The sequence below is a fragment of the Lissotriton helveticus genome, chromosome 9 (genome assembly GCF_964261635.1).
Source record: "Lissotriton helveticus chromosome 9, aLisHel1.1, whole genome shotgun sequence".
Classification (NCBI taxonomy): domain Eukaryota; kingdom Metazoa; phylum Chordata; class Amphibia; order Caudata; family Salamandridae; genus Lissotriton; species Lissotriton helveticus.
Genome location: NC_136070.1, coordinates 560800098 through 560944276, shown reverse-complemented (window position 1 = coordinate 560944276; position 144179 = coordinate 560800098).

Genomic DNA, 144179 nt, shown 5'->3' with positions numbered 1-144179 from the left:
AGCAGCAACGTGTCTGAACTTTTGACCTCAGTCTTTGAAGCACAGCAGCTGTGATAAGAAAAACTAAATTTAAAAGCACCTCTATTACTCATTTACCTTCTGAACATGTTTTCTATTGGACCCAAAGTTGAGCATCTGGTACACAAATTTAGCACTTAGGCCCAGATGCATCAAGCTCAAATCCGCTCGCAAAGGGGCAGATTCTCAGAATCTGCCCCTTTGCGACCGGTACTTTTGCTTTTGGGATGCATCATCACAAATGCAAAAATCGCAATTTAAGAAATCGCAAAATTGCGATTTCTTAAATTGCTATTGCATCTAAGGAATCTCAAATTGAGATTCCTTACATGCAATGCATCAAAGTAAAAAAAAATGGGATTTCGCTAATAGGGGGCGCAAATTACCATGAAGTTGAACTTCATGGTAATTTGCAAAAATTTTGAAAAATGCACTAAAGTGCATTTTTCAAAGTTTCATGTTGCGCACACACATGCCCTAAGGGCATGTGTGTGCGCAACATATGTGCACCGATCAATTTCAGGGGTGCAACAGGGTGTCCTTTGGACACTCCTGCACCCTTGAAATCGCATTCTCAATTTGCGATTCGCTAATTGCGAATCGCAAATTGAGAATTTCTTCCCATTCATTCCTATGGGCCTCTAGGCCCATAGGAATGAAATGGGAGGTATTCCTTAACTGTGACTCGCAATTTGCGAGTCACAATTAAGGAATTTTAAGAAATCACTATTTTTAAAGTAATTTCTACATGCATTGCATTTTGCAATTCCTTATTAGCGAATCGTTATTTTTCACTAATAAGGAATCGCAAAATGGATGCTTGATGCATCTGGGGGGTAGTCTCGAGGGTCATTGGACAATGCGATCCAAGGTTTGCTCAGAGGCAAGGCATAGGGTTAGAGATAGACTTAGAACTCAGCATAACAAAAAATAGCAAACAATATATCAGTGTCCAACCATTGCTCTATTTTAAATCAGACGAAATATTTGATTCTATTAACAGCACAACAACTTGAATTTAACAGATAAATATATGTACCTTATTCAGTCCCAGTAATCAGAAGTTTGTGGCTAATGTTGGTGCCAAAGTTATCAGGGGGCCTAGTCTCGCTGCAGCAGGCTCACTCCCACCTTCTCTATGGGCTTGTTATGGAGTTACCCTGGGTCACTCTGGGGCCCACAGTCCTGGCAATTCCCCTCCCTTAGGGTTGGGGCCTACCTTCCATGGCAAGGCAACTATGGGGGATCAGTAACTCCCCAGTGCCCATGTTTGTGTGTATTTCAGAGACAGTTCTTGAGTATAGTTTGAAATCCCATGCTTTGCAACAATCCCAGGCACTCTCATGAGCCTATCGGTCCCACTACGGAATCCACCTCTGGCTTAAAACGCATATACAAAGTCCATGATCTCCATTCAATAGTCACCAACGCTTGCGGGAAGCAATGGATGGAGCGGCTTCTGCAGCTGTGCATGGAAGATGCCGATTGTTATCCCTGTGCTCCTTGCTCTTGTGGTACAGTGACCATGTGGGATCCATTTTTAAGTTGGGACATCTGGTGCAGTGGTTCTTCACCTTTTGACTTTTAACTACTTGAATGCACTAGATACAGCTACCGGGCTTGACTTTTTAATGATCTTAACTATATGAATTTTGTGACATGTCAAACTTTTTTAATATGTATTGTCTTGTTGCTTTTATGATTTTAACTAATCGAATAAAGCTTGCTTTTGACTTTGACTTTGACTTCAGCAAACCCCTTTGAGTCACAAGAGAAAGTCAAGAACCCCCAAGCCACCTCTACGGGTTGAACCTCAATAATAATACACATATAAAGTAGGCTATACATAAACTTAGAACATCTACTTTCTTCTCCAACTGATTGTTTACATATGAGAGAGACTACACACCGGCATAAGATACAGATCGTAAACCCACATCAATAAGTCATCATGTAAAATCTGAGCTCTCAGCAGAAGGAGTGCTTATTTGAGCCAGTGGTTGGCACCGGCATTTAATTGCCAACACCGGGTCTTATGAAGTTTGCCACATTGTCTAGATGTTTTTTTGGAGATGAGCACAACAGTTGTTTATTAAATCAATATACATTAAAATGAATAATACCGGCCACCCAAGCCATTCTTATAGATTTGGGGGCCTGAAATAGTCTGAAGTGCTGCATTTCAAGGAGTGTTATTTTCGTAGGTGTATTTGTACTGTCACCGTCAGCTCTGGCCAGGGGAATGGGTGGTGCAAGCTGAAGAGGCCTCTTAGCAACAGTCCTGGCACTTATTCTTTTACAAATTAAGCACTGAGCAGAACTGGTGGGACAGAAGTAGTAGCTGGATTGATATTAACCTCAGATTGACACAGGGCAGCAAACAGGCCTGATATGGACAAAGATGGAGACCGTGCAGGGTCTTTGTGTCAAAAGGTGACAAAGAGAGCGATTGCACACAAGCCAGAAGACCAGGTTCTCATTATGCTATCTCCCGTGAAGTGGCACTGTGGCTGTAGAAGTATTTCAGCGGGTCTGAAAAGTGCCAGTATGCACCCTTTGCAATACAAGAATTGTACGTGCTTGGAGTCTGTAAGTGCCTGACCATGTAAAGCAGTTAATGTGAGAACGTGCAGCCTGAAAGGGCCTTTCAGCCAGTCTGCAAGAGTGTACCTGCTCAGATCACTAGGCTCTGTAAGTTTGCAGTTGCATATGAGATTTTAGAAAATAAAAAGCAATTCAAAAGGGGATTTTCCCCAGAAGCTGATTGATAGTTAAGGTTGGAATGTGTTTGAATGTGAACAGCGACTTAGCACATGCTTTATTTATTTATTTTAAGAACTTGTAAAGCACGACTGTCACCATTGCAGGCATCCTGGCGCTAACAGAATCCAAACCCAGATAGAAAACAGAGGCAGCAGAGTATACACCGGGGAGAGCGGCTAGCCAGGGAAAAGCCAGGTTTTTACCTTTTTCCTAAACTGCAGAAGTTCATTGGTGGCCCTAATCTCGATGGGGAGAGTGTTCCAGAGTCTGGCGGCAGTCACCTGAAAGGATCTGCCACCAGCTCTGACCTTCCTAAATCTGGGAATGACTACCAGTTTAGCATCCGATGAACGAAGGTGTCTGGAAGGGGTGTACCAGACAAACTTGGACCTTAGAGGAGCTGGGCCGCATCCGTGGAGAGCCCTGAACACTATACAGAGGGCTTTAAATTGGATCCTCTGTCTAAGAGGAAGCCAATGTAGTTTTGCCAGGGCAGATGGCCCATGAGATCTCCTAGGCAGCCCCATCGCCAATTTAGCCGCCGCGGATTGGACCCTTTGGAGTCTGTCCAATAGATACTCAGGGGACCCGAGCAGGAGGGCATTACAATAGTCCAACCTGCTCAGGATGGTATATCTAACTACCTGGGCGCGAGCGTGGGAAGGTAAAAGGGGCAGTACCTTCCTGAGTGAGCGAAGGATGGCAAAACAGCAGGCCGATGTTTTCTGTACATGAGTGTCCTGAGTTAGCAATCAGTTTCTGACTTAAAAGTTTCTGAAATGCTTATGATCATTGTGTTAACCATATCTTTATTGATTTTCTTAATGCCTATATCAAATAGATTTGGAGTGCAATACAGTAGACCTCAACTAACTATCATTGGTACTTGATGAAACTATTATACTCGTGAGAGGGAGCTCTTTTTCATAGCCATGTAGGTCCAAATGCTTATGACTAAAATAAAATAAAGTTTAGAGGTCATATGGGCCCGCTGACCCCCTGAAGAGCCGCTGCGGACCCGCAGGATTAATAATCGCTGGGCTGGAGGGCAGCAGTCCCACAGCCTAATGGATGTTGGGTGGTTATAGTGTTTTGATTTGTGCTCCTCTATTTGCCATACTATAGCTTATTATAGTTTCACCTCTTAAAGCTTCCAGTTGTTGACAGAATGTTCTTTTTTTGTCTCACCCTCATTCACTGATATTTGTTTCCATAACTCTGCCCAGGAAGAATACAAAAAGGGGTAGAGCTTTCCTCCCTGTACCTAACTAATTAATTGATCTACAGAGCCCAGAGATGGAGAGAGTGCTGGACAAAGGGGATGCTTAGGCAGTGTCAGTTGTGTTGTATTGTATTGCGCATTTATATAGCACTTACTACCTCAATGTGGGGTGCTGCTGCACTTGCCTACATGCATAGCATGCTACACCATATAGGATGTGTGACTGGAACGGTGTTGTCTGGATTTTAATACTATGTGGGATATATTTCCATGTCATGTATGAGGACCACCGAGATGCAGATATTGCGTTATGGGACACAGCACTTAGCAATGTAAGGGACGAAGAAGTACATGAGCGTGCAGTTATGGTTTTCAGTAAGCCGGCACTTCTGAGAACCTCAGCAGATTCCTTTATGGTATTTCTTATGATCATAGTCCACTTAGCTGGTTACTGCACTGGGGCATCCATTCAGAGAGATCATTTTTAAAGTTCATGGTATTGGGCAAGCATAGGTTGGAGTCAGAAATGGTAAAGAGATCTGCTAGGATAGACTTCCATTCCATATATGAGCGTCATTATGAGATGCCAAAAAGGGGTCACACTATGTAGCAATTTAGGAGCTTCAGTGGTGGACCACATTAGAGTCATCTGTTGGCTAGTGGCATGTGGCAGTTATCTACAGTTAGTCCATACCTGTTCAGTTAGTGATGGGTGCTTTATTGCTGTGGTCTGGTACAAAGGTGGGCGCTAGACATGACTCATAGCAATTTTGACATATGTGAGTGTAAGAAGATAAAACAGTGGAAGGGAATTATTATGCAGTTTGGGCAATTTGCCGTTCGGCCTCTGAGTGTTATGGCCTGAGTACTGTGCCACCAGCCTTCGGCAGGCCATTAATCTTTACATTCTGGAGCTTGACTATTTTGTTATTGCCAGTGAGAACACAGGGACACTTAAAGCCAGAATGATAAGGAAATCACAGGACTGTTTGCAATCCTTCTAATTTTTCTTGAAAGCTCGACTTGTGTGAAAACAAGAACATTAGTGTCAAAGAGAGTGGCCCTCATCCTAGTGTTAAGCGACATGTCTTGGCATGCCCTTGTTCCTAGGTGGCCTGCCCAGAGACTGTCTGTGTGCTTCTTCTGGTGAGGTCCTGGTAATAATGTCTATGCCTAGCAGTAAGCTTTTGAAAGTGGGCTAAACACGTTTTAGAAGCTGCACGGCACAGAAATCTGCCTATTTTCTCCAGAATTTCTGAGAGGACAAGAGGCAGATTGGGGTAGGAGGACAGGGTTTTTTAGTAAACAGTGGAGTGTTCAACAAAGTAAAACAGGGCAAGCTGTTGCATTCCACTTTTGACATGTGCAATTGTCATAAAAAACAATTGTCAACATAGGGCAGGTAGCGGAGATTAACTTGCATAAATGTCGGTATTAATTCTTTCTGCAGCCAGCGCAACAGGCCAGACACACAGTGAAGGGCAAATACTGAATCTTCAAGCCTCTTGTAGGTTTATGACTCGCATGTCCTCAAAACACTTGCTAACACGTTTTAAGCAGTAAAAAAGATTACTTTCAAATATTGATTTTTCTAAATTCTAGGTCCCAGTTGAATTGGAGCTCTGGAAAATGAACTATGCTTACCCTTTTCAGTGGTGTGTTTCTGTTCCATTAATGCACAAAAAGAAAGGCACTAAAACATTGGGCCTTATTTAGAGTTTGGTGGACATGATACTCATCACAAACGTGGCTGATATCCTGTCTGTCATATGAGAAGTGCATTATAGCTTATAGTACTTGTAATACATCAGGCATGATATACATCTTATTTTGACGGAGTATACCATCAGTCAAACTCTTAAGAAGGCCTATAATTATTACCCCACCGTCTCATCTTCATAGATGGGAGATGGTAAGAATGGGAACTTAGATAATGCAGGGCTTGGTGTTTACTGTTTCATTGCTGATGTGCAGGCTATTCATAATAACATGAGAATCATCCATATTGGGACTGGCACTTAGTGCTCACCCTCCATCTTGGGAATGGCACGTAGTGCTCACCCTCCATTGTGGGAATGGCACTTTGTCTAATTACAATTCTTTTACTGACACTAAGTAATTTGTCATAACACCTACTGTGTAGTTTCTTAAAATCAAACAAAAAATAGTTGCCTGCAATCAACCAAGTAAACCAGAAGATGCCCAGAATGGCGAACAGACTGTAGACGAATCTGCTGGGTCTTAGTCCAGCCACAATAGCGATGAGGCCCAGGAGTATCAGAGTGATCCCATTGATGAGGAGGTAGACGGGGATGAGGCGCTGGAGGGGGCAGCTGTTCAGAGAGACCGAACCTGCGGGTGTGAGAGCAAAAGAGAGGGAATATCATTGAAGGGTTTCATACATGCATCATAATCTCAAACACATGTTACTTACTACTTTGAAAGTTAGGTGTGAGGAAGGTTTTTCTCAGGAGCCCGGATCTTTTCAATGAGTAGATGTCTTAGGATGCTTAGCTTTAAAAGCTGCTAATCGGGCCAAATGGCTACCAAATTCACAGAATAAAACTCCAAGCTACACAAGGCCTATTTTGGCATATTCCAGTCAGCCGCGGCCCGTGCAGGTAAGAGTGGTGGGGCCGGCTGGGGGGTGGGGGGGAATTTCGACATCCGACTATGAGGGGAAAATAAATAAATTATTAATTTTCCCTTGTGGTCGTCAGTCAAAATCACCCACCCCCACCCCCTTCCCCCCTACCTCCCTCCCCCCCAACCAGGCCCCACTGCCTCACCACTCTTACCTGCACAGGCCGCTGCTGGTTCCAGTGCTCATGCACCTATCCTTTTAAACACATTTACGTAAGAGTGTTTGAGTGGTTTATACATCAGAAAGCCAACCATCTTCAGTGGACAGGGCCTATGCATTTTGAGAGATGGGTCGATATTGGATGTCAGGGTCGGACTGGCCTATAGGGCAATCAGACTTTGCCAGACGGGCTGGTCTGACAGGTCAGTGTGTGGGCCAATTATTTAGCTGTTTGTGGGCCTTTTTGTTGTTTGCTGGGCTGGGTTTTCTGTTAATTTCCCTGATAATAAAACAAACATTGCTTGTAGCAAGCTAAAATTCACGCTGTCTTTCATACCTGGAAATCACTTATACAGCCTGTCTTTACAAGTTCAAATCTGCCCCAACTTTTAAACATGGGCCACTTTTTAAGTAACCTAATTCACTAATGGGGGGCAATTTTATTTTGGTTACCGGTCCTATTTTCTGTCACAGTCTGAACCTGTTGGACGCATAAATGTTAAGTAGTGAAGGGCCAAGGACACACCCCTGCTTTTACTGCCACTGTGTGTGTCAAGGTACTGCTAATGTCCAATATACTTGAACCCACGTGTGACTGTATAATTATTGCATAACTCTTAATAACATTGCAGGTATGCCTCACAGTACGAGCTTCTTCCACAGGAAAGCCCTATTTATGCTCTCAAATGCAGAGACATCTTAAGGATTTTGGGGGCCCCGGGCCAAACGTATTTTGGGGGCCTCTGTTCAGAAAAGCTTTGAATTTATGAAACAGTTTCACCTCTTCCTTGCCCTCTTTGGCCAGGTCACTGACAGTGTGCAGGCACACTCCTCCAAATTCTAAATGATTTTCGGTCTAATAGTTCGGGATAGAGAGGTGTGTTTTCAATGTTGTAACATTGCAGCAGCTCACTAAAATTACTGCAAATAATCTCTGAGACACCCTCCCATTTCTCATACGTGAGGTCCCCTTTTGATCTAAAAGAAGCTTTTTTTATGGATGTTGCATTTTTACCTAAACACTTTTATCTTCAAAATGTGGGTAATAAATTCCCACATTGAAAATAAATTAAACCAAACTGGTATTTGAAACAATTTGGAATTATTCAAGGTCATCAGGGCAATACTTTCTGCAGAACAGAGCTGGCAGGGGGCCCCCTGAAAGGCTGGGGCCCATGGGCCAGATCCCACTTTGCCCATGCCTTAAGACGTCTCTGCTCAAATGTTGCTTTAAACTCAGTGAAGTATGCGTATGCCTGTCTGTATCCAGAACCACTGAGATGCTGTGATGGGGGGTGTCCAGGACCACTGATATGCTGTGGTAGGGGGGAGATTTCTGCATAGTTGTGGATTTACCACATAATACAGTTTATGTTGCACAATTTGCAAACGTCACCGAAAAATTCTAGCTCAAATGGATCAAAAGTTACAAAACGAAAAACGCCATATATAGTTCTGTGCCGCGGCAAATCGTTTGCAGTGGTCAACAGTCACTTTTCAGTTTCTGATTGTTGTATTCGGGTATTAGTTGGTAGTAATGATCTGCAGCTTTGTTCAAACAGTATTTGTAGGCGCTAAAATGATACAGTAACAAAACAATACTGCTATATGTTGTGCCTCAATATGATTCAGAATTATTATCGAGAGCCCACGCTCGGAGATCAGCCAATAGGAGGGAGCCAACATATTTTGCGTTCACATCCACCAGGGCTGACTGCTTATAGTTATCCGGAAGTGATATGAGGCCTTTCTTGTGCATGGTGGGGGGAAGGGGGAGGGGTAAATGGATCCTTTCCACGGGGTTGATACGGCTGTGGTGTGGTAACAGGCAATAAATAAAGAATGTAAACACGTTTCCCAGGATGTAGACTTCGAATTGTTAAACTGCTAAACAGTGATGGTTAAACTCACCCAGGGAACTTTCAAGAAATCATGGCGTTTTCTTGTAATTTCAAAAAAGGGCATGAGCATTCCTTATTTACATAATCAGAGCTGGCCCTGGAAAACCACTATTTAAAATGTATTACATTTTAGACTTTTATGTGACGTAATGATTTAAGGCCACGGGATGAAAGAAATGGTGTGGTGTTTTTTGGACGTGGCCTGGCCTATCTGCCAAGGCGGACGAGTTCGGAACTGGAGAACCCGGTTCGAGTCTCGGCGTCAGCGCAACGTCCTGTGATTCTAGGCAAATCACTTAATATCACTGTGCCTGCAAAAATTAACGTCTTGTGCAATGTAACAGGTGCTCATTCAAGTAAAGCTCCCCCATTTCCTTCGGGTCAAGTTCGCACTATATAAAACAGTGAAAAAACAGAATGCGTACATGCTGAACAAAGAGGACGGTTTACACGTTTTCTCTTATAATAACTACATTTCTGTACCCCTGTTTGAATCAGAGTGACTACCCATGTGACGTTCAGCATTTATATTAATAAGGGAAATTATACAGTCTCATGCCAATTCAGGAACAGCCGTTAATTATGAAAGTTATGAAAGCTTTGGATATTAGAGAGGAAATTCCGCCATCTTGTGGAGTAAAGGTGCATATCAACAAGCAGAGATTGGAAAAGAGTAAAACGGCCAGATGTAGGTAGGCAAATACCGGTCGGTAACGGCCGAAATTCGGTAATTTCGGCCGTTACCGACCGGTATTTGGGTTTTGCTATGTAGGGGGCAGAAAATTACAGAATCGGTATATTTACCGATTCGGTAAAATTACCGAATCGGTAAATTACCGAATCGGTAAATATACCGTTTCTGTAATTCCAAATGTAGGTGGCAGAGTTTACAGTGCCACAGGCCCTTAGAAATTCGTTATTTACCATGTAATACTGTTGCATGGTAAATTACGAATTTCTGTGCACGTGCACATCTGTGCATGTACACCTGTGCAATGTGGCACACATACATAACCTAAGGGCATGTATGTGTGTCACATTGCACACAAGGCAAAAACTGGGGTGCTACAGGGTGTCAAAGTAACACCCTGTCCCCCTTGGCAATTCGGTATATTTACAGATTCTGTAATTACCGAATCGGTATTTGCCATTAATTCCTATGGGCTTCAAGGCCCATAGGAATCAATGGCAAATACCGATTCTGTAATGGTAAACACCGAATCATACCGATTCGGTATTTTTTACCGAATGAATACCTACATCAGATTTACAGATTTATGAATACCGAATCGGTAAAATTCGGTATTTATGAAGCGGTAAATCTGATTTACCTACATCTAGCCCTAAACGAGGTATAATCTTCATGCCATTATATTGGTTAGTGTAAGGACCCAGCGTCAGTCAGCATTCTAGTGTTTTGAATGCAATTACACTCAACACCCACCCACCACTGATGTCACCAGTCAGGTGACACAGAGATAATAAAAGTGGCAGAGCGCACGTGCTCTGGGCCAGTTGTACCCTGTATGCAGTGTGTCCTGTGTCTCACTCCTTATTAGCATGAGGGCCTGGGGCCCCGACCCTACAATGGCGATGAGGGCGGACGCTAGACACACGTGCCGCAGCTAAAAGAAAATTGATGGAAAAGGGGAAGAGAATGCTGCCCGCCTGAGGGTACCCCCTACGACGATCGGCGCCGGCCGCCGAGAGGCCCGCGGGGCGTGTGCTGTGCCCCAGGCCTATGCGCAGATGTCGAGGTGACCGGGAGTGTACCCTGCACCTCATGCGCCGCAACGACCTGCCCCATTCGATGAGTAGTTGGAGGAGAGAAAGTGCTGACCACGCGGAGCCCACCCGCGGTGACCGCAACCCGGCGACCCCACCGGAGAGAGCGGACCGGCCAGAGCCCACCTGTGCCGGCCGCAACTGAGCCCGTGTGTAAGCGGACTGACCGGAGCCCACCTGCGTCGGCCGCGACGGCCCCAACTCTGAGGTGACCTCCGCGGAGCCCACCCGCGTGTAAGGTGAAGGTCGGTCGGCCGAAGGTGAGCCCAAGCGCGAAAGCAGCAGCCCCAAGTTCCACGAGGCCAGCGGAGCCCACCCGCAACGGCCAGAGACCGAGTGAAGCTGCCGGGGTTACAAAGGAAAAACAGCGTGCCATTTGCCGGAGATCAACCCCCCCCGCGCGGCCAAGGAAAGTGAAGGCCTGCTGCGAGGGGCGGGGAGACCAGAACTGAATCCCTGGCCGTCATCCCGCCTGGCCGGAGAAGGAATGGACTCCCCGAGACGGGAAAGGCAGGCCCCCAGCACCAGCGCCGACTATCCCCCGCCCAGCGCAGCGTGTAGACTGAGAGACTGCTGCGGGCGGGGAGAGCAGCGAGAGAGCACAAACAGCTCCCAAGTATAAGCCCCGCAGCGTGTGCCAAGCTACCGGGTGTATATGCACCAAGCGGAGCCCACCCGCTATAAACACTAACTTTTCCCCAAAGAGAAGCAAGTCAAAGCGGAGCCCACCCGCAGTCACACAGAGCAGCGCTATCACCCCCCCCACCCAGCGCAGTGTGTGAAGTGTGAAGCCGGGGTGGAGGGGTGGAAGACCGAGGAACCAGCGTCCGACCTGCAGCCGATGAGTGCGGTGCCAGCCCCTCCCCTGTGCAGCCCAAAAGTAAAGAAGTCTGCTGCGAGGGGCGGAAAAACTCTGAAGGGCACGTCTGGCCGCCGCAGCATCTCCTCACGACCCTGCCAGAGCCTGCGAGCTTCACCCCCTCCCCAAGTGCTTTAATGGATTAAAGGATTTACTGGGAGACGGAGGGGGAAGGTGCAGCCATCCGTGAAAGAGGGTCGCCTGCAGTGCTTGGGCGGAGGGCAGGTTGCGGGATCAATGTCCCGCCCGCAGTGATTAGGCACTCACAGGAGAGTCCAAGGCAGCAGCTCCAGCCCCCCAATGACGTGAGAGGGCCTGCTGCGGGGGGCCGGAGGAGTTAAAAGTGAGTGACCCGACGCCGCGTAGCGGAAGAGGCGCGTGGAAGAGCAGCGCCTCACCGAGACATTGCAAAGACCCGGTGAGCACTTCTGGGCAAATAAACGTTACTGCGCTGCAACACAGGAAAGCGCTGGACTCAGGGAGGCCTGGTGCTGATCGTGACGCAATAAGACAACAGCACCCTAAAACAGCGAAAGTGAGCCAGGCAGAGTAAAGACAAGCCATGCCAGGTTCAACAAAGACCGCAGCACTCAGAAGACTGCCGGTGAGCTGAGAGAAAAAAAAAGAAAAAGGAAGCAACACTGCCACCTAGTGGCCAGCAGGCGATATCGCACCTAACAACCAAAATAAGCAACATGATGGCTGCAATGAGGTGAAGGACACAGGTACTTCAGACCTATGCCAAAGAATAACTAACAGAGGCAGGCTAAAGCCAAATAACACACACAGCAGAAGCACAGGGCAAGGTGTTGGCAGCACGCAATCAAAGGACCTAAGCAGAATAACATTCCCTACGCAGGAAAGCAAAGAGAACAAGATACAACCACATGTAATCCCTACACAGTGAGGTTTGCCCAGACGTGCATTCTCAAGTATTGCCTACAACATGGAAAATAAACACACAGCCAAGAGTGCATGGCCCACACCAGGGATGCCCAGAGACTGATAGAGAACCACCTGCTGGCAGGTGGATACTCCCAAAGAGAAGGAAACTAAAGAAAGGCAACACTACCACAGCACGTCACAGAAGGATACCTACCACCAGGAGAAAGGGAAGAAAGACATTGGGGAGCGTGTGAAGAGTGCGCAAGAACACTGCTACACCGGAACGCCACCAAGCCACCACACAGCCTGAGAAGATAAAAGGCGACGGCGCAGGAGCGCGCTAGAAGCGCGCTAGAAGCGCAAGAACATGAAAACCCCCGGAACGCGCCAGAAGCCCCTGAAGCGTGCCAGGAGTGCAGCAACTCCACGCAGGACATTCTAGAGGGTACGCAGCAAATGTGCAGAAGAAAAGCGAACAAAGAGCGCAGTCATCAGCGCGCGCGAAAGGAACACCCAGAAGAACGTCAACGGAGTGGTGACGCAACCCTCCAGAAGCAACACTTCAATAGCACCTAGGCCACGCCGGAAGAGAGCACAGCGATGCCTGGTGGCCACAGGTCATCGCTGGAGCAGTATGGCGAAAGTAGGAGCACCCCCTCACGAACCGACGGTGGTTCTGGAACCCGGCACCAGGAAGTGCAAAGCCGTATGACACAAATGCGCAGCTGTCCAGACAGCACTAGCCCAAAGCAGCAAACCACAAGGGACACCCGAAGAGCGCACCCAGTTGCGCACCAAAGCAATCAAACTGCGATGAAAGAAAAATGGTTGCGCCGACAACCCGCAGCATGGAAGACTCAGCGCAAGAGCAACCTAACCACTCAGCACGAATCTGACCAGCCAGATGGTCACACCAAGAAGTTGACCAGCCAGATGGTCGCACCACTAAGCCTACCTGCCAGACCTCGGCAGAAGGGACCAGCACGAGGTCCAAGAAGGTCAGCTAAGGCGCAGTCTGAGGACATGGACCAACGAACTTCAACTTCACAAGTAATAGAGGCGACAGAAAGAGGAAGTGAAGGTCGCGACGCTAACCCTGTTAAGTGACAAGAAGATAGTGTCCTAGGACTAGGACAAGACCAGGAGGACAAGTGCAAAGTGCGTGTGCTGCGTGGGGAAGCCTGGCCAGAGAAGATGAAAGAAGACAGGGCCAGGTTACGTCGCGAGAAGAAGAAGAGTGGCCACTGCCACTGAAAAAAAAGAAGGAAGAAGAAACCAGAGTGGAACACGGCCAATGCAAGTAGTAGGAAGGAGAAATCAGAGTGGCCACCGCCACTGGAAGAAGAAGGAAGGAGAAGTCAGAGTAGCACACTGCCACTGCAAGAAGAAGCCGCCCCTGCGGAAAGAAGGAAGGTGACAGGCACTGGAACACCTGAGTGCATTGGAGAACAAGGCCTGGCAAGAGCACCGGCAGTGCAGACCAAAGACAACTACCTAAGAGCCATCCATCCACATGGCGATCGCAGAAGAGAGCAAGCTAGACTGTTGGCGACAGCTGCCTCTGGGGTTGAGCGGAAGATTGGATGGCGAGACTGCTCAGGCCTCCGGAAGCTGAGGAACTGACCACCTCACACCAGCCCATGGCAACCCAGGAAGCAGAGGCCTCAAGGGACTCTGGTGGCAGCAAGTCCCTCATGGGAGACAGATCCACAGCCGTGCTGCGCGTCTGCAGGACCCAAGGGGATGAAAGCCTCGTGAGCAAGGAAAAGAGTCGACAACCCAACCTTCAGGTGGAACTAGGACACATCGGTGAAGCTCGTGGAGCACCCTGCTCACGGCCCGAAGGCTATGGTAGAGCAACACGACCGACAACACCAGTCCAGTGGAAACCTGGTAAAGAGGTCCTTCCGGACGTCTTGTGAGAGAAGAACACCGGCGAGAGGGGCATCCTAGTGAGAGGGATGTATGTACATACTCTCTTCACCTGCCAAGAGACACACTGAAGCCTGCCCGGAAACATCACGGAACCAGCATGGAGAAAAGAAGCCAGAAGACAAACAACACCCATGTCATCCATTTCTCTATCATCACCAATTGGGCAAAACATAAGCAGGGCTAAGAACAGCGTCCAGACAGCACAAACAAAGAATGAACCTGCCGAACAACTGCGAACTGTGCCACAGAGAACTGTTTGTCCTGGATGCAGGAACTATACTGTCTGTGGCCTGCAAGCAGCCAAAGAGACTCGTTTGAAACCATGAGTCCAATGTTATATTGTGGTGTTTTCTTTTCCCCACAGCGTTTTGAGAATTTTCCGTTTGATTTGATTTTCACCAATTTTGGGAGGGATGTAAGGACCCAGCGTCAGTCAGCATTCTAGTGTTTTGAATGCAATTACACTGAACATCCACCCACCACTGACGTCACCACTCAGGTGACACAGAGATAATAATAGTGGCCGAGCGCACGTGCTCTGGGCCAGTTGTACCCTGTATGCAGTGTGTCCTGTGTCTCACTCCTTATTAGCATGAGGGCCTAGGGCCCCGACCCTACAGTTAGTACGGTAGTGTCCTGGGCTCTAGGCCCACATGCTGGGACAAGGACCACACAGACACTATAGTATGTTACTGGAACTGGCCACGAGCACGTGCACCCAGGCCCTTTTATTAGCAGGGTCACATCACTTGTGACCAGGGCCGGACTGTGAACCGAAACCGGCCCTGGCAAACTGCTCGGCCAGACCCCCTGGGGGGTGGAGGGGGGTGCGGCCGAGCTGTTTGCAGGGCTGGTTTTGGATGATTTTTTTACAGAGGTCTGATATTGCTGGCACCCGGTAACAAAAATGGCCCCACCAGGGGCCTAAAACCGCCCCCAAACCAGGCGGCCCACCGGGGCACAGTCCGGCCCTGCTTGTGACGCCTGTGATGGATGGGTGTGAGGTGTATGTGTGTCCAGCCCTCGAGGCAGTGGCTGGAGATACCAGTGCCTGCTGAAACACTAGAACGTGTCCAGCAGGACACTACATTCCTCCCAAACTTTATTGAAGAACAACACAAACATCAATCCAACCTGTGGGGGCAAACAACAATCAACTAAACACCACAGGGTCCAGCAGTCTCACGAGTCAGGCAGCGGGAAAACAGCATTCATGGAGCTGGCGATTCTGGCTGCAGCAGGACAATCTTTGCTGGCAATCATAATGTAACCTTAGTGGTTCAGGACACGAATGCTGGCTTGGAGACGTCAGCTGCAGTCCGGTAGCATACCAGTGGGAACATGTCCTTTGGTCTGAAGTTGCTACACTTCGCTGATGTTGACAATGGTCTGTGTTGGGTTCTCTCTAACAGTTCATTAAAACAGGGTGCGTCATGAGCATAGTTGGAGTCCATGGTGATGGTTCACGAAGATGTTGCTTTTCTGACTGAAGTATCTGTTAGAAGACTACGCTGTGAACTGTAATCTGGCAGTGGGGCAGTATCAAGTCCAACTCTCCCACCTGGGGAGGCCCCTTGTCCTGGTTGCTACAGGACTGCTTGTGGGTTGCACCAGGGCTGCTTGTGTGCCGACATGGGGGAAGCTGCAAGACCACCGAGGAGCCAGTACTTAGTCGCTCGCACAAACCTCCGGGGTGGATGAGTCTTGGCCAAGACATGCTCTCGCTGCCGCAGTTCAGGTGTAAGCCAGGTTACCAGGTAGCCTCTGGTTCTTCTTGTCGGCTGGTGTGGCAAAGGTGTAGGACGCCAGTCGATCGGTACTCTGGAGATGGTAGCGTTTGATACATTTGACAAGGACTGGCGTGATGGAAATTGCCAGCCATGTGGTGACTCTGGACAACAGTTGGTGACCACTTGCCGTGATGGTTGCAGGCCTTTGTTCTTGAGTTGATCACCTGGAGTGAGGGTGGCCAGGTGTTTTCATTTCCTTTGGGGAGACATCTGCATCCTTGCACTTGGACTTCTTGGGCTACTAAGACGTCAGTGACAGTGGCGTGATGGACATATTGAGAATAGTGAGGCATGAGACTCTGTTCGCGTATGCTTGCGGCTTACTCTCGGTCTCCTGCTGGGCGGATGCCAGGGCTTTCTCTGGTTGTCACCCACTTCACTTGCTGTTGGTGTGTCAGGATACTCTCCTTTAGCAGCTCAAGTTCTCTTCAATGTCTGGCCCGGCCACTCACGACTTGTGGTGAGAAGGGACTTTGCAGCTACATGTCTCTGTTTTGCTGAGGATGTGGCCATGGGATCTGCGGTCAGGAGCAGGGATGCCATCCGACTTAGACTTCCGACGCTCGGGATGGGCGGTGGCACTGGGAAGCTTGGGGAGAGACGTGGTTTGTGCTTGCTGTGGCTTACATTTGGTACTCGCATAGAGCTGTCTCCAGGGACGTCGGTCCGCCTTGGTGGCTGTCTGGTGTCTCTGGGTGCATTCTTGGCTTGCGGTGGTACGAGTCCTTGTACTTCTCCTCTTGTTCTCTCCAGCGCACCTGTGTTTGTCCGGTTATTCATGGTGACAGGATTGTCACTCTTCTTTTCGGTTCTTCCTCCCGGTGCAGTAGCATGCACCTTTTTCCAAACAGGCCAACAGGGCCTATCCACTTTAATGGTCTCTGGACCGTGCGGGCAAGACCTCCAGTCGCTCTTCTCTCTTCTTATTCTTCTTCTTCTTCCTGGGTGCTGAGCGGCATACAGGCACTTGACTTCTGTATTTCTTCTTCAGGTCGTGGCGTCTACCGCTGCCTCCATTCAGGCATGAATAGCAGGGTTGGTCACTTCAAGTGACGCGCCCCATGCTTGGGGTGCGCATGTGGTGTCCGGCCACGTGTTGCGTGTCCTTGGAACACATGTTGCGGTGGCAGCTTGCCACGTGGAGTGTGCAACTCTCCTTTTGCCTGTCTTGGGCCACTGGCAACTCCGCCTGAGGCAGTGTGAGGGAGGACACTCTGCTGTCTTCGGCATTGCTTCTTCTATTTGGAGAGGTCTCTATCTCTTGGACGTTTGCCCATGCTGACACGCTTCTGAGTGCATGCATCGCGCACATCGGACTGCGCGTGCTTCGTCCTCTTCGTGAGCTTGGCGTGCCTACTTTCCTGGCTTGCTGTGATGTCCATTTACCACTGGGGTGTGTGTAGCACACCATAGCTTGCGGTGGCATTGGACAACCACTGGGAGTTGCACACTCGTAGCCCGTCCTCCACGTACTCCCATGTGGGGCTATGTTAGACGGGGACCTGGAGGGTCGGCCGAGCACAAGGGGAGAGGCCTCCGGTGAGGGCGTCTCCAGCGATCGTACAGACAAGTAACTTCCCCCCCACAGATGGACACCACACGAAGATCAGCTTAACACCTTTTATAGGCAATTCTTTGAGTAAGGTGGTACGATACAAGGAGAGTAGGACACGAGGATCCTCTCAATTCTAGTCTCGGTTGGGGAAAGGGGGTAGCGGGACAGTCTTGGTACCTACAGGTACAGAGGTGACCCGGTGGTAGCTCACAATCCTCGAGCTTGGCGTTCGGACGGGTCAGACCGCGGCAGCGCCAGCAGGTCCCGAAGAGGTCGTAGGAGGCAACGGGCCGCGGCAGCGCCAGCAGGTCCCAACGAGGATGAAGGGGCACAACGGGCCGCGGCAGCGCCAGCAGGTCCCAGGAGGATGAAGGTTGCAGAAGGCCGCGGCAGCGCCAGCAGGCGGGACGATAGTTCACAAGGCAGGGCTGCGGCAGCGCCGGCAGTCCGTCAAGGATGAGTTCTTCTCGGTGTCTCTCGACTCCAGGATACAACTGCCTTCCTGCTCTGGGCTGCCTCAGTTATAGGTCTGGCGCCCTTTGATGTCCGGACCCTCGCACTGGGAGGTCGGGAGGTCCGGGATGAGGGAGTCCAGACACCCAGCCGGGGGGTGGAGCCAGCACCCGGGGAGGCTGGGGGCGATCGGCACCTGGCGGGGGAGAGCCATCGACACTTCTTTCTCCCATTAACCTGCCAAGGGGTCCGTTCACCTCCTGGGTGGATGGTGGTGCCGGGATGTCGGGGCCCGGCCAGGCCCAGGGTTGGGGTCGAGCCGAGGCCACGCGGCCGCGTGGTGCAGTGTCCAAGATGGCGGCTGGGCCGGGCAATGGGGTTGACGGGGGCCTGGGCCCGTGGCACAGAGATGTCCGGGGCAGGCATCCCGGAGGGGGACGGGTTGCGGGTTGCTTTTGCGGGTAGCCCCCGGAGAGCCGATGTCTGGGCCCTGTCATGCGGGGAGGGAGCGAGCCCTTCGTGGGGCCTGTCCAACATGCGTCCCCCCCAGCTGAAGGCGTGGAGAGTCACCCATCCTCTTGGGGACTCTCCTCGTCGAGGCGGAAAAAGCGGGACAGGCCATCCGCGTTGGCGTGGTCTTGGCCAGGGCGATGCTCCACAGTGAAGTCCATCCCCTGCAGGGAGATGGACCATCGCAATAGTTTGGGGTTCTCTCCCCGCATTTGCATTAGCCATTGCAGGGGCCGATGATCTGTTTGTACCCGGAAGGGTGTTCCGAAGAGGTAAGGCCGGAGCTTTTTGAGGGCCCATACCACTGCGAAGGCCTCTCGTTCAATGGTACTCCAGCGCTGTTCTCGGGGCAGAAGGCGTCTGCTGAGGAAGGCCACTGGTTGGTCGACTCCCTCGGTGTTCAGTTGGGAGAGGACGGCCCCGATGCCATGGTCTGAGGCATCAGTCTGGACGATGAACTCCCGGCTGTAGTCGGGGGCCTGGAGCACAGGCGCGGTGCACATGGCGGCTTTCAGCCTCTCGAAGGCCGCTTGACAGTCGGGGGTCCAGTTGACGGTTTTTGGGTTGGTCTTGGATGTGAGTTCCGTGAGGGGCCGAACAATGCTGCCATAGTCCTTCACGAACCGCCGATAGTACCCGGTGAGCCCCAGGAAGGCTCGGACCTCGGTTTGAGTTACGGGGGGCCGCCAGGACTGGATGGCAGCGATCTTGAGCTGGAGGGGGGCCACCAGACCGCTCCCCACTTGGTGTCCGAGGTAGGTCACGGACCCCTGGCCTATTTGGCACTTGCCGGCCTTGATTGTGAGGCCGGCCCGTTGGAGGGCCTGCAGGACCCCTCGGAGGTGGCGGAGGTGGTCAGACCAGTGGCGGCTATACACCGCAATGTCGTCCAGGTATGCGGCGCTGAACTCTTCGAGGCCCGCCAATACCTGGTTCACAAGTCGTTGAAACGTGGCTGGAGCGTTTTTCATGCCGAAGGGCATCACTCTGAACTGGTAGTGTCCGTCCGGGGTGGAGAAAGCGGATCGTTCTTGTGCCCTGGGGGTGAGGCCGATCTGCCAGTAGCCCGCCGTCAGGTCGAAGATGCTTAGGTAGCGGGCCGCCCCCATGCGGTCAACTAGTTCGTCGGCTCGGGGGATGGGGTGAGCGTCGGGTCGGGTGACAGCGTTCAGACCCCGATAGTCGACGCAGAACCGGAGCTCGAGTGTGGTGCCCGGGGCCGCAGCTTTGGGGACCAGTACAACCGGGCTGGCCCAGGGGCTGTCCGAGGGTTCGATGACTCCGAGGGCGAGCATCTTGGAGACTTCTTCTTGGATGCAGGTGCGTACCCGATCTGGTACTCGGTACGGCCGGTGTCGGATCGGAGGACTGTCGCCAGTGTCCACGTCGTGCAGACACCAGGGGGTGACCCCGGGTGTGAGGGAGAATAGGTTTGCAAATTGCAGCAGGAGGGCCCGACAGTCTTGGCGCTGCTCCGGGGTCAGGGCCTCGGAGAGGTGGACCCCGTCCACTGAACCATCTTTTTCCCCGGTCCCCAGCAGGTCAGGAAGGGGCTCGGAGTCCTCTTCAGCTCCACTGTCTGTGGCCATCAGCAGGCTGAGCTCCGAGCGCACGAAGTGGGGTTTGAGTCTGTTTGCGTGGAGGACCCGGAGGGGGTTCCGGGGCGATTCCATGTCGATGAGGTAGGTGACAGGGCTCTTACGCTCGATCACCTTGAAGGACCCCGTCCACCTGTCCTGTAAGGCACAGGGTTCGATGGGGGACATCACCCACACCTGCTGGCCAGGCTCGAATTCGATGGAGGAGGCATGTTGATCGTACCACTTCTTCATGTCCTCCTGACTGGCCTCAATATTGGCTTTGGCGAGCTCTCTGAATCGCCGGGTCTGATTGCGGAGGGTCAGGAGGTACTTGTAGACGTCTGGAGGGGTCTTCAGGGGGGCCATTTCCCACTCCTCCTTAACTAGGCTGAGAGGCCCGCGAACAGGGTGTCCGTACAGGAGTTCGAAGGGGCTGAAGCCGAGGGACTTCTGGGGGACTTCTCGGTAGGCGAAGAGGAGGCACGGTAGTAGCACGTCCCACTGGCGGCGTAGGGGTTCTTCCAGCCCCATGATCATCCCCTTGAGAGTGCGGTTGAATCGCTCGACCAGTCCGTTTCCTTGCGGGTGATAGGGGGTTGTGAAGCGGTAGGTGACTCCGCACTGCTGCCATAGGGATTTCATATATTTTGAAATAAAGTTCATGCCCCTGTCACTGACGACCTCCCTGGGGAAGCCCACTCAAGAGAAGATCCCCATTAAGGCTCGCCCTACCACGGGGGCTGTTACAGTTCGAAGGGGAACCGCCTCAGGATAGCGGGTGGCGTGGTCCACCAGGACTAGGATGAAGCGATGCCCCTGTGCTGTTCGGGGGTCCAGGGGCCCCACAATGTCTATTCCCACCCTTTCGAACGGGGTGGTCACAACGGGGAATGGTTGCAGGGGTGCCTTAAGTTTGCGGCCGCTCTTCCCGCTGGCCTGGCAGGTCGGGCAGGACCGGCAGTGGTTGGAGACGTCATTTCTCATTCTCGGCCAGTAAAAGTGAGTCACCAGGCGGTGGTATGTTTTGTCTTGCCCCAAGTGTCCAGCCAGGGGGACATCATGGGCCAGGTTCAAAAGGAAGTCTCTGAAGCGGAGGGGCACCACCAGCACTCGACTGGCCCCCAGCTCCGCTACTCTTTGTTCGCTGTACAGTAGGTCATTGTCCCAATAGATCCAGTGGGCCCCTGCAGTGCCTCCTGCGCTCTGGGCGAGCGCTTGCTGTCGCAGTCCCTCGAGGGAGGGACATGTCTTTTGCTCTTGCCGGAATTGTTCTTGGGTGGGCCCCCCTTCCTGACGCCACTGGGCCAGGTCCGGAAGGTCTTGGGGCTGAGCGGGCTCTTCTTGGGTTTGTTCCGGGTTGTCGGTAGGGATGGAGTCTCCCTCCGGAGCGATCGGAGGAGGAGGTGCTGGCCATGCGGGTTCTTCAGATCTAGGGAGGGTGTCGGCGGCCATGGACCGGGTTGTTACGCACGCCCAGCCCGGGAGGCCTAACATCCCCAGGTGCTCTCTTCTTTCAACGGCTGCCCACGGGGAACTCTCGAGATCGTTCCCCAGGAGGCAGTCCACGGGGGCATCGTCGCGGACAGTCACTTTTAGCATCCCGGACACTCCCCCCCATTCGAAGGGGACGCAGGCCATCCGACACAGGCTCTCCGAATTGTCGGCCGAGCGGACGGGGCAAAGAACATTTTGCAGGATTTGTTCTGGGGTCACCAGGTGACAACGGACGGCCGTCACACTGGCCCCGGTGTCGCGCAGGGCTTCGGCCTTACGCCCATTTATGTTCACCCACTGGCTGTACTTCCTGGTGTTGGCTGGTAGGGGAGCCCGCGGGATCAGGTCCCTCCCCCCTAGGCAGGCCAGGGTCATGGCGGCAGGTTCCCACTCGGGCGGCTCCTGCTCGTACTCTTCAGGCCCTTCGGAGACTTGCTCTTCTCCTAGGGCGGCGGCCGCCACCTGGCGGGGCCCGGGGGTCTGGTTCTTTGGGCAGGTCGGGTCACTGGCATAGTGGCCGACTCGCTGGCATCGATGACACGTAACGTTGGCTCGGAACCCCGGGCGCATCGGGGGGTTGCCCCGGCCGGCCGGGGGCGGGGTGTAGTTTGCGGGAGCGGCCGGGACGGCGTCTCTGCCTCGGCCCGGGCCTCCTCCTCCTCCTCGGGGGCGATGATGACCTTGGTTGGTTCTGTTCTGCTCGTTGGGCCCACTTCGGGCCACTCGGGTGCTCTCCCATCGGTCAGCCTCGGTGGCGAGCTGCCGTGGGTCAGTCAATTTACTGTCGAGGAGGTGCTGCCTGAGCTCGACGAAGCAGTTGTTGGAGAGGTGCTCCCACACAATGAGGTTGAAGAGCTGTTCGTAGGTTGTTACGTTGCTACCCTTGATCCATCCCTCGAAGGCTCGGCTGAAATAGTTCACATATTCTATCCAGGTTGTGCCCGGGATGCGGGTGCAGTTGCGGAACCTCTGGCGGTACATCTCGGACGTCAGCCCATATCGACTGAGGAGGGCGGCCTTCATGTGGTCATAGGACGTCATTTGATGGTCCGGAAGCTGCAGTAGGGCATCACGGCCTTCATTGACGAATCTTCCCCATAGACCGGCTCCCCAGTCACTCCGAGCGATCCGGTGGGCAGTCATGGCGATCTCGTAGGCCTTGAACCACTGCTGTATGTCGTCGTTCCGAAAATATTCCCGGACCACATCTTTGGGGATGTGGACCTTCTGTTCGGTAGTACCTGGGGGGCGCTGTTGCTCGGGCACCCCTAGGTCTTTGTTCTGTTTGCGCATCTCTATCTCCGCTAGCTTGCACTCGTGTTCGTATGCCAGTTTCTTTTCTTCGAGTTCTCTCTGTCTCTGCTTCTCCTCTCGCTCTTCTTGGAGTCGTCGGTGTTCTAAGTTTATTTTTTGTTCTGCCAGTTTCAGTTCTCCGTCTAATTTGAGCCGTGCCAGCTCTAACTCGTGAAGTCTATTTTTCTCTCGTTCTCGGATCTCTTCCCGGGAGAGATCCGTTCTCCTTTCTTCTGTCAGAGTAGTGTTTGGTTCCGGGGCCTCGGGGTCCCGGGGTCCGGCGATATTTGTCTCTGCCCAGGATTCTAGGGCGTGTTTGAAGTCCTCTTTCGTGCTCAGACCGGTGGTAGCAATGCCTAGTTCTATGCAAAATTGTTTTAGCTCTCGGTGGTTGTACTCTTCCAGTTTTTCCATCTGAAATTTTTCTGCAGATCCGCTCTCTCTGGTCGTCATTGTGGATTAGTCGTAGGGTGAGTTACTCTCTGTACGGTTACGCGTTGGTTCGGATCCCGCCGCTGCCACCAATGTTAGACGGGGACCTGGAGGGTCGGCCGAGCACAAGGGGAGAGGCCTCCGGTGAGGGCCGTCTCCAGCGATCGTACAGACAAGTAACTTCCCCCCCACAGATGGACACCACACGAAGATCAGCTTAACACCTTTTATAGGCAATTCTTTGAGTAAGGTGGTACGATACAAGGAGAGTAGGACACGAGGATCCTCTCAATTCTAGTCTCGGTTGGGGAAAGGGGGTAGCGGGACAGTCTTGGTACCTACAGGTACGGAGGTGACCCGGTGGTAGCTCACAATCCTCGAGCTTGGCGTTCGGACGGGTCAGACCGCGGCAGCGCCAGCAGGTCCCGAAGAGGTCGTAGGAGGCAACGGGCCGCGGCAGCGCCAGCAGGTCCCAACGAGGATGACGGTTACAACGGGCCGCGGCAGCGCCAGCAGGTCCCAGGAGGATGAAGGTTGCAGAAGGCCGCGGCAGCGCCAGCAGGCGGGACGATAGTTCACAAGGCAGGGCTGCGGCAGCGCCGGCAGTCCGTCAAGGATGAGTTCTTCTCGGTGTCTCTCGACTCCAGGATACAACTGCCTTCCTGCTCTGGGCTGCCTCAGTTATAGGTCTGGCGCCCTTTGATGTCCGGACCCTCGCACTGGGAGGTCGGGAGGTCCGGGATGAGGGAGTCCAGACACCCAGCCGGGGGGTGGAGCCAGCACCCGGGGAGGCTGGGGGCGATCGGCACCTGGCGGGGGAGAGCCATCGACACTTCTTTCTCCCATTAACCTGCCAAGGGGTCCGTTCACCTCCTGGGTGGATGGTGGTGCCGGGATGTCGGGGCCCGGCCAGGCCCAGGGTTGGGGTCGAGCCGAGGCCACGCGGCCGCGTGGTGCAGTGTCCAAGATGGCGGCTGGGCCGGGCAATGGGGTTGACGGGGGCCTGGGCCCGTGGCACAGAGATGTCCGGGGCAGGCGTCCCGGAGGGGGACAGGTTGCGGGTTGCTTTTGCGGGTAGCCCCCGGAGAGCCGATGTCTGGGCCCTGTCATGCGGGGAGGGAGCGAGCCCTTCGTGGGGCCTGTCCAACAGGCTTGCTTTCCTTCTTGGGCTTTGCTGCTCTTGTCTGCTTGATGCTGCTGCAGCTTTGGGGGTTCTTGGGGGCTCCTTGACAGGGTTAGCTGTCTCTGCCCTTCAAGCTGTGGCCTGTGTCTGGGGTAAGTGGTCTCTCGTGGACCTTCTCAGAGAACCAGCGTGCAGTTAGCTTTGGGTTCTGGGAGCTCCTTCAGGCACAGCCTACGGCAGTTCTCTTGGGCCTCCATGCCCTTGTTGCTGTTTTGTTTCTCAAGATGCGACTGCTAGGTGGCCCTGCACTCTGGTCTCGGCCATCTTCCTCTTTACATGAGCCTTACAGGTTATGCAGGCTCGGGACGGTCTCCTATGGTGGTAGGGACGCGTTGCTGCAGTTCCCTTGCTCTATGTCTTCTTGCCGCGAGTGAAGGGCAGCCACCGTGGGACATGTGGTGCTCACTTGGCTAGTTTCTCCTCCCTTGCCTTGGCATTAAGGGGTACTGTCCAGTCCTGGTGCCTGCTGACTAGGGACACTGCTTGGCTTTTCGGTGACTTTTTTTTTAATTCTGCCACTGCTGATGGTGTGTTTCTCGCAGCTGGGTCCCCTTTAGTCTTTCCCCCTTGTAAATGACAGCCTGACCACCGGGGGTGTAGTCCCTATCCAGAATTTGTGAGCTGGAGAAGCAGCGTTGGTGTTTGCTTTCTTGCTGGCGCTGTAAACGGAAAAGTCCACCAGGTGGCACTGCAATATTTTTTATGTGTCCAAGCAGCTCCCCTGGTTCTACAAGTACAGAGATTTTCCTTTACTCTCCGCATGTAGGGAGGCACTGGGGGCATCCAAATTGTTCAGGCAGTGGTGCTGCCTCTTCGAAACTGGAGGCTCTGGCAGTGTGCCTCGAACTCTGGGGCCGTTTCTATGTGGCTGCAGGGGCGTGTTAGCCGGGTGTGGTGCAGGCAAAAGACCGCTAGGTGGCGCTACGGCCACCGCTCGTGTCAGGCCGGCTGCTGGTCCTTCATGCGACTATTAAGTGCTGCGGTTGGGGAATGTGAGAAGTTGGCCTGGTATATGCTGTCCACTAATTAAAGTGGGCACCTTGCACCAGTTCAAACAACCCTTATGATGTATGAGGTCAAAGATAACCTTCAGAAAGCTATCCTAGTGGTAGCTGTGGAGGGCAGCCTTCAGGCGTAATCTTGAAGGAATGTAAAGCAGCTGGTTTTCCCAGAATATCACCTCCTGAATTAATTAAATGAAGGAGAACCACGCAGTAGTTATATAAAAATATGTATAACACTCTCTACTAGCCTCTACACGAGGATAGAACACAAAGCACACAATACGAGATCAATAGAACAGTTGTAAGTAGCACAATACAAAGTGAGCTCCAAGGGGAGACTAAATCATGTACTAAAATAGTGGTATAACAATCACGACTGGGATCAAGACAAGGCCTGGAGCATGTAGAATCGCTGGGACCCCAAGGAACCACCCCAGGTGAGTAGCTACGGACACCACGGAGGACGGGTGCCGTGTGCTAGCATGACCGCGGGCTCCATACAATTCTATGGGGAAGTCGCAATTGCAATTTTAAAGTAGGAGGACTTCGCGCAAACCCTTTGGAACTTAAGAGGTTAGAGAACCACCCCACCTGTGGATACCATCGTACCAGAGTTACTTATCCCAGAGGAGCCGGGTGCATATGTCTGAAGTGGTGTAGAAAACCGCCGTCGTTCTCAATGAAGGGCTGTGAAGAAGTACTGCTGCCATGAAGGTGAAAAGGGTTCGGAGGAATCCAAGACTGGATTTGGGAAGGAAGGAACCTGAAAGCAGAGGTGGAAGAGTCTGGGTCACTTCAGAGTGACCACGGGCTCAGTAGACGAATGTCCACCGATGTCAAGTGTGAACAAGGGATGCTTCACTCTGCAGCCACGAGGACCAGGAGACGTTGAGGATGACCAGGAACCAGATGTGAGCTGTCCCATGAAGGATGTTGAGTGCTGAGGGGTCGGTATCCAGCTGGAGCACCAACAAGCCTTGGCAAAAGCAACCCACGCAGGCAGGTCAAGCAGGTTACGGTGTGGACCAGCAAGGTGCAGGGGACTCACTAAGCAATGGCGAGTCAGGGCACATCTAGTGCAACCAGAAAAGCCCAAAAGAAATCAAGATGACCCATAGGAGGACTCACAGGCCAAAGGACCAGGAGTCACAAGGGGACCTCGAGCAAGTTTGCAAAGTAACAGCCAACGGAGCACTCGGTGTAAGGGGGTCGGAGTTCTTTAGTGCAAATACTGCTCAGGGTCAGGACTACATGGAGTCCAATACCCAAGCTCAAGAATTGCCAACAAACATATGCAACTGCAAATGGGTGCGGTGCACAGGGGTTCGGGTTATGCAGTCCCCACATGGGTTACTGGCCTCAAACTTGCTGAGAGGGAAGACGAACCTCATGGACCTTTAGAAACCTACCTCCTGTGTTGCTGAAATATTCAGAGTCCACAGGAGCTAAGGAGCAGTAGACCGGTCTGTTGCTGTTAGGTGCCTGCTAGGGCAGGGGAGTGACTCCTTCACTCCAGGGGAGATTCTTCAGTTCTCTTTAGTGCACCACAGGTCCTGCACAGAGCCAGTATGGAGCAAGGGCACAGACTAAGCTTCAGACGGAAAGGGAGACGAAATCGAGCCCAGTTGAGGTCCAGCAAAGTCCAGAGCGTCCAGAGAGTCGAAGGTCAGTGGTTTCTTCTTGTAGAATCTTGTCCATGTAAAATCTAAAGTCTTACAGTCAGGAAAACCCTTTTGTACCCACGGGAGAGGGTTAGAAAGATTCAGAGGACCCTCCTAGGGGAGGGACAGGGCAGAGGGGAGGTTACTCCCATGTCCTTTGTCCAGTTTCGTGCCAGAGCAGGAGCCAATGGCTCCCAGAACTGCTTTGAACTGAACTATGCACAGGGACCCCAAATGTGCCCCAGGTGCAGACTTTCAGGCAGTTTCAGAGTGCACCCACCCAGCCTCAATACACTAAACCCTCCCTGTGACAGGATGCCTATTGTGCTGCCTGCCTCTGCTCGAGCTTGGCTCAGCAGCAGGAGGGCAGAAATGTGACTCTGGCCGGCAGCATCCATTTTGTGCTGACTGGGTCAAGAAGGCTGGCACCGTATAGACAACTGACACCACGAAGCTTGCTTCTGAAGAGTGGAATCATACCTCCCACACCGTTACCTCCCAGTAGGTGGCGCTGCAGGCTCCTCACCGCAGGCAGTTTAACTTTCTCCTAGAACTGGGAGCTCTTGCGGGGGAACATTGGCTGATGTGGCGCTACTTGTGTCCCTCCTGGGTTTGCCCTGTGTGCAAGGGAGTGCCCCACGGTCGTGCTGCGGGTCCAGGGAATGCCAGTATAGGGATCTCACTCGCCAGCCAATTTCTGTCGCAGCTCATGATGCGGCTCTCCAATTGACCGCCAGGTGGCGCATACGTTTCTCACACAGCAGCCTTCCTCATGCTGCAGGCTGTGCAGTCCCGTAGGCGCTGTGGAGACAGATGTCGGTGTGGGGTGAGGTGTGGTGTGGTTGTGAAGGTAAGTATTCCCCTTTTTCCCTTGGTGCTACTGCTTGGGCACGGTCCAGGGAGCACTGGTGGCTTTTCAGATCGACGACCCGTTTGCTTTCGGGCTTCTCTTGCTGCAGCACTGCTTTGGCCTGTATCCCTCTAGTTACGCTTGCCTCCTCCTCTCAGGCAATTTGCAGACAGGGGTTGCTTTCAATCTCATTGGGCTGTTTCGTGTGATTGACGGCCTCGTTTGGGATGCCAGGAGGGGGCTCTGTGTTGTGCTGGTGTGCAGTTTGCTTGTGGGAGGGGAGGGTGCTGCTGCAGGGCCGATACTGTCCTCCTCTCACCTTCAGGTACGGCAGGCGCTTCAGTGTTGGTGCTGCGACTTGCCCACGCGCTTTAGGTCGGGGGTCTGTCTCTTGGAGTCTCTGTCTGCCAGGTCACGCGTCGCCAGCACGGCGTAGCCTTTGTCGTTCCGCCCCCTGGTCGCTACAGCTGGGTCTGTGGGGCATGCAAGCAGGTGCTGCACGGCACTCCTGTTGGGCGCCAGTACTTTGTGCCAGCAGTAGGTTTGGGGGTGCCACAGACTCAGGCAATTACATCCCCCATAATGGACCACAAAAAGGCCTACAGCACACAAGTGGGGATTGACCCGTTCATCGCCATTGTAGTGTCCTGGGCCCTACGCCCACTTGCTGAGATAAGGACCACACAGACACGATAGTATGTTACTCGAACTGGCCACGAGCACGTGCACCAGGGCCCTTTTATTAGCAGGGTCACATCACTCGTGACGCCAGAGATGGATGGGTGTGGGGTGCATGTGTGTCCAGCACTCGAGGGAGTGGCTGGAGATACCAGTGCCTGCTGAAACACTAGAACGTGTCCAGAAGGACACCTCAAGTACTTTAGGTATTAAACGCTCTGTAAGATGTATAGAAGTGACCTTAATGTCAAGTTTGTATATTCTATACCAGTTAGTGATTTTATGCAGGGAGTAAGAAAACATGGGGCGGGAGAGGCGAAGAATAGAAGTCCATTCCAGTCTCATTGTTGGAAACAAACTCAGTAAGTTTGTTGGGGTGTTGGGCCAGACAGTGGGTCCACTCCATGTGTGCGATCATGGGACTTTAATCTATAAATCAGTGATCTAAGGCGTGTTGGCCTAATTAGTTCGAGTAAAATGATCCAAGGATACAATCCTCAGAATGCATTAGAATTTTCACTTGATAGCCCAGGACCTGAAACAATCCATGATGACCTGGAGTCAGTTACAACTGCAATTTGGGGGTCAACAACGGATCATTGGTTTGTGGTAAATAAATAATTAATTACCGGTACTATTTTTGAATACAGTGAATAAAACAGATAGCTCAATAAATAAGAGACAGGATTCGAGGTATCCAAGTCTGACAGGCTTTAATCATGCATAAGGGAAGGGACAGGAACGGGATAGCCTGTACAAAAATAGTATGGATGGCAGCTGCCGGGGGCAGGGGAAAATGGCATGGGCATCGGGGGTTTCAGTAACAGTACACAGTATATATATACTAAAACAATTACATTACATTCAATACAGTAGGCGTAGCAGTAGGCGTAACTCGTAGCAGTCGCGAAAGATAAGGACAAAATGGGTGTAACAAGAAGGCGTGTACAGGGCGTGTGATGTGAACGTCACAAAAGTGTCATGAATGGGGCGGAAACATGGAGGGGGCTACCTAAGCAGCTGGGACCTTTAACCTAGTGGTGCGCGCAAACGGGCAATGACGTGTTACCAGGGAGAACTGGGAGCTATGACTTCTGCGCTAGAAGAGGAGACTAAAGTCTGTGGTGTCAGGACGACATGTACCTATATCATATCTGGTATCTGGTGTTTGGAGTACATGGTGATAGAATCCAAAAGTTATCAGGGCAAAGGCTACTTGACACTAAGACTGGTGCATGCATTATTCTACATGTATTGCGTGTGCGAGGAATATTCTATGAATATTAATACAGTATTTCTCTTACATGGAGACAGAAAGGCTAGACCCTAGCTGAAACTATTGATGCGATTCAGTAGCTTAGGAATGCAGAGAAGGAGGGCTGGACTGATAACTAGAAGCATAACATACTCTTGGCAGCCAGGCAGGCAGAGCCAGGCCGGGCCGGGCACTGTGCGGCAGGAAGTAAGTGAAGGGTCAGGGATGCAGGTGGGGGCTGTATCGCTCCTCAGTGAGGGTTCAGGAGACTGGAGCTTGAATCTGATGTCCGGGCCCTTTTGAGGCCTAGGAACGGGGACAATTCAATGAATTAACGTGCACACTGTGAAACGTGGCAACATAGGCCTAATACTCGTTGCTTTCACGAGAACTGGAAACTGGCATACTAGAGTTGGACACAACTATGATTGCGTCTTTAATCGATCATAAGGGGATACATGCATATCGATCATGCACATATAGCATAGGATGGGGAACACGTAGGCACATATAACATGGCAAAATTTACTTTTCCACATTCCCTCCTTGTGCCCTACGTTTCCATCAGGAAACATCAATATTCATGATACCATCTATCTGTTCATATAGCATCATTTGCTCGTCTCGAATTGTCTTGGAACGGGACTTAGGACTAGGAATACAAGAGGTAGCACACATGCCGCAAATCGCAGGGCCACATTGTAAACAGAGGCAGCAACTAAATATGATCATTACTGCTATACCTAGGAATGACAATACTTTCCATCCCCAGGCAGATATAATACTCCAGAGCCAACCGGACCATGTCCAGGTGCCTGGATTCTGGTGTAACTGATGGGCAATTTTATGAAGTCTGGTTATAGCTGAATAAACAGACGGCGCGTTATTAGGAATGAAAATGCAGCAACTAGATCCGATGACTCTACAAGCTCCTCCTCTATCGGCCAGTATGACGTCAAGAACGAGACGATTTTGGAGCACAACAAAACGCATAGCAGATTGCTCTTCGGTCAAGTTACCTAGAGCGGAAGTAGTTTCATTCACTACTGCTTCAAGGGTTCTGGTTAACCTACGTATTAACTTACTATTCTGGACAGGGCCTATAAAGAAAAATAAACCTTTATTGAAGTCTTGATATTGTTCTAGAGCAGTTTCAGTTTGATCGACAATTGGGGACTCGGTCTCCCTTCTAGGTCTAACGTGTACTAAATGTGTGTTTCTGTGATAATCGGATGGGGCTAGGAAAACTGGTGGCAGTAGGAAGGCAATATAACATGTTCCATCCCAATCTAGGGGCAGACGAACATATGCGGTCTGACCACAAACAAAATAAGAATGACGTGAGGCTTTGAAAATAGATTTCCCACTGTCACTATACTCGACCACAGTAGTACAATCACTATGTCCTACATGTGCGGAACCATTCTTTCTGACACATAATTCGCCTTTGACTGGTAGTACTGAAATAGCAGGCAAATCTGGAGTAGTATCGGACTGAACATTCAGGACCATGGAATTCGAGGAATAATTACCTAAATCATATACTTCATTTTCTAGATCTAACCCTGTTCTATGGGAAAGACCTTGCTTGTCTGGGAAACATGTTCGATTCAGAAGGGACATATCATTTGAGGATGACGTTAACGTGGACCATGCTCCACACGAACCATTATGCGAAAATGGATAGGGAAAGAGTGGCAGAACTCCCTTCGGTGTCTGGAAAGGGGGGAGTCGACCACATACCCAACAATTAGTGGCATTGCTGGTCTGGTGTGAATAGTGCAACATTCGGATAAAGGTATTGTTACGCATAGCAAGACGATAGGATAGCTCGTGAGGAGGCAGATCACTAAATGTGTGCTCTACTGTAACATTAGAAAACATATGTACATGTGAAATTGGAAAACATAAATGTAAAGCATAACTTATGCATGTAACCATAAGACTCAAAAATAATGAAAAGAATAGAACGATAATACATCTTTTAGAGTTTTGACTAACTCTCTCACTGTGTGGGTCTGTCTCATACATGTCAGGAACCTGTCTAACCGTTTCACCCGAGAGGGACTTAGACAATTAAACTGGCTGACTTATTTTACTAGACCGGAGTTTTGCTTTATACTCCTGCTGCGGAGTTTTCTCTAACAGGGGAAGTTTGAATTCAGAGTCTGTGTTTGGGCAGTCCTTAAGAATAGAGCAGTCTTTGATAAATGTCTTTTGTTGCAATCCATGGAATTTCTTGATATAGCTGGTATGCACCCAGCCTTTACGACCCTCTAGCTTGACGGCAGTCCTTGTTGTCAATAACACCAGCTGGGGCTCCTTCCAACGGGGCTCCAACGGACTTGAACGATCAAAATTGCGCACCAGGACGAATTCTCCCGGAACGACTTCATGCGGTTTCACCTCAGTGTTGTCTGGAAATGCAGCGGCAACCTGTGAACGACAAGAGTGTAGGGCAGACATCAAGGAAGCTAGGTAATCTGTCAGCATATTACTGGAAACGTCTGTAATCTTTCGGGGCATAGGTGTACCCCACATGTTTGGAGGGCGGCCGAATACGACCTCGTACGGGGACAGACCTGATCTGGAATGTGCAACCATTCTCATATAAAAAAGAGCAACTGGCAGGGCTACTAACCAATCTACACCTTTTTCTGTACACACTTTAGCAATGTGGATTTTCAAAGTCTGGTTATGTCTCTCTACGAGACCGGCTGCTTCAGGATGGCGTACACAATGGAACTTCCACTGGTACCCTAACAGAAGGGAAACTTGTTTCATGAGCTCGGTTGAGAATGGCTGGCCGTTATCTGAATACACGATCCTAGGTAATCCATAGCGGGGAAAATACTCACGAACCAACTGCCTGGCAGTGGTCGCAGCTGTGTAGTCTGGAACTGGATATGCTTCTGTCCACCTGGACAAAGCGCATACAACTACGAGGACATACTTGAAACCTCGACATCGCTCCATCTGAATATAATCCATCTGGAGGACTTCAAAAGGGTGGTCAGGAGGTTGGAATCCACCTTGTTCCACCGGGACACTTTTACCTGGATTGAACTGACAACATATCATACAGGTACGGACTTTCTGTTTGGCTGCTGCTCGTAAATGCTTGTTGAACCAAAGGTTCTGAATACTGTCTAACATAGCTTTTTCTCCTAGATGTGCTGGACTATGTGCGGTATTAATAATGACTTGAACCATAGAGTCGGGGAGAAACCATGTGGCTTTTCCCTTCGTCAACCATCCTTGATCTGTCTGGACCCCTCCTTGTTCGGACCATTTCTTGATTTCATCGGGAGTAGCATGTGACTGTATATCTATGACATCTTGTGTAGGGTCCTTAACTGTCATACAAGTAGTCTGTTCTGGAGTGTGTGTCAGTGTCCTGTTAACTGGAATGTCTGGAGTCTGAGCTGTGAGCTTGGCTGTTCGATCTGCTAGATCGTTACCTTGGGAAATGATGTCAGTGACTTTCGTATGTGCCTTGCACTTCATGATAGCGATAGCTGTCGGTAAATGTATTGCATCTAACAGAGCTTGAATGAGAAGACCATGCTGGATCTTGGTTCCATGAGAAGTCATGAAACCTCGTTCCTGCCAGAGCACTCCAAAGTCGTGTACGACTCCGAATGCGTAACGTGAATCTGTGTATATGTTTACTTTCAGGTTCTTGGCACGTATGCAGGCTTGGGTCAGAGCGACTAGCTCTGCTGCTTGAGCAGACAGGGTGTCAATACGATGTGTTTCTATAACTTCGGTGTCAGTAGTCACTGCATACGCGGCTACTAGTTCTCCTGTACTTGTTCTCATACATGAACCATCCACATAAAGTGTCAGGTCGGGATCAGGTAATGCAATATCTGTCAGATCTTGTCTTGGCTTTGTCATAGTGTTAACAACTTCCACACAGTCATGTGTGGCAGGATTTGGAGTAACTGACGGTAACAGTGTAGCAGGATTTAAAATGTTGCAGCGTCTGATTTCTATGTGTGGCTGAAACAATGTCAGTTCATAACCTGTTAAACGTGCAATTGTCAAGTGCTGAATCTGGGTTCGGTTTAAAAGAACTTCCACGGAGTGTGGAACTTGTACTGTCAGGGAATGTCCTAACACTATGGAATCACTTTGTCTGATAGCTAGAGCTGTGGCTGCAACTGACTTGAGGCACGCAGGCAGAGCCTGGGCCACTGGATCTAATGTGCTCGAAAAATAAGCACAGGGCTTGTATTGTCCTGCTTGATCTTGTGTGAGAACAGATAATGCAGTACCATCACGTTCTGTGACAAAAAGTGTAAAAGGCTTACTGTAGTTCGGTGTTGCTAGAACTGGTGCTTGACATAAGGCTTTCTTTAACTCATTAAAAACAAGTGTATGTTCCTGGGTCCAAGGGAGGACAATCGATGTGGCTGCCTCCTGTGTCGTTAACTGTATCAGTGGCTTGGCTAGAAATGCATACTGAGGAATCCATTGTCTGCAGTAAGAAGTGAGGCCGATGAAAGCTCGTACCTCCTTCTGTGTCTTGGGCTGTGAAAGACGTGCTATTAACTGGATACGGTCAGGTGTCAACTGCCTACCCCTCTTGGACAGTAAGTGTCCTAAGTAGACCACTTGCTGGACACAGAATTGTAATTTGGAAGGGGACACCTTGTGCCCCATCTCGGCCAGAAAATACAGAACTGTAAGTGACGCACGCTCGCAGTCACGTTCAGAACGGGCTGTGATCAGTAGATCATCGACATACTGGAGCAGGGCAGTGTCAGTTGGCATGTCAATATTGTCTAGTTGTCTCTTAAGTGCTTGACTATAAATGCTAGGACTTTCTGTGAAACCTTGAGGTGCTCGTGTGAATTTATAGCTTCTTCCATTTAAACAGAATCCGAAAAGGAACTGGCTGTCTGGATGAATGGGGACACTGAAAAATGCGTTCTTGAGATCGATAACAGTGAAGAACGTAGCTTCAGAATCAATGGCTGTCAAGAGGGATGAAATATCAGGGACTACTGGGTACTGGGGTATGATACATTTATTAAGTTCTCGAAGGTCAATCACTAATCGATATACTGGAGGTGCATTTGGATCAGTACGTTTCAGGATTGGAATGATAGGAGAATTACATACATTGGAGTCGGTTTCTACAACCACTCCTTGAACAATAAGCTCGTCAATAATTTTGGATAAGGCTGCTACAGCCTCAGGTGGCAATTTGTACTGTCGGATTCGGGGTAAAACTACACCTTGTTTCAGAGTCACACGATGGGGTGTGATATGCATACAACCTACATCAGTTGGACCTTGCACCCATAAATGCTGTGGTATATTCAATAATCTTGGATCAAAATCACGTAATACATAATGACCCTTAAAATCTCGCAAGAACAGGCGGACCCCTTCTGGGGAGCAACAAATGACTGCTCCTAATTCTTTCAATGTCTTAATGCCTAACAAATTTTCTGGACAAGATTTCGTGAGTAACAGATCAGTAGTTCGGGACAATGGACCGACTTCTAGAGTAACTGGTTTCGATATTTCATTAACAATAGGCTTTCCTGAAAATCCAAGGGAAACATTTCTAGAGCCTGAGAGTGGAGCCCCTGGAACCTCGTCATGACTGATGGTAGTCCTACATGCCCCTGTATCAATAAGAAACTTTCTGTCTTTCCCTAATACTTGACTGTGTACATAGGGACCCTCTTGATCTACAGGAACCTCGATGAGAGGCAAGCCTACCTCCCTCTCTAGGCTGTTTCATGAATACGGCTGATAATCTGGGTACTCTGACTGGGCATACTGGTATATCTGCTGTGTAACATGCTGTGTTGCAGCGATAGGCTGCGGTGCTGTAACTGTCTGTTGTGCATTCTGTGGTGGCTGAGAAGTCTGTGAAACTTGTTCTTGTCTAGGCGGACGTGGTCTTTCTTTAGTTCTACCAGTAGCTATGTTGTGTTTCAGAACTGCACACTCGTTTATAAAATGACCTGGCTGTTTACAATAATTGCAGGTCCCTTTAACGGGAACTGCAGGATGACTGGCTTGATTCGGACCCCTCTTCTGACTGTCTTGTGGAACAGACTGTGCAACTAATACTTTCATTTTCGTGTCCTTCATACGTCTCCTTTCGTGTTCCTGCTCTTCCCTGATTCTGTTCTGGTGATACTGGAGCATTTGAAGCATCTGTGACGGAGTATTAGCTTGCCAGGTGCTTTCGACTTTTAATACTCGATTTTTAACTTGTGGACTTGAATTCTCGACTAGTTTGGTAACAAAAAGATGAGGGTATGATTCACTACTTGTTTTCAGACCACTATTAATAATAAAACATTTTTCAAATCTAGAATAAAAATCACTAGTGATGGCATCCCAGTCTTCCTTTTTCGTGGCTAGTAATCTTGGCAAAACTTGTATCAATAACTCGGGCAATTCTTTAGCTTTATCCCCAAGACCGGTACCTGGTACTCGTGAATTATCTTCAGCTTCTAGAGCTGTCCAATCTATCTTTTTCTCTCCCACCTCCCATTCTTTTTCTTTGAGTTTTTCATATATGCCCGCAGGCAACAGGACCTTTAACATTTTAATGATATCAGGATACGTGTATTCTCCCATACGGAGCATGTCTTTTAATTCACGGTGGAACCCTGCTGGATCTTTATCATGACAGGGAATTAACTTCTTCATCTCTAAGAGTTCCATCTTTGTGACAGGGGTGTAAACAAATACTCGTTCTAGACCACCACCCTCTTTCTTGACTGGATGTACTTCTCGTAACGGATTCTGTCTGTCTATATAGAATGATTTACTTTCTGGGGGTGAGACGTGAACAAAATGCGGATTCAGAAACGTTCGGTATTTGTGGCGCTGTTCTAGAATGACACTAATTAAATCGGTACCTAGACCTTTCCATCTGTACTGGAGTAACTCGTTCAATACATCATGTAGAGGACCTGGATCAGAATGCTGTTCCTCATACAGTGTAATGAGATGCTGGATCATATACATACCCACCAGTCGCTGCTCGGCTGGGGGAAGTTTCAGAAACATTTGAGCCACTATTTCGTCTGGAAAAGTGGTAGAATCAGTAGTCCACCGGACTGCTGATCGGGCTAGTTCTTGTTCATGCATTGTACTGAGCTCACTATAGCCTATTCGTAATTTCAGAATGTGATCGGTAGCTTGGAACACTTGCTCAAGAGAACACTGTTCTGGTGCTGGAGGAGGAACAATTCTCTTGTGATCTAGGCGTGAATGTCGGTCGGAAAGTCTAGTTCTACCTACATACGCTATTCTGGAGGGATTCTCGTCGTCTACCTCTTCAGTAGAAGAGCCATCTTCTTTCTCGGTTACTTGTGTTGCTTCGCGTTTCTCGTGTAACTTTATTATTTCCCTACGAATTTTCTTGTACATACTCTCTATACAATTTTGTGTCTTGTGTTTTCCCTCGGCTATATTGTCACTCCACCTGGTCAGGACTTTCATTTCTTCTTGATCTTTTTCCGGACAATCTTGTTCTCTTATTAAACAGTTAATTAAGAACTTTAAAAGCATGAGCTGAGTCTCGACTTTTCTTTGAACCATGGCTTCGTGAACACTTTCTGGATTCACTCCTGTACGGATAAAACGATATATTCTGTCTAGATGTTCTCTCATATCGGGCAGGGTGTCCAAATAGTCGGTCACCCGTCTTAAACGTAATGAATATATGACCATGGTACCATCTCCTGGAACTGGATCATAACGACATTCGGTAAGTGCTCGCTTGATATCTACGTATGTATTCACTTTTGGCGTACGCTGTAACGCTAGTTCATGTAGCGTCATACGTCTGTGTTGAGGCGGGGTACCAGGAGAATCTCCCCCCGCGGCTCCTAAACTAGAATCGTCGGTGTGTACTGTACGTGCTGGTAGAGTGGCTGGCAAAACGGGTACATGTACTGTAGGCTGGGCCGGGGGTGCTGTAACAGGTGCTGTAACATTAACTGGACCCGCGGCACCAGTGGCTGGAGGAACAGGAATTACATTATTAACGGGAGCAGGCGGAACAGGATTTGCATATTCTGGGACTGTATCGTCCAAATAGGACGAGAGAAAAATATCAGCTGCGGTCGGTTTGTGACGTAGCTTAATCGGGACCAATGGCGGCGGAAAATTACAGGGTGCTTCCGGAGTTGCTTTTGGCAAGCCCTCGGCAAGAAGAGGATACATACCCTTTATAAGGGCATTTCTCTGTCTGTCTGACTGTTCTGCTCTAACTCGTTCACCTACTTCTATTAATTCCCTTTCTTGGGCTCTTTCTGAGGATTCTCTACTTAATTCTGCTTTTCTGATTTCTTTTTCGGTTCTTTTGTGAGATTCTTTGCGCCATAACTCGATGGCATCTTTCTGGGACTGTCTGGCTTTCTTTTTCCATAATGCTTCTTCTACTCGCATGATGCACTCGGCATCCCATGTACCTGATATGGGCCATCTATATTTCTCTTCCAACTCCTTGGTATAGTCCACCCATAAGTCTAGATATAATATGGCACCTAAGCCATGCTTATGATACATAAAATGTCCGGGACTGTCCCTTGGCGGGACAGGAACTGCTTCCTCGAGTAATCCTTTCCGGGTCTTTAACTGACGTAACTTGGAAAACAGAGGCATTCTAGACTTGAATCCGAACACAATACAATACACGATAAACACAGTAATGGATAGAAAAACAAATCACTCATACCACGACATTGAAAACACATTAAATAACATTTAGAATAACAGTTCGGACAGAATATTACCTGGTATACTGAAAACAGAACACATGAATTTCTCGAGAACCAAACTTACTAGACTTACTAGATGCACTGCTAAAACAGTACGAAACATACCGGTCCCATAAAGAGACACGTCAGGACCCACATCCACCTAGGTGAACACTTCGGACTGAATCTGTGTACCCAAACCCACTGGACCAGAGACAAATTAATTGACCCTGTCTAGACACTACCTCAGCAACGGTACTCACCGGGCAGCAAGAACGGAAGGCCTCGGACTGGACTGGACTGCTACGACGTCGGACTACGAACTTCGGACTTCAGTTACAGGTGGGCCTCCGGATACCTCGGACCTTGTACTCTCGGCTTGGGCTCTGGTCGGGACTCGCCGCGTTCCTCACCGCCTCGTCTGGATGCTGGACCGCAACCTCCGTCTCCTGCGTGGGCCTGAGGGATACTTGAAGCAGAAATATCTGCACGTGCACGGTATGGTTCCGTCACGGCTGCAGAGGGTCAGGGGGCCTGCGTGGCTTCGCCGGCGCGTGGGGAAAGGGCAAGTCCCTATTCGGGCGCCATTATGTGGTAAATAAATAATTAATTACCGGTACTATTTTTGAATACAGTGAATAAAACAGATAGCTCAATAAATAAGAGACAGGATTCGAGGTATCCGAGTCTGACAGGCTTTAATCATGCATAAGGGAAGGGACAGGAACGGGATAGCCTGTACAAAAATAGTATGGATGGCAGCTGCCGGGGGCAGGGGAAAATGGCATGGGCATCGGGGGTTTCAGTAACAGTACACAGTATATATATACTAAAACAATTACATTACATTCAATACAGTAGGCGTAGCAGTAGGCGTAACTCGTAGCAGTCGCGAAAGATAAGGACAAAATGGGTGTAACAAGAAGGCGTGTACAGGGTGTGTGATGTGAACGTCACAAAAGTGTCATGAATGGGGCGGAAACATGGAGGGGGCTACCTAAGCAGCTGGGACCTTTAACCTAGTGGTGCGCGCAAACGGGCAATGACGTGTTACCAGGGAGAACTGGGAGCTATGACTTCTGCGCTAGAAGAGGAGACTAAAGTCTGTGGTATCAGGACGACATGTACCTATATCATATCTGGTATCTGGTGTTTGGAGTACATGGTGATAGAATCCAAAAGTTATCAGGGCAAAGGCTACTTGACACTAAGACTGGTGCATGCATTATTCTACATGTATTGCGTGTGCGAGGAATATTCTATGAATATTAATACAGTATTTCTCTTACATGGAGACAGAAAGGCTAGACCCTAGCTGAAACTATTGATGCGATTCAGTAGCTTAGGAATGCAGAGAAGGAGGGCTGGACTGATAACTAGAAGCATAACATACTCTTGGCAGACAGGCAGGCAGAGCCAGGCCGGGCCGGGCACTGTGCGGCAGGAAGTAAGTGAAGGGTCAGGGATGCAGGTGGGGGCTGTATCGCTCCTCAGTGAGGGTTCAGGAGACTGGAGCTTGAATCTGATGTCCGGGCCCTTTTGAGGCCTAGGAACGGGGACAATTCAATGAATTAACGTGCACACTGTGAAACGTGGCAACATAGGCCTAATACTCGTTGCTTTCACGAGAACTGGAAACTGGCATACTAGAGTTGGACACAACTATGATTGCGTCTTTAATCGATCATAAGGGGATACATGCATATCGATCATGCACATATAGCATAGGATGGGGAACACGTAGGCACATATAACATGGCAAAATTTACTTTTCCACAGGTTTGTGATTGCAAGCAAAGGGGAAAACACTCACCCGATCATCTCAACGGAGGGTGTTAGGCGAGGATGTATCTTAGGCCATTTTCTGTTTTTAATTTATACAAATGGGCTTGAGCTCCTTTTTATTAAATATGGAACTTGACTTCCCCAAAATTGGTAATAAACCTGTTTCTTTATTATTATAGGCAGACAATAAATTTATCAAAAGATTATTGATGACAACGAAAAGTGGTCCTACCTTACTCTGTCATATGGAATTGGGCCTAGAGTTTACAGAAGACCGTATAGGCAGCACCCATCTGTATTTATCAAATCAAATCAAATAAGGGACATTTGTATAGCACAGCACATCACTCGAGAGTCTCATGGCGCTTGCAGACAGCTCTGATTAGACTCTAGCTTAATGATCAAATAACCATGACTTCAGCTGCTGACGAAAGCGGTTATGATCAGTGATGATACGTAGGTGAGCAGGGATTTTATTCCACGATGCCGGGGCGAGAAAGGAGAAAGATCTTCCTCCCTTTCTGGCGGTGCGAATTCTGAGAGGAGTAAGCAATGATGCATTGCACAATCTGAGTGCCCGGCTAGGCTGGTACCAGTATAGTTTTTTGGACTAGTATTTTGGCCCTCTTCCATAGATATGCTTATGTATCAAACAGAGGATCTTAAAAAGAATTTGCTTTCTTACCGGAAGCCAATGTAGTGATCTTAGACAAGGAGCAGAGGAGGATCTGGATGGAAGGTCAAGAACCAGCCTAGCTGCCGTGTTATGCAAAATTTGAAGACTATTCAAAAGGTTTTTATTGATTGAGAACAGTAGAGCATTTCCATAGTCCATTCGATGTATTATTAATCCCTGGACTAATAGTTTCCTGGCCTCAGAAGGGATCCATTTGAAAACCTTTCGTAGGCTATGCATCACTCCGAAACAAGTAGCGGTGATATGGTTAATCTGACTTTTCATAGACAATTGATTGTTCATGTAGACACCTAGATTTCGTACTGTTGGTTTGGGGGCTGGACAGGGGCCAAGATTGGAAGGCCACCAGTCGTGAGACCAGTGCTCCTGAGCCTTACCAAAAAGCATGATCTCTGACTTTGGTCCATTAAATTGGAGGTAATTAGAACGCATCCACCTGTCAATATGAGACATGCATTTTATAAAGCGCTGCTTTGTTTCTGCAGGGTCTGGGCCAATGGTGATCAGAATCTGCGTAGGATATGACATCAAAACCGTAAGATCTGATCACCTTGGCCAGTGGCGTCACATACAGATTAAAGAGGGTCGGGCTCAGAATAGAGCCCTGTGGCACCCCCATCTCAACCGGTCTCTCACCTGAAACATTTTTGCCTATTTGGACTGAGGTTACTCGGTCAGCTAAGTAGCTCTTGAGCCACTTAAGGGCATTCCCCCTGACACCAATCTCCCATAGTCGATGTTCTAAAATGCTATGGGAGATGGTGTCAAAAGCGTCAGACAGGTCGAGCAGGACGAGAAAGGCTGACTGGGGTTTGCCCAAAGCCAGCCTGATGTTATCAGTTATCTTGACCAATGCTGTCTCCGTACTGTGTGCCGCCCTAAAACCAGACTGTGAAGGGTCGAGTAGTCCGTGGCTCTCGAGGTGGGCAAGTAGCTGTTGATTTATGAGAGATTCCTACATTTTACCAAAATAGGGAAGTAGGGATATGGGATGGGATGGTAGTTTAGGAGTAATTTTGGGTTGGCTGTGTTTTTTTTAAAGATAGGTCTGACCCTGGCTGCTTTCCACATTTTAGGAAAAACAACCTCCGAAAGAGACTTGTTGAATAGACCAGTTAGACTTTCTAATAACACAGGTGCAATAATGGGGGGAAAGCATGGAGGTACTGGGTCTGTAGGAGAACCTGATTTTATCTTTTGCATGACAGTAGTGACCGACTTTATGTCACACTTGACAAATTCATTCAAAATATGAAGGGGGTCAGAGGACGAACTAGGCACATCTTCAGAGTAGGTGTTTTTGTGTTGTGATGGGAAAGAATGATAGATAGCTGAGATTTTGTCTTCAAAGAATTTAGAAAGCGAATCCGTCCAGTCTTGAGAGTTGGGGATCGATGCCTGATTGGTAGGAATTGTAAATTCTTTCAAGATTTGATAAAGTTATTTGCAGGAATTTTCTGCCTGATTTATCCGCTTTAGGAAAAATAATTTTTTTGCCAATTTAATGTCAGTCATATAGCTATGATGACTTTTTTTATAGATTTCGCGACCGGCCATGTTTTTGCATTGTCGCCATTTTTGCTCCGCAATTCGGCACAGGAGCTTTGCTGTCTTTAGTTGGTCTGTGAACCAGGGAGCGGTTCTGGGCTTAATTTTAATCTGGGTGAGGGGGGGCTATTTTGTCCGGCGCAGTCATGATTGCTTTGTCAAAGTCATATGCCGTTTGATTTACACTGACTTCTTGGCCTGGATGGTCTAGGCAAAAATGTTTAGAAAAAAGAGACTGAGTAACTTTTCGCCATGACCTTCATAGTATTAATTTGTTTTTATGATCAGTTTTGATCATGTTGTTAGGGATGGCAAATTTTAACAGGTAGTGGTCAGACCATAGTAATGGGGCTGGGAGTTCGATTGTGATTCCTGAAAAGTTGGTAAAAAGAAGATCAAGTGTGTAGGGGTGGGCGGAAATCGCGGAAGGGACTATCGCGGAGAGGCATGGAGATTGAAGCAATCTCCGTGCATCTCCGCGATATTTCCATTTCGCGAGGCTGCCCGCCCGCCTCCCGCTTCCCACCCACCTGCCTCCCGCCGCCTCCCGACCGCCTTATTACATTAAATTAAAAGGCTAAACATAACTTAAAAGCAAACTTACCTTACTGCGCCGCAATCTTCCCAATCGCGGCTTCATCTTTGGAAACTGCGCATGCGTGGGAGCCTGCGCATGCAGGTAGGTTTGTTTTTAAGTTATATTTAGCTTTCTAATTTAATGTAATAAGGCGGGCGGGAGGCAGGCGGGCGGGAAGCGGGAGGGGAGTGGGCGGCCAACTTCCGTTCCGCACGCGTATGGACGAAAATGTGCCTTTTTTCCGCCTTCTTTGCGGAAGGTAGAAAGTGCAAATTTTCGCCCATTCTGTGGGCGGAACGGAAACGTCCGCCCACCCCTACAAGTGTGTGGCCGGCATTATGGGTGGGACCTGTGAGAAGTTGGCAAAGTCAGAGAGTATTCATATTTGTAATCAACTGGTCAGTATCTGAGTTTGGTAAAATCTCAGCATGATAATTGAAGTCTCCGATTAGGAGAAAGTTGTCAGAGACCAGTACCTGGGGAGAATGGTCGCTAATAATTTATCAGAGAAGTCCCCTTTGGGTCCAGGGGGTCTATAGATTAAGACCCATCTCCAGGTGCCGTTGGATAGGCTGTCTATCTTGAAGATACATAATTCTATGTGGCCTGAGATCATGGTTTCTAAGGCGGTAATATTCAGGTCCTCGTGGAGGCTACTAATAGGCCTCCTCCTCTTGTCTCTTTCCTATCCATTCTAGTTATCTTGTACTGGGAAGGAACGGCGGTGTACACACCAGGGGATGCATCTTCATTCAGCCAGGTCTCTGTGATTAAACAGATGTTAGGAGATACCAGGTCTAGGAGACTCCATATCTCTATTGATCACACATGTTGACACAACTAGCATCATAAACCAACGCATCCACGATCATGCCAGCACAAGCATTATTATACCTCCACACTCTCACCATCAAACATATCATACACCAACACACCCACCCTCATACATCCGCACAGCAAACATCATACACAAACACTCCTCTCATCATACACCCACGATCAATGTTCACATAAGCAGCATCATATCATATGCCAATACACCATCATATGCCAGCACACCCACCATCAAACGCCAACACACGCACCATTGTACATTAACACAACCAACATCTGACACCAACACCCCATAATCATAGAGCAACACACTGACCATAGTACACCAATAATTTGTAGAATTGGCTCATATTTGATGGTATTGCATTGACTTAAGGTTGTGGTGTAACTAGAATGTCACAATAAAGAGAGGAAAATTTGAATATCAGTACAGGGAGTGACCTGGTTACTTACCAGTAATCTTCATTACTCTGACTTCTAGTCTTCCTGATCAGAGTCCTTACACAATAGCAGTTCCCCTGTGTCACAGTTGATTACCTAGCCCAATGAAAAAAGCTCCTCCAATATGGTGGCCATATCCCAGCCTACCCAAAAGAAGGAGCTTGGATGATCACTTCCTGAAAATATATTAAAAACATGGCAGACAAAGATTCAATCTCCATGAAGAGAGCTGGAAGGGAGACTGTAACAGGAAGATGGACATGACTGAACCATAGAAAATGTAAGGGTATCTTTATTTAGAATGTGTGGTTAAACCACCTCACACGGGGGCCTCTTCCTCGTCTCTCTCACTACATTTCTTGGTTTCTCTTCTTTGTAAGAAGGTGGGGTATACCCTTAAAGATAAAAAGACATAGCAATTCTTAGATCCCAACACCACACCGTAATGCAACTGTTTCTTCTACTAGGCAGGAGAAAGTCAATTGCCACAAAGTTGTAAAGTCTTGTGAACTAAATGAAAACAACAGTGTTGCCCACAGGTGAAAAGTAAGGTAAATGGTGCAGTAACAGGTTAAGTCTAGTGCTTAAGTCCACCATGTTACATTCCAAGAGCCCCCTGTGGTCGCTTGCCTGAGGCCACAGCTATGATCTAGAGCCACAGCGGCCTGGTCCAAAAGACTGCTCCCCGGGGAAGCCAAATGCTACTCTTCTTCTAGGGACTCAAAGTCAGCCTTCTCCTGAGATCCTGCCGGCTTCTACTTGCCTAGCCGCTCTTCCTGCAGCTGGGTGTGTCCTCCTGCCTCTCCTCTGGATTCCAACACACCCGTGGAAGGATCAGTTTGGTCCTGTTGTAGTCCTTTGGGGCCTCCTGCCCTCTTTCGACGTCAGTAGAGTCTTCTGCACACCATTCTTCTTTCCTTGACAAAACTTGCATATACGTCTCCTCCAGGTCTCCACTGCCATTTCCTCAATCCCCTCCCATTTTAACCTGATTGGTTAAAATATCGTCGACAACTAAGAGGCTTACCCCAGGGCCCCAGCTGTCTCGTACCTTGCCCGGTTTCATGGTCATCTCATCACAGAGAGGTTCAGGGCTGTGGTCAGGAAGACCTAGATTCAGAGTAATAAAGATTACCAGTAAGTAACCAGATTGTTACCTCCTCATTCGTCTTCCCGACACAGTTCTCACACAAGATATAATACATAAGCCTCCAATACCTCAATGATTGTCCTTGAATCTAATGTAGAAGAAACTGAAAATATATAGAAATAAATGCTATACCCACGTCTTATTATAATCTGAACTTAAATAAACGGGTGTTAACAGAAGATAATACCTTAGTACTAAATTCTGTAGACGTTTCGCCTCTCAAACAAAGATGATAGTGTATCATAAAGGCATGAGGTGATGCCCAAGAGGCTACACAATCAATGTCTTTTATTGAGGCGCAATTAAAAGACACCCATGAGGATGCCATTCCTCTGGTTGGCCTGCTGTGGATATAAGAGGGCAACTTAACATTCGCTATTTCATATGATTTAACAATTGTGTACTTAATTCATCTAGATAAAGTGAACAAGGAAGTCTGAATTCTCCTTCCTGATAAGCCAAAGGTGACAGAAAAGAGCATGGGTTTTCCTAAAGAGAACTGTCCTATCTGAATAAATAGAAAAGGCTCTGCATAGATCTAAAGTATTGAGTCTTTGTTTATCCATTGAAAATGGATTCAGGTAAAAGACAAGAATAATAATACCCTCTTCACAATGGCATTTTGAAACAATTTTGGGAAGAAAAAGAGGACTTGTCCTTACCATGTCTTCCCCAAACCTTTCGAAGAAGGTGACACAAGTTAGGTCCCCTTCTCTCCAATCCTATGGCCTGAGCAAATGGCAACTGGGAATAACATTTTTGGCCGCTGGGAATTTGAGATCTGCGGTCTCTAAGGGTTAAAGTGGGGACCCATCAAAGCTTGGAGCACAAATGGGAGATCCCATGATGGAACACAAAAGTGGGTAATAGGTATATGAAATAAAAAAAACTCCTAAGGAGATGAACAACCAAAGGAGAGAACCATAGAAGCTGCATTACCCTGAAGGCTGGAACTGCTGCCCATTGTGCTCTAGTGTCGTAAACGGCTAAACCTAAAGTGAAGCCATCTCCTACAAAATCTAGGGCCCGATACACAAAAGTAATCTGAGACAAAATCCTAACTTTGCAAATTTCGGGATTCATAAAAGGCATTTAGGAGTAATAAAGTTAGAATTCTTAACTTTACTACTCCTAAACCGAGACAAAATTCTAACTTTTGTGAATAACGAAAATTGTAAAGTTAAGATTTTGTCTCAGATTACTTTTGTGAATCGGGTCCCTAGAGTTTTTCTAGGCTTACAGGAAGCCAGAGAAACCCTCTACCTCTACACTAGGTTTTTAAATTATGCCAATGGTGACTATAGTTCTTCAGTGTAGAGTAGCAGTCTTCAAACTAGGAGTCGTGCACCCCTTGGGGTCTGTGATGGCATTCCCAGGGGGTGCAAATGACTTAGTAAATCCTATAGTATATGAAGATGGCCTGTAAGTGAAAATGTTTTATTTTACGCATTTCAAGGCCATCTTCATTTACATGAAGAAGTTGATGTGCACAACAAAAGTAAAGCAACTGAGATCCTGAGCTCTGTGGTGGCAGGGTCAAAGACATTGCTAAAAACAATAACAAATTCTATAAGTATTTTGTTGTTTTTGATGTTCACAGTAACTGCATATAAAATAAAACGCACACCTTAAATGAAAAAAATGCTAATCAAACTAATTGGTTGAAAATGCACTCTTTTGCATTATGAACTGTCAGTTGATTAATGCAAACACTGCAGGTGTCTGTTTGTGGTCCCAGAGAGTCACAAAATTTAACTTGTGTGACTTGTGTATATATATATATATAGTGCTATGAAGTCCCATCATGTAACAGAAAGTACTGTGAATATGTAAGTCAATATTTTAAAATTGTGTTTCACACAGTATAAGATAGGCTGCTATAGAATGATTTAGTGTGTATGATAAAACAAGTGCTTTCAAAGAATATGCATTAGTAATAGCTAACCAGACTGTCCCTATTAAGCATTTTTATAAGTCCATTAAAAGGACACATTGTAAACTTAGCATACATTACCTCTTAAAAATATTAAATCATTGCCATCATGATACTTCAAGTGACTCCATAATTTAAAGCAGCACTTTAGACCCACCCCCTTTAACTGTCACACAGAGGTACCTCCAGATCCCCATTACCAATGCATGGATGGCTGTTTTTAAACAAGGTATATGAACTGCTTTTGTAAAATTAAAACCACATGACCACTTTGGTCTCCACACATTTAGCCAACTTTGAGCTCTGTTTACATTCAGATGCCCTTTCAGGTTAGCTGTTGGAATGAGAGGGAAAATGTTCGAAGAGCTCTGATGTACTCCTGGAGAGTTTAAAGCTCTCTAACACTTCTTTAGAGCAAACTTGTGTATCAAAAGCTAGCCTCTCAAGAGCCATACCCCTCGTCTCAACCATTGAAGGCAATATGGATTCAGAGGCGGTACTCTCAATAAGGATGGTCAAATGGGAAATTGCCAGTGAGGGGAAGACTCTAGCTTAAGGAGAAGTGGAAACCATGGCCTCCGGGACCATTCAGACTACCAGAAGCACCTTGGCATGATCTTTCCTGGTTTGCTTCAGGACCCGGGGAATAAGCTGAGAAGGAGGAAACACATTCAGGAGGCCTGGAGACCAATGAATGGATAAGGCGTTTGTCGGCTAGGCTCTCTCTGCAGAACTAGCTTACAAAATTGGAGCAGCAGAGAGTGGTCTTCTGTGGGGAAAAGATCCAGCCTGTGCTGGCCAAATTCCCCCATAATCTGCTGAAAATCAGGGTAGAGAGACATAGGGACACGGAGGATGAAAACATCCTGCTCGGGATGTCTGCAGGTCTATTCTCTGCCCCCAAAGATACTCTTCTGAGACACAATGAGATTCTGCTCTGCCCAGAGACATATCTCCCGAGAAAGGAGAAAAAAAGGATGATGCACCCCATCTTCTTTGTTGCTGTACTCTCTCACTACCTGATTTTCTGTCTGGACACAGCCGTGCCCCAAAGGAAAGGTGAGCACCAAAGCAGACCTCCCAGACTGTAGTTAATTCCCGTCAATTGGAAGACTGAGCCATTTCTACTTTGTTTGATCGGGCCTGGTATTCTTTGGACTTCTTAACAGCTCCCCAACCTAATTTGGCTGGCATCTTTTATTAGAAGGGTGAGTGGAGGAGATACCAATTGACCATCCCTGCTCAGATTTGCTTGGACAAATTAGAACCCTAGTTGAATCTCTGGAGGGATTGATACCAATGCCTGTAAATCCTAGAGACCGGGTCTCAATGCTGAAGACCATGGTGAACCAGCGAATTTAGATGGAAGTGGACTAAGGAGATAATTACCAATAATTATACATCTGTCCTTGGCTTCTCAGCCAGAGACTCAATGAAGCTCAGCGGGCTGTTTGCAAGGCAGTTAAATGGGATCTCAGCTCGGACTTCATGTACTTCATTAGAAAAACTTTTTCCAGGTCGGTTCAGAAGAGGGCTCTGCTAAACTAGAGGGACTGCAGTGTTGGGTTTTTTAAAATGAAAGAGAAATCCATATTCCCGAAGAAGCTCGCAGATCTGATGAGTGTGTTCCTCACCCTTTAGAAAAGAAGATGAGGTGATTATTGAATCATCAAGTTAGGGGTAAATTTAATTCCTCTTCAATGTAAAATACTCACCAATTTAGCCAAACGTTTAGTAAAAACTCTTGGGGCCTAGGAGAGCCTGAAAGGGATAACTTGGAATTGGTACAGTTTACCCCTACTGCAAACTCTAGAAATCTTTGATGATCCATGTCGATGGGAACGTGCAGATGTCAATCCAGCATATCAAAGGAGTCTGATAGTCTCCAGGATTGATCTGAGATTAGATGTTCTGAAAAGTTAACTCATTGAATAGTCTGTGGGGAATATATCGGTTTTACCCCTGTGAGGTCCAAAACTGGGCAGAAGTCCCTGATGACTTTTGAGGAAAAGAATGGGCTAGTGGCCCAGCCATTCTTCATTAAGGGGAACTGGAAAATCATTGCTTTTTCCAACAAGAGTGGCACTACCATCAGGGGCATTTGACGCTGAACTGAATACCTTGGCTGAGGAGTCTGATGGAAGAATTGGCACAGAAGGTTGAGGAATTATATCTGACAATGCTCTGAGACAGTCTGTAAGGCCCAAGTGTCTGTTACTGAGACTCGCCACACCTTTTTGAAAAAATCGATGGTTGGTAAAGTCCTGGCATAGTTATGCCTTGGGAAGGGAAGGAGGTGGTAATAAGGGAGGCTGGAACCAGGATATGGCGCTACTAGGTGCCCCTGGGCATGATCCCTGCCTCAAAAGGGTTGAGTATTAGCACCTGGGCCAAAAGCTCTCCGGCATCTACAACCCCTATTATTGGAGAAAGAACAGACAGTTTTCATATTCAACAGGTTTTGTGACCATATCTTCTAGCTACTGCCCGAAGATTCTAGTGCCTACAAAGGGTAACTTCATGGAGACTGCTTTCTGGCTGTCATCTGCATCAATGAGAACATCCATATGTGATGACACACTGCATTTACTGCTCCAGAAGCCGCTGTGAGGTGCAGAGACTGTCACAAGATAAGTCTGAAAAGATACAGATATGCTGCTTCAAGATGGCCAGGAGTTTTGACTAATCTGCTCCTTTTTGCTTACAATCTGCCAGAGTCTGGAAACCCCTTGAAGGGAATTGCACTGTATAAGACACATTTACATTGGTTCTCACAGAACAATTAGCAGTAGTATATGCCAACTTCACTGCCCCTTTGACCTCTCTATCCACCAGATCAGAGGGGAGGACATTCTCTGAAACCACTGTTTCTTGTTAAGAAAATCCATGTGATTGTCTACCTTAACATTCACCGGACATTCCTCAGAGGATCCCTCCAAAGAGTAAAGTCTGGACAGGAACCTTGGAAAGGATGCTTTGTTCACCTCTGTCCACCCCTGTCCACCCATGTGAAAACACCTTGTGAACAGAGTTATGTAGTGGGAGCAATTCAGGATCAATAAGCTGAAACAGTGTATAAAACCTCTCCTCTTGAACACCAGATAAAGTAGGGGAAAAGGCAGAGTTCTCTTTGAGAGGCTGGAAAAGCTCAGCAAACTCTGGACCTTGCACAAATCAATTACTTCTTTCATCTACCTCATGGTAATTCATAGGAGCTAGATCTTGCTGACGACTAGGCATCTTAGAGGTATGGGGCCCTGCCTTTGCCTTGAAAATGGTACAAAAGGGGGTGGTGATGGACGGAGCATCTGAACCAATCAAACACTCACACCCAGTCAACAGATCTGGGTTTAATCCATCACCATTCTTCAGCCACTCCGCCACCCCAGTTCAGACATGGCCATATGCAAATCAGTCTGACCCTGTGCCTCATGGGAACAGTCCAGCCCGAACTGCCAAGCAATGCCTTCCCTGGACCGAAAACAAGCTTCCTAGGACCGGTTTCTGGCATTTCAGCCATCTTCAGCCAGGCTTGCTTGAATCCAGTGGCAAAGTGAGCAAGGGACTCATGTCTGAGCATACCCTGCCAACTTATGGCGAACAAAGCGGTACAAAAGGGGGTGGTGATGGACGGAGCATCTGAACCAATCAAACACTCACACCCTGTCAACAGATCGGGATTTAATCCATCACCGTTCTTTAGCCCACTCTGCCACCCCAGTTCAGACATGGCCATATGCAAATCAGTCTGCCCCTGTGCCTCATGGGAACAGTCCAGCCCGAACTGCCAAGCCATGCCTTCCCTGGACCGGAAACAAGCTTCCCAGGACTGGTTTCTGGCATTTCAGCCGTCTTTAGCCAGGCTTGCTTGAATCCAGTGGCAAAGTGAGCAAGGAACTCACATCCGAGCATACCCTGCCAACTTATGGCAAACAAAGCGGTACAAAAGGACCCCCTTTTGTACCGCTTTGCTCGCCATTTTGTACCGCTTTGTTCGCCATAAGTTGGCAGGGTATGCTCAGATGTGAGTCCCTTGCTCACTTTGCCACTGGATTCAAGCAAGCCTGGCTAAAGATGGCTGAAATGCCAGAAACCGGTCGTGGGAAGCTTGTTTCCGGTCCAGGGAAGGCATGGCTTGGCAGTTCGAGCTGGACTGTTCCCATGAGGCACAGGGTCAGACTGATTTGCATATGGCCATGTCTGAACTGGGGTGGCAGAGTGGGCTAAAGAACGGTGATGGATTAAACCCCGATCTGTTGACTGGGTGTGAGTGTTTGATTGGTTCAGATGCTCTGTCCATCACCACCCCCTTTTGTTCCGCTTTGTTCGCCATAAGTTGGCAGGGTATGCTCAGGCAGGCTTACCCGGCTCGCATTGGAAAGTTTTCCGGACGCACCCGTCCTCTTACCCGCTCTACATAAAGATCACCAGGAGTCACGTGCCTTTACTCTGCCGTGCTCCTTACCCCACGGAGACATATTTACCACTTATTCTGATTACCACGTATTATTTGCCCCGTTTTGGATGTTTTTGACTCGGATTCTCACTCGGATTCCACATGAGAGCCTCTACATACAGACGTGACTTCTATTTTCATCGGTCCTGGGCCCTATCGGGTCGGAATTATCACCGATAGAGCGACCTTTTCCTTTTGTACCTGTTCAGTACAGCCCTGAAGAGTCGTAGGCTGACTGTGCCATATACGACGAAACACGTGTCAGCTGGTTCTCTTCATGTCTGAACAATAAAGACACCACATCTACACTGGAGCACTCGTGTTATATACTGTTCACATGTGTTTTTTTCATTAACTTTTGTCTCTACAAAAATTGCTAACTAAGACTACAATTGTTATGTTTATCTTCAGAGTGTGCATGGGCGCCCTGTTTGTTTATGTTCCCATGAGGCACAGGGTCAGACTGATTTGCATATGGCCATGTCTGAACTGGGGTGGCAGAGTGGTCTGAAGAACGGTGATGGATTAAACCCAGATCTGTTGACTGGGTGTGAGTGTTTGATTGGTTCGGATGCTCCATCCATCACCACCCCCTTTTGTACTGCTTTGCCTTGAAAACAGCCTCCAATGCAAATGCAATCATTTGCTGCAAGGCTGTAATAGCAGGAACTCCAGAAGATGGACCAGGGAGCTCCTCTGTGCCAGTGATCGGACCACCCACATCATTCTCCAAGATGATTTGTTTAGAAATGATCAAACCTCCATCTTGAATCTCTTATAAAGCAACAAAATAACACAGCAGCCAAACTCTACCAGGAGAGGTCATCTAGAAAATAGGCGATGTCACCAAAGATGGTCAGGAAATTAAAATTGCACTAGGTGCTCAAAAAAAACTATCACTTTACAAGTCTGTGAAAGAGTGAGGGTGCATTCAGTCCTGCCTGCTTCACACAGTGGTGTAGACATTATCCTGAATTCCAAACGTAAAAGACGGCAATAGTAAGTCTGTGTCACAAAAAGAATAATAGGTTAAAAGCAATGTAATCAATATAAACAATGAGACGTATCTTAAACATCTACAGGCAGGAAATCGTTCTTTGAAAATCAGAAGAAACATAACAGGAAGCGATCATCCAAGTTCCTCATTTTGTGCAGGCTGGGATGTGGTCCCCACATTGGAGGAACTTTTTCTTTGGGCTAAGTAATCGATCTCTGTGATGCATGGGAACTGCTCCTGTGTTAGGAATGTGTCAGGAAAACAGACGAGGAGGTAATGCTGCATTTACTTACCAGTAATGGTATTACTCTGAGCGCTTTTCACACCTTGATGAATCACAGATTGATGTCCCTGTGCCTGCCTTCACAACTTCCTCCCAATGTATAAAACCTCTTCTCCTCCTTACTTCTTGTTCGATAACAAGTCCATGATACCACTCAATTGGTACTGGCTGACAGGGCGCGAGGGGGGGGGGGGCTTATTCATCATGGTGAGAGAGGGACTCAGAGTAATGTGATTACCAGTAGGTAAATGCAGCATTAACTCCTCCCTCTCTCGCCGTGATGAATCACAGATTGAGATGTACCTAAGCCAAAATTTGGACCAGGACAACTGTACACAACATGCAAAACACAAGTTTAATTCATAGGCAAAAAACAGTTTACAACATAGAAGCCAACACCTTGGAACCCAACAAGTCCAGATTCTGCAGATCCTGGACCACCCAATAATGAGTCACAAAGGTAGAAGGAACCACCCAAGTGGAAACCCAACAGAACTCCTGCAATGAGGCTCTCTGTACCTCTGCAACTGAAGTGGACATGACCCTAGTGGACATCCCCATGGATCCCCAGAGGGCCACAGACCAAACTGCTTGTATGCTAGCAGAATCACAGATATAGTCCACCTGCTCAAGGTTTGAGTCAAAGGCTTTCCCCCTTTCAGGAGGGACCGAAATTCACAAACAAAATGGAAGAAAGCCGAAACTCCTTCACCTGGTCCAGGTAGATTAAAGCCCACCTCAGCACATCAAGCGAATGAAGTTCCACTTCCTCAGGAGATTGAGAATCTGGAAAGAAAACTTGAAGAATCACTTTCTGCTTAAGATGAAATATAGAAAACACTTTAGGGACAAAGCCCAGACATAATCGAAGAATAATCTTGTCATCAAATACTCAAAAGATAGGAGACAGACAAGACACAGAGCACAACTCTCCAAGGCGGCGAGTTGAAGTCACGGCCACCAAAAAGAACACCTTCAGTGTGAGGAAAATATAGCCCCGTAGAAGACAAAGGCTTATACGGACACTGGAGAGCCCGCAAAACCAACTACAAATCCCAAGATGGACACACCATCTGAGGGACAGGACAGAGATGTGAAAACCCCCTTTAAAATCCTAGTGACCAGACCCTGATCATCCACCAGACCACTCCAAGGGGACTGAAAAGCCTTATCGGTTGCCCACTGAACTTTAAGAGTGGCTGGACTAAAGACCTAACTGAAACTCATTCTGCAAAAATTCCAGAACCTGAGGGTGAGAAACAGAAAGAGGAACCAAACTCCTCTGATCACACCAAGCCTCAAATGTTTTCCAATGCAGAGCATAAGAAGACCTGGTGGACAACCTCCTGGAAGCCTGCACAGAAGAGGAGACCGAAGCTGAGAGACTATGCAACATCAAACTCCCCTATTCAACCTCCAAGCTGTCAGCTTGAGTTTTGCCAAAGAATGCACCTGGAGAACTGGAGAACTCAGGGGAGAAGGAATCGAGGAATGCCACCAATCCTGACCCACCTTTATCTCCATCAGTAGAGGAAACCAGCTAGAGCGAGCCCATGCCGGAGCCATCAAAACAGCCTGAGACCCGTCCCTCCCTACCCGAATCACAAACTTTTGGATCAAAGGAAACGGAGGGACGCAAACTTCAGGCCCAATGGCCAAGGACACATCAGGTCATCCATTCCTTTTTTTTTATATATATTTTTATTGAGGAATTAGTTTGGGCGGGGCACATAAATACATTCATACACAGACAATTTCACAGAGATTTCATGGAGATAAAATAATTGGGGTAAAAGCCTATATATTCTGATAAAAACAGCATTAATTTCATATACAGTATGTCAATTCATTATTGCCTCAGGGTCCCTGATCTCCACCTTCCACAGATAAACTGGGGCCCAGATAGTTTTCCCCAGGTTTTGGGCCTTTCGGCCTTTCCTCTCATGAATTCCTTTCTCCAAATTAAACGTGAAGAGGAGCCGGGCGAGCCATTGGGGAAAATATGGGGCCGAAGGATCCAGCCAGGCTGTAGAAATGCAGATTTTAGTCACTGCCGTAGCCAGAAACATAAGATAGGGTTGAGCACCATCTAATTCTGAGCTACAAACTCCCAGTAGCATTAATTTGGGCATGAAAACTACTTTCACCTTCAGAGTTAGCTCTAAAAATGTCTCTATTTCTTTCTTCAAAGTATCGAGCCGTGGACAAGTCGAGGACATGTGAACCACGTCTGCCCTGAGGGCTTGGCAGTGAGGGCAGCTAATACCTACTGATCCGCCCCACTTTGCTATTTTATATGCCTCATAATACAGATCTTAAAATATTTCAAAATGTGGCACCTGTAACTTTGATGAGCAGAGTATGGTATGTCCCTTATCTAAAGAATCAAGGAACCCGGATCACTTTAACCCGAGCCTTTGATCCCATTTATCCGCCTGCCTCTCAGAATCATCGGGCTACATGGTAATCAACTCGCTGTTGATCCGCTAATAGTACAGCCTTCTTCATCCCTCAGCACATCCATAATGATGTCTTAGGTTATCCCTTTGGGAGCCCCAGTTTTCTTAGCCTGGAAAATATGTATCCGTAAGTATTTTAAAAAGTCTTTTCTGTCTACCCCGTACCTATCTTGTATCTCAGTGAATGACTTGATTCTGGTAATACCAACCAAATCCCCAATCGTCTCCACCCCTAAGCCCCTCGAACGTTTCATTGTGTTATCATGAAAAACTATCGGTAGTGATGGATTCGTAAAAAGGGGGAGTGTAGTAATTTACTCTTCCTATTCCTGTCTTTCTCATTATCATTCCTTAAACCTGACATGCTGTCAAAAGAGTCTAAAACCGTACCTTCTTATAATAACTAGGCTCTGTAAATCTTAGATAAAGGTGTTTAGTATCTTTCCCTACCAATAGCTCATAGATATCTGGTGCCCTCCCCCAATTCCAAGGATCAAAGGGATTTCCCCCAACTAGTCCACACATATATTGCTGGGCTGATGCTAGTTGGTATAATCTACAATCCAGAACAGCCAGTCCTGCTCTCCCCCAAGGGAGAGTCATATATTTCTGGGTCCGCCATGTCTTCCCGTATTACCCTATATACATCTATTAACCATCCCCTCTAACTTCTTAAACCAAACTACCTTGAACACCAGAGGTATTGATCTGAAAAGGAAGAGGACTTTGGGCAGGAAAATCATTTTAACCACATTACAACAGCCAACAAGTGACAAGTGGCGGTTATTCAGCCTAGCAAAGTCCTGCAATCCCTTCTGCATGACGGGGCTAGATTCTACTCTACAATTTGTCCTATATTAGGTGATATATTTACCCCTAAATACGTTGCCGACTGAACGACACAAGGGTCTATCAGTCTAGGATGATCGTTAATTAGGATTTGGGTTTTATGATGATTGGGTAAATAATCTGAGATCTTCCCAAAAGCCAAAGTTTATTTCGCTATTTCTGCCAATACCAACTAAGGTAGCGGTGTGGCGATCGCTAGGTCGTCTGCATAGCCTAGAATCTTAGGTTCAAACCTGTGGTAGCTTATGGGCTTTATACCTGGATTGGCATTGATCCTATGTATTAGAGTGTCAATATAGCAGGCAAACAGCAATGGAAAGCAATGTCAACACTGCCTGGTCTCTCTTTTGATCTTAAATTCCACCGTTTGTCCTCCCATCATTATGAGTCTAGCTGTGGGCGAGGCATACAATACACGTAGAGTCTAAATGAAACCCATTCCAGCTCCTAGCCATTCAAAGTCGTCCCACAGGAAGTCCCAGGAGACCCTATAAAATGCATTTTTTGCATCCAACAGTATATCCCCCAGATTCATCAATCTCAAAATCTGCGATTCCTAATTTGCTAGAAATACCGAATCGCAATTTAGAAATCGCAGAATGGGATTCATGAAATTTAGCGAGAAAAAAATGCGAATCGCAATCGGCCGCAAACGCCGATTGCGAGTTACCGAAAATCGCAGAAAAATCGCAGAATCGGCCATTTTCCCTGTTGAAATTACGATCTCGCAATTACCAATTTCGCAAATTGCAATCTCGCTAATTGCGAGATCGCAAAAACGTGAAGTCGCATTTTGAGCACAGTGATGACATCACTACCAGGAAGTAGGCAGTCCCCACCCTCATTCTGCATTCTGAGCCTGAAGTGGAAGCAGCATTGTTCTGAGCTCCACTCCAGACAAACTCCAGCTGAAAACCAGGAGACACCCCACTGCTGAATATGTCCCAGGAAGCAGCAGGGGACAGTTCCTCAGGAAGGAAATGGAAAATTAAATTTTCTGAACAAGAACTTGAATATCTCATAGAGGGTGTGTGCAAGGACCACGATCGGCTCTTTGGGAAGGACTCAAGGAGGGTGCCTGAGGCCGACAAGAGAAGGATTTGGGTGCGCATCCGCACCAAAGTCAATTCTGTGGGAGTGACCCAGCGCTCCATAGAAGAATTAAAGAAGAGGTGGTACGACCTCAGAGGGCGTGCCAAGTTGAGGATTGCTGAGAGGCTGGGGGAGCGTGTCGCAACAGGAGGAGGAGAGCTCACTGTCCCACCCAACACCCCACTTGAGGAACTTGTAGAGGACACCCTGAATCCCCAGGCATGCGTGGGAGTAACCCAGCTGGACTCCTCCCGACCCACCCAAGATTCATAAGGTAAGTGCCAGGCGACTGCGACCCTGTCCCCTAACAATGGCCATGACCCCAGATCAACCCATTAGAAACCCCAGTCATGCAGCCCATGCACACCAGAAAAGCCCTATTGCATTGTGGGACATGTAGTCTGACCACATTTACCAACCAGCACGATACAGCCAGACCTGTCCAGTGAGAGTCAATCTTACAGCCAGTCAGGGAATGTTAGCCTGCATGCATGTAGCAACCTTCCATGTGCAAGATACATGTCATTAATCAACGTCCACTTTACATCACAGGTGGCGCTGAAGCACCCAGCACGGATAGTGATGCCCTGGAAATAGAAGAAATACCTGAGGACACCGAGGGTGACGTCCATCCATCCCCGCAACCAGGACCATCAGGGCAAGCTGCAGCACCAGCGGTAGTTCCACCACCTGCCCCTGTGGACAGTGCCACCTCAGCACCAACAGGCGCGCCACAACCGCAGCGTGTGACTCACATGCTAGTGGGGCTGACAACAGCAGCAGCAGCCTGTAACCAAACCCGCCGCACTGCCGCTGTGAGAAGCCAGTCCAGCGGACTGGGGAGGGAGCCGCGCAACTCAACACCACGCGCTGGCAGGGGGGTGAATGTGCGTGCACCTGGGCTCTCCGTTGAGCGCCGTATGCTCCGCATACACCAGACACAAGCCCGTCATCTCGCAGCAATCCACCTACAGCTGCACAAGACCGCTAATAATGTGGGACAGCTGTCAGACAGGATGGAGAGGATGACCGCTGCAGTGGAGGACAACACACGGGCCATGTTGAGCCAGCGGGATGTCAAACGGCGCCGCCACCGTCAGCTGCGGACCCGCCTGTCTGCATGCACGCAGTCAAATTATATCATAGGGAATGCCACCTCCCAACTCTCATGACGCTCGTTGGCCATGCAAGTGCAAATGGTCCAGTGCTGCCAGTATGTCGCAAGGGCACTGGAGCAAGTTACTACTGCAGTGCAGGGTCTGCAGGCAACTGGCCATGGCCAGGCGGGTGGAGGGATGACACTAGTGAGGCAAATTCAAGCCACAGCAGCCAATCGGTGCCACTGGTGATTGTACCCCACCGCAGCACCAGGCCCACTGCTGCCTCACGGCCAAATCCGGAGGAAGAGCTGGAAAGACGTCTGGGAGCGTCCGCCCGGAGGCGGCATTGACATTTTCGTTACTACCATGAAGGGCCATGCTGCTGACACAAGCATGCCCTCCTCAAATACATGGGGGCATATGACTTACAATACCACTCATGTAACTGTGTGAGAAATTCCTAGTTTATTGTGAACAAAACAATAACAAATATTCAGTTCCAGTTAATCTGACTCATGTCATTATTTCAATTGTCATGCAGGAGTGCAGTGTTGGGTGAGGGGAGTGGGTGCACTAGAAACAGTTACTAGTGATTTGGTTGCGGCACCTGTGTCCTTCTGCAGGATTCTCCCCGCGTGCATGACGCACATGTGCAGGTGGGCGGTTGTCTCCTTCCGACTCACTGCCAGAGATATCTACAGGTATCCTGCACTTGGTATCAATGTTGTGGAGTATTGCACACACGGCCACGATGCGGCAGCAGACCTCAGGCTCGTATTTGAGGGCACCACCAGTCTTGTGGAGTATGCGGAATCTGCTCTTCAAAAGTCCAAATGTCCTCTCGATACAATTTCTCGTGCGTATGTGTGCAGCATTGTAATGCCGTTGCTGTGGTGTTGCAGGGGTGAGGAGGTACTCACGGAGAACGTAGGCGCTTATTTCTCCCTCCCGGACAGACCTCTCCCCGCCATTGAATACTCTGTTTTTGCTGTTCCACCCCAGAATTTAACAGCTATTCTAACATGAAATCTCCTGATACTTGTGCTCCATTTCCTCCCTCTGCCCCCACTACTCCTGCCCATTCCCTCTCCCCCTCCCATGTAGCCCTTCCCCTCACCTTCTACCCCCATCCCTCCCCTCCACCCAAACAGTGAGACAGACAGACCAAGTGAGGTCTGGGGGATGGTGCCTTTGTCCCCCCTTCCGCTTAATGCCCACAGTTATAGCCAATATTTGTATCAGGGAGCCTCTAACTATACACCTCTTTGCCACCCCAGTTTTATCCCATTAACATCACAAATGACAGATTTGATTCATTATTCTTAGTCAGTCTCTACTTTCATATTTCTTCCAAGTATTCCTTCGCCTTTATTTCGGATGTCAAAACTCTCACTTTATTATTATAGATTATTTTCAGGCAAGCTGGATTTAATAAATATGCCTCTGCCCCTTGCGCTTGACATGGCTGAATCAGCTGCCTTAGGCGCCAGCATCTTTCCATCATCACATGGCAGAAATCGGGTCGAGTGAAAACCGATTGTCCCTCATATGAGCGCTTGGAGTCTGGGTGAGCTTTAAGGAATACTGCTTCACGAAGTAAGAAGTTCCTGAAGTATACTATGATGGCTCTTGTTTGCTGCGTACCCCAAGCATGAAACTGCCTGGGTTTTTTAAGCGAGAGTGGCGATGGACTCGCTGGATTTCCGTATCCCAGTTCCACTGCTGGAGCTCCGGTAAAGCCCCTCTCAGCAGCTTTAAGACATAGGCTCTAATGTCCCCCCTTCTATGCCTTCCTCTATGCCCAAGATCCTCAGGTTGTTGCTTCTTAGACGGTTTTCATAGTCTTCAAGCTTCCACTGCATGTCCGCTATTTGTGATCCTTTAGCTTCTGTTTGACTTTGACCTTTTGCCACTTCATTCTCCAGGCCTATCATTCATTCTTTTACTGCAGTTATTCTTTACCCCGATTTCAGTACAGGGTTTTGTTACCTTTATGAAGGCCCCTTGTAGTTTTTTGGTCACCAGGTGGGTTTTTTCGCCATCCAACTGCATCTCTTCTTGATGTTGTTTAATCAAGTCATATATCAATTTAAGGGTCGGTTCCTCAGGGTCTTGATTATTTTGTCCCCTTCTGACCTCCGTATTGGGCACCTCGTATAGTTTTTGAGTGGCATATTAATCCCAATTTAGAGCAATACTTCCTTGTTTCTCCGAGCCCTCCTTAGCCTGACCCTGGGAAGCCCTCTCTTTGCTTCACCTGAGATTTTTCTTCTTGTGAACTACTATTTTGTGACCATCAAACTAACTGCTAGGGTCAGAGCTAGAGGATAGCGACACACTCTCCCCCTCAGATACTGCAGCACTTGTATCCGTCAAGGAAAATAATTTCCCCCCTAAATCCAGAGAATCGTTCAGAGACCTAAGGCCTATGACCCCCTTTATTAAAGCCTTTGTTTTGATGTTTACCCCTCTGAGTGGTGGGGGTGCCATGCCTGTGGCGTGACCTTACTGTGATCTGTGGCTCTAACCACTTCATCTGATTGAATGGCACCCCACTCTTGCCTTACCCGTGACTCTTCGATGACTAGGCCCTCCGGAAGAGTCTCTTTTGGCGGTTTGTATGCTGATTGCTCTGAGCCGGATTCACCCTCTTAGTGGTGGCACAGTCATTGTGTATCACTTCCTTGCCTTGATTTGTAGATTAACGATCTGCCCCCCTTCTTCTCCTAACTCATTAGTGAAGATCAGCTGCATACCTCCAAGTGCCACCTGCATGGGGGCAAAAAACTCAGTGATTCATTGCTGCTGGGAAGAGTCTGTTTTTGATCCCAACACCTCATTGTCCCCATATGTGACATTCTTGCTGATTGTAGCCTCCGAGCCCTTGTTTCCTTTATGGGCTTTCTAGTTTCCTCCAGAATGGGTAGTCTTTGGCCCCTTGATGCGTTGTTGGGGGGCTTGAGCTCATAGTTGCAATAGCCAGTCCAGCCTGCCCAACTTCCCCACTCCAGTCTCGGGCAAAGCAGACCGACTTGGGAGGCATCCACCCCTAATGCTGAAGCCACCCATCCCCTGAAAAACCAGGGAAGGAGGGCACTGCAAGGGCTCACAAACAGATCCACACGAGTGCGACCCACAACACACACTAGAAAACACCTGTTTGAAAACGACAAAATTCCTGAGAGGACAGAATCTCCCTGCTCAGGCAATCGGCCTGACAATTCAGAACTCTTAAGCTAAATGCAAATACATTAAAAATCGTGAAACACAATATACAGTAGAAAAATTACGTAACATTAGGGTGCTGTAAAAATCCCCCATATCACCCCAGGCTGCCACGTTACATTCGTTGGTATCCGATCGGCTGGTTGCCAGGGAGGTCTTTGTCTCCCTGGCAACAAAGACATGCCCTCTTGAAGGTCGGAGGAAGCCACTGCAGACCTCCGGCTGGCCGAGCTGAGAAGGGAGAATCCAATGCTTCAGTATGTCACATCGCAAGCAGATGAAAACCAATCGCTTCCTCCTCCCGTGGCCCTGATTCACAGCATATAGTATGCCAGCTGCCATAGCAATTATGCATGCATCTCCAAGCATGAGTGGCTGGCACCACACGGCGATAAAGGAGCCGCATGGAAATGCAGGAGCATGCACAGCGTGCCTGCCCATATTGTGGAGTCACAAAAAGGAACAGGAAGTAAGGAGGGGGAAGGGGATTTTATATGTTGGGAGGAAATTGTGAAGGAAGGCACATGGAACTCAATCTGTGATTCATCATGGCGAGAGGGACGAGGAGATAATACGATTTTCTTGATATGGTAGAGCGTGAGTGGTTGGTATTGGAGGCACAGAGGTGAAATGGAAAGTGAAGTCAAGTGAAAGAAAGAGTAAGATGGGCAGTAAAAGGAAATACAATGGATGGACTAAAAGGATGAAAATGAACAGTTATCTGAGTAAAAAAAGTGCTTTCTTACCAACAAGAATTTCAAAAATGCCGAGCACCCACACTGAAAGAGATAAGAAACATGAATTAATATGAATAATATAGCAAGACTCCTTTCACAACCCTCAATAAAGCAAACCTACAGCACACACAGTACATCCCAAATTTAATTTTTTTATTTGACTGTTTTATATAGCGCGAACTTGACCCGAATAGGGTATCAGAGCGCTTTACATAGCACCAGTTACATTACATGAGGAGACATTATTTTTTTTTTTGTTAGGCACAGGAGATTTGGGGCCAGATGTAGGAAAGCAAATACCGGTCAGTAACGGCTGATTTCGGCCGTTACCGACCGGTATTTGGTTTTTGAGATGTAGGGGGCCCACATTTTAACGATACTGTAAATTTACCGATTCGGTAAATTTACCGAATCGGTAAATCTAGATGTAGGTGGCACTTAAATCAGTGCCACATGCCCTTAAGAATTAGTTATTTACCATGCAATACTATTACATGGTAAATAACGAATTCCAGTGTATATGCACATCTGTGCATGTACACCTGTGCCATGTGGCACACATACATGCCCTAAGGGCATGTATGTGTGTCACATGGCACACAAGCCAGAATCAGGGGTGCAACAGGGTGTCAAAGTGACACCCTGTCCCCCTTGACAATTCAGTAATTTTACCGAATCGGTATTTACAGATTCGGTAATTGACATTGATTCCTATGGGCCTCAAGGCCCATAGGAATCAATGGCAATTACTGAATCGGTAAATACCGATTCGGTAAATACCGAATCCTACCGATTTGGTATTTTTTACAGATTTTTTACCTACATTGGATTTACCGAATCATAAATACCGAATCGGTAAAATTCGGTATTTATGAATCGGTAAATCCAATTTACCTACATCTAGCCCTAAGTGGTTTACCCAGAATCACAGGATGTTCAGCATCATTGCCGAGACTCGAACCCAGTTCCCCAGATTCGAGGTCGACTGCCCTAGCCATTAGGCCAACTCTTCTCGGACCAGGGTCCAGCTTTTAGCTCTCAGGCTTACAAAAAAGCCATGGAATGTATGGGTGTGGCATTGTGGTACTCCTCCCCCTGTCATCCTGAGGGAAATTCAATAGTCAAGAGGAAAACCCATGACTTAAAGCAATCCTTAACAGCAAAGGTATTAGGCTTGGGTGGCAGTTGGGTCAATCACCTATATTGGGTCCAGAGGGCACTTAACAACATGCAAAGAATATACCTGAGGGGGTCGTACACCTTATGAGCGCCTGTTTTGGTTAAGGATGTGGGTACCCAACCTCGACAGTGTCAGCACAGTGGCGGCAAAGCCCCATTTGACCTCAATGATCATTTAGATGTTTTACAGGATCTTAAAGAATACCAAGCTTTACAAAGCAACGTCCACGTAAAACGCACCGCCACTGAGGAAGTGAAAACGGTAACGGCAAGACCTGCCTGGGTTCCGGAGATTGGGGACCTGGGAGAAAATTGTGGACAAAGAAGGTTTTTGGCCATCCTACAGAGCACTTGTACCTGTCCTAGCTGTAGAAGGAACCAGAACTGTCCTTCTTCCATCTCTTGCTGGCCGGCGAGACAAAAGGTTTGTCTCAATTGAGCTGATCAAACCACACTATGTCAAGATGGATGCATTAATAATGACTGAAGACTCCACATTCCAAAGAGAATTTGTGAACGACAATGAAATGATGCTTCTCCCTATTGAAGCAACTGCAACTCTACAATCAACAGAAATATCAATCCAAAAATATATTAGCTCTTTGTCAACATGCTACAGAAGGAGTCATCTATCAGTTCTACAAAACCTGCTGAGCTGCCAAGAATAGACTGGAAAGGCGTTTGGCTTCTTTGCGCATTATGATGATTTCTCATCAGATCCAAGTGAACCTGAGCTGCCGACACCGCCTCTCCCTTTCAAGCTTTGAGTTTATGCTTTCTATTTTTTCTGAAAAAGACTTACTTGATTGTTCCCTGGATACACCTATGAATTACAATTGGATTACTTTTCCTGGTACTTTGGATTGGTATAGTAACTGTCTTTTTCCTACTTTGTAATGGACACTTTCTCCCAGAATGCTCGGCAGTGCAACTCGTGAACTTTGTTAATAAATCATCTCTCTTCACACCGTCATTTGTTGAAGAATCGATATAATGTGATAAACTAAAAACTCCTACTCAGAGTGGGTTTCCAACTTGTGCATGGAGGCTCTGAGCTTTTCCATTTCGGGTTTTGCATCCTCCTTGGGAGACATGAGAGAGTGATAGCTTCAGAAAACATTTTAGGTTGAGCCTGGGCAGCGTGCATGTGCTGCTCTGCAAGGCATGTAGTATTGACTTAGGGATGCGAAGCTCCGCCCATTGTCCGCCCCTATTTGTAACTGGCTTGTGTCATTGTACTTCATAAATGCTGCCTTCTGATTCCTTCATCGCCTTGTTAGTCCCTCCTTAGTACCACCTTGTCTTCTTATGAAACCTCCCATGGCGACTGGCCCTTTTACTTCTGTTGCAAAAGGGTATGTTTGAATTCTTCGGTAAGCACTATTTTCTTCAATGGGTTTTTCGCTACTGCATGCAGGACATGTTTTCTGTATATTCAGCACGCCATGCACGCTTTCACTTTCAAAGCTGCTGTTCCAGGAAAGAGGATAAAATGAAAGTAGTGCTTTAAAGTGGTGCTAATATGTTTGCGTGTGACTGTAACCAATCTGGTCAATTTGCAGCCACTATATTTTGCTTTATTTAGTTATTTTCCCACATTTTTTTCATTCATTTACCCCTTTCGTCCTGAGGCTGCAGTTTTAGAAATGGCAGAGAAAGACGACATTTTAACAAAAGTGCTTCTTTCTCTTTTGAATCCATTTCAGAGTGGAACGAATGAAGGCGAGGAAAGACAAGGTAAACGCTTTCCTTCAGCAAGCTTGACAAGGGAGGACTTGGGGCTCCACGGACCACCGACTCCCATCTCTCCCTAAGCCCCCTCCCGCCCCCTTCCATAACAATGCTGCAGTTCGAAAAGAATACAACATGCTACTTTCTTTGAATCCATTTCACAAGGGAACGAATGTAGGGGATGAAAGAGAAGGTAAGAAACGCTTGCTGAAGTCACGATTTTCCTTCAGCAAGCTTGAACGAGGGAGAACATGGGGCTCCAAGGACCACCTCACCCCCCCCTCCCTTTCAACCGAGCTGGCAGGACAGGACGCAGTGACAAGCGCCGTGCAGACACAACTCCCCCCAGCTCTCCACCCACCTGCCAAAAACACGCATTTGCAATGCAATAGGTCTCGCATTTGCGAGAGTTTAAGCTATTGGCATTGTACATGACAATGCCTTTCATTCATGTTTTAAAAATCAACATGTAAATAAAAGGCATCGTCATTATCAGAGCCAATAGCTCAAACTCTCGCAAATGCAAGACCTATTGGATTACAAATGCGTGTTGTTATTGCTCTGGGTAGGAGTGCCCCCACTACAGGCCTCCAATGTCCCTTGATGGCAGCGCAAGCTGTGATGGCTTAACACTTTGCCCCACCTCAAGGAAATGCCCTTCCAAGGTAACACCACCTTTACCGCACAGTAAAAATAAGTTTCAAAATTGGCAGTTCAGTGTAAGCCTTTCTGTTTAGGTCTTGTGTGGTGAGCATATGCTTTTTATGCCACCAGTTACACTACTGCCTCCCCCTCCCCTGAGACTGCCTAGTTAAATCCAGTGATCTACAGGTGATGAGCTCGAAACCAACTTAGGCCAACTCAGCCTCCCATCCTTTTGAGTTCAGTAAACTGCATGACGACCCCGGACATGTGTGCACTTTATAAATACATAAATCAAATCAAATTAAAAAGCAGTTCTCAGAACCATGTTCAGAGGGCCTCGGGCAAGCAGAAACTACTGGGCCCACCGTGGGGTTTGAGGCTTTTTAATCCTGGTCTCCCGGGGCCCGACCTGAGCAACTGGGGCAAATGCCCCTTCAACACTTGACTCTCAGGCCAAGGCTTCTCAGGGGGATGTAGACACAGTGGGGTAAACACAGGCTCACAACTCAAAATATGTGCAACTGCAGCAATAAGCGATTGTCCAGTCAATTACTTTCTTTTATGGAAAAAAGAATATTCCAGTATGGCCACAATTTAAAATACATTCACAAGCAATACACACTGTCCCCTGATGTCAGGGCTCTAGTATTTCCCAGGCAGGTCCCTGAGTCCCACTCCCCTCTAGCTAGCGGTAGTGGTTATTCCCCATTCACTATAAGTGACATTCAGGTTAAGCCCCACTAGTAGTCGGAGCCTAAGGAGTCCAACTCCGACTCTGACACTCGATTTAAATCAAAAGTGCTCCAGCACAGCAGCGCTAACTGACAAGCAAGTTCCCCAGGCCCAGCTGGTCCGAAAATCAGTCTTACTGATAGCAGGAGGTTTTGAGCGACCGGAGTCTCTAAGCACGCCTCCTTTGCTTTGAAACTGCAGTTAGTGCCTCCAGTTAAGTCTCCCACATGGTGGTGCAGGAGCATAGGTGTCATTAACCCCCCTACACACACTTTAGCAGCTTGAGCAGGGGTGGGTGTCATTGGCCAAATTCTATGTGAAATTCTATGTTTAAATTCTTATTAATGGCTCTTTTAACTTTGATTGGACACCCTGGTCCCCAAGATGCTCATATAAATGCCTCTTGCAGTCCGAGAAAGCAAGAAATGGGTGGAGAGATGTAGAGAAATTAAGAGAAGGCTAGAGAGGACGGATGGATGGACGCAGCATAGGAGGGAAGGAAAGGAGAATGGATGGATGAATGGAAAGCATGATGGTTGCTTTAATGGAGAGAAGGATAGATGGGGAGAAGGATGGATGGAAATTAAAGACTGAGTAACAGATGGAAAGAAGGAAGGTAAGAAATGAATGGATGGATGGTTGATGGATGGAGATAGATGGCAAGTACAACGGATGGATGATGGATGAAGAAGAAAGGATAAAGACAAAGCATGGAGCGAAGGAAGGATGGATGAAAATAAAGAGGGAGATATGGATGGAGAAGACAGAAAGAAGCATGATGTATGAATCAATGGATAGATGAATCTGTCCATGGATGGATGGATCAAAGAGCATTTAGAATGGAAAAAGTCAGAAAATGAAAGAAGGCAACAGAAAGACTGATAAGAGAAATAAGGGCTAAAGATTGAGAGAAGGAAGGACAGAAATGAAAGAATTCCCTCAGGGAGAGTAATCTCCCGAATGATCGCTGGAATCACCTACCTCATACATATACTCAGTTCTGTTTGGGAAATGGTTTAAAGTTGGGGGTATTTCGCTCATCTGGCTGCTCCCTTGCCCGGGTGGGCTGCAATCAGATGTCCTCAAGTTCCTCACACGTGGTCCTGCAGCAGCAGTGGCTGGGCGGATCTCGATACTTCTCCGAAACTTGGTAAGTTCCTCTGGTTCCTTCCCACAGATGGAGGTGGTGTAACAATCCTGGCACTCATCATCAATCACAGCTTGTGTCTGCTTGTGCCCAGTGGCGGCTCGCCGAGGGAGTGCTGCGGGCCGTGGAACGGGGCGGGGGAGGGGCAGGGTGGGGGTAGTAAGCTCCGGCATATGTTATGTTACTTTATTTTTTGTATAGCGCAAATCACCACTGGTCTCTAAGCGCTTTGAAAAAAGAGGAACACAACCAAGTCACTAATACCCCGCCTGCTGCCGGGCTAACCATTAGGCAAGAGCAATTGCCTTTTTAAACAGGTAAGTCTTCAAGGCCTTCCTAAAGAGGAGTAACACTGGTTCTCCTTGTAGGGCTTCCGGCAACTCATTCCAGATTTGAGGAAGGAGAACCGACAAAGCTCTGCCACCTTTGGATTTAAGTTTGAATCTCGATGAGGCAAGCTTACAGGCCTTGGAAGAGCGTAAGGCCCTGCATGGAATGTACCTTACCAGTCGGTCTTTAATGTATTTTGGAGCATTCCCATAGATAGCTTTGTGGACTATGCAGTGGCACTTAAATATGGCAGAACATATGGCAGAACGGAGTTAAGTAAATAAATAAATAAAACAATTTACATTGAGCGCGCTGCATCGCCAACTCGGCGTTGCAGCGCGCACAATGTAAATTGTTTTATTTATTTATTTGTATACTTAACTCCGTTCTGCTGTATGCCGGAATTCACTACCCCCCACCCAACCCTCCCCCCGCCCCACAGCACTCCCTCGGTGAGACGCCACTGCTTGTGCCAACACACTGCCCTCCTTCCTCCGTCGTCAACAGTCTTGACTAGACTGCGCTTCTTGCTTGGTCCCAGTAGCCCCCTCTGCAAGATGAAGTCACCTTTTCTCCTCTGCTCACAGACTACCGCCTGATCAGCACAGCAGCAAACTTCGCTGTAGCCCCACCTGGCATACAGGGTTGCCGATTTGATACCTCACACAGGCTATAGCCATTTTGGCATGGCAGCAATCTTCACAAAGGCCCCACCTGGCATACAGGGTGCTAAACCTGAAACCACCTATGGTCAAAGTCCCGATCAGCATGGCAACAGTCTTAAAGGCAGGTCCACCAGCATACAGGGTTGCCGACTTGGTACTTCACATGGTTTCAGTAACCGTCACAGCTCACTTTACAACAGACCTCCTCAGGTATACGTGTGTCACCAGCTTTTCCCTGGAGAAAGGCAACAACCTGATCGGTGTAGCAGCTTTCCCCTCTAACCTCGCTATGGGGATCCACTCACGAGGATCCTTCCATTGGACCGCCCTCCTTCCAGTACTCTCCTATCCCTCACAGGGTACACTAGTCTTGGCATGCAGGGAGGCGCTGGTGCTCCAGGCTTGAAGGGCAGATGGTGTTGATTTCCCTAGGTGATGTTCCCGCACTCACCTGGTAGACTACTAGGCCTTGATCCGAGTCCTGGTCACAGGCAGAAGATTTGCAGAGCTTCTCGTTGTCCTACAGCCCGACTGGCTGCTTCACAGTTGGCAATTCTTGTAGTTCATTCCAGTAAATGCTAGACATATAGGGCTAGATGTAGGTAATTCTAATTTACCGACTCATAAATACCGAATTTTACCGATTCGGTATTTATGAATCGGTAAATTAGACAGAGGGAGATGTAGGTAATTTTAAATTTTAAATTACCGAATCGGTAACATTCGGTATTTACCGAATCGGTAAATACCGATTCGGTATTGCCCATTGATTCCTATGGGCCTTGAAGCCATAGGAATCAATGGGCAATACCGATTCGGTATTTACCGATTCGGTAAATACCGAATCCTGCAAGGGTGCAGGGGGTGTCACTTTGACACCCTCTAGCACCCCAAGTTAAGGCTTGTGTGACATGTGGCACACATACATGCCCTAAGGGCATGTCTGTGTGTCACATTGCACAGGTGTGCATGCACAGATGTGCATGCACACCTGAATTCGGTATTTTACCACCCAATAGCATTGGGTGGTAAAATACCGACTCTTAAGGGCCTGTGGCACTCTTAGGAGTGTCTCCCACATATCGATTTACCGAATCGGTAAATATACCGATTCGGTATTTTACCGATTCTGTAAATTTACCGATTCGGTAAATTTACAGAATCGGTAAAATATAGGCCCCCTACATCAGAAAACCCTAATACCGGTCGGTAATGGCAGAATTCGGCAGTTACCGACCGGTATTACGGCTCCTACATCTGGCCCATAGCAACTACTCAATGTGTTCAGAAAAATAGGTGTGTTCAGAACAGCTCTCTGAGGCATGAGCTCCTTTGAATAGAAGCTATTAAAGATAGGTGAGCTGCTGAAAGCTCATGCCTGAAGCCTGGCATCAGCTCAAGGTCCCATTTGAATCTCGAGCCAATGACAATCAGAGCTTCATGTGGGTGATGCCTGCCTCACTCGCTCTATCTTCATGCACAAAGAGGTAAAAACTAAATATTAACATTTAATATAATAAAAAGGAGAGAAACGTATATAAACATTTAGTGGCTAGTTTGTACAAAGTGAAACCAGAAAACCTGAATTACAGCACCCTTAACAAAATTGTGTGATCTTAGGCTAATATTTTATTTTAATGGTCCTCCTTTTACTTCACTATTGCATATGAAAGCAGTTTCAAATATGTGAGCCCCAGGATACCAGCTGTACAAAAACCTACTGTGTGTAATTTAATAGACTATAATGGTCCTCTATAACAATCTGGGCCTCAAACAGAGTTCACATGACAACTGTCTTGCCTCTTACTTCACTAATGTCACTTTTGCCAGAGATGGGACATGGGCAGGAATGGTTCGGAGTTCATGTTTAAAACCTTTTAATAAGTACTTCTTAGAACAGTGCTATAATGTGACAAATTAATGTTGAATCTTCCACATGTTAAATAAATGCACTTGTTTTTATTTTGAAGAGACTTTATCAGATTTTACATGAAGTTTGTGTATGATTTACAGGGCAAACATATTCAGGGCTCTAATAGCCAACAGGACCCTTGGTTCGACTCGCCCTGTTAATTTACTGGCTCGCCCACCTCTAGGTGATATAATATTTTTGTGCACCACCATTCATGCAGGGACCAGGCAATAACTGGTAGGAAGGCCTTCTGCGTACCTGCATCTCATTGTTCAACTTGCTAAGTCAGTGGCATAGCAAGGGTGCTATAGGTCACAATGCAAGGGGGAAAAAAGTGTCTATCTCGCCCTTGGGTGATAGAAGACAGCCACAACCAACACCCTTGAACCAACTGGCACTACACTTACTGCTACGCCAGTGAGTAGAGCTGTGACCCCAATGCTCCTCTAGTGACCCTGTGTCTGCCCTGTATGTTTTGTGGGATTTTTTATTTAGTGCATTTTTATAAAGTGCGGAAATTACCCGAAGGTGTGAGAGCGCTGTACAATAGAGCCAGTTATATTACAAGAGAACAGTGGAAACACAATACAACATTACAAACTAAAAATCAAGGTTACATAAACACAAAATCCAACAAAGCACGCAGGAGAGAGGAATGTACAGGGGAAAAAAACACAAATTTACAATGAGTGAACTTCCAAGAGGGGCCTGAGCATGACAGTATTAGTTCTGAAAGTGTCTTTGAAAGAGGAGCGATTTGAGATCAGGTTTGAAGATCTGGGTAGAGGAGGTGGCACAGAGCAATGGGGGAAGTGAGTTCCAGATTCTCACAGCATTACCTGAGAAGGATTGTGCTATCGATATTTTCCTTTTGAAGACAGGGGGCTCAAGCAGAAGCTTTTCCGCATTGCGGGAGGGTCTCGAGCCTCCGGACAATTTCAGTTTTTTTGCCAGGTAACGAGGGGAGGACGTGTGCAAGGCTTTATGCATGATGCAGGCATGCAGGCAGTTTTGTAGATAGATCTTTCCTCGATCGGAAGCCATCGAAGAGAGGACAGGATAGGAGTGATGTGGTCACTTAGTTTAGACCCTGTAATGAAGCGAGCTGCTGAATGGAGGATGGATTTGAGAGGGGAGAGCTGAGATTTAGGTAGGCCCGTCAGAAGAGAATTGCAATAATCCAGTCTTGAGAGAACCAGCAATTGTAGCAAGGTTTTTAAGTCTTTCTCCTGGAAAAACCGATGGATCCTCCACAGAAGGCGCAACTGGTATTGTGCGTTCTTGGCAATAGAGTTGATGTGGGAGATTAGGTTGAATATTTTGTCAAGTATGACACCTAGGGATTTCGCGCTGTCAACAATTATGGGTTTGTTGTTGAGTAAGTTCAGCTGATCCATCCACGATTGAATTGGAGGAGGTGAGAGAGAGGTAGAAAGGAGGAGGAATTCAGTTTTGGCGGGATTTAGAATGAGTTGGTGAGCTAACAACCAGTTGTGAATGGAGTTGAGAGTAGAGTTGAGTAGTAGGAGATCGTGTGCGGAAGACACCTTGAGGTAGATATGAGTGTCATCCGCATAAAGATGGTTATGGATCTTTGCTTAGTTTTGCCAGATTTTGAAGTTATTTATTATATTTCTTGTAAGATTATTTGATTGCTCTTTCTGTGATTTTATCAGGGTCAATATCTAAATGGGCATGTAATCAGGGGTCACTCCAGAGCACTGATTAGAACATAATATGATCACAGACCCCACATAAATTGTTCTGTGTGCTTTAATGTATGCCTGACAATTGTCTCTTTGTTTATATGGCATCCCCTATTTGAACTTAATGAGCCACATGTATGAATTTGTTTTGCATTTGCAAGCGGTGTGATTCGGTAAAATCGTCTGTTTGCAAATGCAAAATAGCCTTTCATGATGTAGGAAAGGCTTTGTGGTCACAATTTTGGGTAATCGCAAAAATAGCATTTACCTAAAAAAGCGACTACAAATAGGGAATCCTAAATTACGGTTCCTTTAGCACATGTAGGAAGCATTTTAGTAAAATGCAATTACCATCGACTTCAAGTCGATGATAACCATGTACAAACTTTGAAAAATGCACAAAACAGCATTTTCAAAGGGGAAACATCCTTTACAACGCAACTTTTACCACGCAATGCCTTTACAACGCGGTATTTACAACGAATACCTTTACAACGCATTGCGCTGGGGGGGCGCTCTAGGATAGGGAATAGATTTAATTTACTATCCAACACCTTCCCTACTATCCAGGAGGACTGGAGTTGGAATAGTAAATTAAACTATTCACTAACCAGCGCCCCAAAGCACTATGCGTTGTAAAGGTATTCGTTGTAAATACCGCGTTGTAAAGGCATGCGTGGTAAAAGCATGCGTTGTAATGTCATACATCCTTTTCAAAGTGCCAATGTACATTGTGCGCTTTACATGTGCACTTTTTTTGAGTGGTGGTATAGGAACCAATTGAGTAATATTACCTAATAGCAATTTGCTATTACCGAATTGCTATTAGGTAATATTAAGGAATTGCAAACTATTTGATGATTCCTTACACACATAGCATGTTGCAATTATGAAATAGCGCTTCGGTAAAAATCGCTATTTGGAAATCACAAAATGCTTTTATGATACATGTGGCCCAATGTGTTTGAAATGTAAATATCAGCGTAAGCACTCGTTGAGTCTTAAAGCATAATCTCTGCATTTCTTAGTTTCTTCGCATTAGATGTAAGAACAGATGCCGGTAAAGTAATGACTGAATGTGTTTAAAGGCATGCAATTTCCTTTCTATTTAGGGCTGTGCATGACCTTAAATATTCACTGCTTCTCAGAGACAAATGAATGCATTGATTGCACATTTACATGTACATGCATACTAAATATGCGTTGAAAAAGGCTAAATTCCCATTTAAGTTAGGGGTATGAAAAGGTAGTGATGTCACTTCCTGGGGTTTTGCTTTATGTGATTTGCTTACACATTAAGTATTCTGATTATTTCCCAAAACTTCTCTTTTTAGGACTTGTGCCGTTAATGTAAACATTACTCACTGTAGCACTTTGCAGCACAGGCACAGGAACATTGCAAGGAGGAGTCCTAGACAGAACAGAGAGATATTTAGTCTCAATAAGTAAGAACAGTATTTGGATTTTCAAAGACATGCAGATTATATGCAGGCGTAATACCACTTTACACATATCACATACATTAGCATGGCCAAGAACGCCCAGTTCCAATGAAGGGTCCTGAGTGGGATAAAATGCTAAGTCCCTTAACAACCTTGGAATTGCTGAGGTAAGACTAAGGGTGACGCCCTCCTCACTGATGTTCCCAAAACAAGTCACGTCCCTCTGGAGGGTGCCCTACTTCCTGTGCATTATTAGACCATACCACCACAGTGCCATTTCTTACCAGGTTTCAGTGGCTACCTATGGACGCCACATGCACTGACCAAATGGTGGGTACATAGAATACTGCACACTTCCTCAGCCTGTTACCAGGCACAAAGATTAAACATCTCAGGAAGCCCCTTACTCTATGGAGACAGAAGTCTCTCCTTTTCAAGACCACAGGTTTAAAGAAATACCGCTTCATGGCCTAGTTGTTTTCAGGGTGTGCCCAGAGAACATGAAATTCGGGTATTCCTTCCCATCATGCCTTTTAAAAAAACAGACCAAAAATGCCTTCTTGCCAAGAGTCATTGTTGGACTTTGGCCCTTAGGGCAGGTTCACCCCTAGACTTTTTGCTTGAAATGGTGACCTGGAGATGGTGATTTTGGGATTCTGCGCACTTTCACTGTGTCCCAGTGGAAAGTGCGTGCGCACTCTGAGTGCATGTGCTGAGCTAGGCCTGCCCGCCCATAGGAATGCATGGGGAATGTATGTGTCCCTGGTAGTTCCTGATGCGTGGGGTGTACAGGCTTGAGTCTGGTATGTGTGAACTCGTGTGAGTGAATGCTGCGTAACGGTGTATGCAGCATGTATGTGTCTAGTAGCGAAGCGCCATTTCTAGACATGGCTGTACATGTGCTGTGAGGGTGCTGGCGTGTGATTGGCTGGAGCTGGCTGGCATGCCAGGCTCCAGGAAGTCTGGATGGGTCTGCCCGGTGGTGAGTGGGAGATTAGCATGAGTGATGTGTGGGAGGAGTGTACCTGTGTCCTGGATGGGCTGGGTTTTCCCCACACAATGCTGGCTCCGCCCCCCTGTGGTTTGTCTAATGACCCAAGCCCTGCCAGTGAATAGAGAGGGTGGTTGAGGTAAACAGAGTACTCAAGAACCAGCTGCGACTGGTTCCGCCCCCACTCTACACCCTTGAACAAAGGAATGCACTGTATAAAAATGGGGCTGTGTCCCCACAGAAGTTGTTCTCTTCCAGGATCCTGAGGGGGCTGTTGCTGCTGTCGCTGGGCCAGAGGACCGCCACTTGGGGTGTCTCCCTGCCTGGAGACCCAGTGTGCTGGCTCTGGGCCCAGCCCTGCCCCCCTGCCTGCCCAAGGACCTTTGCTGGGCTTGTTGGCCCCTAGCGCTTGGGAGCGCTTTTGATTGCCTTTTTAGCGCTTGAGAGCGCTTTATTGTGACCCAGCGCTTAAGAGCGCTTTATTTTGCTTACAGCGCTCTTTGCAGATTTTAAAGTCCCCTGGCAGGTGCCCACCCTGCCAGGGACCTGGCGCTGTGTTTACCCCACAAGCGAGTGCCCACCTCGCTTTTATTGGTGAGTTACGGCAAAAGAAGATAGCTTTTGCCCTCCGCAGCGCGACCCGGAGCCTGGGGGCTCGTTCGCAGGGCCGCGCTGCTATTGGCTGCTCCACCAGCCTATTGCGTGCCTAGCTTGGCCGGAGGGTTGCCCGGCAACCAGGACGCTCGCAGTCCCTTGTGGAGCGAGGCCGCCATCTTGTGTCGTCGGCCGTGTCCTGTCCGGGGCTCCCAAGGACGAGGGAGAGCCCCGGGCTGCCACAAGAAAGGAAGGAGGGGCGCGAGGCACTGTGCCGTGCCTGCCCCCACCGCGGCGCGAGGAAAAGCAGCCGCCCGCCTCCCGCCAGGGCCGCGCTGTGATTGGTCGAGCCGGCCGAGCCCCCGCCGCATCACAGAAGGAGGAGCGGAGGGCAGGAAGCAGCCGGCTGTGTGCCTCCGAGGCTCCCCGGGGGAGAGAGGAGCCCCCGGACCTTCACCAGAGCCGGTGAGTGTTGCCCCAAGAAGAGAAGGGAGGGGCGCCGGGACACGTTGTCGGTGTCCGCCCCCCCCTCAGCAGCGCGACCTCGCGCTTTGTGTTTAGAGCCCAGAGAGGCTTGTAAAGGCGGCATTTGGTTGTTGGAGCCTGCGAGGCTCAGGGGCATTTTCTGTCTGCGAGCCCCGAGGCTCCGGGGGCATAATGTGGTAGTTGAGCCCGAGAGGCTCATTGGGGCAATTATTTCACGAGCCCTGAGAGGCTCTGAGCGCCCCACTTTCACTTCGAGTCCCCAGAGGGCGGACTCCCAAAGAGAAGCGCCACAGTTGTGTCTAGAGCCTAAGAGAGGCTCAGGGGGCCAATTTATTTCTTGAGAGCCCAGCGAGGCTCCCACATTGGCCCCATTGTTGTTTTAGAGCCCTGAGAGGCTCTCCCTTGTTGCCCTAATTTCCCTGCACCAGTTGCCCAGCACTTTGTGGGCAACTGCTACGTTTAGGCCCCCCCTGACATTGGACACAGGGCGTCCTAGCCCCAGAGAGGCCAGTTGGCCTAGGGACAGTCACAGGTGGTGACTTACGTGGGTTTGGCGCAATTGTACTTTCTGCACCTCTGAATGTGTTTTTATGCGTCATGTGCCTTACACCTCTGAATGTATTGTGATGCATCATGTGTTTTCCTCCTTACACCTCTGAATGAATGTTATGCATTGCATCATGTGTTTTCCTCTTACACCCCTACAGGTATTGTAATACATAGGTGGTTGTTTTCTCCCTAGTACAGGTGGTGCTAGTGAGATCCTGGTTACCAGTAATTACTGGTTGTGCGCTCTATTGTTATATTGTGTGCTATTTTGTGCTATATTCTATGTACTAAGTGCTATTTCTGAAAGTGCTACTTCTGATTCCTGACAGTGGTCCAGGTGGCCCTGTCTTGTACATATCCCCTGTAAATTCTGCCCGTGCCTCTGGCACATTGTAAAGTGTGTGTTTTATCTAATGTGTTTTGGTGTAATACAAAGGCTATTTTTATATAACCTTGTGTGGAGTTTCCTTTGTGGTGGGCCTTTGGTTGTTGTTGCTGGGGTGCGTGCGCAAATACTTAGCCTACATCGCCTCCAAGTTTAGCCTTGCTGCTCGCGCCACGTTACCTAGAGGGTGAGTAGGGGTTATCTTGGCGTGTAACTCCCTTGCCCTGACTTGGGTGTGGTGGTCTCTGACTGACTTTGGCGAAAGCCCTGGCCAGCCGGGGATCCCATTTCCAACATTGGCGGCAAGCGGTGGGATAAGGATTTGTGTTTGCCTTGTACCTTAGTAGCAGCTGGCTGCACCACAAAACTCTGCATTTTAGATGACCACATTTTAGGGGATTGTTTTTGAAATTCCATTGTTTCTTCTCCTGAAGAGTGTCATTTGATTGTGTTCAGTACATTTGTCCCCCGCCCTGCTTCCAGAGTTTGGTACCTGTGTCGCTTTTGGTCAGGTTGAGAAGTCAGGGGTGGTAGAAACTGCCTTACCGATCCGAGGGGAGGGTGTGTGTGGATGAATAGTGTGTTTTCCTGGACGCATGAGTATGAGTTCTCTTTGATAAGGAGATTGTTGAAGTTTTGGAATTGTGTCCTCTTACTTCAGATTGTTCAGTCCCCTGTGTTGCACGTGTCTGTGAGCATCTTGCCAAGATGGAGTCTGCTTTTAATGTCTGGGGTCTGTTTTTGCATGAACTGAGAGAGTTTTGCGAAGAGAGAGACATTGCAGTGAATGAGTCAGACACCCAGTCCCAACTTAGGGGTAACCTGATCCAATGGCAGAAGGATGACTGGGAGCGTGAGCACAGTGAGGAGAGGGCCCGGGTCTCACACCATGAGGGTGGTGGGTCAGAGGGGAGCCCTGAAGAGTCTGAGGAGGAGGGAGAAGATGATAGCACAGGGACGCCAGCAGATAGTGAGGACCCCATAGATAGGGAGTCCCTTGCTGGGTCCAGTTTAGGAGGCAGCGCCTCATCCCTTTCCCTGTCCCCAGAGGAGCTGGAAGATAGGAGGAGAGAAAGGGAGCACCAGCTGGCTTTAGAAAAGCTCAGGTTGGAGCATGCCCAAGGTATGGCACAGCTGGGCATTAGAAAGCAACAGCTGGAGGTTAAGAAGCAACAGCTGGAGACCGAGAGGGTCTTAGCGCAGGACAGGATGGAGGAGAATAGGTTGAGGTTTAGGAACCTTAGGAAACCGTCTCATCAGTCTTGGGAAGACTTTGAGGATGACTGTTGTAGAGCCCTGTGGGCTTGGGTAGAGGTTCACACTGACTCTGATTTTGAAGTCTTGTTTGATCTTATTGTCAAAGAGCAGGTGCTCAGTGGTTGTTCGCCAGAGTTGCGCCAACACCTGTTGCAATTTGGATTTACTGATCCAGAGTTACTGGCAAGGGAAGCAGACCGCTGGGAAAGGGCCAGAGGTTCTCTAGAGTCATTAGGGAGTGAGTCCAAAAGAAGTGGTTCAGGTATCTTCCAGCCCAGCGTGGTGGAAGAGGCTCAGTGTAGCCCAGCTAGGTCCCAGGATAGCGAGGAGGGTGTAGGGGCTCACTGCCTGGCTCAGTGGAGCAGGAGTGAGGGGGAGACCAAGGTTCCCCAGACGCCCGAAGCCCTGCCTCAGGACTTGGATGGTTTCTGTAGGGAACACCAGGTTGGGGACCTAGGCTGTCCTGTTAGTCCACTTGAGGAAGATCTCCTAGTGAGTAGAGGACCTGGAGCGTCTGTAACCAGAGCTCCTATGGTGCTAGAGTCTGGCAGTACCGCTCCGGTAGGGAGGGTACAGGAGTCCAGAGTGAGGAGTGATTGGGGGAGTTCCCCAGTGGAAGGACCAGTGGGTCAGGGACTACCCAGTTGGGCTAGGTTCCCGTGTAGTGACCATGGTGACACCACTTCTGGTCTGGGGGATCGTCACGCACTGTCAGGTGGACAGAGGGCGGGAGATCTGCGCCAGACAGACAGTCACACAACAGATGTGACATTTGTTAGCCTCAGGGGGATGGAGTGTAAGTCCCCAGAAGTCCTGGAGTGCCAGGCAATTGTTCCACCGAAGGTTTTAGACCAGAGGTTGGAAGGCCAGGTTCAGGATCAGCCTGACCTGAAGGGTAGGACGACTGTAACCAGTGTCCTGACCGGTTCTTCTTCCAGAGGAACTTCTCCAGGTGGGAGAGGGCAGACCTCTGGAAGGGGGTGCAGAGGGTGGGAGAGCCCACCTCTGACCCCGGTGCAACCTGAGTGGATAAGTCCTGGGTTGGAATGGCGTTCTAGGGGTACCCCTCGCAGAGGGAGGAGGAACCCTAGGAGAAGAGGTAGGGGGAGGAGAGCCTTCCCCGAGACTCCTGGTCCGCCTGAGGTTGTAGGCCCTAGGCTGGAGTACCAGTGGCAGTCTAGTCCTGTCTTGCAGACAGGAAGAGTGGAGAATGGCTCCTATGTGCCAGGGGTTACTACCCCCCGCTCTGCGAATTGGCATGGACCAGTGGCACCTGGGTGGCCCAGGGCCTGGTCCTGGCCGCGGACAACTTGGGAGTACCAGTGGGGTAGCCCAGTTGGTCCAGACAGTGTGTTGAGAAGGAATCCCATGGGTTCACCGTGGCATAGAACAGGAGGGTGTCCCTGCAGTTGCGGGCCCGCGTCCGTGTTCTATCGCCCCAAGCAGGGAAGTCCATCACGGTGGTGATTGGTCTCCCCTGCGTTTTGGCTGGAAGGGGGTTATGTTGGACTTTGGCCCTTAGGGCAGGTTCACCCCTAGACTTTTTGCTTGAAATGGTGACCTGGAGATGGTGATTTTGGGATTCTGCGCACTTTCACTGTGTCCCAGTGGAAAGTGCGTGCGCACTCTGAGTGCATGTGCTGAGCTAGGCCTGCCCGCCCATAGGAATGCATGGGGAATGTATGTGTCCCTGGTAGTTCCTGATGCGTGGGGTGTACAGGCTTGAGTCTGGTATGTGTGAACTCGTGTGAGTGAATGCTGCGTAACGGTGTATGCAGCATGTATGTGTCTAGTAGCGAAGCGCCATTTCTAGACATGGCTGTACATGTGCTGTGAGGGTGCTGGCGTGTGATTGGCTGGAGCTGGCTGGCATGCCAGGCTCCAGGAAGTCTGGATGGGTCTGCCCGGTGGTGAGTGGGAGATTAGCATGAGTGATGTGTGGGAGGAGTGTACCTGTGTCCTGGATGGGCTGGGTTTTCCCCACACAATGCTGGCTCCGCCCCCCTGTGGTTTGTCTAATGACCCAAGCCCTGCCAGTGAATAGAGAGGGTGGTTGAGGTAAACAGAGTACTCAAGAACCAGCTGCGACTGGTTCCGCCCCCACTCTACACCCTTGAACAAAGGAATGCACTGTATAAAAATGGGGCTGTGTCCCCACAGAAGTTGTTCTCTTCCAGGATCCTGAGGGGGCTGTTGCTGCTGTCGCTGGGCCAGAGGACCGCCACTTGGGGTGTCTCCCTGCCTGGAGACCCAGTGTGCTGGCTCTGGGCCCAGCCCTGCCCCCCTGCCTGCCCAAGGACCTTTGCTGGGCTTGTTGGCCCCTAGCGCTTGGGAGCGCTTTTGATTGCCTTTTTAGCGCTTGAGAGCGCTTTATTGTGACCCAGCGCTTAAGAGCGCTTTATTTTGCTTACAGCGCTCTTTGCAGATTTTAAAGTCCCCTGGCAGGTGCCCACCCTGCCAGGGACCTGGCGCTGTGTTTACCCCACAAGCGAGTGCCCACCTCGCTTTTATTGGTGAGTTACGGCAAAAGAAGATAGCTTTTGCCCTCCGCAGCGCGACCCGGAGCCTGGGGGCTCGTTCGCAGGGCCGCGCTGCTATTGGCTGCTCCACCAGCCTATTGCGTGCCTAGCTTGGCCGGAGGGTTGCCCGGCAACCAGGACGCTCGCAGTCCCTTGTGGAGCGAGGCCGCCATCTTGTGTCGTCGGCCGTGTCCTGTCCGGGGCTCCCAAGGACGAGGGAGAGCCCCGGGCTGCCACAAGAAAGGAAGGAGGGGCGCGAGGCACTGTGCCGTGCCTGCCCCCACCGCGGCGCGAGGAAAAGCAGCCGCCCGCCTCCCGCCAGGGCCGCGCTGTGATTGGTCGAGCCGGCCGAGCCCCCGCCGCATCACAGAAGGAGGAGCGGAGGGCAGGAAGCAGCCGGCTGTGTGCCTCCGAGGCTCCCCGGGGGAGAGAGGAGCCCCCGGACCTTCACCAGAGCCGGTGAGTGTTGCCCCAAGAAGAGAAGGGAGGGGCGCCGGGACACGTTGTCGGTGTCCGCCCCCCCCTCAGCAGCGCGACCTCGCGCTTTGTGTTTAGAGCCCAGAGAGGCTTGTAAAGGCGGCATTTGGTTGTTGGAGCCTGCGAGGCTCAGGGGCATTTTCTGTCTGCGAGCCCCGAGGCTCCGGGGGCATAATGTGGTAGTTGAGCCCGAGAGGCTCATTGGGGCAATTATTTCACGAGCCCTGAGAGGCTCTGAGCGCCCCACTTTCACTTCGAGTCCCCAGAGGGCGGACTCCCAAAGAGAAGCGCCACAGTTGTGTCTAGAGCCTAAGAGAGGCTCAGGGGGCCAATTTATTTCTTGAGAGCCCAGCGAGGCTCCCACATTGGCCCCATTGTTGTTTTAGAGCCCTGAGAGGCTCTCCCTTGTTGCCCTAATTTCCCTGCACCAGTTGCCCAGCACTTTGTGGGCAACTGCTACGTTTAGGCCCCCCCTGACATTGGACACAGGGCGTCCTAGCCCCAGAGAGGCCAGTTGGCCTAGGGACAGTCACAGGTGGTGACTTACGTGGGTTTGGCGCAATTGTACTTTCTGCACCTCTGAATGTGTTTTTATGCGTCATGTGCCTTACACCTCTGAATGTATTGTGATGCATCATGTGTTTTCCTCCTTACACCTCTGAATGAATGTTATGCATTGCATCATGTGTTTTCCTCTTACACCCCTACAGGTATTGTAATACATAGGTGGTTGTTTTCTCCCTAGTACAGGTGGTGCTAGTGAGATCCTGGTTACCAGTAATTACTGGTTGTGCGCTCTATTGTTATATTGTGTGCTATTTTGTGCTATATTCTATGTACTAAGTGCTATTTCTGAAAGTGCTACTTCTGATTCCTGACAGTGGTCCAGGTGGCCCTGTCTTGTACATATCCCCTGTAAATTCTGCCCGTGCCTCTGGCACATTGTAAAGTGTGTGTTTTATCTAATGTGTTTTGGTGTAATACAAAGGCTATTTTTATATAACCTTGTGTGGAGTTTCCTTTGTGGTGGGCCTTTGGTTGTTGTTGCTGGGGTGCGTGCGCAAATACTTAGCCTACATCGCCTCCAAGTTTAGCCTTGCTGCTCGCGCCACGTTACCTAGAGGGTGAGTAGGGGTTATCTTGGCGTGTAACTCCCTTGCCCTGACTTGGGTGTGGTGGTCTCTGACTGACTTTGGCGAAAGCCCTGGCCAGCCGGGGATCCCATTTCCAACAGTCATCATATATATTTTGCTTCCTATCTCCATGATACCTATACCTATGCTATCTCTGTGCAATCCCTAGCATATGCTACCCATCCCTAAGCTACCTTCACCTTGCCCATGCAGGTTAGTTCACACTGCTCCTAGGTCAATGTATTTCTACTCCACTTCAACTCACTGTGTATATTTTCACTGAAAAAACTACAGGTTTCAGAGATGTTATAGTTAGGGATTAGCATTTAAAAAACCTTAGAAATTCACTGAAAACACCACAGGTTTCAAGGACGTTATAGTTAGTTGAACATTTCACTCGCCCCGGGAAGGTGGTGGTCCCCGGTACTGGGGGTCCGCGAAGGACCCCCAAACCTAATGTATGTATGCCCCGGGAAGGTGGTGGTCCCTGGGGCCATGGAGGGGGCTCGAGCCCCCCAAAAAATTTTTTAAAATCAGAGCCCCAGGGAGGTGTCGGTTCTGGGGCTATGGGGGGCCACATGCCCCCGCATGTAATTATTAAAGCCCCGGGGAGGTGGCGGCTGCCGGGGCTGCGTGCAGGGAAGCATGAGCCCCCCATGCATTTTATATTAGAAAAAAGCCTCGGGGAGGTGGCGCTCCCCGGGGCTGTGTGCCCCCTGCATTTAATCAGTATGGCCCCAGGCGAGGTGACGGTCCCCAAAGCTGCGGCGGCCCCCGCTCTATAATTTTTGATTGCCCCCGGGACCTGGCCCACCCGGGGGCTGAGTAAAACGAAGAGTGGGAGACCACGCTTCGTTTTTTAAACAATTTCGGCGGGATTCACGCACCCAGTGCGAATCCTGACGATTAAAAAAAAAAAAGCTTTTTTGGGCCCTGGGGGTCCCTGTGGGATCCCCTGATCAGGCCTAAGGAGTCAGGGTGTTTCTACCCTGCCCCCTTTTCTTTTTTTCTAACCATTTCGTCCCTTTTTTCTTGTGACTCGGTTTTACTGAGTCACAAGGTGGCTGCCAACAATTCTTGGTTTAGAGTGTTGACAGCCAATCAAAATGAAGCTCGTGCTCGGGAGGGTTCGCAAATCCTCCTTGGCCACCAGATATCGTTATTTTTTATTTTTTTGAATTTCTCAGGAACTACTGAGCGAATGTACACCATTTGAAAAAAAGGTCACTTTCTGAACCAAGATCTACCTTTTTGCCGAATTTGGTGTAATTCAGTTCAGCAATTCGGGCTGTAGCTTTGTCTAAAATTTCCTATAGAAATGAACATGGAGAAAACGTGTTTTGGGACCCTCTTTTTTCTCGGCCCCCGCTCATTGAATCACACCAAAACTTTCAAAACAGGAGCTGACCTAAGCGAACCATTAGTTCTGAAAATTTCACGAAGATTCGTTAAACGGCACCAAAGATATTGGCAAAAGAAAAAAACACTTTTTTAATAGAAACGAGGTGCTAACTATAACTACCTACTGGCAACCGCCAGTAGGTGTTATATATATATATCTATATATATCTATATATATATATATATATATAGATATATATATATATATATATATATATATCTATATATATATATATATTTATTTATTTTATTTATTTTAACGACTTGTAGAGCGCCTGGTGACCCGAAGGCATCCCCGCGCTGTAATGATTTTGATATCCAGATGAGATGGAGGAGAAAAGGAAGAAAAAAGGGGGGGGACGTTATTTCGGAAATAGAAGAGTTTTCAATTTTTTTCTAAAAATAAGATAGCTGGGTTCCAGTCTGAGGGAACGGGGGAGTGAGTTCCATCTGGTGGAAGCTTTCACAGAGAAGCGTCGGCCACCAGTGCGTGTCTTTTTAAATTTGGGGATGATGGCTAGATGTTCATTCTCGGACCGCAGGGATCTGGGAGCTATATAAGGCGTTACCAGGTCGCTGAGAATCGGGGGGCCAGCTCCATTAATCAGTTTGTAAGCCGTGCACATGGCTTTGAATTCCACTCTTTGACGCACCGGGAGCCAGTGCAGGGCTTTGAGGGCAGGTTTAGCTGACACTCTGGAGGGAAGGTTCATGAGTAGTCGGGCTGCAGCGTTCTGTGTTCGTTGTATTTTAGCCAAGGTGGCCTCAGGGGCACCCAGGTAAACCATGTTACTGTAGTCCAGCCGTGACAATATTAGCCCTTGGACTAGGAGTTTTCTGGAGGTGGGCGGGAGTAGGGGAAGAATCTTGCGGGTGGTGCGCATAAGCCCAAAACAGGTTCCTGCAGTTTTGGCCGCTTGTGTTTTCATTGATAGCTCGGGTTCTAGCCAGACTCCTAGGGTCTTAATTTCTTTTTTCGGGGTGGGAATTTCCCCGAACACGTCTGGCCAGGCTGATGGGGGGATGGTCACCCATTGCTTTCCCATGAGCATCACTTCGGTCTTCGACCCGTTTAATTTGAGTGAAGATTCACACATCCAGCTATAGATTTTCGTAAGGCAATTTGCCAAATATATATATATATGAACAACACCTCCTCCAAAGAAAGAGCAGTGACCCAAGGGGGAAATTGAAGAAGCACTTTATTGCAGGAAAGTCCCAGGCGAATGCATTTCGGCGTGTCAGCCTTCGTCAGCGCCCCTCTCCGTGTGCTTCCTCTGCTGCGGCGTAGGCAGTCCTGTCTCGCTGTAGATGTACACACCTTGAATAACTTTGCGCTGTTTGACGAATCTTCATGAAATATTCAAAACTAGTACGACAGTCACTTTAGCTGGAAAGTTTTGGGGTGATCTGTCAAGCGAGGGTCAAGAAAAAACGGAGATCCCAAAATGCATTTTCCCCATAGGGATTTTGAACACAAATACAGCCTGAACCACTGAACGGAATCAAATTTGGCAGAAAGGTAGATCTTGGTCCATAAAGAGTCCTTTTTCTAATTTGGTGAAAATCTGTTCAGTAGTATTGGTTATATTAAAGAAAAAAGATTTATCGATATCTAGGGATGCGGATATAGATGCACCACAGTGGATCAGTAGATCCACATGCCAACAACAATGCTGTGATTGGCTGGCTGAAAATTGACAGGAATGTAGCAGCCCCTATTTTACATAACAGGACACAGCCCCAGGAAATAAATCTACAATGTGAAAGAAAGGCTCTGGGTAGAGGTACCCTTACCCCATGAGTCTCATAGAGGGGTCTGTGCGGGACTCCTCATGGACAAAAAATTATAAATGGGAGTCATAAAAAAAGCACAATGATGGGATAATAAAATGTTGATACACTATACACGAACTGCAATAATTGGATCCTTATACAAAAATTAAAGGTTTCAAATGTTTTCTTGCTTCAGACAAACAGTGTAAAAAGTATATTGTAGGAAGAAGGGTTTTTGCAGGATTTGCAATAGCCTCATGAGTAAAGATGTGTCTTTGAGTTTTGCCAAATGAAATGTTCAGAAAACATTAAGGGGCCGATTAGGATGGCGGACGGACTTGCGTTCGTCTGCCATCTCAGAGGTGGAGGGACCGTCCGCATGGACTGCCGAGGTCCCTTCATGCAAATCAGGATGTGACCGCCACCCTGGCGGTCCCATCCTGGATATTTAACATTGCGGCGGGTGCTGCTTCAAGCAGCACCCGCCGCAATGTTAAAAGTGCATGTGTAACATTTACATGCACAAAGCGGCAGGCACTGCGCGGTGCCTGCCGCTTTGTGCATGTAAATGCTGTGGGGTACCATAGGTACCCCCCATGTGCACCCCCCACCCGCCTACGCCCTGGGGGCCCGCAAACTGCACCACGCTGGAGCCACACAGGCTCTAAAAACACTCAATATGTCCCGACGCCCCCCTCTGAGCCACACAGGCTCCCTGCACAATGATGCCCCCACGTTGGAGCCTGTCAGGGCTCTAAACTGTAAATGCCCTTGGGGAGCCTCGTGGGCTCGAGCCAACGTTGGGGCGACCCACTGCCATCCGGGGCCGCCCTAGGTGCACCAAAGTTAATTATGCCCCAATGGTAGGAGCGGCCCACTCAGTGCACGGGGCCGCTCTTGGCTTGGTGCCCTCACTGACACCACATCCGTCGCCTCCCCCCCGGAGCCCTACTCACCGGCTCTGGCGGGGGAGGCTCTTCGGCATCTGAGGAGCTCCTGCTCCTCGCAGTCTCTCCTCGCTTTTACCCGGTCCAGCCCAGACTCACCGGGACTCCGACGCGGGACGCCAGCCTCCTCTCTCTCTCCGGGGCTCCCTCAGCACACGGGAGCCCCAGCAACAGGCGGCGCTTCTTCCTCTCTTCTTCTGGGCAGCGCGGGGCTCCTCTTCCACCACGGGGCCCCGCCTGCACGCTCAGCTGCTCTCTGCCGCTCTCCTTCTCTCGGCGCGGGCCTCTCCGGTCTCCCTCTCCTCACGGGGGACCGGAAGGAAACATCCTGGCTTCCCTCTCTCGCCGCAGGCTCCCTCGGCACACTGGAGCCCTGTTAACCGGCCGCCACGTTTCTTCCTCGCCGCCTCGTCGATCACAGGTCACAGGCGATGGGCCAATCTCATCGCGGCTCTTTCGGCGAGCCTCCCCACGACGTTAGGCGGCATCCGGGAGCCAGCCAACCACAGTGCGGCTCCTGGACCAGGCCCCATTCAAAGGACCAATCAGAGCACGGCTCTCCTCGGGTCTCGGCCAATCCGGTCGCGGCCCCTTCGTGGTTGTTTTTCTCAGCTGCAAATCGAGGTGGGCACTCGTAAATAAGTAATTAAATACGGGCAAGACACCTCAGCGCGTCCAGCGCTATAAGCGAACATGAAGCGCTCCTAAGCGCTAGGAAAGTCCAGAGAAAGCGCTCTCAAGCGCTTGGGGGAAATGAAGCGCTCCAAAGCGCTAGGCAACAGGCAGAGCGCTCCCAGGTGCTCAGGGGGAAGCTCAGCGCCTCCAGGCGCTAGAAATACAGTTCCAGCGCTCTCCACAGAAAAATGCAGCTCCTCCATGCTGCAAAGGCCCCAGAGCTTCCCAGGGGGCAAAGCCAAGTCCCCCCATCAGCCCAGGCAGGGCAGAGGGGTCCCCCAGGAGTCCAGAGATCCAGGAGAGTCCATCAGGAGTCCTCCAGGCATCCAGGGGCTGGGCAGCGCCCGCCCCTGGTAGATTCAAGTCAGGAACACGAACAAGACAAGAACAATTTGGAAGGGGACACAGCCCCTTCTTATACACAGAAAAGCCTTTGAAGTCTTTTGAAGTCTTTGTGTAAGCGGGCCCTGGGTGTTTCTGGATTCCCTCTCCTGTCAGCCTCAGGTCAGAGCTGACAGTGGGCCATCAGGAGGGAGAGCCAGCATGGTGGTCAGGCAGACACAGCCCGGCACCATCAGACGCTATCTCCTCCCGCTTCCCGGACAGCAGATGTGCCCTGTCATCTACGGGCTGACTCCGACCCCCTCCTGGGGGCTCTGCAGCACCGGTCCCACTCAAACCAGACAGTAAATCCACAAGCAGGCCCAGGCACTCCTGGGCCAGGCTCACCAGCCAATCACGTGCCAGCAGACTCACTACACAAATATGCCAACTTCAAAAAGTGGCGCTTCTAGACTAGACACAACCATGCTGCATACACCATTACGCAGCATTCATTCTCACGAGTTCATACATATCAAACTCGACCCTGCACTCCCCACACATCAGGAACTACCATGGGCATACATATTCCCCATTCATTCCTATGGGAGGGCAGGTCACTCACCACACATACACAGAGAGCACACGCACTTTACACTGTGCCACAGTGAAAAAGTGCGCAGAGGCCTAAAAACACCAACCCAGGTTCCAGAAACAGGCTAGGAAAAAGAAAAAAGTCTCGGGGTGAACCTGCCCAAAGGACCGGGTCCAACACAACCCCCTTCCAGCCAAAACGCAGGGTAGACCAATCACTTCACTGATGGGCTTCACTGCTTTGGGCGACAAAACCACGGACACGGGCCTGCACGGCAGGGACACCTTCCAGTTTTTCGCCACTCTGAACCCACATAGATTTCCCTCAGAAAAAAAACTCTCTGGCACAACTAGGATACCCCACTGGTACACACTAGTCATCCACAGCCAGGACCAGGCCCTAGGCCATCCAAATATCACAGGTCCTAACCAATCCACAGAGTGGGGGCAGTAGCCCCTGGCACACAATAGCCAATCTCCACTCTCTCTCTCAGGGTAGCTACAACTACCACTGATCCAACAACCCTGGGACCACACGCTCAGGTTGACCCGAGGTCACGGCAAGAATGCCCCATCCTACCTCTACTCCACCAATGTTAGAACTGGGGGTCTCTAGTTGGCAGAGGTAAGTACCTTAGACCAAGTAGGGACCCTTGCTTCTAGTCAGGGTGAAGGAATAACCCTCACAGGGAAGCACTCACCAGAACACAACTCTCCTACCAGATCAGGACCTCACTCCATCACTGGTCTACCACCTGGAAACTATTCCACTTCTGAGGTACAAAGCACACAGCACAGTCCCTCTTCAAGCAGGTGGGGGGGCACAGCACACAGCAAAGCCCCCTTTCCTCTACCTTAGTGGAAACAACAAACTGCAGGTGGGCCCCAGAACACACAGCAAGGGCAGCCCCCTCAGTCTCTTCAGCTGATCCAATTTGGTAGAGATTCTTCTTGACCTAGAAGTTTCCTAATCTCCCAACCTAGGATCTAAACCCTCAGGTTGCACCGGGGTATGAAGTACACCGTCCTTCTGCACCCCCTTCCAGTTCCATGATTACAGGCCCAGTATGTCTCAGGCTAGACAGAGCACACACCAGCGGCGTATCATCAACACACTTTCCTCCAGTACTCCCTATCACAGTGGGATTCTCAGTATGTCTCAGGCTAGACAGAGCACACGCCAGCAGCTTATCAGCAACACACTTTCCTCCCCCCGGGGTCAGAAGTAAGGACACCGTCCCTCTGAACCCTCCCACCTTGGAGCGTTGCTCCTGGAAGCCAACACCAGGTCAGGACACTGATTACAGATGCCCTTCCCTCCAGGTCAGGCTGAACCTGAACCTGGCCTCCCCCCTACTCGGGGAACAACCTCCAGAGGCCCCGAAAAATGGTCAAGCACTCTAGACGGTCAAATGCCCAGTGAACCAGGACTTTTGCACCCTCCACTTAGGAGCGGTACTGCCCAACACTAGGACCGCCGGAGTTCTGATTACGGACACTCCCCGTCCTCTAGACACAGGAAGATCCTCGTCAAATGACTTGTAAGTACAGCCTAGGCCCCTGACCTGGCGCTCCCTTAGTGAACCCTCCAGGCCCTGAGACAGGGCTTCGGGCCAACGTGGGACACACCGTCCCACACTCACTCCGCCTCCACTGAGACAGGACGTGAGCCCCTACACCCCGACCATCCTAATGGGACCTAGCTGGGCTACACATGAACCTCTTCACCTACACAGGATCATCAGATACACAAGCCACTACTTTTAGAATCACTCCCTAATGTCGCTGCAAGACATCCAGCACACCGCCAGACATCCACCTTCTTGTCCAATGCCTCTGCAGGACCTCCTGCACACCACCAGAGGTACACCTCACGTGCAAGCTCCTTAAAAACTCACACGAACTCCTCCAGTTCAAGACACCACTCATCCACACACTCCCCCTCCAGACTGGGGAGACAGTTCCTCACTGCCTCTGACTCTCAACCGGTCAGCCTCTTACTGAGCACCAGGCACCATACTCTGGGAACTGGGAATGGGAATTCACGCACTGGACCCATTTAAGCTGCCACCACTGGATCCTACCATACTGGGGAATCCAGACACACACACTACACTCAGGGAATAACCACCCTCCTGAGCAAGCAATTTCTCCTCCACACTCCCTCTCTTCCATCTACCCACACAAGAACAGGACCAGGAATTGGACACTGGACCCAGCAAGGGATTCCTAATCTATGGGAACCTCCCCTCTCTACTGGCGTCCCGCCCTGTCATTTTCTCTCATCTGCCACTAAACATAAAGCGCAGGAACACCGTCTGAAAATGACACTCTTGAGGAAAAACAAAATCAAAAACAATAATCCCAAATACGGGACTATCTGAAAAACGCAGAGTTTTTGTAATGTAGCCAGCTGTCGCTGTGGCCCTGCGCAAACACAAGTCCATATCCGCACCGCTGACCAACAATGTTAGAACCGGCTATTTCTGGTAGGCTAAGGCTGATGCCAAAGCCAGGCAGAAACCACCATTCTAGTCAAGGCAAGGAAGTCACACGCCAAGATAACCCCTGCTCACCCTCTAGTTAGCTTGGCACGAGCAGTCTAGGCTAAACTCGGAGGCGATGTGTAAAGCATTTGCGCCAGCGCACAACAGCAACAACATACTAGGCACACCACAAAAGGAACTCCACACAAGGTTATATTAAAATAACTTTTGTATTGTAAAAATCACATCAGATAGAAATCACACATGTACATGGTGCCAACTGGCACGGCAATATTCACAAGGGATTATTTACAAGACAGGGCCACATGGGCCACTGTCATAATCAGCACTTTTAGAAATAGAAATAGTACTTATAGAACTTAGAATAAAAGTGTATAAAATCACTGTAACACAAAGTAACAGTTATAGATCACATCCAGAAACTACTGGGAACAGGTAAGTACCTCCTACGCAACCCTAAACACCTTAGGAGAATGTCACGCAGGGGACCAGGACCTCACTAGGACCACCTGTACTAAAAAGAACAACCACCTAAGTATCACACAGCATCTAGGGGTCTAAGAAAGAACACATTACCCATGATGCATAAAACACATTCAGGGGAGTAGTAAAGGGAAACCACCTAAGTATCACACAGCGTTTAGGGGTCTAGGAAAGAATACATTACCCATGATGCATACATATACATTCAGAGGAGTAGTAAAGAGAAACACATAATGTATAAACCTACACATTCAGCGGTGTTAGGAATAAAGCACATGATGCAATAAAAATACATTCAGAGGTATCATAACAATAGAGTAGCGCAAGAGTCACATGATGTCTAAAAACATTCAGAGGTGCAGGAATAAAAACCATACAATTGCGCACAGCCTTACATAAGCCACCACCTGTGGCAGTCCCTAGGCCAACTGGCCTTGTAGGGGCGAAGATGCCCTGAGTCTCAATGTCAGGGCGCGCTGCCACGCAGCGCCAGTCTCAGCATAAGCCTAAACGTAGCAGGTGCCCACTACTTGCTGGGCACCTGGGAACACTCACAAGGGCCTAAACGCTGCAGCTGGCACTAAGTGCTGCGCAGCTGTGACTGGCCTGGCACCACTGTGCCCTCTCTGTCCCACACAGGGACTCTCTCCTGAAATTGCGCCTAAACGGTGCAGCTGCCCACTAATTGCTGGGCAGCTGGAGAATCATCAAAACTGCGCCAGGGCCCTCACTGGCCCTCAGGCGCAAACTGCACCACGCTGGAGCCACACAGGCTCTAAAAACACTCTACACGCAGGCAGGAGTGGGCGGGCACCGGCAATATGTCCCGACGCCCCCCTCTGAGCCACACAGGCTCCCTGCACAATGATGCCCCCTCGTTGGAGCCTGTCAGGGCTCTAAACTGCAAATGCCCTTGGGGAGCCTCGTGGGCTCGAGCCAACGTTGGGACGACCCACTGCCATCCGGGGCCGCCCTAGGTGCACCAAAGTTAATTATGCCCCAATGGTAGCAGCGGCCCACTCAGTGCACGGGGCCGCTCTTGGCTTGGTGCCCTCACTGGCACCACATCCGTCGCCTCCCCCCCGGAGCCCTACTCACCGGCTCTGGCGGGGGAGGCTCTTCGGCATCTGAGGAGCTCCTGCTCCTCGCAGTCTCTCCTCGCTTTTACCCGGTCCAGCCCAGACTCACCGGGACTCCGACGCGGGACGCCAGCCTCCTCTCTCTCTCCGGGGCTCCCTCAGCACACGGGAGCCCCAGCAACAGGCGGCGCTTCTTCCTCTCTTCTTCTGGGCAGCGCGGGGCTCCTCTTCCACCACGGGGCCCCGCCTGCACGCTCAGCTGCTCTCTGCCGCTCTCCTTCTCTCGGCGGCGGGCCTCTCCAGTCTCCCTCTCCTCACGGGGGACCAGAAGGAAACATCCTGGCTTCCCTCTCTCGCCGCAGGCTCCCTCGGCACACGGGAGCCCTGTTAACCGGCTGCCACGTTTCTTCCTCGCCGCCTCGTCGATCACAGGTCACAGGCGATGGGCCAATCCCATCGCGGCTCTTTCGGCGAGCCTCCCCACGACGTCAGGCGGCATCCGGGAGCCAGCCAACCACAGTGCGGCTCCTGGACCAGGCCCCATTCAAAGGACCAATCAGAGCACGGCTCTCCTCGGGTCTCGGCCAATCCGGTCGCGGCCCCTTCGTGTTTTTTTTTCTCAGCGGCAAATCGAGGTGGGCACTCGTAAATAAGTAATTAAATACGGGCAAGACACCTCAGCGCGCCAGCGCTATAAGCGAACATGAAGCGCTCCTAAGCGCTAGGAAAGTCCAGAGAAAGCGCTCTCAAGCGCTTGGGGGAAATGAAGAGCTCCAAAGCGCTAGGCAACAGGCAGAGCGCTCTCAGGCGCTCAGGGTGAAGCTCAGCGCCTCCAGGCGCTAGAAATACAGTTCCAGCGCTCTCCACAGAAAAATGCAGCTCCTCCATGCTGCAAAGGCCCCAGAGCTTCCCCGGGGGCAAAGCCAAGTCACCCCATCAGCCCAGGCAGGGCAGAGGGGTCCCCCAGGAGTCCAGGGATCCAGGAGAGTCCATCAGGAGTCCTCCAGGCATCCAGGGGCTGGCCAGCGCCCGCCCCCGGTAGATTCAAGTCAGGAACACGAACAAGACAAGAACAATTTGGAAGGGGACACAGCCCCTTCTTATACACAGAAAAGCCTTTGAAGTCTTTTGAAGTCTTTGTGTAAGCGGGCCCTGAGCCCTGGGTGTTTCTGGATTCCCTCTCCTGTCAGCCTCAGGTCAGAGGTGACAGTGGGCCATCAGGAGGGCGAGCCAGCATGGTGGTCAGGCAGACACAGCCCGGCACCATCAGACGCTATCTCCTCCCGCTTCCCGGACAGCAGATGTGCCCTTTCATCTACGGGCTGACTCCGACCCCCTCCTGGGGGCTCTGCAGCCTCGGTCCCACTCAAACCAGACAGTAAATCCACAAGCAGGCCCAGGCACTCCTGGGCCAGGCTCACCAGCCAATCACGTGCCAGCAGACTCACTACACAAATATGCCAACTTCTAAAAGTGGCGCTTCTAGACTAGACACAACCATGCTGCATACACCATTACGCAGCATTCATTCTCACGAGTTCATACATATCAAACTCGACCCTGCACTCCCCACACATCAGGAACTACCATGGGCATACATATTCCCCATTCATTCCTATGGGAGGGCAGGTCACTCACCACACATACACAGAGAGCACACGCACTTTACACTGTGCCACTGTGAAAAAGTGCGCAGAGGCCTAAAATCACCAACCCAGGTTCCAGAAACAGGCTAGGAAAAAGAAAAAAGTCTTGGGGTGAACCTGCCCAAAGGACCGGGTCCTACAGTGACCATATTAGATAAGATTACATCCGAGGTCATTCTATGCAGGATTGGCAGCACTGGTCACCTCAGTGTATCAGGCAGGGTTAACAGCGTTAATGTAAAAAGTCTTTGTCAATTTGGAATGCATCTACATGGGTAATACATAACAGCAACTATATTCAAAAACAGAGTTAGTTGTGACCTGCACTCCTCTTTAACAAAATTGTACCAAACGTTATTAAACAAATTGACTGCTTCTTTTGGTGTGGAGACTTGAGGCCTTATTATGAGTTTGGCAGTCATGGAGTGGGCCGCCACGCCAGCGCCCCACCCCAATAACGCCAAACCCATATTGAGACCAGCCGCCTAATTCTGACTGGAATTCAGGTCAGGTGGTCCTGCCGCGGCTGTCCCATAGTGGTGCCGTGCTAAGGCTCATATGTGAGCTTTAGGAAGGCACCCTAATGGTAACACAATTGCATGTTCCTGCACAGCATGGACGGTGACGTCCATGCCGTGCAGGAACTGGGGTTGCATGCCGACAGGGGGGGCACACCATGTGCCCCCCTGCATGCATCGCCTGGCACAGAGGCAAGAGTGTGCCCTGTAGGCCCCCCTTAGTTTCCTCACTGACACTCTTTTCATGGCAGGATCACCGAAATGAAAACTGTGGCAGTGAGAAAACTTGTAATATGCTTGACGGTGCCTCAGCGGTATGCCGCTAGTATATTGTGGCCTTGGATCGCTGCACCACTGCCAAGGGATCATGGATCCCCAGTGGTCCAGTGGCAGTCCGACAGCCACAGTCAGAATATGGGAAGTGGGCCACCTCGACGACTACAGTCGTCCAATGGACCAACGTAGTCGTGATAAGGCCATTGGTGTTTGCCCTGTCCAAAAACACACATATTGAACTTGAGGAAATTGTTGGTGACCAGCTGGTTGACCAGTCCCAAGGTGCCCTAACAAAATGAGCCCACAGGCTTTTAGGTGTTGAAAAAATGAACAATGCTTTTTGAAAACACAAAAGATTTGTGAAAGTTCTTCGGTTTCAATTCTTTAATAGTTTTGGGAGGTGTAAATCTTCAATTTGTGACATTGTTATACTCCATCAACAATTCTATTGAAAATTCAAATTTATGTTTATATAAAGCGATAAACATTTTGCTCCGCCAGTATCCAATACTTGTAATGGTAAGTACACAAATTTAAAAAAAAATATCGTTGACACTAATATAGTCTAAAAACTTCGGGTAAAGACCCTTCATCAGGGGGAACTTTAATAGAATATGCAAGTGTAGTATCAAGAACTTGTACACAAATAGTGTGCTCACCTTATATTCGACCAAGTGTAAAACATACAAATAAAAAAATCCAAAGTGCAGAGGTCTGCATCGAAAAAGATAGGCGACTATATATTGGAAAAGCACCTAATAATACCACCGAAATAAGGAGTGTGCAATCCAAAGCGATCATGTCCTTACTGTTTCCTAAGATAAATGAACATATATCTAACAGTGTTCTACCTAAAACACACTATATGTGCAGAATTAATCATACCAACTGCTGTTTGCCATGATGTCAAAGATTTGCGTTGGTGATAAAGGAAACAGTCCTGTGCAGAGTAGTGAAATGCAAGCTTGATGAAGTGCCCATCGTCATGTTTATAAACATTAATGGCCAGATTCCGATCTCGTAAGGAAGGAGTCCGAATCGTGTACAGAATTGCCCTCCCCCATTCCAAACGACCAAGTACGATGCGAATATTGCGTCCGCATTGACCAGATCGTTTACGAGCCCGATCCAGTCTGTACGACTCGTGCGGAGACGATTCGTACAGCTCTATGGACTCTGTTTACTAGCAAGCAAGTACGATGAACGATTCGGAAAGCCTTCACGATACGGTATGTCCGATTGAAAAGGCTGCTGTAATCCTTCTTCGGGGGCCCGTAGCAAGTCCCCCTTCACCTGGTGCTCTTTGAATTGGACCCGTTGGGGTGCCAATGGGTCCCCCCGATCCAAATAGGCACAGTGTGGTGGGCACCATGGGGTGCCCGCCACACGGTGTACGCTTTTCCCCGACTACCCCTTTTTGCTGGGGAGCCTGTGTATGCATCCAGTATACAGACTCCCATAGAGTTCAATGGAAGTCCGAGCGAACAGAGTCCGTAAACATGCGGATGCATCGTACTTACTCGGTCGGACTCTAGCGCACTGAAGCGTACAGAAAGCATTCCAGATCGTAATCGGTTGGGATGCTTTCCTTACGTGATCGGAATCTGGCCCTAAGAAGGGCACTTCATAGAGTTTGTGTGTCACTACTTTAGATGGGCACTTCTTATAATAAAATATAAATTTTATGTGGTACTATTGCTTATATAAATGTTATTAAGTGTTTTAAAATTTAGGGGCCGATTATGATAGCGGTTTTCCCGCATCCTCCGGGCCGGTGGAAGCCACCGCCGGCCCGGAGGATGCGGGAAAACCGCTGCGGGGCCTCAAAAGACCCACCGCCATATTAGGATGGCGGTGGGTCTTGAAATCCGTCCGCAGCTTTTCCGCCGCGGTCGCCTTCCGACCGCGGCGGAAAAGCTCTGACATGGCTGGCGGTGTCTATCAGACACCGCCAGCCATATTAGGATGGAGGAAATCATATGCTTTTGCACGGCAGCTTTTCCACCGTGGAAAAGCATTCGGACATTCACTTCGGGGGCCCGTTGCGGGCCCCCTTGGTGAAGGGGGGGTGGGGGGTGCACATAGGGGGTATCTATGGTACCCCCCTGCATTTGCATGCACAAAGCAGCAGGCACCGCGCTGTGCCTGCCGCTGTGTGCACGCAAATGCGATGCATGCATTTTTAACATTACGGCGGGTGCAGCTTGAAGCTGCACCCGCCGCAATGTTAAAGATAGAGGATGTGACCACCACCCTGGCGGTCACATCCTAATCTGCACGGAGGGAACGCCGCAGCCCATGCGGACGTTCCCTCCTCCTCTGGGGTCGCGGAAGGACTCAAGTCCGTCCGCGATCCTAATCGACCCCATAGTTTGTAACTTCAAGTGATTATGCTTTTTTAATTGGATTTTTTATAGTAATCTATAATGTCCTAGCTGGTTGATGTATTTATAGAGGGATAGACAGGAAATGTAATTAGGTTACAATCAGTTATGGGTTAATTAATACATTTTATTTAACTATATGATTGATATTTGTTAAGTAAATTAGGTAATATTCATTTCTTTTTAGGGCTCGGCCTCCGCCCACGAAAGTGGGAGGAGTTTCGAGATCCTAATGTTAAAGAAAAAAAAAAAAAGTATCTCCTAGGGCTTTGGCGAGACACATTCCACACATTCCTTAGTGTGTTATGTCATCTGGCCAGTGATTCGTCTTCGTTGTGGTGTCGTTTTAATAGCCTTGAAGTGATAGGCTAAATGTCGTTTTCGTCGGGCATGTGTAGCATTTTTCGTGCGTGTGCGCGCAAAGAAGTACATTAATTATAATTAGGAGCTGTCAGGGTGCCTCCGTAAGTGCATCCAGATGGCCGGGCGCGTTCACCATTCAGCAGCGCTCAGCGCGCAGCTGCTCCATGCCAGGCCGGGAAAGGGCTTCATTAGTTCAAGAACAAGAGTCTGACGTTCTGTCATGGGCTGTTCTTTTAATCTCAGTTTCATTTTTTTTCTGGAATGGTCCGTGGCCGGTGTGAATGGAATTGTTCTCTCGAGTTTATTATGTGTTTCTTTGCAGCAGCTTTTGTTTTCGGAGCTGAGGTAATGAATAGCAAGCTGGCAGGCAGCGCCTTTTAGAACTGTTTGCTTTCTGGGCAGAGTCCTGCAGCGGTGTTGAACTTCAGCATAGTCTGACAGCCAGCTGTATTGTTTGTATTTTCCCATACCGCCTGCGTCAACTTTTTTCCACACACGAATTTCCAACAGTTTTGTTCTCTCTGAATAATGCGCCTTGTTACTTCCTTCAGACAGCAAGCAGAGTTTTAAAGGAATGATTCAAGGAGCCCGTCAGTTGTTGACACAACGAAAGGTGAGGTAACGGTTTGCTTGCAGTTACGGACCTTCGTTTGGGGTTTTTATTGGTATTGTTTTTCCTAATGGGATTGGTGTTTGCGAGAAAATTGACTGCCCACAGCTGCGCTTGTAAGACGCGCCTGGCAAAGCGTGTCACGAGGGCTGCGTGGGGCTGATACAGATGCTCGCGCCCTATCAACATTGGGGACTGTATATTGACCGTCGTGCTGAAAGGCGGAGCAGCAGAAGTAGATTTCCGTTCTTGACTTAAATTCTATTCTTCCGAGCTCTGGGAGAAACCCCGAATGGAATCTAGGTATCCTGCTAGTTGCAGCGTTTGCGCGATGGCAAAAGAGGAAGTGTGCTAAGTTTTATTGTTTTTATTTTTTATAAAGTAAAGAACATTGGTAGGAAAGTTTGTAGAACTCCCCAAGTCTAGCAACTCGGAACACATACTTTGATTATGTCGTTTTTAGAACAGTCTGCCAAAGAATTCATTTCACAACTTGTAAATGCAGTTTGAGAGTTGAGAGTGCAGTTTGAGAGTGCAGTTTGAGAGTTGAGAGTGCAGATTGAGAGTGCAGAGTGCAGTTTGAGAGTGCAGAATCAGAGTGCAGTTTGAGAGTGCAGTTTGAGAGTGCAGTTTGAGAGCAGTTTGAGAGTGCAGTTTGAGTGCAGTTTGAGAGTGCAGAGTGCAGATTGAGAGTGCAGTTTGAGAGTACAGATTGAGAGTGCAGATTGCAGATTGAGAGTTGAGAGTGCACGTTGAGAGTGCAGTTTGAGAGTTGAGAGTGCAGTTTGAGAGTTGAGAGTGCAGTTTGAGAGTTGAGAGTGCAGTTTCAGAGTTGAGAGTGCAGTTACAGAGTGCAGCATGAGAGTTGTGAGTGCAGTTTGAGAGTTGAGAGTGCAGTTTGAGAGTGCAGTTTGAGAGTGCAGTTTGAGAGTGCAGAGTGCAGTTTGAGAGTGCAGAGTGCAGTTTGAGAGTTGAGAGTGCAGTTTGAGAGTGCAGTTTGAGAGTGCAGTTTGAGAGTGGTGTTTGAGAGTGCAGAGTGCAGTTTGAGAGTGCAGAGTGGAGATTGAGAGTTGAGAGTGCAGTTTGAGAGTGCAGTTTGAGAGTGCAGTTTGAGAGTGCAGATTGAGAAGGCAGTTTGAGAGTGCAGTTTGAGAGTGCAGTTTGAGAGTGCAGTGTGGGAGTGCAGTGTGGGAGTGCAGTGTGAGAGTGCAGTGTGAGAGTGCAGTTTGAGAGTTGAGAGTGCAGATTGAGAGTTGAGAGTGCAGATTGAGAGTGCAGATTGAGAGTGCAGTTTGAGAGTGCAGTTTGAGAGTGCAGTTTGAGAGTGCAGTTTGAGAGTGCAGTTTGAAAGTGCAGTATGAGAGTGCAGTATGAGAGTGCAGATTGAGAGTGCAGTTTGAGAGTGCAGTTTGAGAGTGCAGAATCAGAGTGCAGAATCAGAGTGCAGAGTGCAGAGTGCAGAGTGCAGATTGCAGTTTGAGAGTGCAGTTTGAGAGTGCAGAGTGCAGATTGAGAGTGCAGATTGAGAGTGCATTTTTAGAGTGCAGTTTGAGAGTGCAGAGTGGCAGTGAGTGCAGACTGAGTGCAGAGTGACAGCGAGTGCAGACTGAGTGCAGAGTGACAGTGAGTGCAGACTGAGTGCAGAGTGACAGTGAGTGCAGAGTGACAGTGAGTGCAGAGTGAGTGCAGAGTGAGTGCAGAGTGAGTGCAGAGTGAGTGCAGAGTGAGTGCAGAGTGAGTGCAGAGTGGCAGTGAGTGCAGAGTGGCAGTGAGTGCAGAGTGGCAGTGAGTGCAGAGTGGCAGTGAGTGCAGAGTGACAGTGAGTGCAGAGTGACAGTGAGTGCAGAGTGACAGTGAGTGCAGAGTGACAGTGAGTGCAGACTGACAGTGAGTGCAGACTGACAGTGAGTGCAGAGTGACTGTAGAGTGAGTGCAGAGTGAGTGCAGACTGACAGTGAGTGCAGAGTGACTGTAGAGTGAGTGCAGAGTGAGTGCAGAGGGACAGTGAGTGCAGAGTGGAAGTGAGTGCAGAGTGGCAGTGAGTGCAGAGTGGCAGTGAGTGCAGAGTGGCAGTGAGTTCAGAGTGGTCGTGAGTGCAGAGTGGCAGTGAGTGCAGAGTGACAGTGAGTGCAGAGTGACAGTGAGTGCAGAGTGACAGTGAGTGCAGAGTGACAGTGAGTGCAGACTGACAGTGAGTGCAGACTGACAGTGAGTGCAGACTGACTGTAGAGTGAGTGCAGACTGACAGTGAGTGCAGAGTGAGTGCAGAGTGAGTGCAGAGTGAGTGCAGAGTGAGTGCAGAGTGACAGTGAGTGCAGAGTGACAGTGAGTGCAGAGTGACAGTGAGTGCAGAGTGACAGTGAGTGCAGAGTGGCAGTGAGTGCAGAGTGACAGTGAGTGCAGAGTGACTGTAGCGTGAGTGCAGAGTGACAGTGAATGCAGAGTGACTGTAGCGTGAGTGCAGAGTGACAGTGAGTGCAGAGTGACAGTGAGTGCAGAGTGAGTGCAGAGTGGCAGTGAGTGCAGAGTGGCAGTGAGTGCAGAGTGACAGTGAGTGCAGAGTGACTGTAGAGTGCAGAGTGACAGTGAGTGCAGAGTGGCAGTGAGTGCAGAGTGGCAGTGAGTGCAGAGTGACAGTGAGTGCAGAGTGACAGTGAGTGCAGAGTGACAGTGAGTGCAGAGTGACAGTAGAGTGCAGAGTGACAGTAGAGTGCAGAGTGGCAGTGAGTGCAGAGTGGCAGTGAGTGCAGAGTGGCAGTGAGTGCAGAGTGACAGTGAGTGCAGAGTGACAGTGAGTGCAGAGTGACAGTGAGTGCAGAGTGACAGTGAGTGCAGAGTGACAGTGAGTGCAGAGTGGCAGTGAGTGCAGAGTGGCAGTGAGTGCCGAGTGACAGTGAGTGCAGAGTGACTGTAGAGTGCAGAGTGACAGTGAGTGCAGAGTGGCAGTGAGTGCAGAGTGGCAGTGAGTGCAGAGTGACAGTGAGTGCAGAGTGACAGTGAGTGCAGAGTGACAGTGAGTGCAGAGTGACAGTAGAGTGCAGAGTGACAGTAGAGTGCAGAGTGGCAGTGAGTGCAGAGTGGCAGTGAGTGCAGAGTGGCAGTGAGTGCAGAGTGACAGTGAGTGCAGAGTGACAGTGAGTGCAGAGTGACAGTGAGTGCAGAGTGGCAGTGAGTGCAGAGTGACAGTGAGTGCAGAGTGGCAGTGAGTGCAGAGTGGCAGTGAGTGCAGAGTGACAGTGAGTGCAGAGTGGCAGTGAGTGCAGAGTGACAGTGAGTGCAGAGCGACAGTAAGTGCAGAGTGACAGCAGAGTGACAGTGAGTGCAGAGTGACAGTGAGTGCAGAGTGACAGTGAGTGCAGAGTGGCAGTGAGTGCAGAGTGACAGTGAGTGCAGAGTGACAGTGAGTGCAGAGTGACAGCAGAGTGACAGTGAGTGCAGAGTGACAGTGAGTGCAGAGTGGCAGTGAGTGCAGAGTGACAGTGAGTGCAGAGTGACTGTAGAGTGCAGAGTGACAGTGAGTGCAGAGTGACAGTGAGTGCAGAGTGGCAGTGAGTGCAGAGTGGCAGTGAGTGCAGAGTGGCAGTGAGTGCAGAGTGACAGTGAGTGCAGAGTGACTGTAGAGTGCAGAGTGACAGTGAGTGCAGAGTGACAGCAGAGTGACAGTGAGTGCAGAGTGACAGTGAGGGCAGAGTGACTGTAGAGTGAGTGCAGAGTGAGTGCAGAGTGACAGTGAGTGCAGAGTGAGTGCAGAGTGACAGTGAGTGCAGAGTGACAGTGAGTGCAGAGTGACAGTGAGTGCAGAGTGACAGTGAGTGCAGAGTGACAGTAGAGTGCAGAGTGACAGTGAGTGCAGAGTGACAGTGAGTGCAGAGTGACAGTGAGTGCAGAGTGACTGTAGAGTGCAGAGTGACAGTGAGTGCAGAGTGACAGTGAGTGCAGAGTGACAGTGAGTGCAGAGTGACAGTGAGTGCAGAGTGACTGTAGAGTGAGTGCAGAGTGAGTGCAGAGTGACAGTGAGTGCAGAGTGACAGTGAGTGCAGAGTGAGTGCAGAGTGACAGTGAGTGCAGAGTGACAGTGAGTGCAGAGTGACAGTGAGTGCAGAGTGACAGTGAGTGACAGTGAGTGCAGAGTGACAGTGAGTGCAGAGTGACAGTGAGTGCAGAGACAGTGTGTCAGGGTGCACATTGTGTGAGTGTGCAGAATGAGTGTGCAGGGTAAACAGTGTGTGACTATGCAGGGTGACATTGGGAGTGTGCGGGTGAGCAGTGTGTGAATGTGTAGGGGCAGTGTGTGAGTGTGCAGAAAACACCACACACACATACACCACACACACATAACGCACACACAAACCACACACCTCAGTCTCTCAACACCACACACTTGTCACCACTCAACACAACACACTCACCACCACACTCACTCCCCAGGCTCACCCCCATAGACTCACCACCACACACTCACCAGCAAACAGAAAACAACACACACAACAACACCCCCCCAGCCGTCAATGAATGCTTTCACCATGCACAAACACCAACAACCATCATCCATCTGTGCACGCTTTTACCAAGCACACACCCACCAGCCGTCAGTGCACCCTTCCACCAGGCACACACACCTCCAGCCGGCAGTGCACTTTTCCACCAAGCAATCGCAGTACGGTACACTTTACTTTTAAACATATTCATATAAAGCACAGCATGCCACCATTGGTAAAATTACAATTCAACCAAGATACTTCCACTACACACCACATGCACACACTCCATAACACATGGCAAAAAGACATTGGCATTTACAATGCCATTAGCTCAAACTCAAATAAATCCGAGCCCGATTGCATTTCTAATGCTTGTTGTTATATGGTATTTTTAGGCTGTTAGGTTTATAGGTGTATAGGGTGGGACGTTAATTAAGCAATAATCAATTAATAATAAATTGTTAATTAATTATTTAATTGATTTTCAATTATGTAACTTATGGAATACCTATTAACTTTACTCATATTTTAGTTGCAGGCTGCTTGGTCTGTAGGGAGTAAGGTAGGAAGTTAATTAAGTAATAATGAATTAACACTATATTATTAACTAATTATTTAATTGAATTTTAAATATGGAAATCATGAAATACATATTTTTTAAATCATATTCTAGTTGTGGGCTGCTAGGTTTATAGCGGTTTACACTGGGGAGTTAATTAAGTAATACATAATTTATTATTCATTTAAATTGTTAATTAATTATTGAATTGATTTTACAAAAGTAAATCATGAAATACTTTTTTAAAATATTTTTTTGAAAGCTGTTAGGTTTGTAAGGGTGTGGGGTGGGAAGTGTAATGGTGTGGGGTGGGAAGTTAACTAATGGATTACTGACTAACAATTATTTATTAACTGATAATGAGTTATTTTATTGAATAGTAATTATGTACATTGATTTAGTTTTTATTACATAAATATATATATATCATGGTAATTAATAATTTTAATATTAAGGGCCCATTATGATGTAGGGCGGTTCGCCACCGCCATGCAGGCGGTGGCGATCCGCCCTACATCCTAGCCCGCCCTCCACCCATTTCTCCCCGCCATATTAGTATTGCGGGGGGGGAGTCCAGCGGATGGGAAGACTGCCCGCCGCTTTTCATATGGTGACGGTGTCTGCTAGACACCGCCATGCATATCAGGATGGAGGCGGGATGGAGCATTTGGCATGCGGTTTTCTAGGTTGGGGGCCCATTGCGGGCCCCCAGGATGTTGGGGGGCACATGGGGGGTACCTATGGTACCCCACATCATGTGCATGCACATCATGGCAGGCACCACGTGGTGCCTGCCACGTTGTGCATGCACATGCACAACATGTATTTTTGGCATTGCAGCAGGCGTTGCTGAAAGCACCGCCCGCCGCACTGTTAAGAATGCAGGGTGTGCGCCCGCCAGTGTGGAAGGCGCATTCTAATGTCACCCACGGGACCCCCGCACATCCTTTTACCGCCATCCTAATGATGCCCTAAGAGTTTAATATTTTTTTCTACATTCATGGTGTTACCTATAGATGTAATGTCTTTGATGTGAAGTACTATCCTTACTCTTGTTTAGACTGCAGTAGGAATAGTATAATTAACATCTTTGCAGTTGAGTGCTTTGCCTACGGTTGCACTGTTTGGAGTGGGGATAATAATTTTCAGCCCTGCGAAATCCAACACTTTACCTACTGTTTAACAGACTAGAGTGGGAATAGTAAATATTACCCTTCCTAAGTCCAACACTTACCCTACTATTGTCCTGTTTGGTCTGAGCATAGTAGATTCAATCCCTCTGAAGTCCAACGCTTTCACTACTGTTGTGCTGTTTGGAGTTGAAATAGTAAATTTAACCCATCTGAAGGCCAATCCTTTCCCTACTGCTGAACAAACTGCAGTGGGAATAGTAAAATAAACCCCTCCAAAATCCAACATTTTCCTTGCTGTTGCACAGAAAAGAGAGTGAATAGTCAATTTAACTGCTCTTAAGTTCAACACTTTCCCTACTGTTGTTTACACTGAAGTGGGAATAGTGACTTTCACCTCTCCGAAGTCAAACACTTTCCCTACTGTTTCACTGTTTGAAGTGGGACTAGTACATTTTACCCCTCCTAAGTAAAGCACTTTCCCTACTGTTGCGCTGTTTGGAATGGGAATAGCACATTTTTGTCACTCCAAAATCCAACTGTTTCCCTACTATTGTCCTGTTTGGAGTGGGACTATTCAATTTTACCCCTCTAAAGAAAATAGGGATCTCGGTTTTCCGTTTTTACAAATTTTTACATAGAAATACAGATGGAAATCTATATTTCCTTTGTCTGTATTCATATACAGAAACGGCAAAATAGTAATACTAGAAAACTTTGCCGCGCTGCCATGCTCGAATCCAGAGTTCTCTCCAGGTCCCCTTCCTGCTGCTGGAAATTCCTTCCCAGGGCACACGCACAGCCGCACCATAGTACTTCACAGGTCTTTTTAAAGACCATTTACTTGTTAATGAGGCTTTATTGCATGGTCTTGGACTGCCGGCCACCTCCCCCCTTGAACACTGACCGAATTACACAATTCAACCAGTCAACACATGGGGGGTCTTTGGAAGTCAAGGGGGGGGTACGGGGCCCCCCCCCCTGGCCGTATTTATTAAAATATAAAAACAAATCAAAAATTTTAATCAAATAAACATTTCTGACAATTATTAAAATGCACACTTTTCAGAATATTAGATTGACATCCGTTTCGACATGGTATGATGGGCTAACCTTAACAAATAGCTAATACAGCGTGTCTCCTAACGTAATCTAATCATCCTGAAAATTAAACTGCATTCTAATATTTCCAATACTTTTTAATAACTTTTTAATAACTTTAATAAAGGCCTACGGCAAGGTCGCCAACCGGTGTCAGATCCTTTTACAGCTGCGCTCTCGCGTTGAAGATGCGCATGCGCAACCCAGGGCACGTTACACCCACGTGCGCTCCCCGAACTCCATTTAACCATAACAGGAGGGCCCAGACACTCGCGCACCTTAATGACGTCATAGTGTTGTGAGGGGTGGCTACCAGCCTGAGGAAAGCGTAGACTCCCTCCCCCGCACCCTTTAAATTAATGGAGACCATCTCCTGCCCCTGAAGTTCTGAGAGAGACCAAATGGCCCCTCCCGCGGGCGGCCCCTTTCGTGAATGGGTCCGCCCCCCCCGTAAGGACCTTAAAATGCTGCTCACCGATTAATGACCTTACCGCCAGACACACCTAATAAATACGACAATGCTATTCTAAAAGGAAAAAAGGCCTAAGGATAAAAATTGTTAACACACAGCAAAGCATAACATCTACATATATAATTACTCCTGTAAGCGGAAAAAAGGGGCCTAAGGAAAGAATTGGTTAAAATCACGGCACTGCACCAACGTTTAAATTCTGTACTACCTTCCCGTAAACAGGAGATTACAGGCCCTCTGGATCCAGTCCCCCTTACATCTATGTTTCGGCCCATTGACAAAACCTGATACTCACCATTTGCCAAGCCCCAAGGTCTGTTAATAAGGGATGGAGGGTGGGGAAAATTAAACGGCCCCACGGTGGGGCGAGGAGCGAGCCTGGGGAGCGCGGGCACAAAGAGGCCGCTTCCCGCGCTCCCCAGGCTCTTAACCCCTTCGCTGCCACGACCACGCCCCCTCGCCCCGGAAGCACACCAGTACTTCCGGGGCGAGGGGGCGGGGAACGCGGCCCCGAAGGGGACGGGTTGTGGGAGGGACCGGGCCCCGCCATGCTTGCGTGGGGGCCTATTGGCCCCCCCTTGTATCATGGTCTTGGACTGCCGGCCACCTCCCCCCTTGAACACTGACCGAATTACACAATTCAACCAGTCAACACATGGGGGGTCTTTGGAAGTCAAGGGGGGGGTACGGGGCCCCCCCCCCTGGCCGTATTTATTAAAATATAAAAACAAATCAAAAATTTTAATCAAATAAACATTTCTGACAATTATTAAAATGCACACTTTTCAGAATATTAGATTGACATCCGTTTCGACATGGTATGATGGGCTAACCTTAACAAATAGCTAATACAGCGTGTCTCCTAACGTAATCTAATCATCCTGAAAATTAAACTGCATTCTAATATTTCCAATACTTTTTAATAACTTTTTAATAACTTTAATAAAGGCCTACGGCAAGGTCGCCAACCGGTGTCAGATCCTTTTACAGCTGCGCTCTCGCGTTGAAGATGCGCATGCGCAACCCAGGGCACGTTACACCCACGTGCGCTCCCCGAACTCCATTTAACCATAACAGGAGGGCCCAGACACTCGCGCACCTTAATGACGTCATAGTGTTGTGAGGGGTGGCTACCAGCCTGAGGAAAGCGTAGACTCCCTCCCCCGCACCCTTTAAATTAATGGAGACCATCTCCTGCCCCTGAAGTTCTGAGAGAGACCAAATGGCCCCTCCCGCGGGCGGCCCCTTTCGTGAATGGGTCCGCCCCCCCCGTAAGGACCTTAAAATGCTGCTCACCGATTAATGACCTTACCGCCACAGGCCAGGTAGTTAACCGACTACCTGGCCCCCCCCCAGACCTCCCCCCTACTTTAGAAAGGTCATACTCTTCCTGCAAAAACTTCCACCCATGCCAAGATGTTTCTTATAAAAAGGGCATTCCCTTCCTCTGTTAAATGTACCCCATCCCGTAGGTAGAAGTGTTCCCCCCAAATGCAACCGTGAGGGATGGTCTGTAAGACCGGAGTCCTAAATAACCTGTCCAGCTTGTTGTTGACCCTCTTTAACGAGCTGTTCAACGCGCTGACTGAGTTTCCCCCCCTCCATTGCATCCTTGGTATCAGTTGTGACCATACTACAACACTACCTGGTAACCGCTTTGCTAGCCAACCTGCTGCAGATACAATTTCTTCCAGGAGGACCCTTCTGCCCAGACCTGCCAGATCGTTACCCCCTAAGTGAAGTATTACCGCCGAGGGTGGTGTAGTATGTCGCGCTATTAAATCAGACATATAGTCCCTGAACTGATTGAGGCGGAGCCCCCCCCTGCCATGGAAGGAGACCCTGCACCCCCTACTTTCCACCCTTTGTTTGTCTGAACCTGCAAGAAAAGTTTTGTTAGCACGTTTGACATATGAATGCCCCACTACCCAAATGACTACGGTCTTCTGTCTGTCCTCCTGGTCCTTCCATGCTGTAGTAAAGTTGCCTTGATGCTCCATGGGTAGTTTCCGTCCTGCGTCACAGGCCCGTGAAACTGTAAATAACCAGAAAAAACAGCAGGTATTAGCTATACTCCACATGGCGGCAGCTCTCACAACATGTGCAACCGCACGTAGCGTTTATAAGCGCTTGAGGACCATCTCCCAATTCTTTGCACACTCTTTGTGGTCAAACCCCTCGCTGTTGCTTCTGTGGCTGCCCCTATCCGGAAGGAGTGTGTCCCAAACTCTTTGTGATTATAACCAGCTTTTGCCATGCTCATGGCTAGTACCCTCTGGAACTGAAACCTGGTAAGAGGAGTCCCATCCCCATGCATTAGCAGTGACCCCACACACTCCTGTGCCCGCTGTCTTATCAGTTCCTCCACATGTGTCACCGGGCAGCAGGGATTGTTCCTTGCCCGATGTAACTCCAAACTTTGGCCCCTAGCGTCCTGATCCGTTTTTGATTTCCTGATGCTGATCCACATAGTGTCGCCCCTTATGCTGATATCCTGCAGCTGAAGGCCGCCTATCTTATCACCTTTGTTGGCCGCCACGAGTTCACCTACCCTGAATGCCCCATAGAAGGCTAAAGAGAAAGCAGCTTTAAATAGGCCCACCTCAGATGTAGAGCTACATGTGTCCGGCAGCGCGAGGAGAACAGCTGATAGACGTTCAAAACCTATGGGTTTCCTAGAATCTATGGAGGGGGGCTGCATGCGCCGCCATCCTTTTAATGCCCTCTGGGCCTGGAAGCTGTGTGTAGGGTCCCTGCCCCCTCGTGCCCGTGCGAAAAAGGAGATAGCGGCCTTGTGCCTGTTGGCTGTTGCCACCGTGCGCCCTTCCTTGTGTAGGCTGCCTAAATACCCATTGAAACTAGCCTCCATAGTCCAACTACTCTCCCAGCCCTGTCCCAGAAAGTGACAGTAAGACCTGAACGCCCCTTCGTATGCCGTCCTGGTCTTGGGTGCTAGGCTGGCTGCCACGAGGTCATGTAGTTGGGGGCACCAATTTGCCAAAGAATCGCCGGGAATTGAGCTGGCGCTGTCTCTGCCTCCGGCAATTGATCCCTGAACACCTGCATCTTAAAGCGAGAAAGGGCATCAGCTGCATTGTTTAACACCCCTGGGACATGTTTTGCTCTGAAAAGTACATTCCTCGTCATGCAACACAGCACAATCTCTTTGATCAAGCGTAAAATGAGTGGACACCTTGCAGCTTGTTGGTTGATGCATTCAACCACTGACATATTGTCTGACCAGAATATTACCGATCTGTTGGCCAGCTCCTCGGGCCAGACTTTCAGTGCCACCCAGATTGGGAAGAGCTCGAGGAAACCAATGTTCACCGTCAGCCCGCTCTCCTCCCACCAGGCGGGCCACTTCTGCGCCACCCATTTCTTGCCAAGGATGGCACCAAACCCAACACTGCCCGCCGCATCGGTCCATAAACCAATGTCCTCCGAAGACACCGTGGGTGCACCCCACAGCACTCTTCCATTGAAATCCGCCAGGAATGCCATCCATATCCGCATGTCCTGGCGCACCTCAGCAGACAGCCGTGTCCGGTGATGTTTTTCACGAAGACCCCTCATGGCCTGTGCAATTGAGCGTGAAAATGGGCGAGCCATAGGAATTACTCTCAACGCAAAATTCAACTGTCCCACTGTCTGCTGCAACAGCCCTAAATTCACCTTCTTCGCTTGTAAGCACAGTCCTAGAGTCTGTTTGAATTTTTGGATCTTTTCTGCTGGTAACCTAAAACTACCCTCAACAGAATCCAGTTCAATGCCTAAAAATTCCAGGCATGTCACCGGTCCAACTGTCTTCCCCTGTGCCAACGGGACCCCGAAAGAGCGCATGAGCACGCAAAATTCCTGCAATGCCGACGCACACTCCCGTGAACCCGCCGGGCCCAGAAAAAGAAAGTCATCCAAGTAGTGCATCACCCACTGGTGACCCGTATGCTGTCTTAATGCCCATTCCAAAAAGGAGCTAAACTGTTCAAAATAAGCACATGAAATTGAGCAACCCATGGGCATACACTTATCCATGTAGTACTTCCCCTTAAAGGAGAAACCCAGCAGGTGCTGGTCCTCTGGGTGAACCGGGAGTAGTCTAAAGGCTGACTCAATGTCTGACTTAGCCATCAGTGTCCCTGCGCCCAAACTCCTCAGCATGCCCGCTGCCTGATCGAAGGACGCATACTTCACAGAGCAAATTGTATCATCAATAGCATCATTCAATGATGTCCCCCTTGGTGCGGATAAGTTGTGGATGAGCCTAAATTCCCCTAGTTCTTTCTTAGGCACCACCCCCAGAGGAGAGCACACAAAATTCTGCGTGGGAATGACGTTAAATGGTCCCGCTACCCTCCCCAAACGCACTTCTTTAGCTATTTTTGTTGACACCACTGTTGGATTGGCAAGGACTGATAGCTGATTCCTACACTGTGGTCTCCCGACATACCCCCCAGCAGGAATTCGAAAACCATGTGTGAAACCCTCTTGTAATAACCTAGCAGACGTGTGATTCGGGTACCTGTTCAACCAGGGGATCAATGCTGACAGCTGAATGGGTGAATGTGCTATTAGAGGGTGGATCTTACTATTCAGGTTTCCTCCTACCCCTGTTTCCTGCACCACTATTTTTATTTCGGCATGTTGTTTCGGGGTGGGAAGGGTGGCCACATACGCTACATGCGTGCCTGAACTTACAGGTACCTGGTGCCCTGTTGCATGTCCGCCTATTGAAGTCCCAACATACCCCCTTCGCCCCTCCATTTGCTCTCTGCTTTTGGGCCGTCTCCCCTCCCGGTGCTGATCGAAAGGGCTGTTGAAACGGCTGCTGCGGCCTGGTGAAATAACCTCTACCCGCATTTGCGCTTGTGCTTGCCCCCTGACCCTTCTCGAATTGATTGTGCCATGAGATAGAATCCACCTTGTCCCATGATAAAGTTTTATCAAATTCCTTGGATTTTCTGAAAGCGACATCATATTCCTTCCATACATCCCCTGCATGATTCTCATGGAACATTGTTATCCTACTTTGATAGCAGTTCATGGCTGGTTGCATTCCCTTAAAACGTTCGCCCATTACTGCGCCGAACACTGCAAAAGCCCTCAGCCAGTTGATGAGGTTTTCTTCTACCCTAAACTTGTACAACTTCGCCCTCCATTCACTGGGCAACCACATTTCCTTCTGTGATTTTGCATATTCCCATTCCCTGTTATCTATCAGCAATGAAAACATGTTCACATACTTGTCAGCCCATATCATTTCCTTTACAGTCTGTGACACATGCTGTGCTAAGCACTCACCCCTAGAGGGCAATGTTCCTTCGCCCAGCAAAGGAAGGGCAATCTCCTTACCGTTCCCATTGTCGTTGGGTAAATTCGCCTCCGCGGTCTTGGCACCGCCTCCATCATTCGCTGGACCTGTTTGGGGAGAAACCGGTGCAGGCGGCGTTGCGCCCCTACCACTAGCCAACAATATCTGAGTCACCAATGTTTGTTGCTCCGTTGTCAGGGCAGTATTGACCGGCAACGCACCCCCCCCTAACCAAGGGAGAATAGCCGCCACCTGAGCTGCTAGGTCTATTGGCACCGGCCCTGGCGCAGGAGTGGGAGTAGGGCCCGCACCTAGGGGCACCAGAGCCTGTGGTGGCGCGACGGGTGGCATTGGTGCCGCCGCCGGTATTACTGGCCCATTTGGTACTGCCACTGGCAGCTGGGGCACCGGGGCTGGAACGGGCACCGGGACCTGAGGTGGCGGGAGTGGGGCAGCAGGGGGTACCTGTGGTGGCAGAATTGGTGCCGCAGGAGGTAGGATGGGAGTAATATTCTGTGGCTGCCCCCCCACCCTCTTATTTCTTGCCCGCCTGGGTGGTGTCACAAAGACGCCCCTTGGCTTGGGCGGTACTATCGTCCGCTTGGGTCTTCCAGATGGACCGGCCTGTGCATCTACTTTGGCCCCCAGGTCCGCTAAAGCCTTATCCATTTTATCAACCTTCCCCAGCCTCTTATCCATTGCAGACATTCTGCGCATCATTTTTTGTAACATTACACCCACATTTGGATTGACACGCCCCCTTCTTTGAGACATATTTATGAGCACACCGTGCTCCGTACCTGACCCAGTTGAAGGTGCACGAGCTGGATCGCACGGACCTAGGTCCTAAGCTTGTCCCCCTGACCCTGTTGCAGGCTCACGAGCTGGCCGCCAGAAAACGTCAAACAAGTATTCGATTCTTGAGCCCTTTAGGAAAGAAAATTTGTTAAAAACCGAATAGCAAGCAAATCAACGAATATTCCTTGCTACTAATGCCTATATTCTAATAACCAGTAAGATTAAGCAAATATTATGCACTTAACATTGGAGATCAATGTACCGGCAGTAAACAAGGCAGCGTCAGATAAACCCTCCAAAATTATAGGAAGTAACATTAGTTTGCACGTTTACAGAAACAGGTCTACTCCAACTGCATGCTGTGTCACAGCGTATAACCCACACTCTGATGAAAGCAACAAATCACTGCACACAAAAGAGGGGACAGTGCTCCAATGCCTATACTTCTAATAACAGCCCTGCAACATTAAGCAAATATCATGCACTTAACATGAGAAATCAATGTACCGGCAGAAAAACAGGCAGAAAAACAGTGCAGCGTCAGAGAAAACCACCCAGATCATAGAAATAGCATTATTTTGCACATTTTACTATACCAGTTCTACTCGAGCTGCATGAGCATATCGAGCCACAGGACAGCTTATATTGACACCAACACCCTGCCAGATACTACCCAGATTAAAAAGGCATGCACTCTTATCTGCCCTCTAGTAAAACGATATTAATGGGCCTTTTCAACAGCAAAATTTACCCAAAACGTCAGATTCTCAATTATTTATATTGCACACCCTCTGGTCTCCCCTCCGCTCTCTGCCCTAGCTGAGCCTGCTTATCTTTCGACCCGAGAAGGGACAAGAGCCAATTACCGTATACCAAAAGGCAGCCCCAGCTGCTGCGGCCACTTCCCGGAACCGCCAACGAGCCCCGACCCGCCCCGCACAATACCTCGTGTCCCGCCGAGCAAATCCGCGCCTTGTGCTCCCTTCGCCGTTAAACGATAAACCTGGTCACCACGCGAAGCTGAAAAGGACCGTCCTTCTCTCGCTCGCGCCCGCAAGTGCTCCGTGCCTCTCCTCGACGTTCCGCAAATGAAGTCCTTCGTGCTGGGCTACTTTCAACGTCGCTCGAGTCTTCACGCCCGACCAACCTGTGAAGAAAAAAGAGAAAATTAAACGGCCCCACGGTGGGGCGAGGAGCGAGCCTGGGGAGCGCGGGCACAAAGAGGCCGCTTCCCGCGCTCCCCAGGCTCTTAACCCCTTCGCTGCCACGACCACGCCCCCTCGCCCCGGAAGCACACCAGTACTTCCGGGGCGAGGGGGCGGGGAACGCGGCCCCGAAGGGGACGGGTTGTGGGAGGGACCGGGCCCCGCCATGCTTGCGTGGGGGCCTATTGGCCCCCCCTTGTATTTCTTTCACCCCATGCCGTAGCCTCCCCCAACGCCCCTGACTCCTCCTGTCCCAGGCCCCATACAGTGCACGTTTTAAGCACTTAAATTCACAGTGCTGCATCAGCGCATCCTGGCACTCAGATTTTTTACACTACAAGAAAATTGTACTCAAAGGCGTACAGAAGTAAGGCGAGATGTCAGGGGCTCGGGAGTATTGCTTTCAGTATAAAATATGTCTTGCACAGGTAAACCTCAGGTGTGCAGGTCTTCTATTTTCTTATCGAGCCAGTCTTAAGCCGGTGAGATTTTCATGACAAATCGTGAGAGCAGATAAATAGAGCTGAAGGGAAGCTCTTCAAACTCTGAACTTGTTTTCTAGTTTTCATCTATTTATTCCATTTGTTGACAGGAGCAAATTCCGACGACAGTCTCTGCACTGTATTTGTATATTCCCTTTTATACCAGCTCATGTATAAATCTTTTTGTTGCAAAGGGCACGTGACAAGATGGCTTCTTTGAAGAGGAAAGCATAGTACCTCGTATTGACTATCGAAAGGAGAGAGAGAAGACCCTGCTCTGTAAACGCTAGCTTCATCTTCTGTTAACAGACAGGAATATTCTATCGATTTTCTCGCGTTGTTTCTCCACCAGAATATTAAAAATAATTCACGGCTAGGCTTTGGGAGGAATTTGTAAACGCGAGAGCTGCAAGTCTGTAAAACGTTTTCTTAACTGCCGTTTTATGAAGAGTAAACAGGATGGCACCCTCGACTTGACGATGAAAAAACTGACACATTTTATAGACAATTAAAACACAGCGTGCCACATAACAACTGTTGCTGTTTGGCCTGTTCTGCAATTATTCAGATGCAAAAACATTCAGTTATAATCGTCACTTAAAATGTAAAAAACATAAAGAAAACGACTATCCTTTAGGAAGTTAACGCTATAATTTTTCCTTAATCATGGTGAGAGAGGCATTTTGCATTTCTTTATTTTTTTTTCCATTTATCAGGAGTGGTGCCCTTATACTTCACTTGATGAAATCCCACACCCTTTGCCCCCAATACTAAAAAAATGATGCCTTTTCTTTTCAATTTATTTTGATACTAGGAGGTTGTTCTATTTTAGCCTGGTGACCTTGGATAGGGTCTCTGTTCTGTTAACCAACATTAAGTAATTTTTCACCCGAGGAGTTCTGTCTATATTTTTAATTTGAAAGGAAAGCTTGATGTGATGAAGCATTTCATGAGGCAGATCAAATGCTGCTGAGACGAGGAGTCCGTGGAGTGAGGCGAGAGGAGAGAGGAGAGGAGAGTGGTGTACGCCGAGGCACTACGAGTGAAGCCACGAACTGCGGGGGCCACTGTGGTCACTGTCGGCGTGTTATCCCTTCCCTCCCTTCCTCGTGAAGGCACAGTCTAGCGGCAGCGGCGATACCGGAACGAGCCGCGAGCCGCGAGGAGCCAGCGGAGCCAGCGGAGGAGCTGCGAGGAGGGAGCGGCCTCGCCGCAGGGAGTGGCGTGAGGGGGGGGCCGCGAGTGATTTGCCCGGACCGCGAGTGCTGGCATCAGAGGCCACCCACGCCCACCTCCAATGCACACCTCCAAACAATATCACTCCCACAGTTCAGAACGCCTGAAACCGGCCCCCCAGCTGCTGGAGGCGGAGCCCTCCTCTGAGCTCCATGTGCCCTGATTACAATCCCCTCTAAGGAGCCGCAAAATATTTTTTAACGCGATAAAAATCCCTGGGCACGTCTGAGCGTGGCAGAGGGCTGTGGTGAGCTGCAGGTCACCCTACAGCGCGGCGGAGAACCGCAATCTGCCACACAGTGACACAGTGTCACTCACGGGAGGCAGAGGTTTGGCCTGTGTCGATCAGCTGGGACAGCCGCCTGCAAGAGCTCCTGGGACTTGAAGAGCACACCAGCTGACCCAGTGGTGAAAAAGAGTTCAAGCCAAGACAAGACCTTCCTGGAGCTATGAGATCCGGAAAAGAAAGAAAGTACACTGCACCCAAGCGAAGGAAGTCCAAGCAACTAGACTCAGCTGGGGTCCAGGGCCACATCAAGCACACCCCAAAACCTCAGAAACTAAAGAGCCTAACTCTACGGGATTATTTTAGAAAGACCCCATCTAAAACTACAGAACTAATACAACAATTAGAGCAACACCCGCAAGCCTTGGAGGCAGCCATCTTTTCAACGTCTGACCATCAAGGGTTTGACCTTAAAGCATCACTGAAAAATTGGGTATTTAACACAACGCCAGCAAAAGAGTCATCAGAGGTCTATCTTTTTGGGTCTACCTGCACTAGCAAACACAGGGAAAATACCCAAACAGATTTTCTCAATCCGGAGAAGCCTTCCACCCCTCGGGCAGACGATAACAGGACTGCCCCTCTACTACAAACACAGTTGGAAGACATCATGTGTTCAACAGAAGCCTCTCCCTTGCTGCCACAATCCCCACATTTCCCGATTATCCCACTCAGGGGCTCTCCACAACAACAAACAACGACGGCCAAAATTCACGGACAAGCCGGGTCACCGCTACTTAATGGTAGTTGCCAACCTCCAAATTCGCTAACTTCACCAATAATAAAAACATTCACAGAATCAACAGACTTAAGTCCACTACATAAGTTATCTTCACCTTTCGGCCAAAGAAGAAGTCTATGTCACAGCCAATCAGCGCAGATGGCAGCAAATGATCAATCCATGCCGAATTTGCCACTTTTCTTTAAAACCACCTCAAACTCCCCAAACCAGAGCCTCACTCTGGATGATAAACCTAACACAGAAGAGGACACTATGACCAGCGCTTGGCCCCAACTACTGCAGACCCTCCAACATATTGTGACTGCACTTAACTATCACTCAATCAAATTAGAGGTCCAAGTGGACCTACTAAATACCTTGGCTCTCTTTACGTCAGGGATTGATGGCAAACTAGATCAACTGAATTCATTAATTCTAAGAGCGCAAGCATCTGCAAACTGTGTACAACCAACATGCTGCTGCTCTCCAATCATTAACTCCCTCTCCCTGCTCCCAGATTGTCTTTCCACAGTTATCAGGGAAGTAAAGCAGCTGAGGGGGGGCAATGTGCTTGCCACATCGCAATCCATTAAACATCAAGAACAGGACTGTTAGACGGACCGGGAGGGTCGGCCGAGGATAAGGGGAGAGGTCTCCGGGGAGAGCCGTCTCCAGTGAATCGTACAGACAAGTAACTCCCCCCCCACAGACGGACACCACACAATGATAAAGTTCAACGATACTTTATAGGTAATTCTTCAAGTACGGTAGAATGGTACAAGGAGGTCTGGACTCAGGGGTCCCCTCTATTCTGGTCTCTGTTTAGGAAAAGGGTAGCGGGACAGTCTTGTTACCAAAGAGATGGAAATAGCTCTCAATCCTCGAGCTCGGTGGTGTAGATGAACGGGCCGCGGCGGAGCCAGCAGGGCCCGAGATGGATGAAGGAAGACGACGGTCCGCGGCAGAGCCAGCAGGTCCCGATGAAGGTGGTGGTTACAAACGGTCCGCGGCCACGCCAGCAGGTCCCGACGACTATGAAGGATAGGGTGGTTCCCAAAGCCGCGGCAGCGCCAGCAGGCAAGACGAAGGTGCGCAAGACAGAGCTACGGCAGCGCCAGTAGTCCGTCAAGGATGAGTTCTTCTTTGCGTCTCTCGACTCCAAGATACAACTGCCGTCCGGCTCTGGAGCTGCCCCAGTTATAGGGCTGGTGTGCTTTGATGTCCGGACCCTCGCACTTGGAGGTCGGGAGGTCCGGGATGAGGGGGTTCAGACACCCAGCAGGGGGGTGGAGCCAGCGCCCGGGGAGGCGATGGGCGAGCGGTACTTGGCGGGGGGGAGCCATCGACACCTCTTGCTCCCATTGACTGACCAAGTAGCCCGCTCACCTCCTGGGTGGATGTTGGTGCCGGAATGTCTGAGGCCTGGCCGGGCCCAGGGTTGAGGTCGATCGGGGGCCAGGCGGCCTCGTGGTGGAGTGTCCAAGATGGCGCCCAGGATGGGCGCGCAGGCCGGTAGTGGGTCGGCCTACGCGGTCCACAGGTTCGAGTGTAGGGGTCCCTGCGGGGACAGTGGACGTGTAATGGTGGTGTGTGGTACTTGCGTGGCTGGTTCGGGCCTGGTTGGGCCGGGGGAGAGCGGCCCTTCATGTGGCCTGTCCAACATGCGTCCCCCCCAGCTGAAGGCGGGGAGAGTTACCCATTCTCTTGGGGACTCTTTTCGTCGAGGCGGAAGAACCGGGACAGGCCATCTGCGTTGGCGTGATCTGGCCCAGGCCGATGCTCAACTGTGAAGTCCATCCCTTGTAGGGAGATGGACCAGCGTAGTAACTTCGGGTTTTCCCCCCGCATCTGCATCAGCCACTGCAGGGGTCGGTGGTCGGTCTGTACCCGAAAGGGTGTGCCAAAAAGGTAGGGCCGGAGCTTCTTGAGGGCCCATACCACTGCAAAGGCCTCCCTCTCTATGGTGCTCCAGCGTTGTTCCCGTGGTAGGAGTCGCCGGCTGATGAAGGCCACCGGCTGATCACGGCCTTCGGTGTTCACTTGAGACAGGACTGCCCCAATGCCATGGTCGGAGGCATCCGTCTGGACGATGAACTCCCGGCTGTAGTCGGGGGCCCGGAGCACAGGGGCGGAGCACATGGCGGCTTTCAATTGTTCAAATGCAGCTTGACACTCTGGGGTCCAGTTGACTTTCTGGGGCTGATTTTTTGACGTGAGCTCTGTGAGGGGCCTCACGATAGTACCATAGTCTTTCACGAACCTTCGGTAATAGCCCGTGAGGCCCAGGAAGGCCCGTACCTCGGTCTGGGTAATGGGGGGCTGCCAGGACTGGATGGCGGCAATTTTTAGCTGCAGAGGGGCCACCAGGCCGCTTCCCACCTGGTGCCCGAGGTAGGTTACAGACCCTTGCCCAATTTGACATTTGCTGGCCTTGATCGTGAGGCCAGCTTGCTGAAGGGCGTGCAGCACTGCTCGGAGGTGGCGGAGGTGCTCGGACCACTGGTTGCTGTATACAGCGATGTCGTCTAGGTAGGCGGCGCTGAATCCTTCGAGCCCCGCCAGGACCTGATTGACGAGTCGTTGGAATGTTGCTGGGGCATTCTTCATGCCGAAGGGCATGACTGTGAAATGGAAATGGCCATCGGGAGTGGAGAAGGCAGAACGTTCTTGTGCCCGGGGTGTGAGGCCGATTTGCCAGTAGCCCGCCGTTAGGTCGAAGATACTGAGGTAGCGGGCAGCTCCCATGCGGTCGATTAGTTCATCTGCCCGGGGGATGGGATGTGCGTCTGTCCTGGTGACCGCATTCAAGCCCCGGTAGTCGACGCAGAACCGGAGTTCTGGTGTGGTGCCGGGGGCAGCTGCTTTGGGGACCAGTACTACAGGGCTGGCCCAGGGGCTGTCTGAGGGCTCGATGACCCCGAGCGTGAGCATTTTGGCTACTTCCTCCTGGATGCAGGCCCGTACCCGATCTGGCACGCGGTAGGCCCGGTGGCGGATAGGGGGGCTGTCCCCCGTGTCCACATCGTGCGTACACCAGGAAGTGACACCTGGGGTGAGGGAGAACAGGTTGGCGAATTGTGACAGGAGAACTTGGCACTCCTGGCGTTGCTCTCGGGTGAGGGCCTCTGAGAGTCGGACCCCCTCTACGGAACCATCTTTCTCCCGCGTTCGTATGAGGTCCGGGAGGGGCTCGGAGTCCTCTTCAGCCCCATTGTCTGTGGCCATCAGGAGGCTGAGTTCTGTCCGTACAAAGTGCGGTTTCAGTCTGTTAGCGTGGAGGACCCGGAGGGGGTTCCGGGAAGATTCCAAGTCGATGAGATAGGTAGCCGGACCCTTGCGCTCAACCACTTTGAAGGGCCCGGTCCACTTGTCTTGTAGGGCGCAGGGTTCGGTGGGGGACATCACCCATACCTGTTGCCCAGGTTCAAATTCGATGGAGGAGGCATTCCGGTCATACCACCTTTTCATGTCCTCTTGACTGGCCTCTAGGTTGGCTTTTGCTAGTTCTCGGAATCACCGGGTCTGGTTGCGGAGTGTTAGGAGGTAGCGGAAAACATCTGGTGGGTTCTTTAGAGGGGGCATCTCCCAGCCTTCCTTAACTAGGCTGAGCGGCCCGCGCACGGGGTGTCCATATAGCAGTTCAAATGGGCTGAAGCCCAGGGACTTCTGGGGAACCTCTCGATATGCGAAGAGGAGGCACGGCAGCAGCACATCCCACTGGCGACGGAGGGGCTCTTCCAACCCCCCGATCATCCCTTTGAGCGTGCGGTTGAACCGCTCAACGAGGCCGTTTCCTTGAGGGTGATAGGGGGTCGTGAACCGGTAGGTAACCCCGCACTGTTGCCAGAGAGATTTCATATATTTCGAAATAAAGTTCGTGCCCCTGTCACTGACGACCTCCCGGGGGAAGCCCACCCGGGAGAAGATCCCCATCAGAGCCCGGCCGACTACCGGGGCTGTCACAGTCCGCAGGGGAACAGCCTCCGGGTAGCGGGTGGCGTGGTCCACTAGCACCAGGATGAATCGATGGCCTTGTTTTGTGCGCGGGTCCAGGGGCCCTACGATATCGATTCCGACCCTCTCGAACGGGGTGGTGACCACGGGAAACGGTTGCAGGGGGGCTTTCAGTTTGCGGCCGCTCTTCCCACTGGCTTGGCACGTGGGGCAAGATCGGCAATGCTGGTGTACATTGTCCCTCATTTTGGGCCAGAAGAAGTGGGTCACCAGGCGGCTATAGGTTTTGTCTTGACCCAAGTGTCCTGCCAGGGGGACATCGTGGGCCAGGTTTAGCAGAAAGTCTCTAAAACGGAGGGGTACCACTAGGACTCGGCTGGCCCCCAGCTCCGCGATTCTTTGCTCACTGTACAGCAGATCATTGTCCCAGTAGACCCAGTGAGTTCCGGAGGTATCCCCTGCGCTTTAGGCTAGCGCTTGCTGGCGGAGTCCCTCGAGGGAGGGACAGGTCTTTTGTTCTTGGCGAAATTGTTCTTGCGTGGGCCCCCCCTCTTGAGGCCACTGGTCGAGGTTAGCGAGGTCTGGAGGTTGAGCTGGTTCGGGGGGGACGTCACGGTCGGTGGTTTCGGCGGGGGCGACCGGAGGCGGTGGCGCCGGCCATTCGAGTTCCTCTGGGCGGGTGTTGGCACGGGCGGTCATGGACCGGGTGGTGACGCACGCCCAGTCCGGGACGCCCAGCATCCCCAGGTGCTCTTTTCGTTCGACTGCTGCCCATGGAGAGCTTTCCAGGTCATTACCCAGGAGGCAGTCTACGGGGGCATCATCTCGGACCGTCACCTTCAACATGCCGGAGACCCCTCCCCATTCGAAGGGGACGCAGGCCATCCGACACAGGCTTTCTGAGTTATCGGCTGAACGTACAGGGCAGAGAATGTTTGGTAAGTATTGTTCGGAGGTCACCAGGTGACAGCGGACGGCTGTTATACTGGCCCCAGTGTCACGAAGGGCTTCAGCCCGGCGTCCATTGATGCCCACCCATTGGCTGTACTTCTGGGTATTAGCGGGTAGGGGGACCCGCGGGACCATGTCTCTCCCCCCTAGGCAGGCGAGAGCCATGGCGGCTGGCTCCCATTCTTGGTGGTCCTGTTCATATTCTTCTTGTTCCTCTGAGATCTGTTCCTCCCCCAGAGCAGCAGCGACTACTTGGCGGGGTCTTGGGCTCTGGTACTGGGGGCAGTTTGGGTCGTTTGCATAGTGTCCGACTCGTTGGCATCGATGGCAGGTAACATTGGCTCGATGTCCCGGTCGCGCTGGGGTGCTGCCCCGGTTGGCCGGGGGGGTGGGGCTGGTAGTGAGGGTGACCGGAGCGTTGCTTCTTCCGCGTCCTTGGCCTCCACCTCCTCGGGGACGGTGCTGGCCATTGTTGTTCCGGTTCTGTTCGGAAGCGAGCTGCCGGGGATCCGTTAACTTGCTGTCGAGGAGGTGCTGACGAAGTTCAATGAAGCAATTGTTCGACAGATGCTCCCATACCATAAGATTGAACAGTTGTTCGTAGGTTGTGACCCTGCTTCCTTTGATCCAGCCCTCGAAGGCTCGGCTAAAGTAATTGACATAGTCCACCCAAGTTGTACCTGGGATGCGGGTGCAGTCTCGGAACCTCTGACGGTACATCTCGGGTGTGAGGCCATAGCGGGTGAGGAGTGCAGCTTTCATATGGTCATAGGAGGTCATCTGGTGGTCCGGGAGTTGCAGCAGGGCGTCGCGGCCCTCATTGAGGAATCTCCCCCACAGACCGGCCCCCCAATCGCTTTTATCGATCCGGTGTGCAGTCATAGCGATTTCATAGGCCTTAAACCATTGCTGGATGTCGTCCTCTCGGAAGTATTCTCGAACGACATCCTTGGGGATGTGTACCTTCTTCTCTGTTGCCCCTGGAGTGTGGGGTTGCTCGGGCACCCCTGCTTCTTTATTCTGTTTGCGTAGGTCGATTTCAGCTAATTTCCGCTCATGTTCATATGCCAGTTTCTTTTCCTCGAGCTCCCTTTGTCTCTGTTTCTCTGTTTCTCCTCTCTTTCTTCTCGGAGACGCAGGTGCTCTAAGTTGATTTTCTGTTCGGCCAACTTTAGTTCAACGTCCATTTTGAGCCGGGCCATTTCCAGCTCGTGTAGTCGGGTTCTTTCTCGTTCCTGGATCTCGTCTGGCGAGAGACCCGTTCTCCGTTCTTCAGGGGCCATGGGGGTTTGTGCTGTGATGTCTTGATCGGGGGTTCCGGCAGCCCCGGTTTCTGCCCAAGATTCCAGGGCCTGCTTAAAGTCATCTTTGGTATTTAGTCCGGTGGTAGCGATACCTAATTCGATACAGAACTGTTTAAGTTCACGATGGTTGTACTCGTCCAATTTCTCCATCTGGAATTTCTCCGTTGATCCGCTGTCTTTAGTTGACATCGTGATTCGCCGTGGGGTGAGCTACTCTCTGTACGGTTTATGCGGTGATTCGGATCCCACCGCTGCCACCAATGTTAGACGGACCGGGAGGGTCGGCCGAGGATAAGGGGAGAGGTCTCCGGGGAGAGCCGTCTCCAGTGAATCGTACAGACAAGTAACTCCCCCCCCCACAGACGGACACCACACAATGATAAAGTTCAACGATACTTTATAGGTAATTCTTCAAGTACGGTAGAATGGTACAAGGAGGTCTGGACTCAGGGGTCCCCTCTATTCTGGTCTCTGTTTAGGAAAAGGGTAGCGGGACAGTCTTGTTACCAAAGAGATGGAAATAGCTCTCAATCCTCGAGCTCGGTGGTGTAGATGAACGGGCCGCGGCGGAGCCAGCAGGGCCCGAGATGGATGAAGGAAGACGACGGTCCGCGGCAGAGCCAGCAGGTCCCGATGAAGGTGGTGGTTACAAACGGTCCGCGGCCACGCCAGCAGGTCCCGACGACTATGAAGGATAGGGTGGTTCCCAAAGCCGCGGCAGCGCCAGCAGGCAAGACGAAGGTGCGCAAGACAGAGCTACGGCAGCGCCAGTAGTCCGTCAAGGATGAGTTCTTCTTTGCGTCTCTCGACTCCAAGATACAACTGCCGTCCGGCTCTGGAGCTGCCCCAGTTATAGGGCTGGTGTGCTTTGATGTCCGGACCCTCGCACTTGGAGGTCGGGAGGTCCGGGATGAGGGGGTTCAGACACCCAGCAGGGGGGTGGAGCCAGCGCCCGGGGAGGCGATGGGCGAGCGGTACTTGGCGGGGGGGAGCCATCGACACCTCTTGCTCCCATTGACTGACCAAGTAGCCCGCTCACCTCCTGGGTGGATGTTGGTGCCGGAATGTCTGAGGCCTGGCCGGGCCCAGGGTTGAGGTCGATCGGGGGCCAGGCGGCCTCGTGGTGGAGTGTCCAAGATGGCGCCCAGGATGGGCGCGCAGGCCGGTAGTGGGTCGGCCTACGCGGTCCACAGGTTCGAGTGTAGGGGTCCCTGCGGGGACGGTGGACGTGTAATGGTGGTGTGTGGTACTTGCGTGGCTGGTTCGGGCCTGGTTGGGCCGGGGGAGAGCGGCCCTTCATGTGGCCTGTCCAACATGCGTCCCCCCCAGCTGAAGGCGGGGAGAGTTACCCATTCTCTTGGGGACTCTTTTCGTCGAGGCGGAAGAACCGGGACAGGCCATCTGCGTTGGCGTGATCTGGCCCAGGCCGATGCTCAACTGTGAAGTCCATCCCTTGTAGGGAGATGGACCAGCGTAGTAACTTCGGGTTTTCCCCCCGCATCTGCATCAGCCACTGCAGGGGTCGGTGGTCGGTCTGTACCCGAAAGGGTGTGCCAAAAAGGTAGGGCCGGAGCTTCTTGAGGGCCCATACCACTGCAAAGGCCTCCCTCTCTATGGTGCTCCAGCGTTGTTCCCGTGGTAGGAGTCGCCGGCTGATGAAGGCCACCGGCTGATCACGGCCTTCGGTGTTCACTTGAGACAGGACTGCCCCAATGCCATGGTCGGAGGCATCCGTCTGGACGATGAACTCCCGGCTGTAGTCGGGGGCCTGGAGCACGGGGGCGGAGCACATGGCGGCTTTCAATTGTTCAAATGCAGCTTGACACTCTGGGGTCCAGTTGACTTTCTGGGGCTGATTTTTTGACGTGAGCTCTGTGAGGGGCCTCACGATAGTACCATAGTCTTTCACGAACCTTCGGTAATAGCCCGTGAGGCCCAGGAAGGCCCGTACCTCGGTCTGGGTAATGGGGGGCTGCCAGGACTGGATGGCGGCAATTTTTAGCTGCAGAGGGGCCACCAGGCCGCTTCCCACCTGGTGCCCGAGGTAGGTTACAGACCCTTGCCCAATTTGACATTTGCTGGCCTTGATCGTGAGGCCAGCTTGCTGAAGGGCGTGCAGCACTGCTCGGAGGTGGCGGAGGTGCTCGGACCACTGGTTGCTGTATACAGCGATGTCGTCTAGGTAGGCGGCGCTGAATCCTTCGAGCCCCGCCAGGACCTGATTGATGAGTCGTTGGAATGTTGCTGGGGCATTCTTCATGCCGAAGGGCATGACTGTGAAATGGAAATGGCCATCGGGAGTGGAGAAGGCAGAACGTTCTTGTGCCCGGGGTGTGAGGCCGATTTGCCAGTAGCCCGCCGTTAGGTCGAAGATACTGAGGTAGCGGGCAGCTCCCATGCGGTCGATTAGTTCATCTGCCCGGGGGATGGGATGTGCGTCTGTCCTGGTGACCGCATTCAAGCCCCGGTAGTCGACGCAGAACCGGAGTTCTGGTGTGGTGCCGGGGGCAGCTGCTTTGGGGACCAGTACTACAGGGCTGGCCCAGGGGCTGTCTGAGGGCTCGATGACCCCGAGCGTGAGCATTTTGGCTACTTCCTCCTGGATGCAGGCCCGTACCCGATCTGGCACGCGGTAGGCCCGGTGGCGGATAGGGGGGCTGTCCCCCGTGTCCACATCGTGCGTACACCAGGAAGTGACACCTGGGGTGAGGGAGAACAGGTTGGCGAATTGTGACAGGAGAACTTGGCACTCCTGGCGTTGCTCTCGGGTGAGGGCCTCTGAGAGTCGGACCCCCTCTACGGAACCATCTTTCTCCCGCGTTCGTATGAGGTCCGGGAGGGGCTCGGAGTCCTCTTCAGCCCCATTGTCTGTGGCCATCAGGAGGCTGAGTTCTGTCCGTACAAAGTGCGGTTTCAGTCTGTTAGCGTGGAGGACCCGGAGGGGGTTCCGGGAAGATTCCAAGTCAATGAGATAGGTAGCCGGACCCTTGCGCTCAACCACTTTGAAGGGCCCGGTCCACTTGTCTTGTAGGGCGCAGGGTTCGGTGGGGGACATCACCCATACCTGTTGCCCAGGTTCAAATTCGATGGAGGAGGCATTCCGGTCATACCACCTTTTCATGTCCTCTTGACTGGCCTCTAGGTTGGCTTTTGCTAGTTCTCGGAATCGCCGGGTCTGGTTGCGGAGTGTTAGGAGGTAGCGGAAAACATCTGGTGGGTTCTTTAGAGGGGGCATCTCCCAGCCTTCCTTAACTAGGCTGAGCGGCCCGCGCACGGGGTGTCCATATAGCAGTTCAAATGGGCTGAAGCCCAGGGACTTCTGGGGAACCTCTCGATATGCGAAGAGGAGGCACGGCAGCAGCACATCCCACTGGCGACGGAGGGGCTCTTCCAACCCCCCGATCATCCCTTTGAGCGTGCGGTTGAACCGCTCAACGTGGCCGTTTCCTTGAGGGTGATAGGGGGTCGTGAACCGGTAGGTAACCCCGCACTGTTGCCAGAGAGATTTCATATATTTCGAAATAAAGTTCGTGCCCCTGTCACTGACGACCTCCCGGGGGAAGCCCACCCGGGAGAAGATCCCCATCAGAGCCCGGCCGACTACCGGGGCTGTCACAGTCCGCAGGGGAACAGCCTCCGGGTAGCGGGTGGCGTGGTCCACTAGCACCAGGATGAATCGATGGCCTTGTTTTGTGCGCGGGTCCAGGGGCCCTACGATATCGATTCCGACCCTCTCGAACGGGGTGGTGACCACGGGAAACGGTTGCAGGGGGGCTTTCAGTTTGCGGCCGCTCTTCCCACTGGCTTGGCACGTGGGGCAAGATCGGCAATGCTGGTGTACATTGTCCCTCATTTTGGGCCAGAAGAAGTGGGTCACCAGGCGGCTATAGGTTTTGTCTTGACCCAAGTGTCCTGCCAGGGGGACATCGTGGGCCAGGTTTAGCAGAAAGTCTCTAAAACGGAGGGGTACCACTAGGACTCGGCTGGCCCCCAGCTCCGCGATTCTTTGCTCACTGTACAGCAGATCATTGTCCCAGTAGACCCAGTGAGTTCCGGAGGTATCCCCTGCGCTTTGGGCTAGCGCTTGCTGGCGGAGTCCCTCGAGGGAGGGACAGGTCTTTTGTTCTTGGCGAAATTGTTCTTGCGTGGACCCCCCCTCTTGAGGCCACTGGTCGAGGTTAGCGAGGTCTGGAGGTTGAGCTGGTTCGGGGGGGACGTCACGGTCGGTGGTTTCGGCGGGGGCGACCGGAGGCGGTGGCGCCGGCCATTCGAGTTCCTCTGGGCGGGTGTTGGCACGGGCGGTCATGGACCGGGTGGTGACGCACGCCCAGTCCGGGACGCCCAGCATCCCCAGGTGCTCTTTTCGTTCGACTGCTGCCCATGGAGAGCTTTCCAGGTCATTACCCAGGAGGCAGTCTACGGGGGCATCATCTCGGACCGTCACCTTCAACATGCCGGAGACCCCTCCCCATTCGAAGGGGACGCAGGCCATCCGACACAGGCTTTCTGAGTTATCGGCTGAACGTACAGGGCAGAGAATGTTTGGTAAGTATTGTTCGGAGGTCACCAGGTGACAGCGGACGGCTGTTATACTGGCCCCAGTGTCACGAAGGGCTTCAGCCCGGCGTCCATTGATGCCCACCCATTGGCTGTACTTCTGGGTATTAGCGGGTAGGGGGACCCGCGGGACCATGTCTCTCCCCCCTAGGCAGGCGAGAGCCATGGCGGCTGGCTCCCATTCTTGGTGGTCCTGTTCATATTCTTCTTGTTCCTCTGAGATCTGTTCCTCCCCCAGAGCAGCAGCGACTACTTGGCGGGGTCTTGGGCTCTGGTACTGGGGGCAGTTTGGGTCGTTTGCATAGTGTCCGACTCGTTGGCATCGATGGCAGGTAACATTGGCTCGATGTCCCGGTCGCGCTGGGGTGCTGCCCCGGTTGGCCGGGGGGGTGGGGCTGGTAGTGAGGGTGACCGGAGCGTTGCTTCTTCCGCGTCCTTGGCCTCCACCTCCTCGGGGACGGTGCTGGCCATTGTTGTTCCGGTTCTGTTCGGAGGACCCATTTCGACTCACTCTGGTGATCTCCCACCGGTCTGCTTCAGCTGCGAGCTGCCGGGGATCCGTTAACTTGCTGTCGAGGAGGTGCTGACGAAGTTCAATGAAGCAATTGTTCGACAGATGCTCCCATACCATAAGATTGAACAGTTGTTCGTAGGTTGTGACCCTGCTTCCTTTGATCCAGCCCTCGAAGGCTCGGCTAAAGTAATTGACATAGTCCACCCAAGTTGTACCTGGGATGCGGGTGCAGTCTCGGAACCTCTGACGGTACATCTCGGGTGTGAGGCCATAGCGGGTGAGGAGTGCAGCTTTCATATGGTCATAGGAGGTCATCTGGTGGTCCGGGAGTTGCAGCAGGGCGTCGCGGCCCTCATTGAGGAATCTCCCCCACAGACCGGCCCCCCAATCGCTTTTATCGATCCGGTGTGCAGTCATAGCGATTTCATAGGCCTTAAACCATTGCTGGATGTCGTCCTCTCGGAAGTATTCTCGAACGACATCCTTGGGGATGTGTACCTTCTTCTCTGTTGCCCCTGGAGTGTGCGGTTGCTCGGGCACCCCTGCTTCTTTATTCTGTTTGCGTAGGTCGATTTCAGCTAATTTCCGCTCATGTTCATATGCCAGTTTCTTTTCCTCGAGCTCCCTTTGTCTCTGTTTCTCCTCTCTTTCTTCTCGGAGACGCAGGTGCTCTAAGTTGATTTTCTGTTCGGCCAACTTTAGTTCAACGTCCATTTTGAGCCGGGCCATTTCCAGCTCGTGTAGTCGGGTTCTTTCTCGTTCCTGGATCTCGTCTGGCGAGAGACCCGTTCTCCGTTCTTCAGGGGCCATGGGGGTTTGTGCTGTGATGTCTTGATCGGGGGTTCCGGCAGCCCCGGTTTCTGCCCAAGATTCCAGGGCCTGCTTAAAGTCATCTTTGGTATTTAGTCCGGTGGTAGCGATACCTAATTCGATACAGAACTGTTTAAGTTCACGATGGTTGTACTCGTCCAATTTCTCCATCTGGAATTTCTCCGTTGATCCGCTGTCTTTAGTTGACATCGTGATTCGCCGTGGGGTGAGCTACTCTCTGTACGGTTTATGCGGTGATTCGGATCCCGTCGCTGGCCACCAATGTTAGACGGACCGGGAGGGTCGGCCGAGGATAAGGGGAGAGGTCTCCGGGGAGAGCCGTCTCCAGTGAATCGTACAGACAAGTAACTCCCCCCCCACAGACGGACACCACACAATGATAAAGTTCAACGATACTTTATAGGTAATTCTTCAAGTACGGTAGAATGGTACAAGGAGGTCTGGACTCAGGGGTCCCCTCTATTCTGGTCTCTGTTTAGGAAAAGGGTAGCGGGACAGTCTTGTTACCAAAGAGATGGAAATAGCTCTCAATCCTCGAGCTCGGTGGTGTAGATGAACGGGCCGCGGCGGAGCCAGCAGGGCCCGAGATGGATGAAGGAAGACGACGGTCCGCGGCAGAGCCAGCAGGTCCCGATGAAGGTGGTGGTTACAAACGGTCCGCGGCCACGCCAGCAGGTCCCGACGACTATGAAGGATAGGGTGGTTCCCAAAGCCGCGGCAGCGCCAGCAGGCAAGACGAAGGTGCGCAAGACAGAGCTACGGCAGCGCCAGTAGTCCGTCAAGGATGAGTTCTTCTTTGCGTCTCTCGACTCCAAGATACAACTGCCGTCCGGCTCTGGAGCTGCCCCAGTTATAGGGCTGGTGTGCTTTGATGTCCGGACCCTCGCACTTGGAGGTCGGGAGGTCCGGGATGAGGGGGTTCAGACACCCAGCAGGGGGGTGGAGCCAGCGCCCGGGGAGGCGATGGGCGAGCGGTACTTGGCGGGGGGGAGCCATCGACACCTCTTGCTCCCATTGACTGACCAAGTAGCCCGCTCACCTCCTGGGTGGATGTTGGTGCCGGAATGTCTGAGGCCTGGCCGGGCCCAGGGTTGAGGTCGATCGGGGGCCAGGCGGCCTCGTGGTGGAGTGTCCAAGATGGCGCCCAGGATGGGCGCGCAGGCCGGTAGTGGGTCGGCCTACGCGGTCCACAGGTTCGAGTGTAGGGGTCCCTGCGGGGACGGTGGACGTGTAATGGTGGTGTGTGGTACTTGCGTGGCTGGTTCGGGCCTGGTTGGGCCGGGGGAGAGCGGCCCTTCATGTGGCCTGTCCAACAAGGACAAACCACTGAAGGACTGTGGAAATAAAAACACAAAAACAAAGGAGGAAGAAGCGGATATCAAAGGACCCACTAATCGCCTCCCATCGATGAACGACCACCCTCATAGCGCTCTAATAAATCCAACACTGATAGTTGAAAACTGCATTCTTCCACCATCAACCGGGCCTACAAACCAGTATGTCAAACCTGAGGACGGACGAATCAACAGCTCTGATTCTCCGCCCGCTCCATCAGTCCTGGTCTCCCCTAGGCCTATCCCCCCTTGCAGCAAAAGAGAGCGCAAACGTCAACGAAAAGCGAGGAATAAACTCAGAGCCAATTCCAATCTGGCCCATCAGAACCTCTTCCCCATCTTCTCGAAAGCTGAAAATAAAAAACCTTCTTCAGAGCCCAGCACAGGGGCACCGACAACAAACCTAACAGCAACTCCGTACGGTCCAACTGTGGACTCACTCATTCAAGAACCGGCGAGGAGCCCCCAAAGTCTAAGTACACCAACAACTGACGTGGCAATGAAAACAGAGGGTAGCGATCCTGCGACAAGCACAGGGGTGAGTCCAGTTAGGTCAAGTCACACTGGGCAAGTGACAGCGGCAGGAAAATTTCAGCCTTTAACGGATCTTCCCTTTTCTGGGAATGAAAAAACGCCAAAACTGACTCTTACTAAAACCATTTGCAATGACATAGCTGCTCAGATCAGACATACTTCACAATCAAAACAGGCTCCCCTCCAACCACCACAGAAGCCACATAAAAACACATCCGATGTAACAATCGAAAAACAGATCCCCAAACCCACAATTGCACCAGAGCCGCGTAGCAACAACCAATCGTGTTATCGGATTTTGTTAGCACCCGAGTACAAATCTAAGGGGCGGCACGATATTCTCAACAGAACAAATCTGCTGAAATTAGCGGAATGCATACCGGGGCTAGTGGGTCTGGACACGAATAACATCGAATCCATTTAATTTCTTCCCCCACGAGGAAATCAGCCCTCTGAGGTTACTGTCATAACTTTCACGCAGGCAAGTTGGGCAGGAGCCTTTCTCGAACACAAGGCCACACTGCGGAATTGGGGGATCAGAGTGCACCCTTACTCAACGCCAGGGTATCCAATCACGCTGCTATCAGGAGCAATTACATCCAACAAGCCAACCCTCATCAAAAATACAGAGCATGGGAGGCCGTTTTCTGTTTTAAAAAACGCTTCAGGGCCGGACACAGAACTTAAATGCCCTGAACCAGCGGCGAGAAACAATGAACCAGACCACGCCTGGAGATGGCTGCCAGTAGCACTGGCCACAAAAAGCAGAAACTGACCACCTGCCACAGGCCCATCAGCAAAAACATACAATTCACTAAAACCACTCCCTCCGCCAGGGATACAACAGCACAGTGTGGCCAGCGGCAAGGGTGAGCCACTTTTCTCACTGTGCTCATGGAACATCCGTGGCCTACACCAAAAAATCCTAAATGAAGACACTATGTCTGTCCTGGGGGAACATGTGGCAGTAGCCCTGCAGGAAACCTGGGAGCTTGAGTGTCGCCCCATTGAAGGATTCATTGAATATCGGAAGCAGGCACTGAGGGACAGCCGCTTCGGCCACCCCAAAGGCGGGCTCTCCATATACGTATTCAACAATCTAAAAGGTGAATTGAGTCAACTAAACTTGAAAGAAGACTGGCTATTGGGGGTCAAAATCAAACTACGGAACAGACGGCGATTGCTTCTAATTATAAATGTGTATATTAACCCCAACACTCGCACAAAAAAAGATCACCTGGCCAGATTTTGCGAAACAATGAACGATATAGCCATAGAATACCCCAACTCGGACCGCATCATCACTGGGGATTTTAACACAAACCTTTTTCAGGGAAATATAGCAGACTCAGAAGGACCCAATTTGACCAGCATTATTGAGGATGTCTCCCAATCTAGACCCCCCAAGCAAATTTCCAATACACTAGGCGAGGTCACCACGTTGAGGCTTTACAATGCAGGGTATCTGGTGGTAAATGGAAGATCAGCAAGCGATTCCCCCCCCAAATTGGACCTGGTCAAATGGAAGAACAAAATCCTACCTGGATTTCGCTATCTGCAACTCGGAATTCCTGTCCAATCTGGCCAGTTTCTCCGTTCTGCCAAGACTTGAGAGCGACCACAGGCCATTGGTCGTTTCCTTTGCAACAAATTTAGTTCTCCATAAAAAGGCACCACCTACATACATAGGAATATATTCCGACAACCTAAAACGCCTGAAATGGAGTGAGGCTAACGGACAGTGCATCCTAAAAACCAGCAAGGATTTCATCACGTGTGCCCTAGACCAAATGGCCCCCCCAACAGCAACATGGTCGCAGCTATGCACACATCTGATCAGAACTTATCCAGCAACAAGGCAGGGCCCAAACCGCACTCCACCAGTAGGAGCAACAGCACTCCCCATGATAAAAACATTAAAAAGAACGAGAAATAACGCACTGAGGTTGCTTTTGAAATCCCCAGAGAACAGCAGCCTCCTCGACACATATCGTCACGCCCAAAAGGCACTTAGGAGGGCAGTAACCCAAGAGAGAAAGGACCAGGAATCTCAATTCTGGGTTAAACTAGTATGGGAAAGCAAACAACAAAACTCAAAGACATTTTGGTCTCTTATTAACAATATCGATCGAAATACAACATCCTTTGGATCAGCGAACATCCAGGAAGCAGACTGGATCTCGTACCTAACAGAGCATTTCCAGGCACAAGATAATCCTGATTGCCCTGGATTAGCATTGATCTCTGACACTAGTACGTGCATAACATTAAATCCTCCACTTGATCAAATGCAGGGGCCTTCCTTATTCGCGGAACTGTCTGAAGAAAGAGTAGTCAAAGCACTGACTAAAGGGAGACAAGATGGAGCACCAGGCCCGAATGGCCTGCCGCAGAGGCTATTCAAGTCCGACGTCCCTTTCTGGTCCAAAGTACTGTTAAATCTTTTCAACTACACCCTGACCTACCAAATCATCCCGGATTCTTGGAGAGGTGCCATTATCCATCCCATCTACAAAGCCGGACCACGAGGCAACCCGAACAACTATAGATTAATTGCCTTGTTGGACATAGAGGCAAAACATTTTGCTGGCCTCATTTTGGAGGATCTCAGACAATGGGCAAAGGATAAAAATCTGATTCCTTTTAATCAGACAGGGTTTGTTGCCAAATCAGGAACAATGACAAACCTACTGGCAACCTCCACCATCATTGATAAAGCCCTCACAAACTCCAGGTTGGTCTTCTGCTGCTTTGTCGACTTCAAAGCAGCATTCGACAGGGTGCCCAGGGCAGCGCTGTGGCAAAAACTGAAGCAGTGGGGAATCCCAGACAACATCTTGAATCCTATTATCCTGCTGTACTCCAATACATGGGTTCGAGTGAAGTTACGGTCTGGCGCGCATCTCTCCCGGAAAATCTGGACCTCTCGTGGTGTCAAACAGGGATGCGTGCTGGCTCCCCTTCTCTTCAATCTATTCATTGCGGACCTATCAAGTACTCTAGAGGAAGTAATTAGTCATTCACCAAAAGTAGGAGGCACGGCATTATGCAATCTTTTATATGCCGACGACTTGGCTCTCTTCAGTCTCACCAGAGTGGGGCTACAGAGACTTCTGGACGCCTAAATGCAATACACGGCCAACAACCAGTTAGAAATCAACATGAAAAAAACAATGGTTGTCCCGTTTGGCAAAAAACGCTACAACGGTGGAGGCTGGACAATAAACAAAGAAAGCATTTCAATCGGCCAATCATATAAATACCTAGGGGTCCATTTGGACTCCAGGGGCAATTTCACCAAACAGAGTACTGTGATCGCAGCCAAGGCAACAGCGCTAATGATATCCCTGGCCAAGCTATCGAGGAGACTTACAGGCCCCACGGTTCTGCCCTTACTGGAAGTGCTTAGAGCAAAGATCGGGCCCACACTTTCGTATGGCATAGAGATCTTTAAGGGAAAAATGAACAAATCCCTAAACAAACTGACAACAAAACTCTATAAGAAATTGCTTCACCTGCCGAGTTCCTCCTCGCCAGCACAGGTCAGACTAGAGCTGGGCTTAACTAACTATGAATCCTCCAACGTTGGCTCATATCTAAATCTGATCCACAAACTAAGGAAGGCAGAAGCTGGCACCTTGGAACTCCTGATCTGGAAAGAAATTAGTATGAGCAATCCGGGAGGAACATACGGCCGCCTCCTAAATAACTATATCCATCAAACGTCTGCTGCGGATCTCTGGGCCCTCAACCCAAGTCAGACTGCCTTCAAAAACACAATTAAAAAAGTTATAAAACTGAAATCTCTGATTATGGACAAAGCTCTCCTTGCGAAACGCAGCCACGCTTGGGCAGTAGCCAACTCCTATAAACGACTCTACTCGGCAAATTATCTTTCGATAACATTTTCCTACCATTTAAAGCGATGTCTGATTGCCCTAAGACTGGGAGACTGGCGCTTCCTACAAAATCTCCCTGTATGGCGGCAAAAAAGGGCTGATCAAATGTGTAGAGGGTGTGGGTCAGTAAGCGAAACTTTTTTGCATGTGCTTTGTATATGCCTCTTCTTCACTTCCCAACGCAGACGCCTACTCAGGCCGGAATGGAACAGGCTGGGAGTTCGGACTTGCAGACACGCCATTACCGCTGCTCTGTCCTTAGAGAACACTGACTTAAACATAAAATTGGCCAAATTTGTTCTACACGCCTACAGGCTTCTAGAAAAATTAGACTACCGTGTAGCATAATGTGCATCTAACCCCATCTGCATTGTCCGGGAGTGCTATTTCTAAATTGATATGTTGCAGTAAGCACTGATAAGAAAGTCACGTTTTATTCTGCTTTTATTTTTCTCATTTTTAATCTCTTTTAAGCTGTAAGATTGTATTAATGTGCTGGAAGAATCTTTTAAATATATGTTTTTATATCTAAATAAAGAATTTTGCAACAAATGCAGTTCTTCTGCCATCTACAAAATATGACTGGTTCAATCAGTCAAAAAATGGCCATCTGCTGTGGAATACCAATTTCCCATAGCATTCTGTCTGTGGTTGAGAATGATCATTTTTTGGCACAGCTTCATATGTTCCTGCCCTTCGAACTTTGTTGTGGGTGTGAGAAAACATGGATGGAGTGGAATAAGAGACAATTTATTCTGCTTGCTGGGATCACCTTGGAGTGGTTTAGCATCTATTTTCAGTTGGTGAACCTTAGACTGAGATAGTAACTTTCAGGGTACATGGCGTGTAGCTTGGGATCCATCTATCTGTCTGTCTATCTACACATTAACACACCACCACCAATATAGGTAACCATACGTACTTTCTGTGTGAAAACCATAGACATTTGAAGGCAGATTTCTAGCTGGCTTTAGATAGAAATACAGAAGCGCTGGCACATGTTTACTCCTGATAAGTGCTTGTACTCCGCTTTTCTGGTCATTGCATGTTCGGATGCGACGTGTCGATTCTGCCCCTTGTGTCGCGACTGCCCCCCCCCCTCTTCCACTTCGGGGATTGGGCCTCGCGGAGCGGGTCGGCTGGCATCGGTCGGGCACGCATGGGGGGGAGCTGTTGTTCTCGTCGGGGTGCGGGGCAGGGGCTTCGGCTGGACCCTCGGGCCATTTGTCGCCGGGGCTCTGGTGTAAGGGGGTTGTGCTCTGCATGCCTGTGGCTCGTGGGCTGGGTGCGCCGTGGTTCTGTTCCACACGCGTTCTTTGAGTACTTTTTAAATAGGTAGGGGCATGAATTTCATGCATTCACCATTTCTCGTGTTGTTACCCTTCAGAAGGTTTGAATCAGCTGTGAATTGCAGGGTGTTTGTATAGTCTTTGTTGTGCAATGCTTTGAGAGCCCATCGAGCACCCGCGCTACCAGCACGGTCCAATCTGCTCTGGGTTTGTTGGTGCGCTGAGGAAGTCCTTTGGGCGCTAGTGTGTGTGGGGCAGTTGTGGTGTCATGCATTCGAAATACTTATGTGGAGACTGAAAGAAAGCGTGTTTCTAACGGAAAAGTCTGCACACTTCCTTGGTTCTTCAGTAGAATTGCTGTTGTGCAGACACGGTGGAGACGCGGGGTGCGTGCGTGTCCACTTGATGGCCGGTGACTGTGGCGCATGTAGCTGAGCACTCGCTCTCGGCCTAGAGGACCCGGGTTCGAGGAGTGTCAGGGTAGGCGGGTTACGCTAACTGTGTAATTTGACATTTTGTGTCCAGGACCAACAGTGTGTCTCTGGACGTGTCAATTTTTCATATAGACCGGATGAAAATGGGAGAAAGAGGAAAAATAAATAAAAAAAATAAATTACAAAATAAATAAATAAATAAATAACAAAATAAAAAAAAACCGAAAGGAATGGTGGGTTCTTTGTTTGTTTGATAAGCCCATTGTATGGAAGAGTAATTATGAGCTCTCCTTTTTACCCAGGAAAAGCACGTGAAGAATAGCAATTATGTACACTATAATTCTGGGGCTTGCTCTACTTGTTTTCTGCCATTAGGGGACAGTTGTATTAACCTCTTCCAGAAATGAATTCACCCTAAGGGTAGTGTTGGACTCACTATTACCAATTATGTCACTATAATTCAGGGGCAGGCTGTACATAACTCTACTTGTTTTCTGCCATTAAGAGACAGTCGTTTTAACCTCTTCCAGAAATGAATTCACCCAAGGGTAGTGTTGGACTGTGGTAAATAAATAATTAATTACCGGTTCTATTTTTCAGGATACTCAATAAACAGGTAGCTCAATAAATAAGAGTCAGGATTCGAGGTAGCTGGAGTTTTACAGGCTTTAATAGGCATAAAGGACAGGAACAGGACAGCCTGTACGGGAATAGGATGGCAGCTGCCGGGGGCAGGATCTGGGAATAATGCGCATACCTTTTAATAACAGTGCACAATATTTATAGTTAAACAAAATACATTACATTCAATACAGTAGGCGTAGCAGTAGGCGTGGTTCGTAACAGTCGCGAAAGATAAGGGCAAAAATGATGTAACAAGAAGGCGTGTACAGGGCGTATACATAGACATGTGATGTAAACGTAACAGAATATGTTATAAACGGGGCGGAAACATGGAGGGGGCTATCTGAGCAGCTGGGACCTCTAACCTAGTGGTGCGCGCAAACGGGCAATGACGTGTTACCAGGGAGAACTGGGGCCATGACTTCTGCGCTAGAAGAGGAGACTAAAGTCTGGAGTGTCAGAGCGACATGTACCCAGGCATATCTAGTATCTGGTGTTTAGAGTACATGTTGATAGAATCCAAAAGTTATCAGGGCAAAGGCTAATGGACACTAAGACTGGTGCGTGCATAATTCTATATGTATTGCGTGTGCGAGGAATATTCTATGAATATTAATACAGTATTTCTCTTACATGGAGACATGAAGGCTAGACCATGACGGAAACTATTGATGCGATTCAGTAGCTTAGGAATGCAGAGAAGGAGGGCTGGACTGATAACTAGAAGCATAACATACTCTTGGCAGACTGGGAGGCAGAGCCAGGCCGGGCCGGGCACTGCGAGGCACGAAGTAAGCTAAGGGTCAGGGATGCAGGTGGGGGCTGTATCGCTCCTCCGAGAGGGTTCAGGAGACAGGAGCTGAATCTGAGTCCGGGCCCTTTTGAGGCCTAGAAACGGGGACAATTCAATGAATTAACGTGCACACTGTAAAATGTGGCAACGTAGGTTTACATAGGCCTAATATTCGTTGCTTTCACGAAGACTGGAAACTGACATACTAGAGATGGACACAACTATAATTGCGTCTTTAATCGATCAGAGGGGAATACATGCATATCGATCATGCACATATAACATAAGATGGGGGACACGTAGGCACATATAACATGGCAAAATTTACTTTTCCACAGGACTTCTATTACCAAGACATCCCTGCCATGGCACAGCAGCGGGAGTCACTGCAGTCTGAGTCAGGCTACCTGCCTGCACAACTATGTCTTTCCAGAGGGCGACACTAGATCTCACCTCAGCCTTTTTGGGAGCTAGTTGCTCCTTACATTCCAAGCCACCCTAGCCATGCCCACGTTATAGGCCCTCAAACCCGTGTTTCTGCCCTATTACGCTTTGGTTGCACTCAGGTCATCAAGTCTTTTTAGATCAGGTTTCCCAGAGCAGTGAAGAACCCGATCCCACTCCGAGGACCCCACAGTTCAGGGACGCAGTTACAGCTTGGAAGACAGGGCCCTAGAGGCTTTGTCTTTAGTCCCATTCATCCCGGGCGGTATTCCATTACAGGTGAAGTGATCTGGTGGCGCAGCAGACCACTCAGACGCCGATGAGGTGAGTCTTAGTATTGATGCGATGGCGACATGGGTCTAGGGCCCGCACCCGGTTTGTGATGTTGCTAGGCTGCTGGATGCTTTAGGCGTCCATCCATCCGGTGCTGATCCGGCACCTCTTCTGTGGCAGCCTCGGACTGCACTGGCCGGCCAATATTCGGTGGCATGGGAGCCCTGGGGTCAGGTGGGCCTCTGCAGCGCATCTAGGGGTGGCTGATGTTCACTGGGTTGTGAAGAGAACTCTAAGTACAAGTAGAGACAGTGAGGGTGTTACAAGAGCAGCACATCCAGGTGTGGCTGACGATCGTTGAGTGTGAAGAGAATTCAAAGTACAAGTAGAGGTAAGGTAATGCAAGACATGGCAGACACTCAACACAAGAACTACGTTTGTAGGCAATGGTGGCGCTTGTGCAAGTACCGGATGCAAGAGGAATGTGTGCTTCTTACTGGAGGAGGTGTTTATAAGAATAGTAAGGAGTCTGGTTAGGTGACTCCTTCGCACACCCCCAAGTGCAAGGGTCATTAGCAGACTTAGCTTGTGGATATGTGACTTAGTTTCTAGACACTACACTTTTGCAGCAGGCACTGGAGGTACGCAAGTATGTCCCCCAATAAACTCCTCAGTGGGATGTATTCTGGGCAAGATAGTTCTCGTAATGGACAAGCAGGCTTGGCCTCGGTGACGTGGGAGGGCTTTGTTGGCCCTGTCCTATTGTAGAAAATGCAAACTGCTATATGGAATGGGGGGCAGGGCTGCTAATGGATGTCTTTTGTCTCAAATGCAGAAAGCACGCTGGAAAATCGCCCTACTCACATGGGGGTCCACCTGATCTGGTGTCAGGACTGGCCCGGTTGTGGGGCACACAGGTTACACCTCATGGAAGTTTACAGTCATAATCAATAGGTGAATATGAGCTTAGCAGGTAGCCCCTGCGCTATAAATGTTGGTTTTCTCTTGAGGAAAATCGGAGGAGCCTGGCAATTGGTCCACTGGGAATGTTGGGGGGTTCTGTCTGTAAGCAGGAGGATCATGTGACCAGTCAAACGTTATGTTGGCATTGGTGTAACTCGTACAAGTACCGGAACCAAACAGAATGTAAAAGAGAGCTCGGTGTGTTGCCAGAGATTAATGACGGGTGCATGCTTCAAAAGAGGATCATACTCTTTTAGAGGGCGAATACTGCAATAAGGGGCAGACTCTCTAGGCATCAGTACACTTGAGTAGCACCTCCAGAGCCTAGGAGGGAAGTGTGTTGTTTATGAATGGACTTCCTTCATTTATTAAGAGAGGACAACTTTAATTACGGAAAGGTGCAGGTAATGCTGACTAATTAGTGCTCGTAACAGCTACTGGCCTGGGTAGCCTGTGGGGGCATTGAGGGCCATGTCTCATTGCAGAGAATGCAAATCGTGGATCGGGGGGGACATTTTAATCAATGTTTTCTGTCTCTAATGCAGGAACCGCGCACGAGAGCCGCCCCACCCACATGGGGGGCCACCTGAATTATCAACAGGTATAAGGATCATAGCACACTGGGGGCAGTGTGTTAGGGTCTGGGATTCCCATGTTCTCCCCAGTTGTCATTACTATACGGGTGTGGGTCGTGTGCTGGTTTCACTCATGGAAGTAATACGTGGATAGTAACTGGGAGCTGGGACTCATTAGGCGGCCCTGTGCAGAATTGTATGTTCTCTCTTACTTGAGTCTGGACAATGTGTTTTACGGTACAATAATTGGGGTGTTCGCGCCGGATGCAGTGGCAGAACAGGGGCTAATCATGTATTTAATGTGAAAGAAATGGGAAATGTGTTTTCAGCTCAACGACAGGTTGATTTGGGCATATAATGCATCTCATGTGCATTAATGGATTGCTGGGCCGTTTGTTCATCCACTGAGGGACGGGTGGGTGCTCTGATACCGTTAGTCACATTAAAATAACTCATGTTGGGATTACTCCCTTGGCACAGGCTGATCAGTTCAGAAGGGTGGAATTTGGTTTGCTTCCCCGATACCCACAGTTATTGGTTAACAACATCAGGCTATGACCAAACAGCAACAAAGTTAATTTCCTGTCGGGCCACAGCTCCTAGGTGACTGGACAAGTAACCTCATGGGTAGAATGGTAGACGACTGGGCGGGTCCTCACTGTGGGGTACATGTATGTATGTATGTATGTATAGGCATTTATATAGCGCACTACTTACCCAGAGGGTCCCAAGGCGCTTCGACCGCTGCGAAACCCTTCCTGGCTTCCCTGAGAGATGGTCCCTTAATGGGTATCTCCAGGGTGAGACCAGGCATCCCCGGCGGTCTGGTGGGGCCGTTAGTGAAGATGAGGCAAGCTAATGCCCAGAGTTGCCGAGTGTGATCGCTGATCAGAGTGGGCACCGAGGCGAGAGAATTATCGAGTCCGCTGACCCTGGTCCAGAAACCTGCCGCGCCGGGATTCGAACCCTGGTCCCGGGCCGTCCTCTGCTCTCGGGTCTGCCGCCTCTAACCAGTGAGCCACACTACTTCACATGGAGGACTTCTCGTAAAATCTCTGGTCTCACGGGGCCAGGCAGTTCTGACTGACTGGGTAATTTTGTGATACTCTGTTCCATCTGAGCTACGCAGTCTCATCCAAGACCAGGCACTTTTACGCCCAAGTTTTCGTGCATAGGTTACTGCCTCACACATGCACATTCCAACCTATGGAATGTCTGACAAAAGCAGACTGGTTCTTGGTCTGCCTAGAATGCTTGCGCGTCTGAGGGGCGCAATGCTGCATTGGGTCTCCCTCATCTTCAATGTTGTGTGCTAGCTAGAAAGTGTTTTTCTTAGTCCTTCAATGTCACTCATCGTGCGCTGTAATATGAAACGTCACACATAGCAGTTTTACGCGTGTAGCTCGGAAGGGGGTGGCTATGCAAGAAAGCTCTAACTGTGGCTTCCTCATCTTGGGCAACTAAGCAATTCGACTGTGGTAGTGAAGTGCTCCTTTTGTAAATTAAAGGGATGCAGTTGGCACGGCGGCTATATACCAGGCAATATTCAGCACTTTACCTGACCTAGCTGGATAGCCCTGCAGATTAGTGGGCCGCCATAGGCCTCACATTAACCACTGCATCTTGGCCCACGCTGAGACAATCACCAGTTGTACCACAGCATTCCTAGTTTCCTTTACTCTGGCACTTTGGCACCATGGGGATGCATTATCAGGTTGCACAGAATTTTGGGCCTGCATTAGCCCCTCACACACCTCCTCCAGTCTGATCCCACTAAGACCTCTCAGCTCGGCAACCACTTTGGATCGGGCTGATACAGTATGCCTCTAACTTGTAATTCATGGGTCACATGTTGGCACTTAGTTGGCCATGTAAGCGTTTGGTTTGGCTGGTTTTACGTGAAGGGTTCGTTAGGGGCCAGGCAATTTTAACAGCTAAAAATCAACAACAGGGGTTGTCACGCAGTGGAGGGCCCGTGGCTAGGTGTTAGGGTAAGCTTTCACCTACATAGTATATACTTAGTTGTTTTCAGAGTAAGGATTCCTTTGGCAGTGTGCACATGCCAGGAAGTAAGAGCGAGGAAGGATTAATTCTCTTAGTTGCACAACTTATATATACAGTTGTATAGGCGGCTTGTTACAAGCTTCATAAGGTCCATTGAAGGTCAGGCACAGGGAGACGTCTTGTACAAGTGCCAAACATGAGGAGATCCTCTACACAGTGTTTTAAGCCGACACCAGAACGCAGTTGGCAGGCATAGTTGAGAGGTGATGGTCTCACAATTACGTTCCCATGGGTTTGGAAGTTAAGTGTCTTTCCAAGGAGGCTAAACACGCGAGGAGTTGGTTAGCCTACAGCAGGGTCGGCGTCAGGGGAGTGAGCCGCCTGGCGTGACCTTGATGGTGAATATGTCCCCAGTAGGTATAAGTATGGGTGGAAGGCCACTTGCTAGACAGGGGACACCATGCCAGTGGCAGTGGTGTTGTTACCTGATAGGGGCTTGTTGGTTGCTGGTCAGCCAGCGGTACAGAATAGGAACAGTCTGGTGGATGGCACACTTGATGGACACCTGTAAGCACAGTTGGCAGTTAGTTGTGAAGTTCATGGTCATCACTATCACAGTTCCTTGCCCGGAGGGCGGCAGAAGTGAGAAGGAAGTTTGGTTGCGTGCCAGCTTGGCGGTGCTGAGGAAGAGAGCAGACTTGTCCTTGCCTGGCTGAAGGAGGCCGGTTATTGCAATTGTAATGCAATAGGTCCTTGGCGCCAACGAGAGGTGGATAGTGTCGCCCAACAACTTGGGAGTAGCCTGAAACATAAGAGAACCTCTTTCATCAGACTCGAGTTGCTACTTGCCAAATGCACTGTGTGCTTTGATGTAGTCGGGGTTCATTAACCCGAAGTTAATAGGACGTTCCTGGGTGGATATAGCGGAAAGCACTAGGAGCAACAGGTTGTACTAATAGGAAGCTAGTAGGTGGGGGGACTCTGGGGCGGCGGCGGCCACACCCAGAGCCATGGCGGAGTTACAGGGCGATCCAATGCAGAAAGGTACAGAGGGGTACCCTCTACAGGAGCACCGGTGGGTGCGAGAGCAGAATTATCCCCCAGGGAGATCCACGCTGTGATGGATCCTGGAGGACCGACGGCGCCCCGTTAGTCCTTCGGGCGGTTGTAGACCTGAGCAACCGGGGGTTGGCACAACGCTCCGCCCCCCGAGGGGGGGGGGTGAGCAAGGGGCGGAATAGAGGTCCGCCGAGTGGAGGGGTTAGATCGTCCCCCGAAATTGAGAACGCCCCCGCGGTTAACACCCCGGGGGTTTATGGCTCATCAGGTGGGCGGGTCTCGAGAGGCGGCCTGCTCTGGATCAACCCGTAAGATAACCCAACATGCGCATAATGTATATGCTAATAAAACTGCAACAACTTTCTCCATCAACTTGTGTTGTGTCGGTTATGGGTGGAGTGGTGTGTTGTATGAAGAAAGGTCTGGGGCTGGGCCGATATTGGCACTATGATTGGCTGCCCCGGGACACCGAAGGTGGCCACCTACGAGGGCGGCCACCCTTAGTGCCATAGGATGGCACTGACTCTGAGCGGTCTAGTGGTTGGGGGGATCAGTGGTCCCCCCTGATGTCACTGCCTGTCTGTTGGGGGGAGGAGGGGTGACTATATAGTCCAGGGGCGAGGGCCAAGCGCCCTCTTTGTTCGTTGGCCGCTGCTGCTCGCGCTGACCCTCGCCCCCGGCCTGGACCCTGAGCGGGTGACTGCCCGTTGCCTTTTCCCTCCCATCCGCTTACCCTGCTTTCGGGCAGTAAGTGGGGGGGGGGTTGATATTAATATTACTGTCTTTGTGTTGCAGGCGGAGTTACAGGGCGATCCAATGCAGAAAGGTACAGAGGGGTACCCTCTACAGGAGCACCGGTGGGTGCAAGAGCAGAATTATCCCCCAGGGAGATCCACGCTGTGATGGATCCTGGAGGACCGACGGCGCCCCGTTAGTCCTTCGGGCGGTTGTAGACCTGAGCAACCGGGGGTTGCCACAACGCTCCGCCCCCCGAGGGGAGGGGGGGCGTGAGCAAGGGGCGGAATAGAGGTCCGCCGAGGGGAGGGGTTAGACCTTCCGCCCGAAATTGACAACGCCCCCACGGTTAACACCCCGGGGGGTTATGGCTCATCAGGTGGGCGGGTCGCGAGAGGCGGCCTGCTCTGGATCGACCCGGATGATAACCCAACATGCGCATAATGTATATGCTAATAAAACTGCAACAACTTTCTCCATCAACTTGTGTTGTGTCGGTTATTGGTGGAGTGGTGTGTTGTATGAAGAAAGGTCTGGGGCTGGGCCGATATTGGCACTAAGTACCGGACCATTTAAAGCACTGCTAAAGCCACAATAAATCGCTAGTTTAACCCGTTGCGTGCTCCCTAGTGCTGTTGGCCGACGGGAGCACTACCTCGCTAGTGCCGACAGAGCCCCGCCCACCTAATAGAACGCCCGTTTTCTGCCGCGGTTAAGGCGTCAAGTGAGCGCATGTGTGCATTGTCAATTTAAATAAATGTGGAAAAATACTAGCTGTAGCATCGTCTTTTCCTTGTGGCAAAAATAAATGTGGATAAATACTGAAAAAATGCCCAAAAAATAAATATGAATAAATACAGACGGAAATGGCAACAAAATAAACACCATAAAACCGGGAGCCCTAGAAGTAAAGCACCTTCTCTACCGTTGCGCTGTTTGGAATGGGAATAGTAAATTTAACCCCTCTGAAGTCCAACACTTTCCCTACTGTTTACACTGGAGTGGGAATAGTATATTTCACCCTTCCAAAGTTCAAAACATTCCCTACTG